Genomic DNA, 121896 nt, shown 5'->3' on the forward strand with positions numbered 1-121896 from the left:
CATCCATCAGCTGCGAAGTTTCCTGGGGCTCTGCACGTACTACAGGAAGTTTGTAAAGGGTTTTTCCAACATTGCACGACCTTTGCATAAGCTGACGGAGAGCAAGCAAAAGTTCGAATGGTCCAAAGAATGCGAAGATGCATTTCTACGACTGAAGGAGGCTTTAACATCAACGCCTATCCTCGCCTATCCTCAGCCTGAAAAATCCTTCATCCTGGACACTGATGCGAGCAACGAGGGCATCGGAGCTGTTTTATCCCAAGAAATTGACGGAAATGAACATGTCATCGCTTACTGGAGCAAATGCTTATCAAAGTCGGAGCGAAATTACTGCATCACCAGAAAGGAGTTACTGGCCATAGTGAAAGCTGTAGAACACTTCCATCATTACCTCTACGGCCGAAAATTTCTGCTTCGGACAGATCATGCCTCATTAACTTGGCTTTTGAACTTCAAAAATCCGGAAGGCCAGATAGCCAGACGGATACAGCGGCTCCAGGAATATGACATGGAGATCAAGCATCGAAAAGGGTTATCTCACGGTAATGCTGACGCTTTATCAAGGAGACCCTGTCCTGAGAACTGCCACTATTGTTCCCGAATCGAGAAACAGTATGGAACGACTAGCCCTACCGCCTATCAGGTGACAGTGACTCCAACATCATCAGAACCTGATCCATGGAGTGATGACCAAGTTCGAAAAGATCAACTTGAAGACCCCGACATAAAACCAATTTTAGAGTTCATGGAAAGTGACAGTCGACGCCCTAGCTGGCAGGACGTTTCCATCTCCAGTCCTGCAACAAAAAGATACTGGGCTTTATGGAACTCACTCCATTTACGGAACGGCGTGCTACACCGGAAATGGGAATCTGACGACGGTAAAACATCTAGGTGGCAGTTACTACTTCCCCGATCAAGGATTTCAGATGTTTTGAAAGAAATACATAGTAGTGCGACTGGAGGACATTTTGGTGTCTTGAAAACCCTCAATAAAGTTCGGGAGCGCTTCTTCTGGAGCAAGGCGAAGGATGACGTGGAGAAGTGGTGCCATTCTTGTGACGCCTGTGCTGCTCGTAAAGGACCGAAGAAGAGAAGCAGAGGGAGGCTACATCTGTACAACGTTGGAGCTCCTTTCGAACGAATTGGGATCGACATCCTGGGTCCTCTACCAAGAACTGCTGATGGGAACAAATACATTCTTGTTTCCATCGACTACTTCACCAAATGGCCGGAAGCATATCCCATTCCAGATCAAGAGGCTACCACCGTAGCAGAGACTCTAGTCCAACATTGGATCTCGAGATATGGAACACCTTTGCAGATTCATTCCGATCAAGGGAGGAATTTCATCTCTGCTGTGTTTAAGGGCCTATGTCAAATTCTCGGAATTGAGAAAACTAGGACAACACCGCTACACCCACAATCGGACGGCATGGTGGAGAGATTTAACCGCACAATCCTGAATAATCTCTCACTTATGGTATCCAGAAATCAACAGGATTGGGACAAGAAGCTACCTTTGTTCCTGCTGGCCTACCGCAGTGCTGTCCACGAGACTACCGGATATGCCCCATCTCAGATGCTCTTCGGACGAGAGCTTCGGCTACCTTGTGATCTCGTCTTCGGTCGTCCTCCGGATGCGCCTTCATCGCCTGAGGAGTACATCCAGGATCTCCAGGCCCGGTTGGAAGACGTTCATAACTTCGCACGAGAGCGAATCAACATCGCGGCGGAGAAGATGAAGACCCGATACGACACAAGGTCTACTGGACATGAATTCAACGAAGGCGACAAGGTTTGGTTATGGAATCCCATCCGACGGAAAGGTCTTTCACCCAAATTGCAGTCGCATTGGGATGGACCCTACAAAGTCGTTAACCGACTAAATGACGTCGTAGTGAGGATCCAAAAATCACCTAATGCAAAACCTAGGGTTGTACATTATGATCGGTTAGCCCCATACTATGGCCATAGTTCATGAGTATTACGTAAACAACCATGGTTGATAACATAAAAGTTGTAGATAATTTTTGCTTTTAATGTTTAGTAATATTTCTTGTTATTATTGTGTTTTCTGTATCTGTTAGTTATTAATTAATGTGTATATTTGTAAACTTGTGATAGAAGTTTGGCACCCTTTCTGGGGATTGTACTGCCCGGGACGTGCAGTCCTTAGGAAGGGGGCAATGTTACAAATTCTGTAAATAGTAATTATTGTAGGAACGTAACCTGTAAATAGTTTCCCGTAATGAATATACAACCCCTTTTTCATTCGGCTAAAGTATACGACCCCTATTTTCTTTCTTTTCATTGATAACGGTCTACGCATTTCGCGAAGAGGTAAGAATGTTGTGGAAAATTCTTTTCGGTGTATTTAAGCCGTTAGCGATGGATAAACAGTTAGTTTCGATTCAGATTTCGAACTGAGAAGATTTTTGCTCTGTTTATAGCGAGGCATTTCGCTGTGTTGTTTTCGTATTTGGAAGTAAATACGTGTGTAACCGTTGAGTTTACGGTGTTGTGTGATAATTGCTTAATTGCTGATGAATAATTTAGAAGTTGTTGAAGATCTTTCCTGTACATAGTGTAAATAAATTTCCTGTGTTTTTATCAAGAACTGTGTCTTCATTTCAAGAAAGTGGAAGTCGCACCGAATCCGTTACAATATATATATAATATATATATATATATATATATATATATATATATATATATATATATATATATATATATATATATATATATATATATATATATATATATATATATATACACTAGCAGAACCCGCACAGCGATGCCCGTGCTAAAAATTTAATGGAAGTCCGTTGAATAAAAAGAATTGACGCCTCCTCCCCCTCTGATGTGAAATGATCGTTTTTCTTTGTATAAAATGCGTTCACACCTTTTCAAAAAAAAAATTATTTAAGTTTCTTTGGCATTTTAAACTTTTCGTCAAATCATTAAATTAGATTTACAGTGGCTTTAAAACTCTATTTAGCGAGTGAAGCGGTTTTTACTGCAATTTAAAATATTTCGCCAAATAAACAAAAAAAGACATCAAATAATATCTTTCAAATATTTAGAAATAAGTTTCTGAAAAACAGGTTGCATTTCACAAAATAAGCAACAAGTAATGATAACAACAATTATTGACTTGCAATTTTCTTTCCTTTTCCGTATTTTTCCATTTCTTTTAGAAAAGAGTAAAATATTTTGAAATTTTACATGTGCTCTAGCCCGCGAGAACGATTTTAGTATGGATCTGTGGCCCTCGGGAAGAATATGTTGTTGACCATTCTTATAAAGAAATTACATTACATACACTTTTTATGTAGATAGCTCAGTTTCACCATTTTAATAACTTAATCATGTATAGAAAACTCACCACAAAAAGCATAACTTCAACGAATTATTACTTTTTATCTATACGTCTTGGGAAGAAATGTTTGGACAAAATTTATAGGTAATAATATTATGATAGTCATTTAGTTGAAATGGAGCAACAATATAATGACGTTAACTTTAAGTTTTACTGCCATAATGGAATTTTTTGTCACAAAAGTTTATAGTTCTTTTGTGTCACCGATAGTAGTCTACAAAAAAATGTCAGTGTTTGGCTAGCCTTGCATTAAATAAATCAGGAATAGTTTATTTCAGCTGATTATTTCCTCGCAGCGGATATTATTAATGTTTAATATTACTTTTGGTTATTATTTTTTAGTCTTTTATAAGGGGTCGTCTTCTAATATTTTGTTGGTTTGGTCCAAAAATATTGTTACAGTACATTCCACTACAGCGTCCACTCATTGACGTGCAATCGAACCAAGCTTTACGACAGATGCAGTTTGTAACTCGTAATGTTTTACAATTGCAAGATATTAGTTGGAGAAGTTAACTTAGAGCAGAGGTAATTGCCATGAGCTTAGGAATCAGTCTGTTGCTTGAAGTATATTGACAACTCTACTCTTCTGGGGGAAGTTTAAAACCTAACCAAGTTTGAATCTGGTGGTAAACCTTAAAAAGATGTTGACGAACGGCGTCTGAAGTTGGTGAAAACTTTGCTAAATCAAAATTTGACTTTAGAGACATTTTTGCTATTACTTGCTTATACACAAACTTTAATTCAAATTGGTTAGGTTTTAAACTTCCAGCAGAAGCATGGGGTTGGCAATATACGTCAAGCAACTGACTGATAGGCACATGACAATTACCAATGCTCCAAATGAACTTATCCTACTAATAATCTTGCAATTGTAAAACATTGTGTACTACAAACTGTAACTTTTGTAAAGCTGGGTTCGATTGCACGTCAATTTGTGGACACTGTAGGGGAATGCGCTGTAACAATATCTTTGGACCAAACATTATTCCGTAGACTATCAGCGACACAAACGAACTATAAACTTCTGTAACAAAATATTACATTTTCGTTATAAACATTAAAGTGAACGTAGTTACATTGAGGTTCCATTTCAACTAAATGACTATTGCAGATCATCATTGTATTATTATCTATAAGTTTTGTTCAAAATTTTCTTCTCAAGACGTAATGATAAAAAGCTGCTGTTTGTTGATTTTATTTTTTGTTTTTGTTGTGAGTTTTCTGTATGTAATTAAGTTAGTAAAACGGTGAAACTGAGTTAGTTATCTACATAAAAAGTGTATGTAACATAATTTGTTAATAGCAGTGGTCTCCAATCTTCTTTTTTTCCCATAAGGGCCGCAGATCATACTAAAATCGTTCTCGCGGGCTGGAGCACATACAAAATTTTAAAATGTTTTACTCTTTTCCAAATGACATGGGAAAATACGAAAAAGCAAGGAAAATTGCAAACAAATTTTTCTTATCATTACTTGATGCTTCATTTGCTAAATGCAACCTGTTTTTCATAAACTAATATCTAAATATTTGGCTCCAAATTTGGAACATTGTCATTAATCGTTCTCTTCAAGGTGTAACATTTCACAAAACAGAGGGCCACGTGGATCAGCTTCGTGGGCCGGATGTGTCTCGCGTACCGTAGGTTGGGCACCACTGGTTTATAATAATGTACTGCCCAAAAGCGTAGTGGCAACAGTTGGAAATGACGCAATGGATATAAGGCAGTACGAAAGAGCTAAAGTTTCCCTTTTTACGCATATCATCTCGCCTTGCGTGCGTGGCTGAAACAGTTTCTCGAGTTACGTTCAAATAGTGAATGTAAGGATGGCCCTTTGGAAGGTTAAGTGCAGATAAAGGTTCCTCGCTAAGATGTGAAGTCTCGGCATCACATAAGTGAACCAAGAAACTATCCGAGTCTTCTGCCAGACTAAATTCATCGCTGTGTCGGAAGTAAAGGCCCCATGGACCAGACCTGGGAGCTAATGAACGCATCGGATGGTAGCAAATTATAAGTCTTGTGGCCCATGAAAATAGTAGCAGGAATCGGAGTTCGGAGCTACCGGCAGCGGGCAAATCCTCAATTCATTCAGCCTACGCTAGATCTTTGAAGCAAGGTCGAATTGGTGCCTTTTGTACAGCATGTGAGATTTTTAGTGTTTGATGCCTCGTCGTAGAATGCAACCCCTGTGAAGTAATGTTTTAATGTATTACATAAGAACTTTTTAATTTGTGCAAATTGTGGTATTATGTTGTCATAGGCTGATGTTATTTTAATGTGTGTGAAATGCAAATTTCATATTAGTTAATTTTAAGCAGAGAGTTATTTGGGCTTGGTGCTTTTGTGGATATGTATGGGCGGAAACTCTGGCCGTGTGATAACTAATGTATTTTAATTTTTGTTAGGGGTTATTTTTAGAGTTAGTATTCGATCAAGGAATAGTTTTAAATTCTTTTAAAAGCTCTATTCTTGCAATTGTATTTGTGTTATAATGCTGCATCTTAACCATGCCACCTAGTAAGAATAAAGCTGTTTCTTTCTTTAAAGAATTGTAATTAATGTGATCTTGGGTATGTGTTTTAGTGTTTCGCATACTGTTCGTTTCGACAGTATAAAAATGGTGCCGTGGCTTTCTTTTCTTGCAGCTTTATAAAAAAAAAACATATTAGCGGTGTATAATATGTGGTGGTTTTTACAAGTTTAAATTTGTAATTTTGTGTGTTTTTGCGTATTGTATAGGGAAGGGATGGCCAAGGACCAGGCATCAGGAGTTTTTGTACCTCACGGCTTATCTGTAATGAATCTATCAATGATACCTGTGTTTAAAGGTATTAATAGTGAAACTCCTCTTCCAGAGTTTTTTGAAAGGATAGAGGATTCGGCTTTGCAGTGGAATTGGTCTGATTCGGAGAAATATTTCGTGGCGCGAGATAGGCTGTTTGGAAACGCTAGGGAATGTTTCAATGAGTTTCGCGACGAAATTAGTGATTTTAAAACATTGAAACTGGTCCTTTTTAGAGAATTTGTTAGCAAGCCGCCCCCAAGCGTGGCCCTTTTCGAGTTTATGGCATTCCGGCAGCCACCAAATATGCCAGTGGAGAGGTTTATCGCAAGGGCTAATGCGAAAAGCAAAATGCTAGATTTCGGAAATGAATCTAAAGAAATAGTGGAAAGTCAGCGTAAACACATGTTAATGAACATGCTTCTTGCAAATTTGCGACCTGAAATCTTGAGGGGAGTAATTGTCAGAAATCCTAAAAATTTGGAAGAACTCAAAGATTATGCAGGTCGTGAAGAAATTGCCTGGAGGGCAGCACAATCCGCCGGTAATCCATTTTTAAATCAATCTGAACATTTCGAGGCAAATTCTGAGTCGGTGTTTGGAATAAATCAAACGAATACAGAAAATAATAAAGTAAGCGACAGGTTTAATACCTTGTTAGAGAAAATGGATTATCTAACAAAAAGAGTTGAACGGTTGGAGGGGCATGGATGCCGGGGTAATGAAAGAAGAGTGAATGTAACTTGTTTTAAATGTGGGCGAATGGGACATATAGCTCGATATTGTAGAACGAATCCAGGATACGAGCACACAAAAAATCAAATTCCGGAAAACTAGACCAGGGGGTCTGGTCGGCACAAACGCAGACATTAATCCCTGGGGTGCGTATAAATAATGGGCAAAAGGGAAAGCTTCCTGTTATAAAAGTTAAGATTGGCCAGAACAAGATGGGGGCTTTATGCGACTCGGGGGCGACGTTGAATTTAATTGAGGAGGGTTGTATACCATTGGAGTCAGACTGTCAACCATGCTCGTTGTGGATAAATACCGTTGCGAAAGAGGCTATAAAAATCCTTAAAAAAGTCCATCTTTACGTGACCATAAATGATAAAGTTATAAATTCGGATTTTTATGTAATTTCAAAAGATATTTCAAAAAACTTTAAAGTTATTTTGGGTCAGCCGTTCTTGGTTGAAAACGGATGTATCATCAATTATAGTAAAAAAACGGTAAAAATAAACAATGAAATGATTTCATGGGAAAATTCGGAGCAAACAGACGCTATGTTTAATATTGGAAACGGGAGTCAGGGCCAAATAGGTCGTATATGCAGAAAAATCACCTTGCCCCCTTTTTCACAATCTGTCGCAAAGGTTAACTTGAAAAATACATTAGGTTCGGAGGTTATAATGATAGAACCATATAATCAACAGGAAAAGAACTTCTTAATTGCCCGTTCTGTAAGTAAGGGAGAGCAAAGGGATGGAATTCCGGTCCTGATAATGAACCCAACAGATAAATTTATTCATATTAACAAACAAACAAAGTTGGTCAGATGCGAAGAAGTAGTTAAAGCTGAGAGTATAATGAATGACATGTATTTTGTGGAAAATGAGGAGCGGTTTGGGGAATGCGACGAGGCCGATTTAGAGTGGAGTAATATATTTAGGTTAGATCATTTGCAACCTGATATAAAAAATAAAATGATAGACTTTCTGAATAAAAATAAAGAGGTGTTTGCAAGTTCGGTACGGGACCTGCAGGGATGCGATGCTGTACTACACAAGATTCCACTTTCGGATGAAAATCCGGTAAAGAAGAAACCATACAGGGTCCCTTATAACTTAAGGGATGAAATGGATAGGCAGTTAAATATCTTGTTAGAGGCAGGAATTTTGGAGCCATCCGAATCACCTTATGCCGCACCCGTTCTACTTGTAAGAAAAACCTCAGGGGAATTTAGATTGGTGGTCGATTTTCGCGGCCTCAACATGAAAGTGGTGCCCGATTCCTATCCCATACCAAATATTAATGAAGCAATTGATAAGTTAGAATACGGAAAATATTTTACAACTTTAGATTTGACGAGTGGATTTTTTCAACAAATAGTGGTGCCCGAAGATAGACCGAAATTGGCAATTACAACACAGAAAGGGCTTTTCCAATTTACTCGCACCCCTTTCGGTCTAAGGACAAGTGCGAATTCCTTTCAGAGACTTATGAGTGTTATACTTTCTGGTTTGGACCCCATGAATATCGGAGTTTACATTGATGATATCATAGTTAGCAGTAATTCAATTGAAAGCCATTTTCCGAAACTTCAGGCAGTATTTGACAGATTGAAAAAATATAAGTTAAAATTAAAGCCAAATAAATGCATTTTTCTGACTGAAACTGTTAAATATCTGGGTTTTAAAATTAGCAAAGGTAGAGTTTTTCCGGATCAAAAAAATATTGATATTATAAAGAATTTTCAAATTCCAAAGAATAGGAAACAAGTGAGATCTTTCTTGGGATGTATAAACTATTACAGAAAATTTATACCAAATATTGCTAGGCGGTCATTTAGTTTAACAAATTTAACGAAAGAGAAACAGGGGTTTAAATGGAATGAACAGGCGGAGGAGGAATTTGAGGATTTAAAACTGGCTCTGATGAATGACACCTTTTTGTATCTGCCGGATATGAAGAAAGACTTTCACTTGTATACAGATGCAAGTAAGATTGCGATAGGTTGCGTCCTGGCGCAGTTGGATACAGAAGGATTTCCACAACCCGTGGCCTTTGGAAGTAGGAAATTGAATTCTGCGGAAACTCGATACTCGACGACTGAAAGAGAGGCCTTAGCCATTGTGTATTTTGCCAATTATTTTAAACAATATCTGCTGGGAAAACTATTTTATTTGTACACGGATCATGCGCCTCTGACTAGCTGCTTTAAGCTTAAGGATTCATTCTGCAGAATAGCCCGGTGGGTTTTATCGCTTTCCCAGTTCGAATTTGAAATAAAATATTTGCCAGGGAAAATTAACACGGTGGCGGATTTTTTGTCCAGAAATGTTTCTGAATATGAGACACAAAATAGGGAGGTTCAATTCAATGAATTGAGTGAGATGGGCCCAGTTAAGGCTGAAATTTCGGTTGAAAAATTGCGGGAGGAACAAGAAAAAGATAGAGCATGTATTAGGATAAAGAACAACCTGTTAAAAAATAGCCGGATAAATCCGGATAAACTGAAATTTTTCTTGAAGGATAAAATTTTGGTATGCAGAAACAGAAATTCCAAGGGGGAAAAAGATATTAGGTATGTTGTGCCACAGTCGTTGGTGCGAAAAATATGTGAGATTTATCATGATAGTCCGCAGGCGTGTCATCCCGGGATTAAGAAAACTTCTAACAAAATCAAAAGTATGTTTTATTGGCCGAGAATGGGGGCTCAAATCGTAAACTGGGTGAAGTCGTGTCAGAGTTGTATGGAACGAAGGGCACATCTGCCAGGGTGTTTGGCTCCATTGCAGAGAGCTCCTATTCCGGCAGGTCCATTCGAAAAAGTCGCTTTCGACATAGTAGGTCCCTTGCCTGTCACTGAAAGGGGTAATAGATATATCATTACCTTTACTGACTATTTTACAAGGTGGGTGGATGCTTTCCCTGTGTCTACGATAGGCAGTGATGTCATCGCGGATGTAGTGATGCAATTCATTAGTCGTTATGGGACACCAAAAAAATTTTTGTCAGACCGGGGGTTGAATTTGCTAAGCAATGCAATGAAGGAAGTATACCGGAGTTTGAATATAAAAAAATTAGATACCCTGGCGTGGAGACCACAGAGTAATGGGTGCGTGGAAAGATATCACAAAACGTTAGGTAATGCGCTTTCGCATATAGTAAATTCCGAACATGATGACTGGGATATAAAATTGCCCTTTGCTCTCCTGGCGTATAGAACGTCTACACACGAGTCGACCGGTTTTGCACCGGCATGGTTGATGTATGGAAGAAATTTAAATCTGCCTCATGAGTTTCTGGAAAAGGCGACCCCCTTTTCTTATGCGGATAATATGCATTATGCTAATGAGCTACTGAAGAAATTGCATGAATCATACGCCACAGTGAGACACAATTTGGAAAATGCGGCTGAGATAAATGAAAACAGACGAGAAAGGCAAAGTAAAATACGGCAATTTAAAGTAGGGGATGAAATATTTTGGTATAATCCAGCAGTGAAGCCAGGGCACTCAAAAAAATTGAGTAAACATAATGAAGGTCCTTTTCTGATTTGTGAAATTATCTCTCCAGTAGTGGTAAAAATTAGGCACGCAAAGAAATCAAATTACGTCAGGGTGGTACATGTAGAGAATATTGCTTTGGCCACTCCCAGATTTCCCTTAGTTGACCCAGATACTGCTACCACAGATATGGGTCAAACAAGAACACAACAAGGTTGTCAAACACAACAAGAAAATACAAAAGAGGAGGGAAATTCAACTGGGAGTTTGCCTCTTGATGTCCAAATGATGCCTGGTCTCTTAGGTCGTTTTGTCCCACATGTTGTGCATCCTTATAATTTGCGGCCTAGAGTGAATGGAAGAGTTGTTCAGTAAAAATATACTTGTGTATATTTTTTTTTTTTTTTTGAGGGGGAGGGCATTTGTACTGCCCAAAAGCGTAGTGGCAACAGTTGGAAATGACGCAATGGATATAAGGCAGTACGAAAGAGCTAAAGTTTCCCTTTTTACGCATATCATCTCGCCTTGCGTGCGTGGCTGAAACAGTTTCTCGAGTTACGTTCAAATAGTGAATGTAAGGATGGCCCTTTGGAAGGTTAAGTGCAGATAAAGGTTCCTCGCTAAGATGTGAAGTCTCGGCATCACATAAGTGAACCAAGAAACTATCCGAGTCTTCTGCCAGACTAAATTCATCGCTGTGTCGGAAGTAAAGGCCCCATGGACCAGACCTGGGAGCTAATGAACGCATCGGATGGTAGCAAATTATAAGTCTTGTGGCCCATGAAAATAGTAGCAGGAATCGGAGTTCGGAGCTACCGGCAGCGGGCAAATCCTCAATTCATTCAGCCTACGCTAGATCTTTGAAGCAAGGTCGAATTGGTGCCTTTTGTACAGCATGTGAGATTTTTAGTGTTTGATGCCTCGTCGTAGAATGCAACCCCTGTGAAGTAATGTTTTAATGTATTACATAAGAACTTTTTAATTTGTGCAAATTGTGGTATTATGTTGTCATAGGCTGATGTTATTTTAATGTGTGTGAAATGCAAATTTCATATTAGTTAATTTTAAGCAGAGAGTTATTTGGGCTTGGTGCTTTTGTGGATATGTATGGGCGGAAACTCTGGCCGTGTGATAACTAATGTATTTTAATTTTTGTTAGGGGTTATTTTTAGAGTTAGTATTCGATCAAGGAATAGTTTTAAATTCTTTTAAAAGCTCTATTCTTGCAATTGTATTTGTGTTATAATGCTGCATCTTAACCATGCCACCTAGTAAGAATAAAGCTGTTTCTTTCTTTAAAGAATTGTAATTAATGTGATCTTGGGTATGTGTTTTAGTGTTTCGCATACTGTTCGTTTCGACAGTATAATAATGTTAGGAATGAAATGAAAAAAGGAACTCCCCGGTAACATCATTAATTTTTGTGCTGTAAGCGTATAATCATAGTACTGCTCTTGCAATGTTTCGGAAGGATTGGAGGGGGGAGCAAGAGGGGGGGATCAGGACTTTGGGTTTCTTAGTGTATAATTAAAGTACTAACACCCTACAAAAAATCAGCTTTCTCTTAATTAGTTGCTACACGAAAAGCGTACAATCATAGTACTGCTCTTTCAATGTTTCGGAGGGGGTGGAGAGAAAAGCAAGAGTGGTGGGGGTTGGGACTTTGTGTTTTCTAAGTATATACTTTATGTGCTAACATCCTGCAAAAATTTAGCTTTCCCTAAATTAGTTGCGACACAAGAAACGTATAATCATAGTACTGCTCTTGCAGTGTTTCGGAGGGAGTGGGAAGAAAAGCAAGAGGGGTGGGGGTCGGGACTTAATGTGTTCTTAGTGTATACTTTATGTGCTAACATCCTGCAAAAAATCAGCTTTGTCTTAATTAGTTGCGACACAAAAAACGTATAATCATTGTACTGCTCTTGCAATGTTTCGAAGGGGGTGGGGAGAAAAGCAAGAGGGGTGGGGGTCAGGACTTTGTATTTTTTTAGTTGTTACTTTCTGTGCTAACATCCTGCAAAAATTCAGCTTTCCCTAAATTAGTTGCGACACGAAACCTTTATTGACTGGGCTAAGTCATCGAACGTTAGAGGTCCTATAAATACATATTTAGAGTTTTCATTTCGATTTTTTTGGGGGGGGGGGGGAGGAAAGATCTTAATAACGCCTCACCTTCACATCGTATCATATCGTCTAAAATTTTGTTTTTAGGACCGTAAATTCGAAAACTTTCCTGGAGAGTGACCCTGATTTCAGCACTCCTACTACTTTATAGAAAATCGTCTGAGATTTTGTTTTCAGGACATCAATTTCGTAACAACTACGGAAGAGAGTTACCGAATCCTATTAATTCTCGTAATGTCATCAGAGATGGCTTCCAATTGCGCATTCAGGTTTTAAATTTCGAAACCTTTCTGGTGAAGAACGGTTAAATCCCATCTATTTCCCGGATGTCATAAAAGATGTCCTACAATTTTTTGTTTTTCATTTTCAAAAAGTTTCCTTGCTAGAGTCACCAATCGCCCCACATCAAAAAAAAGACCGTTAAAAGTTGCGCTTTAGGACCTAAATTTCAAAAAAATTTCACGAGAACTCTCCCGACTCAACTCCCACCGTTCCCAAGCATCATTAGTAAATATCGTCAAAAATTTCAGTTTAAAAACTAATTTATACGGGGGAAGGGGGGAGCCCCCGAACTAATCCTTTTCTCTAGCATCATCAAAGATAGCATACAACTACGTATGTAGGTCTGCAGTTGCGAATACTTTCCGAGGCAAGTTCCAAATGCCTTTACTTCCCGTTAAATAGTCTAAAATTGCATTTCTAACGCTTCAATTTCAAAAAATTCTCGGGGGAGCACCCCCGAACCCGCCTTTTTTGAAAATCATTGAAGGAAAACAAAGAAAGAATCCCATCCCTCATTTTGTCAAACAGGGGGGGCAGGAAATTTTCACTTGTCACGGGACGCTATACTACGCCTCTGGCAATGGCTTGGGGGGGGGGATACGATTTCGATAGAGCTCTGATATGTGAGGTGGGGCGTAATCTATAAGTTTGGCCTAGGGCATAAATAGAGATTAATCCGGCCCTGCATTCGAGCATTCAAAAATTGCAATATTGCAATTACGTCCCCAAATTTGCCGAACCGCCAGACAAAATTTGCCCAGTATGGCGATTTTCGCGAGGTCATAGAGACCTCCCATGACTTCCCATCGGGTGTCTTTGAATATAGCTTCTAAAATTATTTTTATGTTCACAAGTTTCAATGGTACCTATTAGTGCATTTTTCCTGAAGTAAAACTTTAATTTCATGCTGACGTAAATATAAAACTTTTATAAGACAAGCGTTTCGTGTTTGTATCTTAAGATGCTTATTTTTTTTTTTTTTGGTGGGGGGGGGGGGTTGCTTCATTGATGATTTTTTATTATTATTATTGTTTCAGTTTTGATCGATGAGTATTCAGGCTGACTCTCGAGTTCAGTGTATTTTGAGTCGTTCAGACATCAGAGTATTATATTTCCAGAGTTGCAAATTATTCAGCAAAATACTATATCAATAAACTTGATAGTGTTTGCATGTCTATCGGTCACGTTGTTATTTTATTTATTTATTTACATTTTATTCATCGAATTATATACAGTATATAAAAGTTACTGACGTTGTAACGTAAAGTTTATCATTAAAATGGTCAAATGCAAATTGTTAAAGAATTTCAAACTGAACACAGAAAAAAAAAAGGAAAGAAAGAAGTAAATCGCGATTTGTTAAAAATTTACTAGAAAGTGTAAGGAGAAGTACTAGCATCTTATGTAACACAAAACAGAATCGTAAACAAAGTATAATGTTCTAATAACTTTATATACGAGCAAGAAAGGATTCGACTGCTTTTTAAATCTAATCAGGACTTGATTACCCAAAAGGCTCGGGAAGCTTGAGCTTCCCATCAGAATTTTTAGGAGGCACAAATATGACTGTAAAATTGTGTTTAAAAATTCAAGTTTCAACTTTAAACTGCGTTTTCTAAAGAGATTACAAACATTGTAACTTGCTTAACAAAAATGTTTGAAAGAATTAAATTATTGAAAGAGAAAATGTAGCTACAAGCTAGATTTTTAAATGTAGGATTTTATTCAACTCCGTTACAATGTACTTTTATGACATTTAATTTCCTTTGTGATGTGTGAAATATCATTCAAAATGTTACTACCCAAACTTACTGAGAATTCAAGTGCAACATAAACAAAATTTCTGTCAGACGGTAAGGTGTAATAAACATAAATCTGAATTCAGCTGTTCCCCTTAGCATTAGTCAATGTGCATAGAATGTTTTAAAAAAAATCCCCAAACAAAATGTGGGGGGGGGGGGGCAAAATGAGGCCGAGCTTCCCCTAATTTCATATGTTAATCGGGCCCCGAATCTAATTAGAGTTTCAGGAAATGTTTCAAAACTATCATACGCAAAATAAAATGTTCAAAATCGCAACATCTACTCGGATTTTTGGTACAAAGCAATCACTATAACTTTGCAACTAAAAATGAATTGCAAAGCCAACATCTACGAATATTGGGATACGATTTACGATGCCTAAATAAGCGCCGTTATTTTACACACATTGCAAATGATTTTTTAAAAAAAAGCTACATTTTAAGGAAAAGGGAGTGAATAAATATAATTAGTGCTTACCTTTAACTTGACTTTATTGCCTAAATGTCCGGCCTCAGCAAACAAAAAATCAACTAACATGGCTGTCCGATAGGTTGAATTCGTTGGTTCCTCTTTGAAAGTTCCCGTATGAAAAAAAAACACCTTTTGCGCATCGTTTTGGGCAATCTGAAACAGTTTTCTCTGTTATTTAGCAGAGCAGTATTAAACTGTAAGTAAAAATAGTATATTACTATAAAAACAATTATTTTTTGCAGGTGTAGCTAGACCAATATTCTCTCAATTAGCAAAGAAAGGTTGCATATTATTTCAAAAATACGTTTTTATCATTCAAAACTGATTTTTCAAAACAAAATATGTCTCTCACACGTATAAAATAATTATATATAAAAATAAAATATGACATAGAATTGATATCAAATTCTGTTTCTCAAATCGCTAGGCAGAATGTTTCAGTAAATTTCCAATTATTAACGAGATTTATGATGGAACATTTCAGATTCAGCAATTTTGTGCAATTAACCCTTCGTTACTTGTATCGTAACTTGTGTTATATTCCTTATTCAGTTATATCGCGCTTTTGCTTTGTCTCCCCAAAAATTAAAAGTAAAAATTTAAAAAAAGAAAACATTGCTTTAAATTCGAGTATAATAAAAGGCAGGAAAAGTAATTTCTTCTTTTATCAATGAAAAAAATAATTGTTTTTTAAGGTGGAACTTATTTGTGATGTATGAAAATATGACCTTCTCACCCCCTAATTTGATTCCTATTCATTAAAAAAAAAAAAAATAGACAAAATTTTAGCAGGATCAAACAATATTTACGATGATCCAACAGTGGGAAAGTTTTTAATGCACATATTAATATATGCGACACATAGGAATTAATTTAGGGATAACATTAATAAAAATGCATTTATTATTGTTTCGGTTTCCCATTTTTAGTCATATTAGGCAATACTGAGCATATAAAACTAAATAGTACCAAAAAAATTAATTAATTAACAGATGAGCTAGTTTGTGTTGCAATCTTAGAATACTGTTCTTATTTACTGTTCACATCATACACTGTTCATATATATTTTTTTAATTACTAGGGGGCTATGTCACCTACTTGCTAACGCTCACCAACTCCAACCCCCGAAGATTGCTTCCCAATCTTATTTGATTCGCAAAGATTAAAACCTTCAATTACAAAGAAACAGATTAAAAACGCATTATGAGCTCCCTTTGGATCAAAAAGCACCCCTTTCCCGGGTTTCAAAATAACTTGTACCAACTTGCAGAGACGTAAGGGCTAAGGGGCTTCTGAGCATTGCAAAACTGCAGTTTTGTACGTTTGAAAAGTCGTTTCATATTCGTGGTCTCTACTAATATATTATGCTCTTTAGCTCGGGGCTTGAATTGAGTTGAGCCTAAGATTTTTCGTTAAAATCGAAACCCTTAAGGTTTGTGAATAAGAAAAAAGAAACACGCGAATCGAAAAGACGTAACTATGACAACGCCAAATAAAACATCAATAATTTTAACAAAGATGAGATTATTCTAACTTGATTTTTAACGGCTTGTAACTTTTTTTCCTTTGAAGATAGAATCTTAGTTTTTCGACCATAGGTCGAGTTCGATCTGTAGTTAAAAAAAAGCCGCTTTTTCCAGTGGTGTCACAAAGAAAGTTGTGAGACAATTCTTTCGCTTTTTACTGATAAATTTAATGAAGAAAATAATTCCTAAATTTTAGCTAAGCTTAAAAAAGTTTGAGGTAAAAACACAAATAACTCCCGCCGTATTTAATTTAGAGCATTGAAACAAATTGTGTAGAACGCTGAAAATTCTACCCTTTCCAACGATATATAATATTAATATGTGCAAGTAATTTTTCACCCCTTTAATAGGCAATAATAGGCATTTTACGCGAAATTTGAGCTTAAAAAATTAATTACAAAAAAAAAACTAATTCGAATTTTAAAAAATAAAACCCCAGGTGAACACCACCGGGGCTCGAAGTAATTTTGTACAAAATTTCAAAAGTGCTATGGGGTCTCCTGGACGAGGCCCGCCACAGACTTCTTCCAGAATTTTTTTGAAACCTTACTTCGATTTACTAGTAGTGGTACCCGCACAGCTTTGCCCGTATTAGAAAATTAAAAGGTCTTTTGGTTCGCCTTTATATTTACAAATAATGTATGGTGAATTTCTCGCCAATTGGCTTGCCCATGTTACGGTTCCACGTTATGATAATTTGGTAATTTGCTCGGTAAAATGTTCTTAAAATTGGATTAAGAAAAAGAACAAAATCGAATTTTTGAAAAGTCGCTTCGAGATGCACACTCCGATGCTACAAACTTTGTACCAAATTTTATGAAAACCGGCTGAATGTTCTAGGCCCTATGCGCGTCACAAAGATCGAGACAGAGAGACTTTCAGCTTTATTATCAGTAAAGATAAAGAGATTATTATTATTTTAGAAATTATGGATAGGTACTTTGGATTAAAACTGTTGTATCTTAACTTTAAAGTGATGTACCGGTGGCGCCCTCGTAATAGTTAAAGACTGATAATTTTGTTTTGGGAAGTTTAATAAACATATAGTCCATTATTGCTTTACCTAAAGAACCCTACCAACAATTGAAGCCTTGTTTTTTATTCATAGTTCTTATTAGTTTCAGATAGGATGATTAAAAAGATGTAGTAGCTTACTTAGTTGCTCCAAAAATGTAGCAAATTTATTGAATTATAATTGCGATGGAATATTAATCCATGGAGTAACTGAAAAAGAGAAACTTGATCATTAATCAAGTTGCTGAAAAAGGAATTTCTTAACTTCAGACACTTCCTACAATTCCATATCTTTAACAGAAAAAGGTCCGGCTGCTGTGGTTATACATTCATTTAAATTTGTTGCAATTTTAGATTCTTAAATCTTAAATCACCATAACAAAGTCTATAGCAATAATTCAAATGGCTTTTTTTCTGGAAAAAAATATCGGTAAGCTAGATTTATTAAGAAAAACCTCCTAACATGATAATAAACATATAGGAATTTATTTCGGGAGGATCCAAAGCCAAATAACAATAGAGCGTTCCTAATTTAAGCTTGAAATTATTATAACCATTATATACAATGAATAGTTTTAAATTAATTTCGAGAGGAGCCCGGACAACTTGGATTACCCTGTAAATACGCTTGTGTAAGAAATTACGAGAAAATTATTTTTAGGTGTACATATCCCTCATTTGTATAATTAATTGTTATTTTTCATGAACTCGGTCATATTGGGTTTTCGGATACATCGAACTTTTTGGTTGTACCCTGAAGAGCGCAATATAACGAGGGGTTACTATGGCTCCCAAAAGTGTTCGTACACCTACGACTTTCAATGAAATAGGACCCTATCAATTAGTTAGAATTAATATTTCGGGATAGGTATTTAATTATAAGATCTATGATCAATTTTCAACAAAACCACTTGAATTTTTTTTTTTAATATTAAAATTTAATTTTTTAAAAATCAAAAACCAAAAAGTGACGGAAATTTTACCTCACAAACGTCTTCGTACACTTTACAAAAATGTCTATATATTATTGAATAATCTAACATTTTATCAAGCTACTATTTAGTAGAATATCATGCAGTATCAACACCTTTTAAACACGTCTGGGAATAAAGATTTCATTGTTTTTTCTTTCTTTTTTTGCGTAATTTCTGAGTAAGTGTTCAACCACACTTCGAGTCTAACTGTTTCTAGCTCTATTTTCGTTTCAAAGCCGTATTTTCGTAATCTAGACTCCAGTTATCTCTAAATATGTTACACTAGTGGTACCTGCACGACTTTGCCTGTAGTTGAAAATTAAAAGGTCATTCGATTCGCCTGTATATTTACAAATAATGAATGACGAATTTCTCGCCAATTGGCTATGTTCATTCGCTCTCCCATTCCACGTCCTGATAATTTCGTAATTTACTTGTCCAGCTTATGATAATTTTGCTCCGGAAAGTGTTCTTAAAATTGAAATAAAAAAGAACAAAATCGAATTTTCGAAAAATCGCTTCGAGGTGCACACCCCCAGCTACAAACTAAATTTGTGCCAAATTTCATGAAAATCGACCGAACGGTCTAGGCGCTATCCGCGTCACAGACAGCCTACAGACATAGACATCCAGATTTCCAGACAGAGAGGTTTTAAGCTTTATTATTAGTAAAGATTAAGTTCAAATCTGAAGATTGAAGGGGTATTTTCTAAACTTGAGGACAATTTTTGAGGTACTAGACGCAAACGTTGAAAACCGTGTGCTTCTTATCGTTGTCTTGATACAAAACAAAGTTGTTTCCGATAACCAAATTTTTGACTAAAGTTTAAAATTGGTTTTTAAAATATTTAAATGAACAGCATGGTTCATTATTTCATCAAAAAATTCCAAACAACCAAGTCCTGATACTGATATGTACCCTCACAAAAAATCACCTTCACCATTCTGATTAACTGGTCCAACTAAGTTCTTAAGATTAAGTTCCTTTTTTTTTCTTGTATTTACAATTATACGACAATTTGACTAAAAATGTTGAATTTATTTTCATCTGTAAGTAAGACGTAATTCCAAAAGTTTTGAGCTTATTTATCATTGATTTTACGACGAAAAGCGTAAGCTTTCTGTTTTTCGCACGGCCAAGAACATTTCTGCGGGAAGAGGTCCCATTTAATCCAGCTAATCAGAGAACTTGGCGAACAGTTTTAGGTGAAAACTAAAGGACCCGACAGACGTTGTTCTGTTCAAACTTTGTAAATTGAAAAGTTAAAAAATTTCAATAAACTATCAAGTGTTTGAACCGTTTTGTTGAAAAAAATAAGTAAAAAGAGAAGTGTTTTAGGCTGCTTGGTGTTAGAATGCGTACACTTATTACAACTTGATTTATCTAATGCCCACTGAGCAGTTGTTTTATTAACTCAGATATTAAGTGCAAAAAACTAACTACACATCTAGAACAAACGGGAAATCCCGCTGCAACATCCCCCATATGAAAAAGAATAAAACAATCGAAAGGATATCGTTTAAAAAAAAATTATAAAGATAAAAACAGTTCTCTGAATAAGCGAAAATCACTCATCCCCCCCCCTCAGGATGTAAAATAAACACATTCTTCAACTAAATTGACTAAAAACTCTTTAAAAACGAAAAGCAAATCTTTGCAATTTGAAATATTTCGCCAAATAAACAAAAAATACAATAAATTACATTAACAGTAGCTTTAAACTGTAAACAAATGATCACACAACTCTATTGTTTATAGCCACCAAGCCACCACGTTACTGTAATCCAGCCGATCAGTGAGCGAAGCCAACTCCGACCGATTAGCAGTCTGATCTTTTGAACGGAAACTTTTAAAACTTCATATATTGCCTAATTTGTTCTTTCCACCAAAGATAAAGATCTTCCACTGCACTGATCTTTTGTGTACAGAACTACCCAGTTGTAATTTATCTGGATGAAAATAAAATTTGTTTCGTCTTTAAATTCCAGCATCTTTTCCTTTAATAATGTACTGATTAGTTTGATAATCTTTAACGTATTCTTGACACTGGTGCCAAAACTCAGATGGATTTCAGCCGAGAAACAAATGTTGCTAGGTACGGTACTTTCTGATCATTTGATTAGGAAAACAAAAAGCACCGGTCCGGTCACATGGTTCAACTACGATGACAGAACGATTCTCACTCAACAATAAGTTAAAGTAAATATTAATAATTTGGGAGATATAACCATCCAATGTTTAAATTAATTAATAAGTTAACAAAAACGTTTCCGATTTGATCCATCGCGCTTCGAAACCATACTTGCCACAACTTAATTACACACAAAAAAAATTGATCAAAATCGGTCCAGCCGTTTAAAAGCCTTATGGTGACAAACGACCGCACAGAAGATTTTTATATATTAAGATTAAACTGTTACAGCACTCAAATGTGTATTTTTCATAAGTTTTTTAACTGTAAATCTCCGATCACGCTTTGTCAACATTGCCGGCTGACCTTTTTCTTACCTTGTTTTCGGTTCGATTCTTTTCTTTAAAGCATTTTATCAAGCACTTTACTATGGGATGGGATAAATTAACTAATTTAGACACATTTCAATCCAATTTACCGCTACTGGGAGGAAAAGATTCAAATTTCGAAAGGTGATTGTGGTTTTTTCGGAATACTAGCCATTTTAAAGTAATAAACACAATATTAAGGAATAAATTAACAAAAACCTAAAGCCAAATGATTTTTAAGGGGTCAACGCAATGTGAAAATAATAAAGAAAAAAACGACATATGATAATTTTAATCATGAATTTATTCGAAAATATTTGAGAGTACGATGACTTTTGTGGCGTGTTATTTCTCTGTCTCTTCGTTTTTTGACCCATTTAAAAAAGGAGATACGTCAATATTTTGAAAAAAACTACAGGGTTTTATTTATAATGACATAGGAATGATGTGAAAAAAATATTGGACTTAATATTCGAATTCAGTTTCGCGTTATTTTGCTTTTACTGAAAAATTTCAAAGTGTACGAACACTTTTGGGAGCCACTGCAGATGATGTAGGAATGATGTGAAAAAATATTGGACTTCATATTCAAATTCAGTTTTGCGTTTCGAGTTGCGAATTTTTCCATTTAAAATTTTTTTTAACCGCTTTCAAAACACAGAAAAAAAAAGAATTAAAATTAACAAGCTCATTAAAATTAATATATTACCGAAAAATCGTTTGTTTTTCCCCTATTGTCAAAAAAATAAACAAAATGTATTAAGTTACTTTCAAAAATAAATAAAAATAAAATGTCAACTTAAAGAAATAATTTTCATTGTTGAAAAAAAAATCTGTGCATGTTTTTATGTGGAAACATAAACAAATATGGCTTCGGAGTCGAAGTCAAACTGATTTTGGGACAAAAGAGTGAGATTCGGAAGCCGAAGGTTTTTAATTCAAAAACTCGGAGTTGGAATCGGTCATTTTCCCTTTGAGTCCGCAACTCTGCCAATGTTTGCGGAATCAGAAACTTTAAATTTCCAAGAGTCGGAGTCAGTCATTTCCCCTCCGTGTCTACGTTTTTGCCAAAGCTATAAGGAGACTGAGTCGTGAATCGGAGTCCGACTAATTTGTGGATACAGGATTCGGATTCAGAGTCGACTGCCCTAAAATTCTAGGAGTCGGAGTCGGGAGTTGGTACTCAAGAGCTATTTCGAAGAAACAAAATTTGTTTGAAGTAAATCCACCTTTAAGTTCGGGATCTATATTGACTTTTAATTTCGCCGTAGGCGCTAATGTTAAAGGATTTGAACTGTTCAAAATTGAACGGAAAATTGTTCAAATCAAAAAGGTATTTTCTATACATGGGCAATTCCATGAAACTAGGGACATCAGTAAAAAAAAAACTTCCTTGTATCAGTAATTTTTGTCTTTCATATGAGGTAAAAAAGACTGTATTTTCATAAAACTGTGCGAAAAAAGTTATAAGCACATTTTTTATAAGTTTTATAGACAAATTTTGACAACACTTCTCAGTGCCCATGTGTCGTTGCATTAACGATTCTAAAAGTTACTCTATTTTTTTCACTTAGGAAATTAATTGCTATGCCTACAATCTTATTTTTTCTTGAAATGTGGTTTATCTAGGAAGAGATTAGACCAACAAAGAAACTTTAAACTGTTATAATTGTCTTGTAGCAAATGTTTTTAAACTAGGGCTCATAGTAATGTAACATCAGTCACAAAATTGCATAAAAGTTTGCATTGCTTAAACAAAAACAAACCAAAGTTTATAAAATGTCATATTCTCTTCATTTATGATGATATCTTTAGTATTAATCCCTTAAATATTTAGAAATAGTTGAATTTACTTATTCAAAACTTATTTAAAGTATGTAACATCAGTCACATTTCTGTTTTCGTTAATAAACCTCAAACAAATTGCACAAATAGCATTGACTGCTGCAGAAAGGCAAAAAAAAGAGGCGATATAAATTAAGAAAAAAAGGAAAACATGAAAATCACAAAAAGTAAAACAAAGTAGAAACTAAAAAGAGTGGATGATAAAAAAATAAATAAAATAATTTTTAAAAATCTAGCATAATTACCAAAGTTGGTTTAGAATAAAATTAAAAAGAGAAACTAGGTGAAGAAATAGAACAAGTATAGAACAAATTTAAAGTATTGAAGTCCCAGGTTTAAATTAGCAGCTGCATTGCCCCACTTTAAAATAATGAAACCTTGGTAAAATATGCCATTCAAAACGCTCTTTGTTATATCTTCACAAAGGAAAACAGCTACTGTAAAAAAATTTCTAGCATGAAATTTGATAAACATACTCTTAGTTCTTCATGCAGTACGTTTGAATAAAAGTGCTATATAATCAATACAGAAATATTTCTAAATGTCACAGCTATCATGCAAGTTTCAGAGCTATCACCATCCGACTTGCAATCATGTTATAAAGAGTTATATTCAAGTGATACTTTTTCTTTTAATTCGAAATCTGTATTAGGTGTTTAGCAACGAGCTTTTTTTTTTTTTTTTTTTTTTTTTTTTTTTTTTACAGTAAAGGAGGGAATCACTTCCAGCAGAACATGCTCCAAAATTGTTGACTGCCAACTGCAAATGGAGAACGGATTCTTGAAGAATATGAGAAACAATTGTATCACGAGAAGTTAGATGCATTGAAACTGAAAACTAGGAGTATTTAGTAACTGTCAAGATTCAAGCAGTAAAACATTGGAAATAGCCTGTCAATGTGGATGAAATTTATTATTCACATGAGAAAGGTTAAAATATTTAGCACACTAGATGTTGTAAAGGCAAGCTGACTTTTTATTTTGTGAAATACATCATAAATATAACTTTTAAAACTTTATAAATGAACTTTTCTAGTACTTTAAATACAATTTTACAATTTTAAATGCTAATTTTATTTTTAAGGAGAAATAATTTATAATTACAGCAATTTATTGTAAATGTAACATCAGTCACTGGTGTTAAATAATTTTTATACTTTTAGTTTTTAAGTTATTTCAATAAAAAACAAAGTGTTTTCATCAAGTCTAAAATCTCTATTTTAAGGGGAAGAAAGGAGTTTAGGTTTTATGTTATTTGTTTGAAGAGAATTTCAAATTATACATTAGTCACTTTTCTCAATGTATCTTCTGCGTAACATCAGTCACGTTTTTTATTCCCCTTAATTTCATACAAAATGTTTTCCCTCAAGACTGAAAACAAGTGTGGGGGCACTGATGTACCATATCATGATATTTTAGATCAATTTCAGAAGAAACAAATTTAATTTCAAGACAGTGCTGAATTTATAACTTAAAAATAGAGTCAAATTGTAACGTCAGTCACCGTAGACATACCCACATGCTCTTCATCAATAACTTTTTCCTACAAAGTTTATTTAAAGCAAATTCGCCTCTAAGTGCGGGACTTAGATTCGCCTTGAATTTCCCGTAGGCCCTAATGTGAAGGTTTTTTTTTTTTTTTTTTTTGAACTGTTTAAAATTAAACGAAAAATTGTTCGATCAAGAAATGAAATATGGGAATGAGGTGTCCTTGCCGAGATCTTTCGAAAAAAAAACGTTGGTTCGAATCGGACTATTCATTCAAAAGTTATTAGGGGAATAGACAGACAGGTGCAAGTGGACTCAAGTAAAATTTTCTGAAGACAGTGAGAATTTTTCGTAAACTATGAGGAAGCTCGACTCTCCAGTAAAAACTTTTTAGATATGCATTCAAAAATCATTGGGGAAAAAAAAACATTTTAAAAAGTTTTTGAGCAATCACGATTGCTAATTGTTTTCACTTGACCGTCCTTGACGTTGCAGTTCCTTTTTCAACCCCACCGGCCTCTGCAGGCGCAGCTCCTCCGGTCCTGAGACTTCCCCCCCCCCCCCGAATCCGCTTCTCCTGGTCGGTGGCGTCCATGTCCTACACACACGCACGCTCATACAAACACACGCCAACGTGCATACACACAGGTCTACGCACACACACAAGCCTGCACGTGCACATAAACAACTGTAACCTCCCAAAAAGGAGCAGGATTGGGGGACAGGAGCTGCCGTTTCTAGAAACAATAACTCCAATGAGTAGGGTCCTGTCGCAGTTCGTGATTGCAAAAAACATAATTCGAATTCAAAATTTCAGAATTCAAATTAACTTTTTAATTTTTTTTTAAAATAATTTTTCAGTTTAGAATGTGCTTTTAGCTCAAAATTTCGGAAACAGGAACCTTAAATTTTCGGAATTTTCTGAAATTTCGAATCACAAACACCCCTGAGACTGACAGACAGACATTTTCCTCCATCTCAATACCCTACTTTCCAAGTTTTAAATTTTCGATATTTGTTTTTTTAGCAATCACGAAATGCTCATTGTTTTTATTTGACTGTTGAATATGTCTTCTGATTTTTTCCCCGCCACCCTCTGCAGCACCACCATCGACCGGCCGGCCCCTCCCGATTCTGCTCCTCTAGTGAAAACCGTCTCCAGGTTGCGTCCATATCCTATACACAAACGCATATACACACACGAATGCCTACACACTGTCGCATACATACACACACGAACGCCTGACACACGCGCGCGCACATATACACACACAAACGCGCGCGTACATACACATACGGGTCATTCTTTAAAAAGTGTAACTTTTCTGTCACACGCCTTTTACAGTAAAAACTTTAAGGGACAATTCTTTTAACAATGATTTTTAATTTCATCAAAAATATATCTATTTAAACCTGCCAACAATTTTTTAGTAATAATTTTTATTATAGTATTTTTTTGGTTCACAGCATGTGAATTCTCGGCTCCGTGGCATGTCACACACATTGTGTGACTGTTTATGTTGCTTAATAAATTGTTTAATTAACAGTATATACTTATTTATTATTCCTTTCACAAGTGTCTCAAATACTAGTTGTTTAAGTATATTTAATTTTTTAATATTGGGTTTTAGTTCTTTTTAGTAGGACAATTTTATATCACACAATAAATTCTCGCCTACGTTACCTAAACACAAAATGCCATTCCTCATTACAACGTGGCAGTAATGACATCAAATTTTATTTTCCATGATAAAAGGGAGCCCCCTCGTTTATTTTCAGCCATAATTGAAATTGTGATATTTTAGAAGAAAAACAAGAAGATAGATTTTGCATTAAAAACTTAGCGTTGTTATTCTGACTTCTCACCTCCGTTAACTTGAATTTCAGGGATGTAAATAAATGTAAAAAAAAAAAGAAGTGAACATGTTTTCATATGCTTAACATGTGCAGATTGTAGCAAAGAAGAAGAAAAAAAAATTCCCTGAAAATGTACCTAATAGGCCTATATTAATGTTAAATTCCTCACCTCCGTGACAGACCTTATCAATGTCATTATTTCTGAAGTGAAAATAAATGAAGGAGGAGAAATACATCAATAATAGGTATTCTACCAAAATTACAAGTTGCCAGTATATCCTCCAATTTACTAAATACTATTTTTTAACATACATTTGAAACTACTAATTAAGAGGCACTTTAATTAAGAGAGCTTAATATTATATTCCCACTAATCATTAAAATAGCTGATTGTTTGCACATTTAACAAAATTACTACTTTGATATTAAATTGGCATAAATTTTTAAATATTAAAAGATTTTTTCTTTTTTTTTTTTATTTCCGTGAACAAGGCTTTTTTTAATTTTTTTCATTTATGAGTAAAGTAATTGGAGCTTAGCTGGGCCATAGTTTATGGTTACTTCTAGTAGGTAACACTTTCATGTAAGAATTTAAAAAAAAAAAAAGGTTTCGAAATTGAAAAATATTTGCGTTCAAAAGTTACGTTTTCTGGAGATTGACCCATACAAGCTCATAATCTGAATTTAAAATGAAAAAACTTTAATTTTCTTTTTTTTTTTTTTTTTTTTTTTTGCGATATTTTTTAGATGCAATAGGCCTTCTTTCATGCTTGATTAAGCAATTGGTTATTAAAAAAATATAAAAAATGATATTTTTGTTGCAACTCATTTCCTGTTACATGTTTCATTGTTCTTCATGCAGAGCGAAACATTTCCTGCTATTTTGTTTCAAAGGATTTTTTCCTTCTTTCAAAAGCAGAGAACAGAAAAAAAGTCTGTGTCAGAAGGAAAATGATTCTCATGTTAACAGTGCAATTATGCCGTACAAGAAATTGTGATGAAATCTACAGAAGCCTTTTTCGTTTTCTTTTTAGTCTCCCACGAACGCGTTATGGTAATGGAAAGTGCCCGTTGCCAAGGTTACAGCGTCAAGGTCATTCTGCGGAGCTGTGAATCAGAGCTCTGACAGGAAGACGCAACCGGCTTTTCTACCTGTGATATTTTTGCTAGAGATGAAGCAGACGGAAGCGTTGTGAGTATGGCGTCTTATTTCAAACAAAATTTGGACTTGACAGACTCAGATACTTTGCTTGAATGCATGCAAACGTTTAGTAAAAGAAAAGAGAAATCGCTAAACGCGCAAGAATTTGATGCTATGGCGAGAACACTTCTGACAGATGAAAACAATAAACCGAATGAATTACCTGTAACGGTGTCTGCCGAATTGTTTACTATTTTTGACAGAAATAGAGAACGGAAGATTAAAGAGGAGGAATTCCAAGCAGTTTGGGACAGTTGGATTAAACTATTACTCCATCCAGTAAGTGCTCTTATAATAATTGATGTTCAAAATGACTTTATAGATGGATCTCTGGCGTTGAAAAATTGTCCAGCAAAACAGGATGGTTCGGAAGTTGTACCCGTTATAAATGACATGTTGCAAACTAATAACTTTGGTGCTGTAGTTTATTCTTTAGATTTCCATCCTGAAAATCACATATCATTCTTTGAGAACTTAAAATTGTATAAATTGGCAGAGAATTTTAAACCTGAAGAAGTTGCCCTTTTTGATACTGTTGTGTTCAAAGATCCAGTAGTAATTAAACAGAAATTATGGCCTAGACATTGCGTTGAAAATTCGTGGGGTAGCAAACTGCATGAAGATTTAAAAATAGAGGAAGATGCAATATTCATTTACAAAGGAAGAAACTCTGGAATCGACAGTTATTCTGCATTTCGGGACAATGTGAAGCAATCTACCACAAATCTGAACCAAGAACTTAAAAATCGGGGAATTACGCACGTGTTTATTTGCGGTCTTGCTTTGGACTTCTGTGTAGCATACACAGCGCTGGATGCTTTAGAACTAGGGTATGCTACAGTGGTTGTGGAAAACGCAACAAGAGGTACAGATAACAACATTATTGAGAAAATGAAAAGGAAATTATTAGCGAAACATTGTGTTATAACCTCATCTGATAACCTAGAACATTTACTCAAAGGTAAAAATATTAAAACAGAATTTGCTATTAGTTTAGGCAAACGTTTTGAAAGAGAATCAGGAAAGGAAAATAAATAAAAGAGCTTGTTCAAATGTTTATGTACTTAGTCTTTTTCTTCAAAGGGTTTGAATCTGTTTTTGAGATAGGGTTGCAAAAAGCCTATCTTATCAGAAAAAAAATCAAATCTGTTGGTTTAGTAAAAATGGTTCTTTTAAATGTTTCATATTTTACTTTTTTAATTAAGCATCTAAATTCATTTATTATGTTACGGGCAAAAGTTTAATGACCATTTTGAATAAATTACAGTTGAAATCAAGAACGATTCTGGAAGTATTGAGTAAGAATTATTTCAACCTAATTTTGAAGGGAGGGGGGAATGAAATGTTCAAAATTTAAAAATGAATTAACATTTTAAAGAAATACGCTGAAGTATGTTTGAAGCAAATACAGTGCAAAAACCAGGTCCGTGTCCAGATTTTCATAAAGGGACGGGTTTTGAAAATTATAAATCTTTATCTGTGGGGGGGAGGGTTCAATCCCTCACAAACTTAATTTTTACCTCAAATTTTCGATCCCAGTATGGCATTTCTGTACCTATAAGAATGGCTCTGCCTCCACACTACCTCCAAGCTCCAAAGGATAATTCCTGCTGCACAAGTGACCGTAGTATACAGCTTCTTTTTAATAAAACCTTATCAGTTTTATTAGAAAACCTTATTCGTTTTTTTTTAAATCAAATTTGTTTACAACGCGGTATATTGCAATTAGTATTAAAAACTGTCCACAGAATCTTTTATATTTCAGCATGTATTACATTCTGAAATAATGTTTAATCAACTAAATAAGAGCTTATTGCAGACGCAAGTTAATTACCAAACACAATCATTAATGCATAAGTAATATTAATGCAGTTAAGTAAGATTTTTAATTGACAAATCATTGAAATATTATTCCACCACAGTTTTTCCAAAATATCATTCTAGTTTGTAAAAAAAAAGGGGGGGGGGGGCTTTCTTTTTTAACGAAGCACTGCACACAAACTTTCACATTAAAATTAATAAAAGTCAAATATACATTCTCTTGGCTTATTATTTCTCCCCAATGGGAGGGGTTAAACCCCTAAAACCCTCCCCTTGGATACAGCTCTGGTAAAAACAATAAGATTTTAATTGGACTATTCCCTCAAAAGTCATGAGGCACGGAGGGGTAACATTAAATTAAAAATTTTCAATTTATACCAGCCGCTAAGGTGGCTATATTCACCGCCTGCGGTGCTAGCCTCGGCTTTTGGGGTTCAAATCCCTCCTAGAACTTGAACACATTTTTTTTCCTACAAATAAATTGAATAGAGAAACACCTGCATTTAAACTTTTTCAAACAAGATAGGTTTTAAAAAGCTAGCTTACTGAGTAAGAAATTTAGCAATCACAAATTACTTTCCAATTCTTAGGTATACAAGTAATGCTTCGTGATGAACAGAATGGTCTCCGAAAAGGGTAAACGGATCATGATCATTCCAGTGCTGCAGAAATTATGTTTAGGAAAGCCAGGTGTTATGTCTTTTTTTAAGGATCAAGTGTTTCTTTGCAAGAGTTTTTGAAAGGTATTCAAAAAAATTAAATTTAAATACAGGAAATAAAAGACATCACAATTCTAAGAATTGTGGCATTCTTCCCTTGAATTTAGAATTTCAATATAATGATTATTGAGAAGGGATTTACTGGATTAGCTATTATGTACAGTCAAATACTTAGATGTATCTGAAGTAAATTATATATTGTGCTTTTTCTCTCATCCCACCTTTTTCTTGGTTTTAAAATTATTGTGATAGGAATATGAATTTACGAATTATTAGTCATTTTTAAGCAAATGGCACACCTACGAATTATTAATTACCAAGACAGCGATTGAAACTGTTTTAGTAACATATTGAATATTTTCACATTACATTACATTGTTTTTGAACAACAATTTACATTTTTGAAAACCCCTCGCAGGAAATTTTTCTGACTGCACCACTGACTGGATTGGATGTTCTTCCCCCAACTCCCTACATTTCAGAATGAAATCTTAGGATTTCAGTGCACTGCCAGAGAATAGGATTAATGAATTACATATTAGCATTAAACCTAGTAACTTATAAAATAGTCCCATGCAATAAGGCAATGATCTTTGATTTTCCCCAAGCTGGTATCAAATCTTGAAACTGCCACTTTTCCCCATCCTCTTTCAAGTTTTTATATCGAGTGTAAATAGAATAAAACACACACACACCCAGAAATGGGGCGAGTTTGCCGCCCTGACTTGCACCAACCAAGATCTAGCACTTAATTGGGTTAACCACCACTTTACCTGGGGAATTCGAGATCAATAACCACAATGCTGAAAGTAATTAACCACCACGCATCTTTGCATGATAATACTAAGATAAGTGTAGGGGGTTGGGTGAAAAGAACAACTTATGAAATTACCCTTTTTAAAGTATTGGCTGGATTTATGAGATTCAGTTATCTCTATCCCTTTACTTTTTGTTTTACTGTTTTTCAATAAAATAATGGGGTCGTTTCCGAAATTTTAAAAGCATTTTTTTTTCTGAAAGAGCACGCTTAAAAACATAGGATCAGATAATTTTTTATATAATTTGACTAAGTTTGATATTTAAAAAAAATAATTTTAATGGGTGTGCTTTCATTGTTTACACTTCCGTTGAAGACATCACAAATGATGAAATACCATTTACAGATCACAATATTTAATTTGCTTATTTACTCACATGTGTTGGCAATGATATGGTTGATAGCAAGCATAGAGCGCAATATTTAACTTACTTTTTGATTACCATAACGTGGAAATGCCGTAGACAGATGCGCCAAAGTGCATCATTTGTGACGTCATAAAGACCACGCCTTATTTACAAAATCGGAAATTTAAAAAAAATTAATTAAAAATTAAGCGTTGGGAAATTGAAAGTTTTTTTCTTGCTCCGTGTTTTTTTTTTGCTTATTCTATCAATTTCAGTGACTAAAAGTAGTACTTTTGATTGAAGGAAACAACCCCATTGCATCTATTAGTGAAATTAAATAAAATGTATAAATTTCTTTATTATGCTGAAAAGTATATTTTTGAAGAATCAAGACTAGCCAGTAAAAAGCATAACAGTAGGGAGTTTAGGGGAGAAGGAGAAAAGTAACTAGAGACATTTACTCTTTTAAAAATGCTGGCTGGATTTATGACATCCAGATATCTCTTCCTCGTTTAGTTTTGCTTTGCTTTTTTTCTCTGAAATAATTAGATGTGAGCAAAAAATGAAATTAAAATTTATAAACACATTTATTATGCTGAAAAGTATGTATTAACAGTAGTAAAGGTTGACAATAGAAACGCTAACTCGCAGCAAAGAGAATTAGTTGAATATGGAAAAAAAGTCGAAGCACAAAATGTGTCATCTACGAAAGTCTCTGAAGTAATTTTGGTTTATATTTATAAAAGAATTGAGGGAAAAAAAATTTAGAGAAAATAGAGGGAAGGGGAGCCAATTTTTAAATAAAATATATAGGTATATAATAATAAAAAAAACCCTTTGTCCTAAAAAGCCCTCTCTTTTTTACATTGTAGTTCATACTTTAAAAACCTATATTCTTTTTGATAATAAAACCCCAAATCACGACTTTAGCTATTAAAGATTTTGTTCATTTCATTTTACTGGAAAAAAGTAGATTAAAATCCATGATTTCTTCCTGGGGGGTAAAGTTCAGGGCAGGATGGGAAAATTCAGTCAAAATACCTCAAATATTTGAAAATTTTCCATGAAAACGAACAATAGGGAAGTTTTTGTTTTTAAGTGATAGCATGATGCATAGAAACATCCGAGAAAATGTTTTTACTTTCTTCTATATCTAATATATAAAAAAAAGTTTTGGTTTCATGCAAATTTTCGAATTTTGACGGACTCAAACGTTTTGAGGTGTGTTGAGTCCATTTCGACCATTTTTGGAAAATGTTCGTCTATGTGTGTCCGTCCATATGTGTGTGACCGGTTTTTTGTTGCCGCTCTATAGCAAAAAGTACTGCATGAAATTAAACAAAACTTGGTAAACTTATGTGCCCATTGGTTTTTGGTGCGATTTTCTCTAAGAGGGGTGGAGCAATGGAACGTTTCTTGAGTTATGGGTACCTGCTATTCCCCAGGAAGTAACAAGAAGAATCAAACAAAATTTGGTCTATACGTTGCCCTTAACATGTACAGGTGCCGATTCAATTTTGGTGTCACTAGCTCACAAAGGGGCTGAGCTATAGAATGTTTTTTGTCGTCACTTGTGTCTGCTATATTTCAAGAAATAATGAACGGAATCAAACAAGCCCCTTAGATGGTACAAGAGCCGATTTTATTTTGGCCTCAAGAGCTGAAAAGGGTGTGGTGCAATCAAACGTTCTTTATTTCATTACGAATGCTATATGTCTAAAAGTAATGCTTCGTTCTGGTTGAAATATATGTGAATCCATATGTAAACAGGCTTTGGTTCAATTTTGACGCCAATCGCTCCAAGAGGTATTGATTTTTTTTGAATAAAAATAGCTTTATTAATGCAACAATAAGAAAGATAAATCGTAATAGATTGTCGTCTGCGTATTTCTCGTGATTTTAATTGTATGGTAATGATCGGAAATATTATCTCAATGTTTTAAAATTTTAACTGTTGGCATCTAATTTTTGTTAACAAATAAAATTTGTAACTAGTTCAAGCAAGGCTTTAAAAATAACTTTCAATTTTCGCTCTTTACTTTGCTTTTGCGATAATTTGGAAATTGGGATGGTCCTCAAGTTTTTGTGCGTGTAAGTTTACTTTTTCTGGGAATATTGCTTTCTCCTTGAGCATGGGGAGGAGGTCAAAATTCATAAGAAATATATAGAGGAAAGTTTCGTGTTGGATACAACATACTAGTTTGTTATGTGAATGAGTAGTAATTAGCATAAGTATTTAAATGGTTTTTGAAGCATGTTACAACCTCCTTTAACTGAACTAACAGGACCCAAAGACAATCCGCATAAACAATAATCTGGGTTATAAGCAGAACAGGTACTGAAATATGCAGACTTATCCTTTATTACAGCAAAAAACAATGGTTTGCAACCAAATTACATAGAATTGTTTCCTGCAAACACTTCATCATTTATAGTTCAGCTGCAGTTGTGTCAGACTGATTATCCTAAGTACACCATCATGTTAGATCACTCTAATTTATTGCAAGACCTATGCCAGAGTTGTACTTTTCATCAAAATAAAACGAAACATTTGAAGGACTTATAGTTCAGCTAAAATAATTTAAAATTATTTATATAAATACAAAAAAAAATTTTAAACTCTACAAATTCGATCTGGATAAACGGGGGCCACACAAGGTTGGCTTTATTCTAGATGCATAGTAAGCTGGGTTGCCAGATTTAAGAACAGTAAATACGGGACAGGCTTCGAGGAGTGAAGGGGGGGGGGTATTTTTGAGGGAAATCATTAGTTATGTATTTTTAACGGGTGATAAACAACCATGTTTTAATAGCTTTCGGAAGATTTCTCTCAGTATGTTTATGGGTGAGCACATTTTTGAAGGAACTCAAACTCAAATAATAGAGCAAGCAATAGAAGGAAGTTCAGTAAACATATTGACGTTGATAGAAACGGGTGCTGATTAGTTTTTTACATGCGTCCGCTATAAGTTAAACGGTGCAATCAAAAAATTTTCTTGTTAAATATGACAACTTTATCTGAAATAGTAATGCAAGGAATCGTATAGCAAAACTTGTTTTTTAATGAAATACCTGCCAATGGAGAAATCTGAATAGATAAAATAATTTTAATGCACCATTCGCCACTTATCGCTTACATTCATTTTTTTTTATACAACTAAGCTATTAAGAATTTCCTCCATTGTTGAAAACTTATCGTATAGATCATCTACTGATACTTCATTTTCAATATGTAACTGTTCTATAATAGCTGACAAGTCAGAAAACTACTTTACTTTATCCATTAAAGCCATTCGTCTCAAAACAAAAATATATCTATGGGGGGTATCTATGAAATCAAATTACTTTCTCATGCAATTCAGAGATGTTTCAAAAAAATTCTGGTATCCCTCAGTCAGACATTGTATTTTTCTACCGTCTAGATGTTTTAAGATTTTAGTGACGAACAATTCATAAAACTTATCTTCAAATATGTTCTCTAGCTGTTTCACCAAATGTGTCATAATAATAACGTTATCAGCTGCAGTTGTAGATTCACTTTGAAGTTTTTTCCGTGTAACTTCAAAAACGGGGGACAAAGAAAATGGAAAACTAATGCAACCTTATTGGTTTCACATGTTTCAACTGTACTTTCTTCACTTAAAAGCAATAATTTTCTGATAGGCTTAGGGATGGATTTTCCCTCACTTATAAAATAATTCATGAGATAAGGCAAAGATTTAATGAGTCGATCTGCAGCAGGAGCTAAACTTAGCCATTGGGTCGGGATATGTTTTAGTTGCTCTTTAAACTCTAGATTAGCAAACTCAAAAAACCTCCTCCAGGTCATTCCGTTTAGTTGAAGATCGAGAAAAATGTGAATAAATTTTTAAAAAATAGTTTTGACATCAATTTCTAAAACATCAACAGCATGGCGAAATGTAGTGTTAACTATATGAGCTAAACACCCTGACGTAAATTTTTGTTTTGCTTTCTAAGTTGACCGCTTTATTTCAAAATTAACGTTGGTATTGTTGGTTGAAAATGATTAAACTGATTGTAAATCCAAGTCTGACTTAATCAAAGCTTTAGTAAGAGTCAAGCAGTTGACTATAGAGTCAGCCGTCTCGGAACTTTTTGCTCTTGGATTTTCTTACTGCTCTTTATTTAACACATTTTTTGTTTTCTTATACTTTTTTCCTTTAAAATAGTGTCACGTTTTGTACAATATTGTTATTAGCTAGAATACTGGACTTTAGTAGTCCCATATGGAAGTTCCCCGGGACGCAGGACAATTTTTCAAAATACGGGACTGTCCCTTGAAATCCGGGACGTCTGGCAACCCTGATAGTAAAAGAAGTAAAAACTAGTTTCTGCATCAACAAAACAAAGTCATTTGGCAACAACAGGCAGTGCCAAAGACAAGTGTTTTTTCTACTTTTCTTTTCAACCCAAATGGAAAAAGAAGGGAGCAATGGCTTTCCATAATTGTAGCAGAAAATAGTTGGGGGAATCATGGGTGCCGGCGCCCATATGTAAAATTATAAAGGGGGGGGGGCTCAGATATTTTAACCATGGTTTAGCATATTTTCCCCATGGAAACCAATTTCAGGACAGATTCGAGTCATTAAAATTGGACATTTTTAATCACTTATTCATTAATGGCTGGAGAAGAAATATTTTTTCATTTTTGCAAAGAAAAAAGTATTAAAAACAAGAAAGTTCTAATTTCTAAGAGGGGCTCAAGCCCCCCCCCCTTCCCCCCAATATGGGCGCCCTTGGGGGGAATCCTAACCTGGCAGCATTTACAAAAATCCTAATAATAGTATTATTTTCCTGCCAGGTTAGGTTTGCCGAAACTGAGATTCTAACTCCTTTTCTACCATTGTGTTTAATTTTCTACCATGTGTTGTGTTTGTGAATAACTGGACTGCATGTGTGGTGTGTTTGTGTTTGATTCGCCAAAAGATCGCCAACAGTGATAAAACTTACAAGGAAAATTTAAGTTAGTACTAGGACCTACTACATCAAGTTTACCATAACATTTCCACAGTAGAAAGAAGCCATTAAGAAGCTGTTTTGCAATAGTGAATCTCTTAATTTCTCTTTAAAAAGCATACTGTTGAAGTAAACTTTGGTAAGGTGTTTTTGGTTCAGCCTTTTTGAAACTAGTCTCCAAAAAAAAAAGTTAACACAGTATAATAAAAGCATCAAGATCAATGCAGAAGAGAAAGCGACACAGCACATAGTGACATCAGAAGCAGTGAAAAATGGCCACATCTTATTTTTAACGCTCGGAATTCTCAAGAATTAATTAAAAATCAGTGTTTGATTTCCAGAGTTTTGCATTTGTGAATATTGAAAATTTATAACTGTCAAAAAAATATCTAAGCTACAAAATTAGAATATTTTTATTGGTGGAACAATTAGTTGTGAAAAAAAAAACACATCCAACTTTGCAATGTGGGAGGAAAAAACGTAATAGCCAAACAATATTGCTGCTTTTTATCATCCCCCTCCCCACACCCCCCAATCCCTCCAAGCATTAAGATCAGAGTTGAATCCCTCTCTCAGTGCAGATATCCAAGAATTAGATCATTTATAACCAGGGTTTGAAGATAGGATATGCAAATATCATTGGCATCTAGCATTTTTGTTTTCGTTGCCAAAATAATCTGTTTCCAGCATAATCTTTAAACAATTCATATTGCTTAGGCAGAGCAATCACTGTTAATGTCATGACAGTTATCTGTTTGTTAAAATATCTCAAAATGGCTTAGCTTTACTAGCAAAGTTATGGATGAGTAAGCAAGTAGTTATTAAAAACCAATTTCTTTTTAAGTTTTGAGAAACTGACACTGTTATTTAGATGTATGCATGTGTACTAATGCTAGGGGAAATAAAATACAGGTCAATTGGCTTAACTATTTAAATTGTAGCCATTGGTTGATTTATTTAAATAAAAAGTCAATCGTCAAAAAGGATACTGGCTGTAAAATTACTCATTTTAGGTACAAAATATGACAATTGCCTGCTAATTTTGAATGGTTATAACTTCCCTAAATGCAGCCAAAGATAGTCTAAAACTATATTTTAGACTCCAATTTGAAGAAAATAACCAAGAGGGTCCTTATTCTCCCATTTGTGCCTAAACACTACATTTTTGATCCCCCCGTCCCTCAGTTTTTGTGCTGATATGTTAATAATGACTTCCTCCGAAACCAGAAGCTGGATCCAACCTTACACCCTGCTTCTTTTACTTTCCAAACTTGACTCTTTTGGGTTTGCGGCTTGCGGGAGTCAAATTTTATGTAAGAAAGGCATCCAGATTTCTATGACTTTAGTGATGGGGGGGGGGGGGGGCAATGAAACAATTACATCAATTACTTTAACCTAATTTTATGTGCGTGGGATGTTGCAAAAAACTGGCATTTCCATTTGTAACAATTATTAATCTAACTAGGGTACTGTACCCCCTGTTCGATTAGCTCGACAACACATGTCAACTACATGCCTGCGGCACGTGACAAATTGATTTACTGCTTTTACCCCTGGATGTCCTCTGAATGATGTTCGTCCCCTTAAGGTTTAGAGGGGTGAGATAGGGTGGAATGACTTCCCCTGGATGTTTGTACTCGATGGTATTGGTCTTGACCTGGTAGACATTAACAGTCCGGAGAAGATAATATAACAAAGACATAGGGTTTAATAGTATAGATTACTTTTAAGTTCATGATCAGAAAATATTAACAAATGAGTAAATGAAATACTTTTCAATTAGCTGACATACTACTTGGAGAAAATTTTAAAGATAAAACTCCAGAATTCCATAAATTATTTTTATTACAAATAAATTATATTTACATTAAATCAAATTAGCTGTACCTATTACATTCTGAAATTTTACAGTATGATGGAATGAAACATAATAAATGTATATTTTCTTTCCATTCCTAACTTGTTTCCCATTAAAATAAGTAAACTACAAACCTTTTTTTTTTTTTATCAAAAATGCAAAATAAAACAATTGGACCACCATTATTATGCATCAATACAAACAATTCGAAAGAAATATTACTTTTGCTTAAATTACATGAGCTGGTGTTGTTTGATTTACTTTTTAAAATAACTTTCACAGCATTTGAAGGAAAATTATATGTATATTAATTTTTTTAAACACATTGCAGAGCATTGAAAGAGCATTCTGTAGCAAGAAATATGTAAAAATGTTCAGGGACCTTTCAGTCAAGGCCACAAACTTTTAGAAACCCTATGGACAAAATCAGAAGTAACAAAAGTTGTACTAGCTAAGAAAAAGGCAGCTAGTTAAATTCAAAATTTTAAACATGATTTCTAGGATTTAAGTTGAAAAACAATTTATATCAATGCTATTTGTTTATCAATCATTATTGAAATCAACTAATTTAAATCATTGACACCCTGCTACATTCTATTGAAGAGAAGTCACGTATGGTTTTAAAAAGTGAGTTTTAATATAAACATCCATTCCAGTACATATGTAGAAACAAGAAACTCAACGAGCAGGGTCCTATCGCAATCTGTGATTGTAAAAAACATCATTTGAATTCAAAATGCAATAATTCAATTATTATTATTATTTTTTTTTTTAAATTAAGATGCTTTTCTGAAGCCTTGAAATAGCTGTTTGCGGCACTTTCTTAACAATTTGTGCTCTTTTTTTTTTCTTTCTTTTTTAAACCGTCTTTTTGACAAAGTTTCATTTACATTTAAATAAAGTCAAAAGTCCCACACAGAACTTTAATATCAAGAACATTCAATATGAATCCAGACAGTTTGGACGTAGTATCTTTTTGGGGGGCTGCGACTACATATTTTTTTCAGAATGGAATGAATATTCATACTATAATGTTTTCAAAACTCATATTTGGACTAAATTTCTTGAATAAGAAAAGATTGGTGCAATAATAAACAAAATTAGTATTTAAAAAAAAAGAAATTTTTTTCACATCAACAAAAAACTATCAAAAGACCAACTTTTTTGGTTAGCAAAATAAAATTTCTACCACCCCCCTGAACAAGAAGTTTTGCATAAAAAATAAATACTTTTACGCTAAAAAGTAAAATTAAGCCTTAAAAGTGCACAAATCTGGAAAAAATGAAGACAAGTGTTTCAGGGTTACAAGGATTTATAAAGATGAAAGCTTATGGATGTAAAAATACCTAATAAAAGTTGGAAACATAAATAGTTGAAATTGTAAAAATAGGAGATTAACCAAGCAACAAATGAGAAGGTTATAAACCATCTAAGAATAGGAAAGATAAATCATGTTTGAAGCTTTCTCACGCATGAAAGAGAAAGATGAAAGAATTTGATTGACAGAAAGACTAGGCTGATAAAGCTAAAAAACAGACAGTTTCTGTAACTGTCAATTGCAGAGAAATGAAAAATGTACATATTTATAAAATATGGTTCATTTCTTCACATAAAATTCAAGAGGTTTTAAGTACTAAAAGAGCTTTGAAAAGCACTTTTTACTAAGCAAGCATAGAAATGATTATTTGAATAAGATATTATTTTTGTATTCATTAAGTAATGAAAAAGTAACAAATAAATACAGTGAAACCTGTGTAAGTTGACCATCTTAGACAAGTGTTCAACTTTTGGAGGTTGATATATCGTCGCCACAGAGCAACAGTAAGATATCTAATCCCAGAAATAACACTAAGATAACTTATTGTTGCTCTGAGGCGATGATATTTGATCCAAGACTAAATTTGTAACTGAGAATAGTGGTCAACTTCGACAGGGTTTACTGTACAATGATAGTTTATGCTTAAAAGCAACTCATCCAAAATATGTTTTCAAAGTGGAGCACATACACAAATTAAAAAAAAAATAATAAAAAAAAAACAATATGAACATCACTTGCTTTTTTTATTTATTATAATTTTTTTAATTGAATACATAACCATTGATCATGTTTTCTTCACATTCATCATCATAACTAAATATTTAACCTTTCATAAACTTTCCGCACAACAAATAAATATTTTTAAAAATTTAATAAGCAATACTTAAATATAAATTTGGATAACATTCACAAGGATAAAACAGCAAATATAGTGAACAAGAGCAGCATTTTCTCTTACCCATTTGGCACTAACCATAAAAAAAAATATTAGTTACTTAATAATACTTAGCTAGAATGATGCATTTAACTTAATAACAAAATGATATTTTATTGTACTAATTATTACATTAAATAAGCAGTAAAATATCAATTGCATTAAAAACTAAAATGTACAAAAAAAAAAAAAAAAAACACCCACCCTTATATTTGGAATAAATACAATTGAGGGTTCTAAAATGGACTAGCCATCTTATGCAACAAATTTATGAGATTGTGTATTTAGCTCCTAAACTAATATTATGTTTTAATTTTATGCAATGATACAAGAAACGTTTTAGAAAATACTACATTAATATTGAGGTTTATGGGCAATACCAAAAAAAAAAACTATTTTTAACTTTTGTTAAAATGTTTCAGAATTTTATTTATTTTTTTTTTTTTTAGCAACTTAAGAGTGTTTTGAGGAAAAAAATTTGAAAAATCTCAGACCTTGTCATTAGCTTTAAGAATTGTTGATTTCCTTACTTATTTTTACTAAGAAGTAAGTCAAATATCATAGAGATGCTATTTTTTCTTTTTTTCTGAAACTGCCTCTTTTTGTACATAATTATGAAATCTCTCATGATTAAGAAATAAGCATCTTATCTTTTCCATAGAAGAAAGATTTAAATACTTTTTTTTTTCTTTTTCTTTAATTCTTTCTACTTTTATGATATTCCCTGATGAGACCTTTCAGGAGGGAAACCAGTTTAGGAGGACGAAATTTTAGCATTTTTGGTGATTTTGTTTTTTTTTTTTTTTACAAGAAAGAAATAATCGGAATTCTTTTAAACTTGGAGGCTAGTTTTTTCATTTTTGAAGCACACCTTGTAATTTTTTCAAGTCATTTAAATCAGACATAGTGGAGTTAGAAGCTACTGTTGATGGCTGCTTTCTATCAGAGTTTGTTACTGGTGGGCATTACCAAAGCCAATTTTTTACATTAATCATTACATTTTTTCTTCCTTGTAAACAACATATCTCCTAAGAATATGAACCTAAATGTGATCAAAACAATTAAAAATTGCATGTTTTTGAAGTGTTTGGTTACAATGTTATGTTTTCCTACCTTTTTTTTTTTCACATTGCTTGTATTAAAAAAAGTATTTTTATCAATAATATCATCCAAGAGTTAGGTTCAGTCTATGAGCTAGAATGCCCACTAGTTGAAAAAAAGTTTTGAGAAACACACGTTTGAAAAAAAAACTGCTGTGAAAGTTTTTGAAGCTCCACAGTCACTTAAGTTATCATTAACATCGGAACTAATTGGAATTTTTCATTGAAATTTTGACAACTTATTCCTGAATAGTTTTATTAACATTTTATAAAATAAAAAAAGTTGTATTTTTTGACCTGTCGAAACTGGTTTCCCCCCTTAAAGTATTCTTTACATAAACACTGCTAAGGCAATTGTTCTAAACTCATTGAATACCCATCCACATAAAGTTAATTTAATGCAAAAAAAAAAAAAAAATGTGCCTCAAACTGAAACAGCCCTTAATAAATATAAATATGCTACTGTGTGCCTAGAGCATGAGTATTGTACACAAATAGGACAGTCAATTAGTAGTACTTTGACCAAAGTCTTACATGCCAGCATTTTACCTTTCTTTATTTTTCTTTCTTATAAATTTCAATCAAGGTTTCTTGTAAAGAAAATAACCAATAAGATTTAAATATGATTACACCAAGCAGACATTTTTCATTTGCTCACACATATAGTTGTCTTATTTTCTGACAAAAGAATAAAAGTGTATTGCTTTCTCAGTGACACAAACCATTTACGTGCATAAATTAATGACCAAAGGTGTTACTTAGTGACATTCATGGAAAGAAAAAAAAAGAAGAAAATTATAACAACATAAATAGTGTTTCCATGAAACATTCTGTGAACCGGTGCTTTGAAGAAACCATTTCAGGAATTTATCAAAGCTGAAATAGAAAAGTTGATAAATATATTAAAATGCAGTGATCTAACCACATGACTCAGAAACAACCATAGTTCACTGCTGTGTTTGCATAGTAGGTGCCATGTAAGATACAAATCTCACAGCTCTCGAGCATAAATTCTTCAAGAAGGGATTACGGCCTGGAGTATTGGCAAAAGATTCCACTATGACCTTCATCTCATGAAAGACACTCCTACAACAAATTTAAATTTAATCACTTAGAGCTAGCATTAATGTAAATTTTAAGTTCTGCATTTAAACATTACTTATAAAAAGAAACCTCATGAAAAGTATATAAAACAATAAATCATAATTTCATATACATGAAAAAACATATTAATTATTCAATACTATAAACTAGATTAATTATGACAAAAGTAAAACACAGACAATTTTTAAAATTAAAATAAAAGGCATATAGGAATCGAATGAGAGTACTTATGTTGCATAAAATGAAAGGAATTAAGGCTTAATTCTTTGGAGCAATGAAATTAAAATTTCACTTTTGTGATATATGTTAATGCATGGTGGGACATTTTAGACCCACCTATATTGCAACAGTTAAATGTAGGGGAATGTGGGGCAAAATAAAATGGTTAAGATCACTCACTTTTTGCAATACAGTCAACGCTCGATATAACGACCATCTCCGTCCCAGGGAAAAAGGTCTTTATAACGAGTGGTCGTTATAAGAGGTATAAATTTAAAAAATGCACACCGTCATCATGCATGCCCAAGTAAATGCCCAAATGTTTTTTATCATAGGAATTTTTAGAAAAGTAGTGTGCAAAATATTATGACAGGATATTAAACAAGTTTTAAAGTAGAAAATACAGGGAGTAAAATGTTACACACTTTCAGATCTACTACTACTACTACCACAACAATTTCTGAAGATAAAACCAGAAACAGAGGTCTGCCTTTTTAGCAGACGTGATTTTTGCAAAACATTATCTTCTGTTTCAGATATAGGTGATAAATTGTGTTTCTCTTGCTTTCCAAAGAAACATTAAAAAGTCCCTCGAGAACCCCAAATCTTTAAAAATACTAGATTCAAACACCAAACTACCAATACATCTGTCAACTCCCTTTTCTTAGGAATCTGGAATTTTCTCGATTTTTCCTCCCATTATTTTTTCTGTGCTACCTGTGGTGAATGGTAATCCCCCCCCCACCACCCCCTCTTAACACTAGAAAGACGGAGGGGCCTGTGTGGCCCCTCGCATAGTTTGTTGTTTAATAACTCGGATAATGTCTAACGGAACTTAATGGAATTTTCTGACTTTTCATTATATGACACTATTTGAATGCTTGTTTAATCATTTTATCATACGCCTCATAGTACTGTAAATATTGATCCTTATACCTAGAAAGACGGGAGGGGCCACAGTGGCCCCTAAGCTTTTTTACAATTAAAAAAATTTTTTTTTCCTTTCTCCTAATTGTTCTAGCATAAAAAAAGGCCATTCTCTCTAGTTTAACCTGTAACTTTCGTTTTATACAGTCAGTTGGATATCCAAATGCTATAAACAGTACTGACTGCTTACCAGACTAATGGTAGCCATTGCTCTTGAAAAGAAAAACTGATCCAAGCTTTTGGCCAGTATAGAAAGAAACACTACAAATAATTGCATACTAAGTTTTTATTTAGTCATGAAAGAATTTTTAAAATAATTCACCCCAAAAATGGGTAGGGGCCACACTGGCCCCTTCAGTCTTTCTAGGTATACAGAAAATGTCAGTTGTTCTAGTGTTAAAGTTGGATTTGACATTGAAAACTTCAGGCAGATGTCCGTAAATCAATGTCATTTTAAGCTACAAATTTGTTTTATTGGAAAGAACACAAGAAACCGCTGATTCGGTCGCTGTATTGGATTAGACGATACAGAACGGTCGTTATAACGAAAGCAAATTAACATAGAGTTTATAGGAACAAAGTTGGGACTTCTACCACTGGTCGTTATAATGGGACGGTCTTTATAATGTGTGGTCGTTATAATGAGCGCCGACTGTATAGATAAACTGAAATTTTGTTCTAAAATCTACGGTTCATAAAGAAGGAACAATATACTTAATAATAAAATTTGCACTGAAACATTATTTTTTATTTTTGGCAGTAACTTGGTACCTCCAAAAAGAGATGGAAAATGTTCACTTCTTTTTCTATGGGACAAAGTGAAAAATGAGTTTTTTTTTTCGAATGAAATATTTTTTATTTGATTATTAAAGATATTTTTGATCAAGTGAATGAATAACCAAAAAGGAAAGGAAAAAATACACAAATAAAAAATTAATTAATATACGAGAAAAAACAAATGAGTGAACTAAGTAGAGAATAAATAAGAAAATAAGTGAATGAATGAATAAATAAGTGAGTTATTAAATGGAAGAATGCAGATGAACTAAGTAACTAATAAACACGTAAGTGATTCTATAAAGTGTTGAATAAGTAAATGAAATGAGGTATTTTATTTTGCTCAGAATGCACTTGAATAACTGTGCAAAATATTTTTAACAAAAATAAGGCCAATATTAAACAAATAAATACTGCACCAACTATTAGTTGATCTCAATTAATATTTAAAATTTTAATAACACTAACTTTACCATATTGTGTGTGAGTAATAGATTCCTCCTTAAAGAGGTAACCTCTGCAAATTGGAGCATTACTGACACCCATTATAGCAAGGTGCCGCTTTAAGGTGTCAAGTCCAGTAAGAAGATCAAAAGCCTTCCTAATACTATTTTTGTTAAGAAGCCTATTGCATTTCTGGCAGTGATCCTCAGAGAGAATCAGGTCTGTCCTCCTTAGAAAGACAAGCTGAATACGTTCAATGTTATCGCGAGATAACCACTCCGACAGTAAGGTTTCTCTCACAACAATCATCTTAAACATACGCACTGCTTGAGCATAGGACTGTGGTACACCAGTCCTTACTCTTTAAGATACAGCAGTTTGTGCAGGGGAAGGAATTGAAACCTCCGATCAATGACGTTTGGTTTCTCCTACCTTCTCAGGAATGGCTGGCACAGTGGCTTTCGCCTTCTGTAACAGCCTCCCTTCTCCTCTCTGCGCCTGTTGCATTTCTATGTATAAATGAGTAACCCCTGCCCCTTACTGCAGTGTCGGTGGGTTGCAGATATGCCCCCTCACCAGTTGGTGGGTTTCAGACCTGCACCCTCACCTCCTCCAGCAGCAAAGTTGCTGGTTCTCTCCTTCAAGCCAGTATCCAGCTCTAAAAGAGCTGGGAACTGGGAGGTGGTAAAAGGTCGACACCCGCACAATCACCTTATACAAGTGCAAGATACAAGTCAAACAATTAAAACTAAAACAATTTTTATACGGGATTAAAAACCAAAAAATAAATTTCAGGGGTCGATCCAGCTTTTATTTTTTGGGTCCCCATTTTGTGAAAAAGCAAAATATTTTTGTGAATTTTCTTTCTTTTTGTAAAAAAGAACTTCTTGTGATTTTTTTCTTGGAAAAGATTATATAAAAGCATTTTTAGCTGTCGTATCGTTATAGAAAAGCCCTAGACAGGTTTCAGGGGTGATTGCAAGTTCTTGAAGAATACCTGAAAGCTGTCTAGAGAAAATGCGCTGGGGGAGGGGGGAAGTAAGACCCTTAACATTTTATTCGTAATTTGACACACATTACATTTATTGTTTTTTACAAATATACATATGCAAGGCACACTTTCTTAAGGTGAAAGTCTCACAACAGATTTACTGTTTGCCCCTCTCAAATACTTTTAGATCAATGAAAATTGCACATGCTGCTGAACGTAATGATAACTCCCAATAAATACAATATGAACAGACTCAAAGATATCACATATTTCTTAACACAGAAGAATGTATGTGTTTGAAAAACTTAAAAGTAATTAAAACCCAAAATAATACTGCACCAGCGTTCAGCGTTTAATTTTTTGACATTTGACGTTCTTACAGAGTAGGTATTTCGTTTAAAACTTTGCAATTTAATGATTTTAATAAATATATAAAGAAATTTTATTTGTTTGCCACTTAACAAGGTACAGTCAACATCAAAAATGCGAAAAATTCATTTACCATGGCGCATGTAAGGAAATCAAGATCTTCGAAAGAAATAAAAATATAAAAACAGCATATAAAAGAATTTTATTTTTAGTAAAGTTATTTTAGAATTGGATTTTGAAACTCAACACAAATTAATACTAAATATATATTGCGTAATCAAAGTAAAATTTAGGATTTTCCTGAAAACAACAGAATTTTGGTATTTTCAAAGATAAATGTTTTGAACTGAAATGTGGGATAAATACGTGGCATTCTTACCACAAGTTAGCAAATGTTTTTTCATTTCATTGTCATCTAAATTTACCCCCAAAAATCTAACTAGAAATTCAAAATTCTCAAAAATGGCCCATTGCTTCATGATTATAAGTACAAAATTTGAATAAACTTACCAATCAATTTTCTGTTTTTTTTTTTTTTTTTTTTTTTTTTTTTTTTTTTTTTTTTTTTGCTTCATTTCCAATCTTTTCACTTTCAGATTTTTTTGAGAATTCCTTCTTTTGAACTTGATTTTTGTATATTGGCAGCCTCTCTGTGATTTTTGCTGCACTCATGTTTTTTTAAAACTCTATAGGGGGACAGCTTTTCTTGATATCAACTCCAATATTTACTCAAGGTTTGTTCAAATCACTAACATTCATGAAAGATGAACATATTTTGCACAAAAACCCTTAGCTGAATAACTATAGTAAAGCCAGCTATACACCTTTTCATAATTTGCAATGTACTTTTTATTTATTCCATGCTTCTTATTTCCATTTGTACTCTCAAATACAATGCTTGAATCATTATTTGATGGCTCAATCTCAATATCATCATCAGTTGAAGTTGCTCCAGATTCACTTCCAGTATTTTCTGCTCAAAAATCGTTATACTTTCGCGAACTGCCTCACTGTCATTTGATGTACTATCTTTTACCGCATTTCCCGAGCCCTCCAAAACGGGAACATTTGCGTTACTGTATGATGAAGTGGTGGTAGCGATTTTATCGGGGTTGTTAATTGCTGACTTGAAGAAATTCACAATATTTTGGGACCCAACGTTCGAAGAGCGAAATTTTTTAACATAATACGCACAATTTCGGGAGGTACCTCCCGTTGCAGGACGTCCTCGTTTCATATTTTAATTTCTTGAAGAAAAATTTTCAACGAACAAGCAATCTCTCCAAACTGAGATTATTGCGGCTGCTATCTCCAGCGCTCCATTATCCGCTAAAATTATCCATTATCCGCTCCCACACAAATTATAATCGAATAGAATATCAATTTATTCTTTGATGCACCTAAAAAATGTCCTCTTAAACACGCGAAGGCGCGAACAAGCTAACTACGAAAAATATCGTCTGCGCTCCTGGATCGCAGACAATCTGTTACAAAAGAAAAATTAATACCGAGAAAGAAAACGAACTGGAATAATATACAATTAGCACAATTTTTTAATTTATCGTCTGCAGATTACGCGATTTCCGCCACTTTTTAATAAAATCCCACTCAATAAAACTTCCTTTACGCGCTGTTCCCGTTGCTCACCATTAGCGGACATGCGTTAAAAAATTCCGAAATTGCTCATCTGGAAGTTTCATATTTATTTTAAGAAGACAGTAAGATTAAATAGAATGACGACGATATTTTTCAGCTGGCATTGTATTTTATCAATAAAAGAAGGAATCTAGGAATTAAACTACAAAAAAAAAAAATAATACCGTTATTCTTTTGGTTTATGCTGTATGCTCAAACTAGTGTGACTTTGGAAGTTATATTTTGCTCTTAGCGTACAGTCTACAAGAAAAATAGCAGGAAAGAAAAAATGAATAATGCATTTTAAACCAGCAATTCTCCGCAGGCACCGGTCCGCGAAAAAATTTGACCGATCTTCGAAGAATTATACCCATTTCCAATAAAATAAAATTTCCTTATTTTAATTTTATTCCTAATTTTATACGATTTTTTATGCATTAATACATCCATTACTTTGCATACGTTTTGTGGTTTCTCTATAAGATTTATTCGCTTATGAAAATTTACACAAATTAGCTGCGCTTATTTTTACATTCAAAGTGTGTAAGTTATTTAAAAAAATCTTACAATTAACTTTTGTAAGTTTATTTTAAGTAGAAGGGTTTTCTTTCTGGCATTTGTTTAAAAAAAAAAGGACAACACAGATTAGTTTATTTTAGTGAAAAAAAAAATTAAAATTTCTACCGGTCCGTGAAATTTTTTGACGAAGTTCTACCGGTCCGAGATTCAAAAAAAGATCAAGAAACGCTGCTTTAAACTAAAGAATATGAGAAAAAGTGGGTACCCCTGGCCTAATCACACCTTTTTTTTTTTCATTAAATGCAATTGTGTCAAGTGAGCTTTCGAGAACGGACAGTATCAACTACAAACTACAGGGAATTTCGCCAATCGGTTGTTCGGCGTTTCCCGCGTAGTCACTTTTACTCTAACAGGATTTAATTAATTGCCATATAATACGATTTGCACCAGCATGCACCAGTATTCAATGCGAATTTCTGTGCAATTGATTAAAAAAGGAAAATATAAGATTTTCGAGTGTTCTTTTTAACCTTCGTTCGGGAATAATTTTCAGAAATTTTGCTCGTCCGTTCCGTAAGATAACCCCCCAACTATGAACCTTAAACTTTTTCAAAATAAACTGAAGGAAATAGGAACAAATTGAAAAAATAGGAGAATATGTTTAAAAAAATTAAAAAAAAAAAAGAGGAAAAAACTAAAAGATCTGCAACTGGCAAGGTTTCAATTTGCAACTACTTTTGAGAATTAAAAGTGCATAATTTGGCAAAATAATATGGATAAAGGAAGGATGCGTGCAACTAAGACACAATTGAAAGTTACAATGATTCAAAGGAATATTTAATTCAGAAGTATTTGGTCATTGAAGCAAATCAAACCAACAGAATATAGGCGATTAATTTGCCGTGGCGTGAAATGAGTCAGTCTTCATTTCGCACTCGTGGAACAGCAGAAAATCATCGAATCAATTCTTTATCACGTGCTCATTATTTTTCTTGGATTTTCGCTAGCCACCAATCACAAGCGTTCCTCTCTCGTCCGCCCCCCCCCCCACCTCTGACACTCTCAAGCAAAAACACCTCACGCAGTAGGCAAAAAAGATAAGATGAGGGAAGGTGGAAGAGGGGTAGGCTTCCGCGTAGATGCGTACACATTTGCGGTTAAAAAATATTGTAAAAAGGCTGCCTTTTTATAAATTTTTGTGAAGGGGCTGCTTTTACGACGCGGAATTTTGTGAATGGGGCCGCTTTTGCGATGGGGAATTTTGTGAATGGGGCCGCTTTTGCGACGCAGAATTTTGTGAAAGGGGTCGCTTTTGCCATGCGGAATTTTGTGAAGGGGCCGCAAAGCGGCCCCAATTTCGCGCTGGATCGACCCCTGAATTTAGTTCACAAAACAGTAAATATATTATACCTTTCTTTCACTAGTTCATTGGGTAAGTGTCAATTTATAAACAATATGCTTAGATTTTTGCCTCTACCCTCGGTTTTACATTTTCCTGCATGGTGCATTTTTTATCACCAGTTCAGCAGAATGCATACAACTGGCAGAATGCGTAAAATCGGTGTGCCAATGTACTAATTTTATTAAATTAATAAATGCATTAAAATTTCTGTGCAACATGAGCATTTTTATTTCCTGACATTTCTGAGCCCCACAGAAAAAGTGTTGAACAAATGCAAATGCAGCTTCTGGTTTCAGAGGGGATCATTATCAAAATCTGAATTAGCTTTTTTTCTAGTGTCTGCAACAAGATCTGTACTCAAAGGAAGGCCGTCAAGTACGTATTAGCTAAACTGGAGAATGAGTTGTTCTACAAAATAGACTATATCAGTAAATGTATGTACTAGGGATGCACATTCGTGAACAAACGGGTCTAAAATAACGAATTCTTTAAATGAACGGTTCAAAATGATCTCCAAAAAATGAACGACAGTTCTTTTGAAGGGTGAGCAATTTGGAACACATTGTAGTTAGGCCACATGTGACAAAATAACATTTTTTTTTAAAATTACAATAACAATCATCTTCAGATTTTCAACTCTATCACTCACAATTTTCCTCTATAGCAATGATATAATGCATTCATTTTGAATCATTTTTACTTTCTGTTTCAATCATTATTTTTCTTTAAACATTACAGATCATTTGAATTTCTTCAATTTGTTCATTAGAAGTAGACTCTGATGAATGGATCATTAAAACAAAAAACATAGCCCATCTATATTATGTACTGTCACAAATAATAAGTAATATACTTTTTGTTTTCTTTTTTCTTTTCCTTTGTTTCTTTAATGAGCAAATAAAGTTTGCCTGATGTAACACAATATTTCTTTCTCAAAATTTAAAAATAACCGTAAGCTATTTTCAGTAGAATGAAAAACTAGGTAAAATACAGAGATGAAAAGAAAATTCTCATATTTTAGTCAAAATGTTTGGTTTAAAAAGTCAGTTGAAAAAACACACTATTTACAAATTAAATAAGTAGGAAATCATCGACTACTTGTTATAGGGATTTCTTCGAGATGCATAACGGAAGGTCAGGAATCGATAATAGGCAAATGGTGTCAGTAAATTTCCTTTTCCACTGTAATAAAGAAAGTATGCATAAATTTCAATACAAGCAGAAAAATGATTTCTTTTATCAAAATATTTTGATACATATATAAACATTATGCATGTGTGCCTGCCATTTTTGAAGGAAATAGAAACAATAGATTTTATTATTATTATTATTATTTAAGCAGGAGAGAAACAATAGGCTTTAACACTGAAAAAGTGGTCGCACGGCAAAACCACCAATTGATAAAGTCTTTCGTAAGTTTTTTTAAAATCAAAATCACTTGAGTTCTTTTCATTTTAATGACCAGCAAAAAATGGCAGTACAACAGAAGAATCTTCTTTTATAGACTCAGTTTGTTATTCAAATATTAACCAGGGATTCGTTTGTCGTTGGAAATCGAATAAATTAACCATTAAAAGCGATGGCCAATCAAGGAATGCGAAGGCAAAAAGTGAAAAATGGGGATTCTTAAAAATATTTCTTTATTGTTAATTAAAAATACCAATGATTTTTTTTTTTTAATTTACATTTTATCCAGCTTTCTTTATGACTGATTGTGCTTTTAAGTTGTTCAATGTTGGGTGCGCGCTTATAGAAGGTGTGGATGTTGACTAATGAAAACAATGATCCATTCTCATGCAAATTCATTCTGCGCACAACGGCTGGGTGTGGGCTGACGCGATTGACGTCATTGCCAATCAGCCATCGGCACATGACGAGTTGGCGTGTATAAGACACTTGCGTTGGAAGGAATGATTTGGTTGAGATGAGAGTGTGGGTGTTTGTGAGGTTGATAGATGTTGATAGGAAAGCTCGTTTTTCTTTTTGTCTTAGACGATTCTGTCTTTTTAGTTATCTTGTAAATAGTTATGTTTGTTTTAAGTGTTCAAATAAACCACGAGTTTTTAAACTTAGTTTTCTTTCAAAGATTGCTACATGGACATTAAAGGTTAGAAAATTCGAGAAAAAGAATTTTGCTAACAGGCGCGGCGCTTACACCGCGTGCGGCCCTTATTCCCAGAAATACAGTAAGCAGAAAGTTGGTGAACAGCTAAATAAATTGTGAAACTCCAATGAAAAACAGTTGATTTGGCAGTTATGACTATGACATGATAATGAGATTAGAGTTAAAGAAAATTACCTGAAGAGCCATAATACAGTGACTGGCATTAAACAAATTTCCGTAAATGCAATTAGTCGAAAAATTTTTGGTTGATGATGTTGATGAAGTCCTAGCATAAATGTAACAGAATCAGAAGAATAAAGGCCTAATTTCTGAAAAAAAATAAATAGGATATTAAATTCTAATAGTAAAGCAGCATTTTTAAAAATAAGTAGACTGCAAAGTTATACAACAATACATTCTAAGCAATTTCCATTGATACTTTTAAGAATTTCTTTTTAATGGATTAATGGCTTGCATGAAATTACCTTATTCTTGTGAACATTAAGCAGATGTATACGTATGCCTCGTTCAGTCAATGCATTAACTGTTTCGGGCGCATATATGTGCCCTTATGAAATACTGCTATTTGCATTGGGCTGCTACCAGTAAAATTATTCCCTAAGTTTTAAAAGCAATATTTTATGTTCTCACTTTTTCTCTTATTCTTTATTTTGTGAAATAAGTTTTTAGACAATAAAACTCAAACTTATTTTACCCCTAATACATTGCATGACTATGACTTATAGAGCTCACAATTACTATTGATGGCATCATTTCCCTCCTCCTAAATAATTTAATTTATTTAAAAACCCTGTTTTCTTTTGAGAAGTTTATACGGACTTGCAATATCTACTTATTCATTCCAAGCTTTTCAAGTTTCAGATAAAATATAAAAAATATTTTTAATTCTAAAGACTATTTCTATACGCTTGGATAGCACAAAAAAGTATGAAATAAACTGATTTTTTGATTGGAATACCCAAAAATTGAAGTTGGTCTTAATATAGTATGGTTTGTTAATTCTAAAGCAGCCAATAAAATTAAAACTTGGAGAAAAGAAATAGACGGTATACAGCTCTGTACAAATAGCTTTTACTATACCGCCTATATTTCTTGTCTGAAACTTTTTATTTTAATTTTATTGGCTGCTTTAGAATAACATAAACATACATAGATTAAGATCAACTTCAATTTTAGGTGTTGCAATCAAGAAATTGTAACTTAATTTATTTCATACTTTTTTCTGAGATTTTCTGTTTTACATTTTATTTTTAAATTTTTTGGTTTTAAAATTTGTTTGGGGTGAAAATTTTTGAAGGTTTAAAACATATTTTCTGGTTACCTACCCATTTTTGGATAGGACTCTGCTTTGTGATTGTGCACACAAATAGATATTTCCCTAATATTCATTTAAGTATGCAAAGCAAAAACAATTCTCGAACTGGCATTGGTGCCAAAAATTTGACACCAATGGATAAAGATCTCTAACTTCCCAGAGTAATTGAAAGCTTCCTGAATGAAATGATACCGCAAAACTTAGTAAATACGGAAAACTCCTGTATAAACAATATTCTTTGTAAAAAAAATTCTTACTCATACCAATTTATTCAATATTGTTGAATAAGTAGGCATGAACTTTTCCATTCGAAATATAAAATTTCAACTATCAAATAAACTCGACTCACTACAGTGTATAAATAATTAAATATTAAAGTCACGAAAACGTAATCAAAAAGGAAAGATTTTAAATGTCCCTAGTTACCTATGAAGCCTCAATAATAAAAACGAATGCAAAAATTACATTTCTTTATGCTCAAGTGAGAAATGGCAACACATAATATTAAACAGCAATTTCTTCATGCTAACTATGTTGCCTGAAAAAGCAAATAAAAATGAGTTTTTGCTAACTTATAATTGGTTCTAGCTTTTTTTCTAGTCAATTTAGGGGATTTTTCATTTTTGAACCGTAAAACGGGGTTAAACATCTTTTGAAGTATTTTTTACGAGCTTTCCAACCATACAGAGTTTGAAGAACTAAAATGCATTTTTTGTGTAGAAAGAGAGGTTTAAAAAATCAATTAATGTTTTGCGCTTCCAACAATGAGTTTCAACAATGAAAAAGAGGTAGTCTTAAAAATTATGAGTTTCACTAACCAAAAAATGGTTATAACTTTTTTTTTAGTGAATTTAGGTTATTGGAACTAGGGCACCTTGACAATTTCTTTGTTTTGAGTATTTTTTAAAGACCTTTTCAACCATATCAAATTCAAATACATAGGACCGTCCATTTGCGTAGAAAGAGCCATTTAGGGCCAAAATACTTTTTTAATTAATATCTCCTTTAATAAGCAACCAATTTCAAAAATCTTTATTGATGACACTAAAACTCGGCAATAGCTACTGAACAAAAAAAGAATGAAGAAAATCGGTTCAAACAGAGGAGAAAACGGACCGAAAGAAAACGGCTTGCCTATTAATATATAAAGATTGTTATTTTCATTGTTTCCCCGCAACAATTCAAAATCGGAAGCAAAATGCAAGATTATGACAGATAATGTAAGCTAAGAAATAGTCTTCAAAAAGTAGACCATTTACCTCCCAGTGCAGTAGCGGATTTACTCTGTTGCAATTGTGAGAGGACCCCACAATGTTAGGACACCAAAACTGCCATGACAAGGATCAAAACTGCACACAAATTTTTTTTTGCAATAGGCAATAGTTATGGTATTACTTTGAAGTGGAATTTTTCTGTGTGGGTGCTGGAATGAGCCTTTTTGTTTTTATTGAATTTAGCCTATTATTACTGGTTTTTTAAAAATTATTATTTAAATATGTTCATAGAAATATTCTACGCTCAGTAATACAAAATGTAATTTTTATAAAACAAATTTAATGATATAGACATTTAATTGTTGAACTTTCTGGTTGAAACATTTAAAAAACAAAAAAAAAAGGTTAAAAAAAGCATTTTCAGAATAGTTTCAAAACGTTTTGGAGGGGGTCTGAACCCTTGCATACAGCTTTGAGCTAAGTATTCTAGACAGTTATTTAATCTTTAAAAAAAATCAATGGTACAATTTTTTTACTAAGATGTTATGAATTTAGAGTGCATTTCATTGTGTTGTATTGAAAAAAAGGAGTAACTAACATGATAAACTTAAAACAAATACAAAAGGAACGCAATGGATTTACAAATAAGTCCACAAAAGAAATCTTACTTTTTGTGTAAATTCAAAGAAGCATCTATGAAAGACATTGCTTGTTCAGTCTACAAATTAATGAAGAGTAAAATTTGTTCTGTAAATATTTTTTAGAGGAAACTCCTCCTATGCCGGACATTAAAAGATGCTTTTTAATAAGTTTAACTTTAAGCAGGAATTAGCATCAAAAAGCAAAAGAATAAAACGAAAAATAACATTGCATAATGGTTATACACTAGAGATGAGTTCGGGCTCATTTTTGAGAGCCCGGGCCGGCCCGAAGCACGAAAATTTGTAACCGAGCCCGTCCGAGCCCAAGTGATATTGTCTCGGACCAAAATCCAAGCCCGCCCGAGCCCGAAGGAAATTTTCTTGAATCAAAAACCGTGCCTTCTACAGTCTGACATGATCTCTATGTTAATGAAAAATGTTACATCAAATGTTCTTCATTAACAGAAGTTTCTAAATTTTCTTAAAATGCTTCACTTCAAATGCATTACTGTATGACATATTGCTATAGTAATGGCAAAAAAAAAAAAAAAAAAAAACACTATAAATAAGCGTTAATATTTTTTTTGTGGGGGGGGGAGGTAAATTTGACATTGATCGAACTGATTTAAATGTTCCTTTTATTTTCTCACAGTAGTAAAATGTTTATTTGCTTTGAACTTGTATGGAGATTGGCGATTGAATATCTTTGCTTGAGCCCGAGCCCGAAACTTATTGTCGGTTCTAGAGCCCGAGCCCGCTTCGGGCCCGGGCTCGGGCTGTCGGGCCCGGGCTGAGCCCGTCTCATCTCTATTATACACACTGCATTTAGCTCCAGACAGTCTGAAACAGAAAAATATTGCATAAATACTGTCTGTCTTTCACGAGAAAACCTCCCGCCGTCAGTCTGAGCCCATCTACTGCCACAGAAATAGACTTCCTTCAATTTCTGCAAGGGTTAGCAAAAAGGCTTTTTGACACCATTTCGCCATTCATCAGCTCGCCTTTGTGCAGTCGTACAGGTTTTTCCAACATTAAGCTTCCCTAGGAAAAATGAGACGCGCCTCGTTACTATAGCAGTAGACAGGTGCAGACATTTCGGCGGTGGCTTTTCTCGTGATGGTCAGTCAGTAAAGGGAACAATATTCTTAGAGGCTATTTTGGTGACAATGCAAAAAGTAGACTTGAAGTTTGGGAAACTGAGTGGCAACACTTTTTGTAGCCTGCTTAAGGCTTTAGCTTATCCCTTCGTGAACTCTTGGTTAAGAATAAAATTAAGTCAGTAAAAAAAAATCTGATTTCAGAAATTTAACCATGATGACACTCTTGTGTATGTTTAAATTCCTTCATAATATTTTTTTTAATTTCTTCATACTTGAGTAATACTTTTCTCCTTTTGCGTTTCAAATTTTAGTTATTCACTTATAATTTAAAAAATAACCAAAATTATACATATTTTTAAAAAATAAAAAAATTAATCATTTTCCTAAAACTAATTCAAAATTCACAGAAGTGGCAAAAAAATTAGGAGAACTTTGATAAACAGATAGTTAACATAACCAAGATTATATTACATGTCACTTCAAAAAATAAATCAATAAAAGTAACTTACCGTTAATATTCCGATGCTAAAAGCAGTAGAATGAAGTACAGCAAACAAAAATATAGGCAGCAATGCTACTGTGTTGAAGTTAAGGGTTGATTAAATATCTAATTAATATATATCTTTATACAAATAAAACAAACTTAAAATGTAAAATGTGACCCATTTTTTGGAAAATTTCAGTTCATGTTGGTTACTGCTGGGAAGGATTTGATGATTCAATTTCGAAAAAAAATTTGATGAATAGTTTTTTTTTTACTTTCTTTTATATCTAATATATAGAAGAAAGTATTGGATTCGTGCAAATTTTGAATTTCGAATTTTAACGGATTCGAACGTTTTGAGGTGTGCCGAGTACATTTCGACTATTTTTGGAAAATGTCTGTCTGTCTGTGTGTATGTGTGTCCATGTGTGTGTCACTTCTGTGTGTGACCAGTTTTTTGTGGCCGCTCTACAGCAAAAACTACCGCATGAAATCAAACGAAATTTGGTACACATATGTGCCCCTACGTGAACTTGTGCCCATTGGTTTTTGGCCCGAATTCCACCCAGGGGGGTGGAGCAATGGGACGTATTTAGAGTTACGCGTGCTTGCTATTCCTCAGGAAGTAACTGGTGGAATCAAACAAAATTTGGTCCATATGTTGCCATTAACAGGAACAGGTGCTGATTCAATTTTGGTGTCAATAACTCAAACGGGGGTTGAGCTATAGAACGTTTTTTGTCGTCTGTTGTGACTGCTGCATCTCAAGAAATAATGAACAGAATATAACAGAATAATGAGTAAATATTATCTCAATGATTTAAAAATTTTAACTGTTGCCATCTTATGTTTCTTAACAAATAAAATATTTGTAATTAATTCAAGCAAGGCTTTTAAAATAACTTTCAATTTTCGCTCCTTGCTTTGCTTTTCCAATAATTCAGACATCAGGATGGTCGTCAAGTTTTTGCAAGTGTAATTTTGTTTTTGTTGGGAATTGCTTCCTTGTCAAGCATGGGGAGGGATCAGAAAAAAAAGAAAAATATAGAAGAAAGTTTCATGATGGCCACAACATACTAGTTTTATTTGAAATTTGATTTTAGGAACCAAAAATGTCTCTTTCTACAGTAAAAAAGAACGAGGGCTTCAATTAACAAGAAAAAAAGTTATCAACATTTTAAGTAAGGAAAACTCAATTTTAAAGTTGACGTTTAAGTTGTTGCTATTTTTGCTGAAATATAGACAAACAAAATTAATGGAATTAATTATTATGGAATACACTATTAGATTCATATAAAAAAATTTTTTTGGAAGTTACATGACTTTTTAGTTGCTAAAACACCATATAAGATATTTAGCAGTAAATTACCACCTCTAAGCCTAGGCTAAGGCAGAATTACATGCAATGTACCAGACATCACCCTCCAAGGGTCCCTCGTTCTATAATATTGATGCTCACTAAGGGGGGCGGGGGAGATAGATGTCAGTAAATCTCTAGAGGGGTGCGATGGGTTCAAAAAGGTTGGAAAGTACTGATCTACGATCTAGGGGCAAGATTGACATGTGTAATAACAGTCACGTTTATAACATTACAGTTGTGGTCAGAATTATAAGAACAGCAGAAAATTACACAGAAAAAAAAAGTTATTTCTGAAATACTTCAAAGAAATTTATACACAAAGTGCCTTTTTATGCAAAAAATTGTTGTGAAAGCAGAATATTTGAAAATATAAAATATAAATGTTTTGCCTTGATTAATAAAAAAATAAGTCACTGTTAAAACTGGACAAAATTATAAGGACAACGAGCATTTTGCCCTGAAAAACCCTAGTAATTAAAAATTTCCCCCTTTTTTTTCAATCACTTTTATCAGTCTTGGGAGTTGAAGAAAGTTCTTGAAAAATTTTATCCTCACTTTTTTTGATGGAGAAAAAAAGTTCTTGCTTGTTTGGACATAGACTTATTTCTTCATACTTTGGGTGCCAGAATGCCTCACAAAGTCGCCATTAAACTTAGATCGAGCCTTTTGTCGGATCATTAAACATTGATTTTGAGGTTTAAGGAACATGCAATTAGGCATCATCCTGCTGGAACAAATTGCTTAAAATAGTAATTAACGGTGTTTCGGTTTAAAAAAATATTGCTCAGTATATCAACATCACTCGCAGAATTCACTCTGTCATTCATAAAAAACATTGGTATAGTTTCCGTCCATAGTGAAACTTCCACAGACCATTACTGAGCCGTCTCTAAATGCACGTATTGTGATTTTTTTTCCTTCACAGTGATCGTACGAGAGGTAACAAAAACCATCTAGTCCATCCTAACTAAATTTTTCGCCTCAGAAAAGATTAAATTGTCCCAATTTTTACCCATAACGAAGCATTTTTGGCACCCCTCAACCCTTGATTTCTTATGAGTTTTTTTTAGAGTTGGTTGTGACATTAGTTTCACATCATGAAACTTTTTCTTTTTTTGTAAAACATGTTGAATAGTTCGAGAACTGCACTGTAACTTTAAATCCCATCTAATATGTCTTGATGTTTGTTTTTTGGAGCAATCTTGTCTCATTATCATGTGCTTCACACACACCGCTCAACCCTTGATTTCTTATGAGTTTTTTTTAGAGTTGGTTGTGACATTAGTTTCACATCATGAAACTTTTTTCTTTTTTTGTAAAACATGTTGAATAGTTCGAGAACTGCACTGTAACTTTAAATCCCATCTAATATGTCTTGATGTTTGTTTTTTGGAGCAATCTTGTCTCATTATCATGTGCTTCACACACACAGAAACAGTAGATTTCCTACCTGTTTGTCCTTGTGGTCCTTATTTGCAGGGAATTTTGAGAAAGCTCAAAATAACCAATCTTGATCTATTCAGACTTGTTAATATTTGATATACAGTCAGTTGTGAAGCTTTCCAAGCAACCACTTTCGTTTTCTTCAAATTCCTTAAGTTTAATACATAATGGCATGACTGTAAAAATAGAATCATGTCCTATATCGTTTACTGAGCCTTTATATTGTTATGAAATGCAGTGTGCAGAACAAAAAAAAGCAGTGTTTTGCTTTTTAGAACACACAAATCTAATTGTCCTTATAACTTTGTCCAAACAACAGGGATGTATAAATTCAAATTTCATTGTATGAATACGAAATTTTGATTTCCAAACCTTTTTTTTTTACTTGACAAAAAAAGCAGAAAAATTTTAATGGCTTAAAGTACCATTATGTTACTAATATAAATACAAAAAATATAAACGTCCCGAATAAACTCAATCGTAAACAAATATTTAGTTAAAATTTTGGTTTCTTGTAAAAATTTGTATGTTATAACCTTAACAATACATACAAAACATTCTATAATTTTCAGTGCTTGCAAAATCTAATGATGTGACAAAAAGGATACGTGTAACTGGATATGAAAAAAGAAAAAGAATAGAATAAAGTAAATAATGGCATGAATCTTCTATCAAAAGCATTGCACCAAACTCTCGAGTGAGCTGAACACGAGGCAATCTTTGATGCAATCGAAAAGCACTTGTAGCAGCATTACTCATCAATGCTCGTTGATAACATGTGTATGGATTAACCCTAAACAAATTTTCAAAATGATTAGTACAATTAGAAAAAGTGTACAAGAACAATTAACTGTGCATATTCAAAGAAGGAAGAAAAATTATTCAAAAATCAATGACAGTTTTTTTTTCCCTTATTTATTTCCTTTTAATTACTCTTTTTTAAAGCAAATTTGATTCTTAAAATGAATAAAAATTTTGAAAGATGGAAAACATTGACAAATTAAATGTAACATTGTTTGAGGAGTCGTAAGGAACACCTTCGTCAAAACATAAACATGCAAGTTTTGAAATGCAATTTATTTCACAAGTTCATAATTCACAAACTTGCTTCACTAATATTCAATCAAATGAAACTGAACATTTCAACAAATTTAAAAATAGGAATGCATTACTGTAAATTTCAACTACTTTTGAGACCATATCCCATTTTTTCCAAATTTCGAGAAAATTTAGAAATACTGTTGGCCCCACTTAATCGGATAAACGATTACCCTGCTTACACGAATAAAACCGCCCAGGACCGAATATTTCCCCATAGACGCAATGTTAAAGATCCCCGCTTAATCAAATATTTTCCCCGGATAATCAATTAATATTGATCAGAAAGTCGCAATTTCTTTTGCTAAGAAAAAGTTTGAATTCATTAGAAATAATTTGAATAAGAACAATTATTGACGTAAAAATATAAAATAATAGTTTTTGCCGATAACGGGCGAGAAAAAAAAAATCTTATTCCATTGAAACATTTCCACTATTCAATCAACTTTCTTCTGTTTTTGCCATAAAAAAAACCAAAATAATAGATAGCACAGTCAATTATTAATTTAAGTAACACAAAGAAATATACACGCTTCAGATGACAATAAATGTATGAATATTAAATGTAAAATATGGTAGACAAGGAGGGGAGACAAGGAGTCGGAAAATGTATTCCCAAAAGGCTTTGAGCAAGCAATCCCCTAATATAGAATTTTTCAAAAAATAATGTGCTGAAAAAAACGTGCTAAAACAAATATTTCATTACTCAAGTTGTAAGTTACTTTTTATAATTTTCATACGTTAAACTATTTTGATGTTTATTTAGCTCAATTGAAAAACTTTTTATCAATAACATTAATCATTCTCCTTATATAGCTATTGATTTATTACTACGTTTTAAGGCAAATGTCGTCAATTTATAAAGGCAAAGAAAATTTCCACGCTTAATCGAATAATATTTCAAGGAACCGATGATATTCAATTAAGCAGGCCGACAGCAGAATTCGTAATTTGTTTGATTTTTTTTAATCAAAAAAGCCGGATTTTTAAAAATTAAAATCTGATTTTTTTAAATTTATATCAGATTTTTTAAATTTTTTTTTAAAATCTTAAAACATTTTCAGTTATTAATTACTTTACATTTATAAGCATAATATATTTCATGCAATCAATGAATCTATTCAGCTCACTTTTAAATATAGAATAAGTTCTTAAACTATTCAATACATTTTTAAGATTTATAAATATGTCATAATATGTAGATAAGAAGTGATTTGGTTTTATGCTGTGCTTTAAAATAAGGCTTTCCTCATTATGTACTTTTTAGTGTAAAAGAATATGTTGAGCAATTACTTTTCTTAGCTATATTAGGGATGGTATATAAAAAAACTGCAAAATTTTATTTGGTTCTGTATTAAATCAAACTGTAATTTTGGAGTAAAAGCAATATTGCATGACTGAAAATCTGTTTCACATACAGAAAGAGGGAACTATGTAATTTTACCTTTTAAAGTTAGGATTGTATAATGCAATGTAGTTAAAAAAATTTAGAGTAACACATTATAAAAATACAAATTTAATGTTTACAAATAAAATGAACTGATTTTAATCAATGAATTTGTTAAAAAGAATCACTTGATTAAAATCAATTGATTTAAATCAATGATTTTTTTAAAAAATCACTTGATTTAAGTCAATGATTTTTTAATCAATGATTTTTTTAAAAAATCACTTGATTTAAATCATAATTTAAGTCAACGAATCCTGGCCAACAGTAATTGTTTCTTAATGGAGCTGTCTTTTGGCTTTGAACTATTTGCAGACTTGCTACATTCTACAGTGGTGGTATCTATTGTTTGATATAACGCCATTCTTGGCAGACATTATTACAACTTGAAAATTTTGACACCCAGTTTGCAACCAGATCAAGGCTTAACCATGGAGATATGGCAGATGATCTTGAAGTGAAAACATCATTTGTCATGGGTTTATACTCATTTTTAAAATTGAAAATTAAGGACTTTTTAAGAACTCTCAAAAAATTTTAAGGTTTCACCAGAAATGATTAGATAGCTTTAGGTACACCATTTCTAAGTTTTCCAGAGTGGGGGGGGGAGCAAAGTACATTCCAAGTTTCATGCAAGTTTGTTTACTTCTATATAATTTTAAATTTTGAAAGAAAGGCAGCAATTTCTAACCCCCAAGTCCTTGAATGAAGGGTTGAGGGAGCCCAAGTTCAATATTAGCTGCATCACGAAAATAATATAAATTTTTCATATTTGTTTAGAGAAAAATATCTTTTTTCAATTAAAAACATTTGAATTTAAGATATTGGAAATGAGAACATAAATTTTAAAATTAGGTTTGTTTGTAAAGTAAAAATTTACAACAGAGTAAAAAATCTAAGTTTTCCTTTTATAGAGGAACATATTTTTCACAGCGAGAATTGAAAATAAATAAATATATAATTGGTTACCCTTTTTCCTTGCAATGGAACCAGGGTTGGCCGAATTGGACCCAATGGGTTTTTTTTTGAAAAAACCCATTTAAAAAAACCATTATTTAGCCCACTTTTGGGGTTTTTTTTTTAATTTCTGAGAAGTTTTTAAAAAAATTAATTTAAATACTTTCACAATTTAAACTTCTTTTTCATTTGTTCTTCACCACAGACAATGAACATAAAAAATGAATTTTGAACTTTAATAGTATTTCTCAACTCTTAATGGCATTAAAAAAATACTTCAAAGATTTTAAGTAAATATATTTAACTGTTTTATTTAACTGGTCAATAAATAACTCAAATTATCTTGACTAAGTCCTGTCACGTCTGATTTTCTCAATATTTGTAGATTGTACAGAGGAAACTAATCTAGTTAAAAGGCTTTCATGTGAATTATTTTTTGCTAACCAACACATCACAAATCTCGAATAAACACAAGGTATATTTTTTAGAAATAAACAGATTTTTCAAACGGTTGACAGAAAACAGAACAGGTACAGTATTTTCATTATCTTACGAAAAAGTTTAATATTTCTTACTCTGTACACAGAAATAGAAAAAATGGCAACATAAAATTCAAAGAAATGTCGTGATTAAGCCGGAATTCAGTAAAAAGGGATTTAAAGTACTTGAGGTTCTACAGTAGTTTTGCATAACAAAATGAAATACAATAAAGTAAAATGCAAAAAAAATGTAATTAAAAACGAACAATAGATTTTATCACTCGAGAAGTAATTTTGCCTTAACTGTTGGTAATAATGAAAATTAAAAAATCTGAAACTTCACCATTCTTGGGTTTTTTCGTCTTTTACACTTCTCTTCAGAAAATGCTGAATTTTAACTAGTTTTCCAGCTTTTTTTTACCCGAAGACAATTTTTGCACTTTGTCCATATACTTTAGCTACAATATGCTACAAGTACCCCACATTTTCCCTAAAATAAGACAAAAAAACCCACATTTCTTTTAAAAAACCCAAAAAACCCTGGGTTCGTGGGCTTTAAAAAAAAATCCCGGGTTTTTGCCAACCCTCAATGGAACTCATAATTTGGTTTTAAAAACTTCATAATACTATTTCAGGATTAAAAAAAAACTGGAAGTTGCTTCATTTAATCATGAAATTCCAAAAAATTTTACAGGCTGTAAAGCCTAAACCATTAGAGATTCACCATAAATATTTTGAACACTTTCTTAAATACATAAAAAAAAAGTAATCATGTCAAGTTTCAATACAATCCAAGTTGGACCACATTTTTTTGATTTGACTTTTGCATTTTTTCTAAAATAAATTTAAGAAATAAAGATATTGAAATAATGAATAAAATAATCACATATTAGGTAACATATGGTAAAAGAAAAACTTCCAAAAAAAAAAAAAAAGATTGAAATATTAGCTGAATGCAAAAGGATTGAAATCTCAAACAAGGCATGCCAGTTTAACTTCCTTAATTCAGAAATTAAAACAAAAGAAAAATGCATACATACCCAAACAATGGAATGAGAAATAGTATAGTAAAAACTATAGTACCCAATCTGGTCAACCATAAGAAAGTATCAATCTTTTTTTCAATCATGAAATTCTGAAAGAAAAGTCATAAGAATATTACATTAGATTGTGAAAAAAAAATGTGCCAATAGGAAACAATTGACTGCACATTGCAAAAATATATCACAATAGTAAGAAAGCAACATGCTGCACTAGGTCAACCTGATCAAGGTGCTGGATTATTGGTAATAGACATACGTCATAGCTGTCGACTGTCAAGCGGAATATATTACTCTAAACTATATACAGACACAATACAATAATACTTTGAGGATGAAATTCATTTATTGCAGGCATGTGTAGTGGAGCAAGCGAGTGCCCAAGCAGCTGTATATATAATTGTCCAACTGTCTGTATATTATTACTTATGCTTTATAATATTTGTTTACAGTATATCTGTGTGTAACATGTCAATTCTAGTAACTCTCATGTTGAATAGAACATTTTTTATGCAGCAAAAACAAATATGTAATACAAAAAACTTTAATTACGAAAATACATTAGAAATGCATATAAGCAACACATTAAGAAAACAAATAATGACTGAAACTGTTACGTCGCAACAGAGAAAGCTTAACAGCTGAATTGGTTGCTAAGGGGTACGTCATCAAATCGAGGCAACTTTCTTTTCACTAAGATGCATATTCCAGCTTATTTCATTACAATGTTCGTTATTATATGCTGCAGAAAGCTATTCAAGAAGGATTTAAACTACACTTAAAACATTTTTTGGTATAACACATTCTCTTACAATCATAAAAGTAGCTTTTCTTAAGCACTGAGAATCCTGGTAGTTGCTGGATTAGTTCACTATGAAACATAGCGGTACAATTGCTTTGACAGCACTACAGATTGAAATTTACTCGATACATTTCAGATTTTCTTGGCGGAATTAAAATATTTATACAATGCTCGTCTAATTGAAAATTTCTTTTCTTCTTGGTAAAAGATGCACTTTATTTTTAAATTTGACCAGCTGGTTCAAAAGTTAAGTCAAGAACTAAACTTAACAATTTTCCAAAAATTGTTTCAAAAAATTTCGCTATGCGATGAAATTCATGGATTACCTATTTAAAGAAAATGAAATGTTTGAAGCATTTGGAGTAATGCATTAACAAACTAATTTTTATCTATCCAAAAAAAATCTATGATTATGGCAGTTTTCAAAAATTTGCTACTTATCTGACGTATTTTTTCAAATTAGAGAAGTGCGACAGTATCATTCATGTGTAAAAACGCACATAAAGTATAAATTTTAACATAAAAAGTATACTTCTACATAAATAATAAAAGAAATATTAATTTTAGGTCTACATATATTACAGGTCTCGAAAAGTATATTGCCCGACATGCTCAGGGCATGTAAAAATTCCGATTGGGCGTGAATCTTTTACCCTCACAGGCCGCGCTGGGCATGTAATTATTATAATTTTTTTTTAGTATTGGTAATTATGTACTATTTATTTAAACTTCTATTTCTGTTTTATATTGAAATAATTCTTGTTTCAGATATAAAGCTGTTAAATTTTTTGTCTGGTTAATGCTTTATGACAAATTCAAATATCTTTGAACGTTATAATACGATTAAAAAAACGAGCATGTAAAATTTTTATTCAGGTATGTATTTTTTAGACAAACAAGACCAGCATGGCATGTAAAATTTTAAAGATTTTTCAAGTCCTTGTACAAGAAAATAAACAAGTGACTTAAGGAGAAATCTACTAGACATTTATTTGACGCTGATTGAAAATGTTTACATTTCCTAAAAATTTGGGTTAATGCTTTATGACAAATTCAAATATCTTTGAACGTTATAATACGATTAAAAAAACGAGCATGTAAAATTTTTATTCAGGTATGTATTTTTTAGACAAACATGACCAGCATGGCATGTAAAATTTTAAAGATTTTTCAAGTCCTTGTACAAGAAAATAAACAAGTGACTTAAGGAGAAATCTACTAGACATTTATTTGACGCTGATTGAAAATGTTTACATTTCCTAAAAATTTCATGATGTTATCGAACTTCTAATGTAAGTAGCTATTTATTTTGCAATATGTTTTAATTACTCAGCGATTGTTGGGCAGAATATTAAAATTTCACAGAATTGGACACGGATTTTTGACGCTCTACTGTAGATAAATTCCCTGGTCTTCTAAAGCTAACATTCTTCAGTTTTGATTGAAAAGTTGCCCCTACGGCATTTGAATTGGTGACGTACGTATTCATTTTATAATGCAAGTTCAAAACATACTTGCAAACCTTGTATTGTGAAAACGGTAAGATAAAAAACTGAAATCTGCTTCTTTCATGTTGGTAAATAGAAAGAAAATTATAGGGGTTATTTGATGCCTAACAACAAAATTTTATTTTAATTTTTGCGATAAAGGAAGAAGGACAGCATTGTAGTTTTAATCACACAACAGGCTTCAAAATCAAGTTTTACTGTTACCACAAAATTAATAAGAGACTATTGTGATTTCTCAACTTACTATTGCAACTTGTAAGCCTTGAGGCTGTGAAGGGGCTTGTTCTCTCTCATTTCTTTCTTCTTCACTCATTCTTAATTTTGTTTAAATGACCTAAAAATAACAGAAATCGTTAACTCTTGAAAGTAATTTCTTATAACAGTGCGATGAAGCTTTTAATACATGAATCATTGTTAAAATAAGTCTTTCATTCATAATTTTTTCATCTACGTTATTTCTATCTTATTGAAACAGGGTAAGATTCTTAAGAGCCCATTCAAGTTCTAGTTAGAAACATTAAATACCGTTAGAAAACTCACGAAATTTATTCATATTCAGGAGAAAAGTATAAATAGTAATAACCTTAATAATATATAGAAATGTAAAAGTGTATAATAATGAGTGTGACAAGGCAAATTTTCTCCCCTTTAAAATACAAAACAAGTAATTACTTTTTAACACTATATAAGCTCAAAAGATTTATTTAATTTATTCTAACTTGTCAGAAATCGCAGGAAAATATTCCTGATTTTAGCATTGCACATAAATTATCAACAAAAAGATCCTAAACTTCAAAAACCAAAAATGTCGATTTGCATATTTGCGATTTAATTGAGTTGAGTTGTATTTTTCCGATTTCTCTTTTTTTTTTTCCTTGCATTCTAAACAATTCTGCTTTAACTCTTTGTTTGACGTTTTCAAAAACAAAAAAATTAAAATGTTTTTCCCCTAAAAAGTCATCTAATAATCTTGCGTGATAATATTGTCCCTTCTTTTAACATAATGCACTGATGACGAGTTGAGTAATTTTTTAGTTCTTCTACTTCTACTTGTCACGATGGTTGGTTGGTTAGTTTTTATTTCGATGTCATCAGTTCAAAACTTACTTATGAAGGAGTTCTAAAGATATTTTTCAAAAGTTGCCTTCTTAAAAATTACATAATTTTTGATATCCTATAAACGTTATTAGCATGGCTGGATCTGCATTGCGGCGGCTTATGGCAGAATATAAACAACTGACTTTAAATCCTCCTGAGGGAATCATAGCTGGTCCTGTCAACGAGGAAAACTTCTTCGAATGGGAAGCATTGATTACCGGACCCGAAGGAACTTGTTTCGAAGGGGGTGTTTTTCCAGCTAAATTGTTGTTTCCTTCCGATTACCCTTTGAGTCCGCCAAAAATGCAATTTAATTGCGAAATGTTTCATCCAAATATTTATCCTGATGGTCGCGTTTGCATATCCATCTTGCATGCTCCTGGAGATGATCCGATGGGTTATGAATCGTCTGCTGAAAGATGGAGTCCTGTGCAGAGTGTTGAAAAGATTTTATTATCTGTCGTGTCCATGCTAGCTGAACCTAATGACGAAAGTGGAGCTAATGTTGATGCTGCTAAAATGTGGAGGGAAGACCGAGAACAATTTAACAGAATAGCTGATCGTTTAGTGCGGAAATCGCTTGGTTTGACAAACTAAAAAGTTCCCATTTCTCTGAATATTATGCAATAAATTTGCATTCTGAAGGAATTTCTCATATTCTCTACTTATTATTTGGTTGAGACATGAAATTGTTTTTGGGTTACTTTGAAATATTGACGTTTTCCTTAAAAATAATCAAGCCATCTTACAATTACTGCATGAAATATTTGTATCACATTTCACAAGGTGTTTGATGCAACATTAAAAAATTATTTCTTAATGTACTATATGGTCAGAAACTTTCATTTTTTAATGAAAGTTAACTTCTGTGAAAATTTGAAGCAATTTCTTTTGATGGCTCGATATTTCTTTAGCAGTTACTCAAATATAAACTAAGTCAAACATGTTACAGCTAACTGGAATTGTCATCATGTGTTGATCAATTTTCAGTAGACTATTTCCAAATAAAGAATTTTATTTTGTAAAAAAGTGTGAAATGTCTTGAAAGTTACAAAACTAACCTAGTGCCAGATCTAGAAAATTTCTGAGGTGGGGACAAAACTTCAAAATGCTGCCTCCCCCCCCTCAACACACAAACATCCATCTTGCTTTAAATTTTTCTATTGGGTTTATTTTAATATTTTTAATAAACTGTAAGATCTGACAGCACCTGGTGTGGGAAAATTTGAGTAGGGAGATTTTTTTTACTCGGTGTCCTAGAAAGTATTTTGGACTCTGTTGGATAACCTCCACCTGGTACATTTCCCTGCTATGACTTTATCAAAGATGCTGGCGGGTAGCTCTCATAAATGCTTATCACTTCTGTAGAAAGTTTGAACAGGGAAAATGTTTTATCATAAGAGTTTATTAGGTGTCTGGAAAGTATTTTGAGCATGGGTGGAAAGGAGAGCTGCCATCTGGTATATTTTCTACAGGGGTGCCTACCTGGGGGGGGGGGAGGCGCCATTGAAATTTTTAGGGGGATGTTTTGAGGAATATTTTTCTCATTTTTCATGGGAAGGGGCACCCGTTTTCTAGATATAACGTCGTTAAAGATAGCGGCAGTCCGCTTTCATAAATGCTTGTATGCATGAGGTACAATAAAACCCTCTAATGCAGACACTAACGGGATTTTTTTTTTTTGTCCAAAATAGAGGGGTGTCCGCAGGACAGGGGTTTAATAATGTTATTTGCCTTGGAATCTGGGCATTAAAAATTGTCCCCATAAGAGGGATGTCCGTACGGAGGGATTTTACTCTAACCCTGGAATTTTGTGAAATTAAAGCCTTGAAAACAAGATTTGAGATGCTCTTGAATGGTTTTGGTTGGGGGATGGTGCTTCCAAAGCATAGCATTTTGATATAGGAAAAAGAAAAAAAAACAGGGAGGAATGAGAGCAATAGGAGTTGTGTGAGTCTAAATTAACTGATGAATAATCTCAACTATTGACATTTTTAAGGCTGTTTTTAAAAGAAATACAGGTCCCCCCCCCATTCTATATTTTTTGCTAGTAAAATTACTTCATTTCCCAAGGCGCATTTGTTTTTTCTCTTTAACAATATGGAATATTTTTGAAAAAATATACTCAGCCTTCTGAGGCGGGCCCTGTGTCCCCCCCCCCCTCTTTTGGTTGCACCGCTGTCACATGGGTCTAAGCCAAAAGTACAATTTTCAATAAAATGTCGTTGCAAGTGTGTTAAAAAAATATTTCAATATATGATCTGCTAGTAAGCAGCAAATTATCAATGTCAATGTTTTAAGCCAGATGATTCAGCTGTAATCTAATTTATAGAATGACACTCTTCCTAATACTTGAACTCAGTATTCTTCTGGCTGATTCAATGCTTTGCCACTTGCCAGTCAAATGTTATACCAAAATCTTCAAATAGGGGAGAAGGGGGTACAGTGGGTCAAGGGGTACAGTGGGTCAGTGAAGATATTTGTACCTCAGTGAATAGTTTTCAGATAAAATTTTTTTTTAAAAGTAGGTATCAAGCAACTCAACTCTGTGGAAAAAGGTAAGCAGCTCACTTTGATTGTGAAAGGGAAGGGAGAGCCATTTTGTTTTCTTATCATCTGCAGGAACTTTGAAGTAAGTACAACTTTGTGTTATTACACTTGAAATTTGTATATTAAATATGAGTTATGTGGTATGCTTACATAGTCTAACTTATCTTATTTCCTATGATATTGCATTTAAATGCATATTTTAATGATTTAGAATTTTGAGATAAAAAAATCCTACATTGGTACGTATGGGGCACACTGGGTCACTTAAAATGGGATACAATGGGTCAGTGACCCACTGTACCCCCCATTTACATATTCATTGTCTTTCTGTAAGTTTTGCTAGTATCTTACATTTTAATGCTTGAATGACCTAAATTTAACTTATGTAGTTTATTAAAAAAAGAGCTTACACATGTTGTTCACAAGGGGGCATTTGGTTTTCCATGTGGAACAAGTAAATAGATAATACATTTATTAAAATAAATTATGGAAATTTATTTTGCAAACCTTTTTCTGTACAAATTGAAAAACCCATTAATTATTTTAAATACAGGCAAATAAATTATTTTAATTATTAACATTTATGTAAGAATTAAGCCAGGGGATTGTTATTTATCTTGTTTTTGATTTTCTTTTCTAGATCACGATGGTAAGAAAAAGAGAACGGAAAACCAACATTGGCCTGTCAAGTGAAGAAACAATGCGTAAAGCAGTAAAAGCTGTTCTGAAAGACAAGATGCCTATACGCGAAGCTGCTCGAGAATACAATGTCTCCAATACAACTTTACAATGGTATGTGCTGAAAAGTAAAGATGTTAACTGGGACGAAGATTCAAATGCAAAGGACATAAAATTTAAACCTAATTATGAAGTGCGTAAAATATTTTCTACAAAAGAGGAACAAATGCTTGCTAGCTATTTCATCCAGGCTAGTAAATTACATCATGGTCTTCCACCTGAAGAAGCAAAAATTCTTGCCTTTCAATATGCTACCAGCTTAAAGAAAAACATTCCAGAATCTTGGAAAAGAAGTCAATGTGCTGGCAGAGACTGGCTGGAAGGGTTTATGAAACGTTCCAAGTATATTTCTTTGCGCAAACCAGAAGCTACATCATTGGCCAGGTCAATAGGCTTCAATAAACCTGTTGTTATACAGTTTTATGACAAATTATATAACTTATTGGAAAAGTACAAGCTCGGACCAGAAAACATATACAATTTGGATGAAACAGGGGTCACTTCTGTTCAAACTCCAGGCAAAGTACTTGCAAAAAAAGGTACAAAGCAAGTAGGGCAAGTGACCAGTGAAGAAAGAGGAGAGTTGGTCACTTTATGTTGCATCATCAATGCATTAGGAAACTCCATCCCACCTTTCTTCATATTTCCGAGAGTGAAGTTCCTCAATGCTATGTTGCATGGTGCACCTTTAAGATCTGATGGAGCTGCAACAGCATCTGGCTGGATGAATTCAGATATATTTTTATTAGTCATGAAGCATTTTATTAAATTTTCAAAGTCGTCTCTACAAAACAAAACTCTTAATCATGGACAACCACTACACCCATGTAAGTATTGATGTCATAGACTTGGCCAAAGATAATTTTGTAATTTTGTTCACCATTCCTCCCCACTGTACCCACAAGCTGCAACCGCTTGATAAAACAGTTTTCGGTCCATTTAAAAGATACTATAATGATGCTTGTCGAGCCTGGTTGTTAAATAACCCAGGAAAACGCATCACTATCCATGAAATCGCAGGTCTTGTTGGCAAGTCATATCCCCTTGCATTTTCTACAGGTAATATTTTGTCAGGTTTTTCATCGACAGGAATTTTTCCTTTTGATAAAAATATCTACAAAGATGAAGATTTCACTGCATCTAATGTTACAGATATTCAAATGGCATGTGTCATGGTTGAAGATCAACCTCATATTTCTCAAGAAGATATTTCTCTAGCTGCATTAGTCGAGCCTAATGTCGAGACCTCTCAGAAAAATGTTGCAATTCCAGGCCCATCGCAAGCATTTGATAATTTGTCAGATGTAGATGATTTATTGGAAAACATTCATGCACAAAGTGTGTTTCATGATGTCTGTAATAATAAGTCTTCCACAGAACCTTCAGTTGAAGAAAATTATGTAAGACAAGAAATGACACCAGAGATGGTAAAGCCTTTTCCTAAGGCTGATTCAAAAAAGAAAAAACTAACAAAGCGGCAAACTAAAAAATCAGAAGTTCTTACAGATACACCAGTGAAAAACAGAATCAGAAACGAGACAATTAAAAAATTAAAAAAGAGGAAAAGACTTAATGATGTGAAGCGAGGAAGAAAAAAAAATTGCAAGCAATTTCAAGACAGCCCAACTGAAGAGGAGGAAGAATGGAGAGAATCTTCAAATGAATCAGACTTTGAGAATTTAGAACTTGAAGACGTAGAAGATTTTAATATTGCCATTGGAGATTTCGTATTAGTCACTGTCCATGGCAAGAAAAAAGACAGTTTTAAACACTATGTTGCTGAAGTCATGGGCAAAAAAGAAAATGAATTTGAAGTTCACTACATGAAAAGAATTCAGCCAGGTTATGCATTTATCTTTGATGAGGCAGACATTTTTACAGCAGACAGTAAAGATATCGTGAGAATGTTGCCAAAACCAAATGTATTTCAAGGAACTGAGAGAACAATGACAAAGCTGACTTTTGCAGTAGATTTTCATTCATTTAATGTCCATTAGTTATTGTAAAATAAGTTTTTGATTTATTGTCATAAAAATAACTATACAATCATAAAATTTTGTAAACTTAATAGGATTTAAAATGAAGTAATATCTAAATACACCTTTTTTCTTTTATTTTGTGAAAAAATTTAGTGTTTGTATATTTTTAAAGCAAGAAAATTAGCTTTTAAGTTATAAACTTTGCGCTATTTTAATATCTAACTTAACACTAAATATTGTCACGCTGTAAAATATGTTTAAAATGCTCAATATTGAATAAAAGAAAATTATTTATTGTACTTTTTATTAGATGACCCAGTGTACCCCATTTGCTGACCCACTGTACCCCTTTAAGGGGCACAGTGGGTCAACCAGTAGTACTTCAGAAAAATGCTTTTTTATTGTACAAAAACGTTTTGTTAAATTGAAATAAAATTAATTAGGATAGCCAATAGATTGGAAAACATAATACATAAGTTTGATATTCTGTTTTAAAAATATTTTTAGAGTTACATTTAAAAATCTAAAAATTGACCCACTGTACCCCCTTCTCCCCTACTCGTATTTCATAGTTGCACAATGAAGACTACAGAACAAGTTTTTCTTTTTTTAATCTAGGGACAACACAGTTTTAAAAAATTAAATTTAAATAAAATTTCTTGATATTGCTTTCGTTATTCGCTCACCTTAATAGCTGTGGAGAAATGATTTTAATTAATTTATACCAATATAGTTGGGGGGGGGGGGGAGTTGAATATAAAATTTAGGGAACTGTAACTGCTTTTCATTTTGCATTCCTGAAAAAAAAAAAATTAAGCTACTGCGAAAATAAAATTACAGTAAGCAACCATTTTTTAAGGCGCCGATGAGCAAAAAAGCATAAACAAGTGAGAAAATTCTTTTTTGACCTCAAAAGCAAGAAAGAAAAATTGACGTTTTAGGGATTTAAATCACCATACGAACCTGAATTCAGCGTTTCCCGCACTATTCTTATGATTGGCATTTGTTGCAGTTTGTCTTCAATTAAGGTCCAGATTATGTGACAGAATATTTAGATTAATGTTAAGAGAAAGGGTTCAGCTAAAAGCAGGGAAATATCTAGGTTTTCAATTTCTGTTTGGGAAGGAAAATTTTGTCCCACAACATTGGTCTACTCCTTAATTTTGAGCCTCGTTTTTTGTACTAAACTGCACTACTTACATGCTAATACAGACTGTAAACAGTTCAACTAAAGAAAATAAAATTCTTAAAACTATCATCAAAGTGAGTTTGATAAGTGCCTGCAATGTTGTCAAAATTTCGGTACTGATCCGAAACTTGAAATATTTTCTGTGTCCAAGACTGGTATTGGTCCTGTTGCTGTCCCATTTCAAGCCCTATGATGTACGTATTTTTAACTATGCAGTAAAAAATAGATAAATAAGAGGTTAGATTTTTTTCCTTTGTTTTTTGAAAAACATCGGTGATACATTGGCATTTAGATGTTTTCCAAGAATGACGTTTCCTCTATGCCTAATGTACCTTTTCATTAGAAGAGTATATGTGGCCATGTCCTTATTTTATCATTCAGCAAAATTTAGAGTTCCATTTGGCAAACTGAGAATTTCCCTCCTCCTAAAAGTGTATTTATTATTTCAGTATAGTTTTATAAGCTATTTTTTATTTTACAAATGACGAACATTGGCACCAAAGACATTAGTTCAAGTGCTCTCCATTATTTTTTGACAATGTCCTCATATTGAGGTAATACAACACAACTTTCTTAATATTCAAATTCATTGGTTTTTTGGAGTCACACAAAGAACATTCTGGGGAATCTATCACTATGATTTTATAGAGGTGGTCTCGTAAACAGTCATGTCCATTGATAACCACTGCCATCCTCCTAAGATAACTGGGAATCTTTTTGTTTTCCCCCAAAGTCATCCTTTTCTTGTTTAGAGCAGGTTGCTTCATATGTTTGAGAATTTTTCTGAGGGTCAGGTTAACAAATAATTTAATTATATGGAAGGAAAGTGGACAATTCATGCCTTGTTCTACCAAAGCTCCTTTCTTAGCCAGCTTTTTCATTGCCCACAGTTCTACATTGGGCAGCAATCCATTGGAATGAAATTCTATGTGCCGTCCCATCAGTAAGTAAAAACTGAAGAGATCACAATGATTACCAGCTCCAGCACCATGTGAGGCAGTGAGAAGCAAAAGGATATAAGTGGACATTCTCAAGTTCTGAGTAAAACGCGTTTAAAGATAACATCCTTGGTAGGGTTTCATTGAAATTGTTTTCTAAATCATGCTGTATAGAAGCAACTAACAGGGCTACTAGTACCATTTCTGGCCCCAAGACAGAGAAGTTCACCTACCATGTGTACTGGTTATCTCCAAATTTTTAATTTTGCCACTTACATCCCTTTGCTTCTCAGTGCCTCATGTGATCTTTCCAGCATGGAGCTATCCGTCAAGACACGTATAGTCTGACCACCAATAATATGGAAAAGCATACATCAAGTTTATTGATATCTATTAGTTTGCAAGGGTTGTAGTGTGTTCGTTATGGGTGCGCGATTTTGCCTTTTAATTATTTAGACACAGTTTTGTAAAAATGAGAATTTTTGTTCACAGCAATATTGTTTTTAAATCTAAACTATATTCGATCTATATTCTCATCTTACTATTTTGCTTTTACATTTCCGGACGAAATGAAAGTGTTTTCTTTTTGTTAATTTCATGGTAACTTTTTGCTTCCCTTATTTTATTTCAGAGAAATGCAATAAATTAGTAAGGCGCTAGTGACATTTTAAAAACGCGGCCATGAAAATCCTATCTATTTTGTTTTTTCCTCTGCTAGATTAATTCAGATGGAATTGCCTTAACTTGGCCAATTGCCAAATTACATATAATTCGTGGTCAAACTGTACCCATTCAGTTTCAGGACAGCAAACCTTTCAATGGTTTCCATTGCATACAATTTTATTTCAAATCATTTAGATATTTCTTGGAAACTCTTTGTATAAGATTAAAATTCACATTCAAATGTAAAAAGTGCTATGGACAATGAGGCAAAATTATGTAATCTCTGCTCAAATTCAAAGCATCGGATGATTTTAAAAGCATGCTCTAAATTTGACTTTTATTTAAGACTAAATACACACAAAAAAAAAAGTTTTCCAAATAGTAATCAAAATTCCAAATCGCTCAAATTCAAAAGTTTATTCTTGATAGAATTTAAATTTGATAAAAAGTAAATTGAAAAAAAAATTTTAATTTAAAAATAATTTTTTTATTGAAAAACTAGAAACTCTCTGCTTTATCTAGTTTTTATTTTTATTGTAGTTATTAGCTGCATTGCCCGTCTTTGCACTTTCTACCTCAAAAAAAAAGTTATGTCTAGTGACGCATGTTCAACAATCAGGCTAAGAATACTGTAAAATTTCCCATCAAAATAATCATTCTTTAAGAAAGAAAACGGCAAATCAAAAATTCACGAATACATTAAACGCAACCCTCCATAAATACATTAAAATCCTTTATTATATTTTGCTGGCAGTAGAAAAAAAAGAGAGCAGATAAATCGCCAAATAATAAAAGGGGAAATTTTTACCTCAAAACAAAAACAAAATTTTATTTAGTCACAGTCGAGAAAAAAAAAGTGGCAACCTTCTGAATGGTTTTATTCACGCTAATTTAAAATGAGATCTTGCAAACGATAATTTTCCCCATATGAAAATGCTGTTCAATTAGGCTTAAAAATTCACATGTGATGCATTTTGTTATCTTTGCATAATATTTTCTTTCTTTTCTTAAAAAAATTCCAACAATTACAAGGTTTTAGGAGGGGCTATGGCCCTCCTCTAGATCTGCCCCGAGTCATCTCACTAGGCATAATAATTTTACGTGACAACACACACAAGCCAAGAATTCTTCCATTACTTCAATTTCATGATTCTACCTGACTATGCAACGTAGATACTCTTTGCGTTACACAGGGTTCATACTCAATTTCAGAAATAAAATGAAGGAGTTTTGAAGGAGTAAAATAATATTTTGGAGGGGTGAGTACTAATGGACTCACTTTTTTTCCAACATATTTGACCCCTTCCCCTTTTGTCACACTTCACCTTACTACTCCTCTTGTCACATGTCATATTTTTTATAATCATATTGATATAACTGTGTGACGTCACTTTTAGTCACCCTCTCTCTTCCCCTTGTCACAATTTCATGAACCTTTCTTCCCCTCAAAAGGCATGGCATCACCTGTGGATGGTGCTTTTTATAATATCATAATAGCAATTTATTAAATAATCGTTTTTTTTTTTTAAACACAATCACTTAATATGGTACATCTACTTGTGTACTTTTGAATATTTAAATAATTATTAGACAAAACCTGACTTTTGTTGCTGAGAGTATGTTGGAAGAAAAAACAATAACCATAAAACTTGAAAAAAGCCAAGCCAAGCACCATTTAAGCATGTTTTACTTCACTTATGAAATGTCTAAGTCATACAATAATATTTTCACCTTCAACTTTTATGACTTCTGTGATCAATTTTTAAATCACATTTTAATAAATATATATATATAGAGGAAGATTATGTAGTCTTGAACTAAAAAAGGAGTTTTGTAGGAGTCAAAACCAAAATGAAAGAGATTTAAAGGCTCTTCGGAAAAATTTCCTAAATGAAGGAGTATTGGAGGAGTTTTGAAGGAGTGTACAAACCCTGGTTACAGCATAAATCCATGTAAATTTTTAGTTGTAAAATATGACTTTTAAATTACATTGTAAAAATCCTAAAAAAAAAGTCACTTGTCTTTTGTGAAAAACATATGAGAAGAAAAAAAAAATACTATTATGGAAATGAAAGAAGATTTTGTATTTTGATGGCTTGCCTTTTTTTATTTTTGAAGTAAAAGAAAATGAAAAACGTAAATTGTGTGTTCTGGTAATTCAATTCTTTATTTGGTTATTTTTTGCTAATTTATTAATTTAATACAGTAAACTCCAGATTATCGGCGGTCGGATTATCCGCGGGTCCTTTCACATCTTTTTTTTTTAAACTTGTGATTGTGTTGTTGTTCGCTTTTAGATTTTACATATACTTTTTATATTCAATGCTAGTAGATGCAATGTAGCAATGGTTTTAATTATAATTTGAATGAATGTGCGAGTGTCATTAATATTTTTTATCTATTGCATACACTAAGTATCATTTTTTACCTATTATTTGGATTATACGCGGTTTTACTTATCCACGGTTACCATGCCACCCTCTTACGCGGATATTCGGGAGTTTACTGTAGTTTGTTTTTAAACATTTTTTGTTGCTAAGAATCGATAATATATATATATAATGCTTGTCTTCATATTGAAATGATATAATACAAGAAAGGTCGACTTTCGACCCCCTCCTTGAAAAATTCCTGAAATATTTTTACGAAAAAAATGGACAGATTTAAAGTGTGAAAAGCAAAGTTTTAACAGCATCAGTACAAAAAAAAAAAAAAAAACCCACTTTTCACCCTTGTGTTCCTTTATTTATTAATGCTCATTTTCTCTGTTAGGCGTTACTTATATTGTTTACTTGCATTACAAAATTAAATAGTACAGCGAAACCTCAGCAGCTTCAACCATCGTCAAATGCTAAAAATATGTCTCATTGACAAAGGTAGGGACATAGTAGACTTTAGTAGTCAAAATGTAGGAAAAATAATATTCTTGCATAGAAGTAGGAATTTTATCCCAAAAGTACGAAAATTAGTCTTGCTATTAGTATCCAATCCCTTTTAAATAACTTTGCTTGTGCACATAAATTTTTGTATCGAGACTAGATCCATTTCATGCTCAAAAATTTTTTGTTGTTTGGTTTCAAAACCGAGTCTCTATATGTAAAGCTAAACAAGAATATTTCAAGTTATTATTGAATTTATTAGTTATAACTTTGATATCATTTGAAGTACAAGAACTACAAAATAGAAAATTGGCTCAAATATCGCAGCTCAAATCTTAACATTGATAAATTGGTCCCTTGTAAAATTTGAAACTCTTGTTGGTAGTTTTGTTTTAATTCTGTTTATGTGTTATATATCTGATTTTCTCATTTGATAACTAATGCAAAAGATTAATTTCATTTGGACCAAACATAAAAAAGAATCTTATAATACACAGATTGCAAAAAACATCAAACATTTTGAGCTTGAATGTTATTGTAAAATTTATTATTTTTTTTCTTTATCTAGTTCAGTGTTTATCCATACAAATTAAACTTACTAATCATTGAAATACATTACATGAAATAAGGGCAATTTCCACAATGAACATAAAATAAGCAAATATCAATAAAGATGAAAAATCAAGATGAAATGTGTATTTTTATTTGTTTATGGATGAAAATGTAAAAATTGAACTATGACGAAATTGACAAATATTTTACAGGAGTTAAAAACAGTATGTAAAAATCTTAACAATATATGCATAAAATTGATTATTAAAAAAAAACTGAATTTTTCTCAAAAATTTAAATGAAAGTAATTTTTGTGCGTGATTGGTTGACTTGCCAAATATCTAATTCTTCATATTCTTCAATGGCTTCTTCAAACTGATTAGGGTTAAAACCTTTGGCAATGCAACGCTCTAGAGCATCAGCCATTTTTACAGTCCTACAAGCAGTTTCAATCATAATTTCCCTGATGATGCCGAAAATTTGGTCGGTCGCAGTTTGAGCTCTGAAAATGAAAATTAAAACATTAGCTTTTCATAACTGTGAAGAATTAAAACGAAGAAAGCAAAATGTAACTTATTGTCACAATATAAGAGAAAACACATTTTATTTGTTTCCATACAATATAATTTTTAATTACCTGGCATTTAATTCAATATCTTACTTGAATTTCAACTATTTTAACAGTATGAATTATTTCTAATCTTTACTAATAATAAAGCTGAAAGTCTCTGTCTAGATATCAGTGACGCGCATAGCGCCTAGACCGTTCAGCCGGTTTTCATGAAATTTGGCAAAGTTAGTTCGTATCATGGGGATGTGCACCTCAAAGCGATTTTTTGAAAGTTTGATTTTGTTCTTCTATTCTAATTTTAAGAACAGTTTACCTAGCAAATTATCATAACGTTGTGGATCACTGTCTTTCACGGTGGAAGAGTAGATTACAAAATTATCATAACGTGGAACTGTAACATGTGCAAGCAAATGAATGTAGCCAATTGGCGAGAAATTCATCATCCATTACTTCTAAACATACTGGAGAACCAAATGACCTTTTAGTTTTCTACTATGGCAAAGCCGTGCAGGTACCACTAGTCTTTAATAAAGCTGAAAGTCTGTGTCTGAATCTGTTATGTGCATAGCACCTTGACCGTTCAACCGATTTTCATGAAATTTGGCACAAAATTAGTTCGTAGCATAGGGGTGAGCACCTCGAAGTAATTTCTTTTTCTGTTCCAATTTTAAGAACATTTTACCAAGCAAATTATCATAACATAGACGAACAAATTACCATACCGTGGATTAGAAAATTGCCATAACGTGGACGAGCAAACTACCATATGCGATCATGGGTGGGCAAATTAACATAGCAAATTGGACAGAAATTCATCAGCCATTATTTGTAAATATACAGGCGAGCCATTTTCTACTACAGGCAAAGCCGTGCGAGTACCGCTAGTTATACATAAAATGCTTACATATTAAATAGATTAAGAATTTAAGATTACAAGAACAAAACAGGAAGACAATAAAAACAATCACTATACACAGGGGGTTACCAAACTTTTTTATTCCCTGGACCCCTTTCCAATTTATTCTGTTTTCCAGAGATCCCCTACCAAGGGCTAGTTGACAATTTGAAACGCATTTTCAAGAGCTAAGAGACATTTTGATAGAATTCACTGCTAAGTTAAAAATTAAAGTAAGCATAGCATTTTCTTCATACTTTTATCTGTTATAAAGGCAAACTGGTAATAATCTATAATAATAAAGCAGAGAATATATATATATATATGTAGATTATAGTTTTTAACATATATTAATAAAAACTATATGAAAAATACAAAACTTTACAGATATTCTCCTTAAAAAAAAAAAAAAAAAAAAAAAAAAAACTTACCGGCCACCATGTTGACGCTGTTGCGTCAACGATGTTTTAGACATATCAAGTAGACGAATGGCTTCATCTACATCTTGTTTAACAACTGCTTCTCTAAGATTCAAACGAGCCTGAAATGTTCAAATGTTATTAAAAAAATTATAAACATAAAAAACTCATAGGAAAATATACTTTGTTAACTTTACCATTTAAAATTTCGGAAAAAAATAAAGAAATTTAAAACTTTTTTTACAAATCCTAATGTATTAAAAGACATGAAATTTTATAAAGGATTGTGATTAGTATTAAAGAAATGTTTATTAATGCTTTAAACATTTCAACAAACATAAAAATTAGCAAATGTGAATTTACAGGCACTTTCATTAAGTGATATTGATAAAGAAACTAATATAAAAACAAAACCTGACACAAGTTATTTCCTGGCATGGTATGTTGGCTAGCTAACAACTTTGGACTTTGGTTATTGGAAGTAAAAATTACTTGCCTTTAACTAGCATTTTTGAACCAACATTAATTAGAAGATTTTAATTTTTAAAAAAAAGTAATTTTGTACTTACTAAAGCAGTAGCTAAGCGCAAAACTCCTAATAAATTTCGAGCTGAAGTGAATGTCATATCCTTGCTGTTACGAGCCTCTTTCCTGATTTCCACATATGCACTCACAAGATAGTCTGTCAGATCTTCAGGAATAGTTGGATTGATTCTACGACAGTAGGTTACGTATTTTCTCAATAAATTCATTGGCATAGGTTCAAATTCCGTCTGAGGTTCTCGGCAATGCATGTGTACTTGAGTGATGTGATCAGCTAATCTACAAAACAAATAAAAAATAAAGACATTGTGATTTCGATATTTCCTAAATACAGTAAAAGCACTTGCATGATACTTTCAGTGAAATTAAGAATCTTTCAGAACACTTAAATCAAACTAAATAAAATTTGACACAAAGTTCAATGTTGATTCCGACACAAATGCATTATAAAAAGGTGTTATTAATTAAAATTTTCAAGTTGGTGCACATTTCAACATGATGGTGATCCCTTAACAAAATATTAGTACAGGAATTTTATTGAGTACATTATCCCTGAAAAATTCATAGTTCATGAGTCACTAGCGTAAATAGTCTTCAAATACGAAAGGTCCCCCCCCCATGATTACAAAAAAACAAAAATATACCAACATTCCACTTATGACATTCAGGGACTGCAGTTTCACTCTTGTAATGGACTCATTTGTCTGGAATAGTCAATGACCGAGCTGGAGGCAGATGCCATTTTGCTGAAGCAAAGAATGCCAACAAACTAGTAGCTAAATTACTTCAATGAGATGACATCTGCCTCTAGCTCAAGTAAGCCAAACTGATGTTTATAACAAGGACGAACCTGCAGTCTGTGGATGTCCTAACCGGGCTGTTGGTATATTGTACGTAGTAGCCTTAGCCTTGGCTTAAAGATGATAACTTTCTGCTTAATACATTAAAAATATTACTTTATGATAGCCAAGTATAGTCAGAAGCCAAAAAAAGGGGGAGGGGGATTGATGCTTTTTATGAAAAATTCATTTTAGTTGAAAACAATTTCAAATACCATTGCATTCAAACAATCAAACTATTTTTACTATAAGTGTTGCTTTTACTACCCTCTGCTCTAGTGTCTGGTAAAACTTCTGTGTTGTTCAACAATACCTTGTCCATAAAACTTCTTGAAATCATACAACTTAGGATTAAAGTCCAGTTTTTTAAATGAAAATTGCTGCTGGGCTTATTTTATTTGAAAACAAGAAAAAAGGAAGAATTCTAAAAATATGAAAATAAATATCACACCTCTTGTCATTTTCTTTGTCTGGCTTGTCTTGAATAAGCCAAAGTAAATCAAATCGAGACAGTAAAGCTGCAGGCAGCTGAATATTTTGCTCAATTGAACGTTTTGGATTGTATCGACCATAAGCAGGATTTGCAGCAGCGAGAATCGATACCCTTGCATTTAATGTTGTCATAATACCAGCCTGAAATTAATAGGAAAAAGTATTAAAATTAAAACACATATACACACACAGTCGACTTTCAATATCTCGACTTGGCTTAACTTGATTTTCCACTCAAATGGACGTTTTTGAATGGTACTCAACTGCTGTAAATGTTGTATTAATGGAATTTTTTTTTTCATTGACAAAGTCCACTTTGCTTATCTCGAAGTTTCAGGCTACCGTCTAACATGTTGCCCTGATTTTCGCTTGTTTGGTTCTCCGTAGCAAAACTAACCAATCACTTCCCCTTCAAATGTTTGAGAAAAGTTCTTGCAGCCATTTTTACCATATGCTTCTTTAGGTCTTAAAGTTTCTTTCAGCAGCTCTATTAGAACTAGTACAAAAGGAGAAATAGAAATACCGTGGAGGGGCAGGGGGGGGGGGAGCACTACAAACTGCTCCTGTGACTGTTATCCTTCTCATGACTAATATCCACATCATGCAGCAGAAAGAGAGCATGTGTCCTACCTTTTGAGAGAAAGTTGACCCAGTTGAATTCAATACTTCAAGAAGTCTGGCTGATCACAGGTTCAGCTTTTAGTGAATTGAAAGTTTTATGCTCATCAAAAAGTGAGCAAAAGGGAAGCTGAAAAATTTAACGATATTGCTTATGAATTTTTAGGTTTATAATTAGAATATTACTTTTGTAATTTTAGGGAAGTAAATAGAAGATTTTGCTCTTCTGTGTATTATGTGTGCTTTTTTTTTTTTTTTTTTTTGTCAAATTACAATTGAGTGTGACCTCAGCGTAGGTAACAGCTAAAAACTAAAGCTGTCACACACATTACAAATTTATAAAATGAATAATTATAAGCTGAGAAAAATTGCATTGTTCATGAAATTTTTTAAAAAAATGTAAAATAGGATAAAATTAACTGATGAAATCAAAATATTATGCTGGAATTTATGTTCAGCTAATGAAAAAAAACTTTGAAAAGAAAAAATAATGTAAAGATGTCACACATGAGGCAATGAGAAGCAAAGGGATTTAAGTGAACATTTTCAAGTTTTGAGTTAAATGTGTTTAAAGATAAGGTCCTAGGAAGGCTTTCATTGATTTTTGTTTATTTATTTTTCCCCCTAAATTATGCTATACAGCAGCATCTACCAGTACTCTCTTGCCCCTAGGGCTGCGCAATGTAAGAATTTCTACATTGTGATGCATCGCCAACCTTACATCGCAATTTTACAATGCATCACGATGTATTTTTTTTTTATTCAAGAGCTTTACTTATAACTCCTTGTTTTAATTTTACAAAATATATCCTAGATGGAAAAAAATAAATACTAGAAACAAATTGTAGCACTTGCAAGAAATTGTTAAAAGAAAAAAAACTATCGTTAAAAGTGCAAGATAGCAATAAATATTGCAGACATGTGTTTTGAGATTAAAATGAGCCTATTTTTCCCATGCAAAAAAGATGTCAGCTTATGGAAGCTATCTCATCTTGCATTTAAAAAGAGGTAACTCGAAGAAAAAAAAATTCGTGTATGCAATCTTTATTGCTATTTTGTGATTTAACCACTTTTTTTTTTTTTTGGCGAGTGATTGTATGATAAACTTTATTCATCAATATATTTTCCATTTAGAGCTTGATAAAAAAAATTCCATTTCCTGCAAATTTTGGGAAAAGTGAAGGTTTTTGTTCACTTATGATACTAGAGACACCTCAAAGTTAAATGTTTGGGAGGGAGCAATTTTTTAATGTGCTGAATGGTACTCTGAATTTTACTGAATGGTAAAATACAAACATGAACAAAAACATGTATCAAATAAGACATTAAGTATCATTATTTAAAAAAACACACACAATTTCGCAGTGCAGTCTCAAAATTTACCGAATCCTCAGAAAAAAAAGTCGAGAAAGAGCATTTACGGTAGGTCACAGTGACCTCCCATCGGGATGTCACTGTTTCCACTAGCATTTTGAAACAATGAAGAGATTAAAACAGCAATAATCGTATACCGGTATCTGTACATCCGTGCTTGAATTTGTAGTCGGTGTGGTATCGATGTATCAGTTTAGAGAAAAATTCTAAACCGGTTTAAGGATGCACATCAGTTTTTATTTATGCATCGATGCATCGCCCAGCCTTACTTGCCCCAAAACTAAGGAAAGGTTTATCTACTATTTGTACGGGTTATCTCGAACTTTTTAATTTTGGCACTTACAATGCTTTGCTTTTTACTGCATCACGTTACAAAAGTCTCTCTGAAAGGAAATTATTTTAGTTTCACAATAACTCAAACTTTGGTTATGTCGATTCCTTTTCTTGGTCCCTAGTATTTCGAGATATCGAGAGTTGACTGCATATATATATACACAATACAAGCGCTGGAAACAATAGGAGCAAACAATCAGTCAAGCCTTGATTAACCAAAACTTGTTTAGTGTGAAACTCCTTTAACGTATGTTTATTTAACTGAATTTAATGGCATTTAAACAATCACTACAGGCACTACACTCCAGGGTTCCTTGTACCTTGCACGGGGTTTCAGCAGTTTGATGAGATCTGAAGACAGTTCTCTTGATTTATTCCCCCAAATCAAGAACCGAGCAACCTCTGATCAAGCACCTTCAGACGTACTCTTTTGGAATGGTGGTCTTTGTGACCATGATAGAGTTAACGGTCATCAGTCACAGTTAGCGAACACAGAGGATCTTCAACCGACATTATCACCAGAGGTAGACATTCTTTCCAAAGACACCCATTACTCATGCATTTCTTTTCTTTTGTTTGTTTGTTTGTTTTTTTTTTTTTTTTTTTTCAGACCCACCTGAAATTTTTAGAACATTACATTATTCTAGTTTTAAAAACGCTATTTAAGACAAAAGTGTGGTCTTCAAACAGTCATTTTTAAGTTGTCTTTTGTCTGGAATTTCAGATTTACTACAGTAGTTCTGGTCCCAATCACTTCGGTTAATTGAGGTTTTACTGTATAGAAAAACTATAGAATGACTTTTGTCAGAATATTATTGTTTCAAAAAAGGAATGTTATTGATTAATTTATTTTAAGCTAAAAATAAATTGTAATAAAAAATACCTTTCATTAAAATATATATAACTATTCATTTTTGAAACTATATGATGTTTTAGAATTTAGAAGAACTAAATAATATGGATACAGCCATTGTTATTTAGGATTAAAATAAAAGTTAAGAAATTTTCTTTTTGTTCAAGTTAAATCTTAAGATGAAAAGTTTTGAAACCTTAGCAATAGAAATTGTCTGCTGTTCCATGACTTCGTGGATGGCAGTCCTATCTGAATCCATCATTTTATCAAATTCATCAATACAGCAAACTCCTTGATCTGCCAGCACTAAAGCTCCACCTTCTAATGTCATTTCTCCGGTTACTGGATCTTTCATTACAGATGCTGTCAAACCAACACCAGATGAACCACGCCCAGTTGTATACTGACCTATAGTTGTCAAAATAGGAAACATATTTAGACATTACTGCAAAGAAAAGAGTCAATGATACTCAAAACTTTTAAACAACAGTAAAATTATTTTATGTTTAAGTACTTAATATTTTTACAAACGATGAACAAATTAAAATGGGATTTAAGTACAATAAGAAAAGAGTCGAATTTTGAAACAAGAAAAAATAACAATAATGAACAAGGTTCTTTAATGAATTTCACAAAGCATGCAAAACAATATTTTGAAACTATAAAACTTAGGTAATTACCAATAATATTTAATTTTAAAAACAAATTTTGTGTTTTCAAATTGTTCCAAGAGGTTCTATCAACTAACTTAATTGATGTAAAGTTAATTACTAAACATTTTAGCAATATTATAAAACTTTCCAAACAGCTCTCTCTTAAGATCCAGGGAGTGATTGCGAGTTCATGGAAAAAAAAACACTCTGAAATTTCTGGGAGAAAATTAGTGGAGCGGGTCTTTTTTTAAAAAAATTAAAGCCTCTAATACTTAATACATGATGAGATAATATCATAATATATATATATATATATATATATATATATATATATATATATATATATATATATATATACATATATATATATATATATATATATATATATATACATATATATATATATATACATACATATATATATATATATATATATATATATACATATATATATATATACATATATATATATATACATATATATATATATACATATATATATATATATACATATATATATATATATACATATATATATATATATATATACATATATATATATATACATATATATATCTATATATATATATATATCTATATATATATATATATATATATAAAATTAAGCAAACAGAATTACAAATATTAAACAAATTATAAATAACAAATGATGATTAAAAGGAAAAATGCAAACAGCTATTAAGTAAGAATAGATAAAGAGTGAATCCAGAGCTCATCAGCCGTGGAGGATTCATTAATTTTGGTCAAAATTTATTATTATTATATATATATATATATATATATATATACATGAATTACGTTTGATAAACATAAGAAACATTTTTTAAGTCAAAATATTGTTTATAAGTTAAATCAAGTTAATGAGAAATAATATGCTTATAAACAGGTATTAAACTAATTATTTCACAATAGTTAAAAAATATTATTGAAAAAATTATAAACAAGGTTTAAATGTTATTTACACTTAGTATCAACCATGTAGCTTTTTTTTTTTTTTTAATGGTAAAATCAAAAATTAAGGGCAAACATTGAAAAATGGCAATTAAAATAATTTATTAAAGTAAAATGCTACTATAAAATCATTTTCAAACTTACATAATGAGCATTATTACTAACTAGAAAATTGCCCATTAAGATATGACAGAAGAAATTGCTTCTACATTTGAACAAAGCAATTGCCTGTTTGGTGATACTTGTCACAATAAAGCCTTTCCCTGCATGTCAAACATTGGCAGAACATATTATCAAATTATCATGCGAGTTTCATTGTTGATGACCTCAGAAGCGTTACTCGATCATTGGCTGTTATATATATGAGGATTTAAGACATTAATTGGCAAACATTTGTAGTAAGGAAAAGATTTTGTAGGTGGGAACATAAAAGCAAAAAGGACAATACCAAGTTTCCAATGCAAAACTGGAACATAATCACTCCTGATCATCATATTCAAGTATACTTATACAAATTCTAGCAACAAATCATTTCAAAACTATTGAAATTATAAAGACAAAGAAGAAATTTTCAAAACTCAACAAATGTAATACCACACCACATGAGTCAGTGAGAAGCAAAGGTATGTAAGTGGCAAAATTAAAACTTTGGAGATAACCAGTACAAATGATAGGTGAACCCCTCCTTCGTCTTGGGACAAGATATAGTACTATTGGTCCTGATAAGTGCTGTTGTATAGCATGATTTAGAAATAAAATTCAATGTCAGCCTATCAAGGACGTTATCTTTATAGTCGTTTTACTCAAAACTTTAAAATGTCTACTTACATCCCTTTGCTTCTCACTGCCTTATATGGAACCCAAAACAAATGACAGAAAAAAAAAGAAATACTTTGAAAAACTTTAACTTTAAAAAAATTACAGAGAACTGACGAACGATACAAATTTAACAGCAAGATTGTGACTTGTTTTACTTGATTGGCACATTAGATGGGTATCATACATTATATACTTACTTCTTGGAGCAAGTCTATCAATGTATGATAAAAGCTGTGACTTGGCTACTCCAGGATCACCCATCAAACAAATGTTGATATTACCTGAAATACAAGAAGTAATTGAATTTTGGAAGTTAAATAGAGATCACTCATGTGCAGCAGTGGACGTCTGATTTGGCAACCCTGGAAATAGCAAGCTATGATAGGAATTTTCAAAAAAGGGAGAGGTCAGCAAATCTTTGTTATTGATCCTGACATTGGGATTCAGTGTAGATGGCAATAATGGACCAGTGAATGACTCACTTTTAACGTGAAATTTTTTTACAAAAACAACAACAGCTATGCAGCCAAGCAACATGTACTTCTTGCTCATTAGTATCCCACACCTTATGCCCCAGTTCTGTTGAAGAATGCTGTCAAATACTGGATACACAGCTGTGGGGAAACAGATGTCAAGATAAAAACAGAGGTGAAAATGCAAAATGGGCTATGTCAGTGTTACCCAGGTGTACAAGTGGACTTAATTAAAATTTTCTGAAGACAGTGGGAAATTTTCGGACGGTTGACCCCCGCCCCCCTTTTCTCGTAAAAATTCTTCAAATATGCATACAAAAATCAGTGGGAAAAAATATTTTTTTAAATTACACACACACACACACACACACATATATATATATATATATATATATATATATATATATATATATATATATAAAATAATTTTTCAATTTTAGAGTGTTGCCAAACCAAAGTTTTCAGAAATGTCAACCCAAAATTTTTGGAAATGTCGGATCACAAACACCTCTGGTGTTACTCAACCTTTCTTTACCCATGGGCCAGAAAAACTAAACTAGACAGTATTAGAAAACAAAGAAAATTACAAACCGATGAAATTGCTGTTGTCACTACTACATGCTCATTTCAGTGATACCAACTTTGCAACTATTGTATTTTAGAAACTAGTTTATGACTACTTGGCTTCAAATTTGCAACAATTATTCAAAACACTGAATAAAAATTATTAGTAGTTTTGTAAGATTTTAGAGTACATTTTTCGTTTCATAACACTTAACATAATGACGGGCACGTGGATCAGCTTCCTGAGCCACAGCTGTAGGTAGGGCACCACTGGTCTATGTGATGACATTTTCAAGTCTTCACTGTTTCGTACATTACAACGATGTGCCTGTGAAAAATATGCAAGTTGTTCAGAAACATTTCTTACACATTGCCAGCTTTGGAAATATATGCAGCATTATTTTTATCGGCTGCGCATAAATTTGTATCCCTGTTGGATGTTCAAAATTAATTACCAGTTTCATTGCCAAGCCTGTTAATACCTGATTTCATGAAAAAACTAAGATGGTTTCTCTTAGTTAAAAAGAGTTTCAGTTGCTAAAAATATACTCTTAAAATATTTTGCTTGCAAGAAAGAAAATAACCATTTTAGTGCAGAAACAATTTGAAAAAAATCACTGTACAGCAAATTACATACTTCTTTTGGAACTACAAGGAGCAATTATTTTCCAAAATGAGCAATGCTATACAAAATGTTTACTAATTTTCAATTCATTTTGCCATGCCTGCATTTAAGCATTAGCATAACATTTTCAGCTATTAATCTGATCGCTTCAAAAAAGATTAAGTAAAAATAAATAAGCAAAGAAGGCAAACCTCTGATTTTCATTCCATTTGGATTTCTATCAACACCTCCAACTAATAAGAGCAACAGTGCCTTTTTAACATCTTGATGGCCAAATATTTCTGGTGCTATGCTACTTGACATTCTATCATAGTTGTAAGTGTCTGAAAATATAAAAGAATAATTAAATTTATTATATACTCTCATTCAAATAATTATTTTAAAAATTTCCAACAGAAATTAGAAAGGTTTAAAATAAAAAGGAACTGCCCCCCCCCCTCCCTTTCCCCATCAAATACCCTTTTTGAATTGTGGAAACTTTTAATAACCACTAATAATAATAACACATTAGATATTTTGATACAACTTAGAACAATAATATTGTACTTTTCATTTAAGCATTTATATTCTTTATGCTTTTATTTTTTCGTTAATTTTGATGAGCCAATAGCAAAAAATGAAACATATAGCCACATGGTACACAGCACTGACAATTGAGCTTCCCCAAGTGCTAAAGAGCAGAAATTTTTGTTTTGATTTCTGATCAAGATTTTAGTGTTGTTTGTGTGGGGTGGGGGGTATTTTTGATGCAAGATATTCATTCTGTTCATACTGTAAATGAGTCTGAAACCAACTTAATGAATTTTTATTACAGCAAGAAGTGTAAAATTTAACAGCAATGCATGGCTAAGGTGACCATACCTCTCGTTTTGAATGGGACAGTCTAGTCTTCAGGCAGCCTGTCCGGTTGTCCCCGCATGTTGTGGGGACGCAAAAATGTCCAGTTCTTTGAAAGTTAGAAAACTACTCTAGCAAGTAAAGTAAGCATAACCCCGTGATTAATAGATCAGAGTGTAGAAAAAAATTATCACGTTTGGTGAATATTAACCAATTTGCCGTTTTTTCTAAGGCTGGAAGAAAAAAATAGAAAACAAAGTGTCAAAGTTTTCCCGATTAGGTTTGATTATGGATAGTGACTAAGTGTATGTGAATTTTTTGAAACTTGAAGTACCATTCTTCTTTTCAATTTGCTCATTTCTGTTCTTTGTAATAAGCACAAATCTTGAAAAAAAAACTGCATTAAATATATATATATATATATATATATATATATATAGAGAGAGAGAGAGAGAGAGAGAGAGCATACTGTTGCATAAAAGTCTAAAGAGCTCCCTTTTTTTTAAAGAAAAATGTTTCTAGTCACCATATGCATGGTCCCTCTGTTTCCCTTTTAATGCTTTTACATTTGTGATACCTCAGCCAAGTTAGCAACATAAGTAACTTTTCAGATGATAAAAGAGTTTAGTTTATACATTTGAAATAATTAGACATACTTGAATGTCATCTTTAAATTCCAAAAGATCCAACTCATTTTTGGCTTTCCTTTGTTTTTCATCCCCAAATATTCAAAGTAAGATTTTCATCAAAACAATGAGTTAAGCTTTGAACACCTTTGGAAATCATAAATACAGGACTTTTGGCATTTCTTGATTGAGAAAATAGGCTTAGAAGAAGTTAAGATTAATCTTGGTCACACTAATATGAGTTTTTAAAAAATCTTTTCTGCTTTTGATGTTGAACAAGAGTGCAAACTTGATGCGAGAAAGAAAAAAAAAAGACTTTTAGAGATCATAAGATAAATGAAGCTTTGGGACCACAAACAACTTACGATTATACTGCTGCACTGGTACCTGGTCCCTCTTTGTAACAACTTTTGTTTTGTGTGCATATTTTCTCTAATATTCTGCACAAAACCTTTATTTAAAATTTCAACCAGCTGAAAATTACCAAACAATATGCACTGGTATGAACTGCTCTGGTATGAACTCTGCTAAACCTGAACAATTCAATGCAATTGTATATTCTAAAAATTTAAATTACCTTATTAAAAATTTAAAAAAACATTAATTTAAAATTGCATAAAAATTAAAGTGAAGAAAAGAAGGCATAAATAAGAAAATATACTTTATCTTATATGTTCAAATGCAATAAATTAAAAGTTCTATTATTTTTCATACTTTTTATAACATAGATAGTATTTTAGAAGTCTTGAAATTTAGCGATGATAAAAGCAATACGTCCATCTTAAAAATAACTTACTTCGAATTTGTTCAGCTTCAGCTTTACTCATATTTTGCTCATTTAATTCATCATCTTCAGTTTTATTCATTTTAGTTAATCTCTGTAAAGTCAATAAAACTTTAATGAATAAAGTTGTTTACAAATTAAAACCCAAATCAATCATTCACTGTTAAATTAGACAGGTTATGGAACCAATGTAGATTATCAAATGACTAACACTCATTAACTTGAATTTTTATAATAAATAAATCAGAAATATCTGTTTGTATTGTGAGGCCTTTAGAACATTTTGCCATTGAAAAAAAAATTACTGAAGGAAATATGTAGATCATAAACATATTGTATGAACATGGACTTATTTTCATAACATCGTGACCAGGTAGGAAGCCCCCCAAACATAAGCAGGAGTTTCTAATTGCTACTATTGATTATTTCTAATTCATCAGTTGAAGATACAAGAAATTCTCAAGTGAATAATAGTAACTCATTTTAATTTTTTAAAGTTTAAGATTATTATTATTATGAGAATAATTATTATTTTAGATAATTAAAAACCAAGTACAATGTTAGGCTTTTTTTCTTCAATTTCATAAGGTACATTTGGATACACAATATATCTTAAGTTCATATTTTTGAAATTAAAATGAGGTGTATGAATCCTTCAAACCAAATACTTTAATACAAAAGTGTAACATTTTGGGTAATAAAACTCGACTAATTCAGAGTTACTTATGTAATTGCACATGAAAAAATTTCATGAAAGACCACTCCTATTTAAAAAAGATATTTGACTGCTTCAAATAAGCATTAGCATTTAGAAGTCTAAGAGGAATTATATTGAAATTTAGTTACAACGCACTTCAAGAGACCACAAATTTTGTTTTGTTATGACGGAAATTTTGTCATAGTGGAGTTCAAGCAATGTATTAGAAATAAAATTTGGATATAAATGCATTTCATTTAAAAGGAAATTTTGTTTTATTGGTATTAGTTGTAACCGGATGTGACTGTATAAATTTACGTAAAGATTATTAAAAAACAAGATATTTCGTTTTTTCAAAAATTAATTACATCAAAATATTTCTAATATTAACACCAGCAAAAATGTTTAGCAAATTCAAAACTTACATGAGCTTCTAAAAATGTATCTGCTAAAAGACCTTGAGCTATTTGCCTAAATCCTGTTCGAACAATTGGTAAGAAAATTCCAGTCACACTAACATGATCACCAGGCAGCACTAATCTGGTCAATTCTCCCTTCACATGGACTGTCATTGCTCTAGGGATGTTACCTTCTGGAACTTGATCACTCTAAAAGCAGTTTAAAAAAAAATTATGGTAACATTGTCAAAAGATTGAGCAAAACAAAAATCAAATTTAATAACATTCATTAAAATGACTTCACAATTGAAAATTAACTTACATGTTCTTGGATTTTTATTTCCTGAAATTTGATGAATTTTGAGCCACGACTCTGCAAATAAAGTCTTCCTGCAGATTTGTTCACTCTACACTCGTCACTGTCACACATTAAAAGCGGCATGAATGCTAAAGAGTTTACCTGAAACACATTACATTTGAAAGTTAAATGTTATAATCTAAGAGCAACGGGGTTCATAATAAACCAAAAACACAGCACTATTACATTAAAGTTTCTTGTTCTCTTTTTTAAATCACAATTCAGTGTAATTTGTTAAGCATGAAAAATTAGTCAACACAAAATTAGATTGCAAACTAAACAGTATACAGTGCAATTTAAAACAAATCTTTTTACACAAAATGCTTTTGAAATGGAAAAATATTTTGTTCCTCTCAGTTTTGCGTTAATGCATTTCACCCTTTTTTTTTTTTTTTTTGGATTACACAGAAGAGTAGGGTATAGAGATACTAATAAAACTCAAATCTAAAGTATGCACAGGTAAAAAGCTGCTATGTATTAGCTTTAAACAAACATCATTTTAGAAACTATACTGCGTTCAAGAGAAAGATAGATTGGAAAAAAATAAAGTAATATGCCACTTAGCAGTGACATACACATGTTTGGCATAGACAATAACAAATCAGGGCAGGAGTGAAAATAGCAAAAAACTACAAAGATGGAAAATTTCATAATAAAAAAGGGGCGTATATTAATATTTAATTTTCAAGTAAATAGAAAGATTGAATACATAGTTTTATACTTAAAAATTAAACACTATATTCCTAAAAAGAGTCAAGGCTGATAACATAAATAAAGAAACTGAAGAACCATGATTGCTTAAGAAATAAAATTATAACAATTGTCTCACTTTAATCAAGAATAATTTATTTTTCATCATTAGGAAATGAATAGTGGTTTGTTATTATGATCATACAAATCAAATACAAAAACTCATTTGCCTGAATTTTCTCCATATTTTAACTCATTCGGATTATGACAAATCTGGAAACTTATTTGTTTGCTTTCAATCTTTTTTCTGAGCTGAAAATTTAAAAACTCCCCAGTGGCTGGCCGACATATTTTAGCTTAGTAGCTACTTTACTCAGGTGTTCTTTTCTTTTTTTTTTTAAACAAAAACACATTACACTTTAAATTAAAGAAGTAATAAAAAAAAGCTGTTAAAGTAAATATTGGCAACAATTTCATTCATTTGCATTTTTCCTTCATTCACCATGCTCAATGAGAGTTCATACCTTTTATACATGCCTACGAATTTGTGCTTGCTAGCCAACATTAAAAGATGAAAATTAGGGAGACTAATGTATGAAATTGTTTTTCAAAATAGTTAACATTGCATCTCATAAAACAATGCTCATCATAGGTTAACAATGCTCTTTTTTTTTTTTTTTTTTGTTAATGCATATCTCTTTTAGGGTACATGTTTCTATCCACAAAATATGAAAGTATACAAAAATGGTCCATTAAACAACATCTGTTGCAGTACTAATGAGAAAGGACCCAAGAAAAAAAATCAATTTCTGAGAACTCTTCCAAAGAAAATGAACTTTTTAACAACATACTCCACCCTGGTTTAAACCAACTTTTGCCACTCCAAAATACTCATAATGAGCAGAAAATTAGAATTTTTCTCCCAATAGCAGGCAAATACAAATATTTAAAATACAAAATGAAAATTTAAAATAGACAAACAAAATAAAAGTTCAGCATTTGCCGATAAGTTTGCATACTTGCCAATATCTTCTGCACAAATCTCCAGCAGAAAGGGCCAAGCAATAAGATAGATAAAAAGCATCCTTTTCATTGTCAGAGTAACAGAGAAGATAACAGGGCATCAGGGTTTTTGCTACGATCGCATTTTTCGCAAAATGCGAAAACACTATCTCAATTGCAAAAGTAAAGCAAAGCACTTTCGCTTTTTTGCTCAACTAAAAAATGAGTTAATTTAAAAAAAAAGGAAACTTATAATCCAAGACAGGAAGCATGCATGGCGATAGTCAACTTAATATTTAAATCTCAGCAAAGATGCTTAAATTACAATCAAGTTCAATACTTTGTCTTATCCAGCATTATGTCCCCTCAAAAACTGCGTTATTAGGAGGAGGAGAGTGCAATTTTCTAAAAACAAACATATGTTTTCTTAATGATAAGCATAATCCAAGACTTTTATTTTATGTTTAAAAAAATGCTGCTGTACTTATTGCTTTAAAGATATCATAGAAGAAATTTTCAATTATTTTCAACTGGAGATGAAACACAGAGGCATTTAGAAAGATATGAGAATGTAAACATTTTTTAGCATTTTGCTAAAACTTTTCCCTTAATTTTAGCTTTTATGCTAAAGAACTTTTGAACCCAGCTTAAACCCTGCAGGGCATTGAAAGGATTTCGATTTGAAATAGGTGTTCAGGGAGACAGTCATGTCAAGTAGTGACTAGCTAAGCCAAAAGAAGCAAGTTTATCCTCTCGGAGCACCTGGAACTCTGATATTTTTCAAACCACTATGTCACACACATCAACTCCATGTGGTCAAGGTAACATATACAGTAGACTCTATTCTTAACACTCATGGGACTAAACAAGTCTTCAGATTATCAGGGTGTTTATTATAGAGGGAAACAGAATTAATGCATATGTGATACCCCGGACAATACAGATGTGTTCGGAATTTTGGGATGTCCACAAAGAGTGTTCAGATAAAAGAGAGTCCACAGTACATATGTTTGATCTTAACATTTCAATGCTCTATTGATGATGAAAAGTGAACCTAGACTGACACTAGGTAAACAAAATTTAAAAAACTGCAATTAAATTAAATCTAACAAGTTACATGCTTACTGGTTGATAAGTCTCAGATCCACACTGGTCACATGTATAAGTTGCAACAACTAACATAGGTTTTACTTCAGTACATCTAGTAACAATGCCTTTTACAGATACCAATTTACCAATGTGTTCAGCTTTTACGTCTCTTACAGAAAGAAGCTCTTGGGAATCTTTGTTTTTGAAATAAATTTCACTGCAAAACAGATAATGACATAGTTAATAGCTTGACTTTCCTTTGTACATATAACAAAAATTACATCATGATATTGGTGCATTAAATGACATAAACTTGCCTGCAAACAAAAACATTAGTTTAAAAAAAATCACAGCATTATTGACTCCAAAAACTCTTCTTTAACCTTATACTTGCATTGTACTTTCTGGGTGAATTAGTTAGAATCTTGAATAAAACCATCATTATATTAAACTACTAACTCTGTTTATTTCAAGGTTTCATGGTAGGTTGCATTTTTCACAAAATGTAAAAATACTATCAACATTTTTAAAACCAAAGCAAGTCAGTTTCCCTTTTTTGCCCAAATAAAGAACTTTTTAAAAAATGCACAATCGGAGATGCAGCAAGCAGGGCCATATTCAACTTAATCTGATCATGCATCTTAGCCAAGATGCTTAAATTACTAATAAGTTCAACAAGACTTAAATCTTAATCTAATTTAAGGTAAAGAAAATCTTTAATGTTGTATTTTTATTTTTTATATAATATGATTTTATGATGCCTCTTTAGAAGTTTGAAATAACCATTTACACTAAAAATAGCAAAATGCTCTTAATAATTATGACTTCTCCCATACATACACACCAAGAGAAAATTCAAAAACTTTCTCACACAATGATTGCCTAAGAAATGAAACTTAAATCATCACTGCAATAATTAGGATTTAAATTTGGTCTGACATGCATCACACTAGTGAAACTGGAAATTTTCTATCTGATGCACAAATGATTTTCATCAGATGTCATAAATAATCATAAAACATTAGTTAAACTTACAAACGCCGCAAAAGTTCTGCTGGATATTTATTCTTAGGATCACGATACTCTCCTTCTTCATGAAATCTATTTTCAACTTTTAATCGCTGCATAATGTAGACATCGAGTACATCTTTTGCTGTTACCTGCCAAATCATAAAATAATGATTAAAACATCTAGGCTACGATACTAACACTTGAAATGGAAATTTAATAGTTCTAAAAAAATTCAGCTCTAATAAAAAAAATGCAACTAATAGAGTTGCTAACCTCAGAGAAACAACAAGTTGAGGAGCATTTGAATTTGTAAAACCTTTTGTAAAAACTATTTCACAGATTAGCATATCATAAAAATAATTCAATTGAGAATTCAATGAAATTTTAGGTCAGTAAAGACAGATTGGACACCTTCTTTAGCTATATATAGATAGTTTTTCTTTTTGTAAAAGTCTGATACATTTGAACTGTCTTAAACTGAACAGAAAGGGGCCTTTTAAATCAAATCCTCTTAACCGTAGTTTGTCTTATCTTATTCAAACAATAATGGCAAATGTAGTTTCTCTTAGCAGTAATTTACAAATACTAATGCGACAAATACAAAAGCGACCAGCCTAGCTGAGCTCTGGGCCCAGCTAAGCTGGTCCTAGTCAATTTACAATCCCCAGTGAAGATCAATGGCCCTCTTAAAACTATCTACTCCCTTGTTCATTACCACCTCTTCCAGTAAGGTGTTCCAAGGTTCAACTACACTGCTAAAATAATAATTTTTCCTAATATCCATGTTAACCTGAGATTTAAATAGCTTAAATTAATGACCCTTTGTCCTGTTTTCAGTGCTAAACTTTAGCCCTGTAACATTTTTCATTTTTAATAAATTTAAACAACTGAATCATGTATCCTCAGTCTCCTCTTTGCTCAAGACTGTACATTTATAGCATTCTAAGCCTGGAATCATAGTCTAAATGAGAAAGTCTATTTATTAGCCTTGTAGCCTGCCTTTGAGCCCTTTCCAATACATTAATATCTTTCTTAAGATAAGGAGACCAAAACTGTACAGCATACTCCAAATGAGGTCTCATCAAAATTCTATATAAAAATCTTAGCTATAATTTATTTTAAGAATGCTCCAATCAATAAAGTTTAACTCTAATAAATAATTTCTGAAAATTTTGATGTATTTGCTCAATTGCTTTAAATTGCTAATTTAATGAATTTTGGCAAGAAATGCAGAGAAAAATAATTTTTTTGCAAAGTTAGGTATTTCAATTTTTGTATAGAAACTTGGGAGACCCTATGCACTGTAACTGCACAAGTTGGCAGGTATGAATCCCTTTGCTTAAATATACTTTTCTTAACATAAGTAATACTATAAAAAATGTACTAAACATTAATGAAAATTACTTATGTATTTACGAAATTATAAATTAAGAACTAGCAAAATATATTGAAAGAATGGTTACCTCATGTGTCTTATAGTTTGGAAGCATTTCATGGATAACATCTGCAAATAATGCGACGTATCTTCGAGAATTTTCCAATATGGATTCACATAATTCTGGAAACATATCTGCAACATCGTCCAGATCTACTGTCAAAGCAACTTGTTCACGATTAGCTATTTTAGTCTAAAAATAAATAATATACCATGAAATAACACATGCTTCACATTTTTAATTAATTAAATCTCTACTCAACTGAAATAAAAGTCGGACCACGGCTGATATTGGAATTTTTCGCAAAACTCACACTCAGGCTCATAAAATCCCCAAGATTTAAGCAAAAGCCCAAGATCATGTCAACTAATAATTGTTGAAATTTATTTTTTACTTTATTTATTTATTGCTATGTAATTGCTACTATTGCAGCCAGTCAATTTTATTAAATTTAAAATTGATTGGAAAAAAAATTATAATAAATAATGAAATGATTCTATAATTATTTCTTTGGAGCAATTTCTTTAAAATAGTGTAAAAAAAAACATGCTGCCGAAATATAATTTTTTTGATACAATTATACAGATAATACAAAACAGATAAGATGAAAATGTAGGATTTACAACATAAAGAAATTTATAATCTATTCAGGGCTAGAAGTGGGGAAGTCATTATTTTCTTCCCAACCCAATCTTTTAAAATAGCTATACAGCATGTGCTGAAAGAAGCCTCTATTTATAGATTGCTTAGCCAAAAAATTATATTATAGTCAAAATATTAGGTATGTTACATCATTAAAATTCTCAATGAATGTATGTTTTTCATTAACAAAGCACAAAACTTAATAACTGCGCACAAAATTTCAAGACCTCTACTGAAAACCCTAGATCTTGAGGAAGAAACCCCCAAGCCCTAGCAGCCCAAAATTCTTAAGACTCCAATTCTGAAAGAGACCAATTTTCAAAAGAGAAAAGTTTTATCTAAAAATTCTTCATAAAATTAAAAACCATAATTGGGCCATTCTACCATCACGTGCAGGACAAAAAGACGCTTAAATTTCATTAACATTTTGTCATCTCTCTTAATATACGTTAATTAAACAGGGACAAGATTTTTTTTTTAAATCTTTACATTTAATACAAAGATATTCCTGACACAGTTATACTTTATTAAACAATTTTGTAATTTAAAATTTATTTGCCCATGTGTCACGAGCGGGACATCCATAGTTAACCTCTTGTAACTAGCTTATGAATTAGTTAATATCTTTGCACTGTTAATACATCAATGCTAAAATAAATTGTAGATTTCGAGAACAAAAGATCCAATGTAAAGGAAAAATATCTCATTTGTTGAGAAACAATAGTTTAAACCATTGAAATAAATTATGTATTGGGCCAAGAATTCCAAGAAAAAGTCACTTTGCCTTGCAAATGATGGTTCATATATTTCATTAAAAAGTAATTATATAAAAAAGTAATGATGAAATATTTTGCTGAAGGAATCATACGCTTGTTTGTAATTTATTAAACAATTAAATTTTTATCATTGCAATTTTAAATAAATATTTTTAAGGAAATAAGAAGCGTCACTTGCGGGACAAAATTACCATTTTCCGTGGAATGGCCCAATTTGAAACATTTATTTAAATTTACTTATAATAGGTTGTTACCCTTGGTTGTAACCAAAGACTGTATAAAAAATTATAGAAAAATTTGTAGGTTTGTTAGCATATTTAAGAGGGATAAATCAATAAATTCATTAACCAAATTATTTCGGCTATTTAAAAGCAATGTTTTATTTATAGAACAAGTGTGGCAGGCCGGGCAGAAACAATTGGTAAATACCATATTGTCAAGATCAATCCTATACACTTATAAACATTTTTATAAGTATAAAATTAGAAATTTTATGGTTATGTAAATGGTGAATCGTAATCGTGAAGTATGACTTTGGATACCATCAACCGATAAAATCGAACACCATCATCATTCACTTTAAACAACCGAATCATATCTTCCTTTATTTATATCAGAATCAGACTCATCTTAAATATTATTGTTTAAAGCTTTTGGGGAAAGAAGGAAAATGGAAATAAACAAGTTTCAGGTCCGATCATGAACAATCCTTTATGGCTCAACAACAAACACCAACATACTGCTCTGCTAAGCGCAAAAGCGGTCTGCAGCACAGTTCAAATTGAATAATTGACTTTTACAGTTGTGCTTGTGCGGCTCCATGTATTTGATTGAAGGATTTTTTTTCTCATTGACATATGACCATAAAACATCGTATTCAGGTGAAATATGCGACAAAGAACCACTTAGTGATCATAACTCAATTTCGATAAAAAGTGCAGATAACACTTTTTGTGGGTAGCATAGGCACTAGTACAGTCACCTATTAAATTCAATCTCTTTTCCGATTTGAAACAAGATTATCATAAACTGAGTAATTAAAGCTACACTAATTTTTACACAGAGCTTGCTTGACAAGTGGTCTGAAGCAATCCAAATCTTATCCCCTCAAAACTGAAAAAACTTTGATGCTCTTAAGACTTACTTTTAAAATGTCAATATTTAAAAATTGGAAAAAAAAAAGCGATGAAATTACCACAGATATCACGCATTTAAACTGCGACCAGGCACAAAAATTTGTTTTAAGACAAAAAATATACAGGAAGAATGTGTCACATTAATGTTGTGACATCATGACAGCTTACCAATTCAAGACCGTATTTCAAACATTTTTCCCCAGCTTCATTTTGAGTTACAAAACCAGACAAAAAAGTCAATATTTTGGATTTGTCTTCTCCATACTCATGTGCAGGCATGTTGACAGAAATTTTATTAGAAACAATTCAAGTGTCAACAATCCGTTCTGTAATTGTTAAAGACAACAGCAACTTTACCGCCAAATTCACAGCAGAAGTAGTAGAAGTAAACACGTTAAAAGCCCGCGCAAAATAATATCGATGAAGATTATACACGAGAAAAGGAGGAAAGGTATTCGCAACTCCAGAGCTCGAATGCGCTAACTTGCGGTGATTTACAAAATTGCCGAAAAAGGTAAAACATTGCGTTCCACGTGTTCCATTTTGGGCAAACAGTTTGTTATGTGTGTTTTTTATTTGCGTAATTCATCTTTTGGAATCGTCATCCACAACAGCGTAGCATCAAAAATATCTGCTAAAAAACTGAGTACACATTTAATTTATCTTGTTATACTCAACGGTCAACCACGTATTTACATCAAAATACGCAAAAACACAGCGCAAGGCTAAAACACATTTTCCAAACCAAGAACTAAAAAAAAACGAGACTAACTCATTTATTCCATTAACCCACTCAGCAGAACTGGTCGGCGAGACGTCCCATACTGGTCGCATGTTTGACGTCTGGAGGGCGCTTCAATATGATGTCCACAGGACGCCTCTAATTTCATTTTTAGTAAAATTTAGCGCAGAAAATGAGTCAAAAGATGATAAAATTGTCGAAAATAGATGAAAAACGTATATTTTACTTCAAAAAAGTTTAATTACTAATTAAAACCGTGTTTTTCCTGTTTGGTTTTATAGCGTCAGTTTAGTCAGTCCCTGGGACGACATAACAGTGACCATTTGAGGACCCTTTTACTCAACCCGGGTTCCAGCCCTCTACCCTGGTCCCTGGGTCGTCCTGGCGACGGACTTTATGCCGTCTATGCGACGCCGAACCTTTTTACACTTACACTTCATCAAGATATTCCGCGTAAAAATATACTCCTTAGCAAGAAATAAATAAATAAATTATTGAAAGGTTTAAAATCGCGTTTTTTTGTTTCGAAACACATTGTAACAAAGAAACATGGATGAAATAAAGAAAAAATTTAAGCTTCCAACGGTAATTTTATTTTTGATTCTATTTCGAGATATTCATGCGCGGCATTCTAAACCAGCGTTGTCTCTCTGAGCTCCCGCTCGCTGTTCGGCCATGTTTTTGCAAGCATGAAAGGTAAGTAAAAATATTTTTTTGTTTATTACGTATAGAAATGCAATAAGAACGTTGTGTGCATCTTTTCTTAAAGATGTTTGTTTAAGAGTAATCCTTAACGTCACCGAAAGGAAAAAAAGCAAACTTTTAATGTATATTCGTGTGCGTTTTTACTTAAAATGTAGTGTTAACTATATGATGTGTTCCATTGTTTGTCCGTTGTGTTTGTGGCAGTTTAGTGTAAATGTTTACAGGAATACGTTCTTGAAGTATTGAAAAGCATTATGTTTTTTTGTTTTGTTTTCTGCGTGTCCCTGCAGCAGGTGAAAAAAAAAAGGGTGCTCGTTACGTAATGTAAATACACAATCATGCCGATACTTCGACTGTTGCAGATTCTGTTGATACTAAATTTAACAACGATATTTTTTTTATGGTATGAAATTAGACAGTTGTGATTAACATTAATATAATGTTTTATTGCAAGCAAATTCGTATACTCTGTATTATAATGCAAGCAGATGATGTATAAAAATAATGATTTTATTGTTTTTCAAAGCTGAAAATTATTTTTCTTTATCTCATGCTTGGTTTTCTCTTTAAAGATGTTTATGTCATGATTCTGTAATTTTACTCCCTTAAAGTATTACACCAAATTTTTAAGAGTAAATAAACCTGAAAAGATTTTGCTGTTATGCATCGTTTTATTACTTTATTGCATTCAACTGTTTTAAATTTTTCAGGATGATTTACTTCCTTTTTATTTTTGTCATTCGCAAAAAAAATCATGTATAGTTTTTAATTTACTAATGCAATGATCATGCTCTTTTTCTGGAGAATTTCTTCAGTAGTATTTACATAAAGTTTGTCTGCGAGGTCACCAAGAGCCATTGAAATTTTAGGAGTCTTAATCTGCTCTTTTTAGGAGAAGAGGGAGGCTTGCCATCGTTCTTATGGACTTGACCAGCGCTGACAAGATTCTATGCCACCCTAATCGAAAACTGGTTGACTGGGCATGGTTCGGAATCAGAGTCATGTTACGATTTTTATGGGGATGCCTGTCCCAAGCTAACAAGGCCTTTTGGGTCTCGGTGGCCCTTGCATTCACGTGCATGATAGTGTATGAAATTAAACTTTTTCTTCTCCTTTTTATTACAAAATTGTAATGCATTGTTATTTTAAGTCTGAACCAAATGATTGGTATGACAGCAGCAGTGTCTTGTGATTTTTTGAATTTTACTAAAATTTATTTATAAACGTTTAAATTCCATTGAACTAGACTATATTCTTAATATTAGAGCGAGGTTTTGTTTTTGTGAACGACTTTATTTAACAACTACCAAATATTTTATTAGTGTTTAATGGAACTTGATATAATACAGTCGTAACTGCATTAAAGATACAAAGATAATTTTCATTTTGATTAAATTACAATAAAATACCATAAAAATTATTTTTCTTTAAAAAGCCAGCTTTTTACAGTGGTTTAAACCAAATAAAGCCCTGCCTACTGGTCCCTTGAACCAGTGAATTATTTTTCTAACCCATATGTAAGCAGTAGGTAGCACTGCATGAGTGATGGCCTGTTTTCAGTTTTCATAAACTATGTAAAATTGTCTACATTGTGATATCAACGCAGCATATATAGAAGATTCAAGGGGTACTATAATGAAGTACCAAATACATATTAACATACTATTGTACTTTTTGTCATTACATATAATTTTCTTTCCTTTTTTAAGGAAGAAAACTTAAAGGGATCGAGGAGCAGAATGGAAATGCTTCTACTTTAACTTTAAAGTCTAAAAGGTAATATCTTTTTGTATTGAATTTTCATGCTTTTTCTTTCTTTCAAATGCAAATAATATTTGTTTTTATCTGTCAGATTATATAAATCTAACCTCACTTTTCACCTTTTATTTCCATCGATTGACTTATGTTTTGCTTATGTGTTGAGCTAGGTTTCTTGAAGATCAAATTGTGACAAATGTTTTAATGTTTGCATACTGAAATTTTAACTAAGGGAGTTACGGTTCTAATTTTGCTCCCCCCTCCCCCCATATCTCTCCCTTTTCATGCAACTGAATTTTTAATTAAGTCCTTTGATTGTTTTATTATTTTTTAAGTTTCCTATAGTTCGGTTTAGAGCTGTTTTTTAGTCATAAGTATCTGTATAAAATGTTCCAAAATGAATATTTAAAAATCATTTTAAATACAGTGTAACTTTGATTTTAACGATACCCGATTTAATGATTTCCTGAATTTAGCGATACATTTCACTGGTGCGAATTTAACTGCATTGAATGTATAAGCTCCTTGATTTGAAGATATCCTTATTTAACGAAAACTTTCTCCAGTCCTTTGACAATTATTCAATCGGGGTAATACTGTATTTTTTTTTTTATTTATTAGCACATAATTGTGAGTGTAGCAAATCTGCTACTTATATTTTTCCATGACTTTGAATCAATGCTCTCACAAAAGCAACTATGTTGTCAATCAAGTGCATGCTCATGTCTGTGTTAAGCTTGGTTTCAATGAATAAATTCTGAGGAATTACAAGAGATCTTACTGTTGGGGGAGGGGGGTTCTCAGGCTTAAATGAAGGGCTGACAAGAGTCTGTCGACTTAGTTGGAAAGTATGAGAGGGCTGGGGCTTGGTGAACAAACTAACAAGAATGCATTCCATATCATTCACTCTGAATACCTTACACTCAGAAAACAGTTATTATATAAAACTGAATGAATATTCAAGGGGTGACCATCCCTTAAGGGAAATGGTGCATTGCCTCCTAAGCTGCGACCCCCCCCCCCCCCAAAAAAAAAAAAAGCATTCAAAGATGTAGTTTGTTTCAGTTTCAATAATACCATTCCCATTCGGTCAGGACCCCCTTCCCTGCATTAAAGAATTTTTCTACAGTTTACACCAATTATTATTTTTAAGATGTATATGTTTGATTGAACAGAGTGTTGTTGAGTTGTACTTGCTTTGTGTACTACTTTTCTCGCCTTTTTTTTATTTTTACCAATTTCTTCAATCGCCATGTGTTGAAATTGTTATTTCCCTGCAAAAAGTCGTCAAAACCCCAAACCGCCCACTCGCCTCCCCCCTCCAATAACTAATTTTTTCAAATAGTAATTGTTTTTTCGTTTTTCCCACTACAATATTCGTAACTTAATTTTGCATTTATTTGTGCAAATGTTATTTATTTATTATTGGTCATTTATGGATTATTTTTTATTTAGACATTGACATTTCATCCGACTTCGATTGCTTATTTTTATGTATATATATATTTTTTGTAACCATAAAAATCATCTTTTAAATAAGAAATCATTTGCGTGTTGTACACTATGTGCCAGGGCTGTACCCAGACTTTTGTTTCGAGGAGGGTTTTACCAAACATATTTCTTGTGCAAATTCAGTATGATCAATGAAGTTTGATTTCATATTTTGTGTTCTGTTGCTTTTTGTTAAAATAAATACTTAAAGAGCATTAACATGAAAAGTGAAAATACAATGTATTTCTTTCAATGAAAGAAAAAAAATCTGATCTAAGTTTTCTAATCACTCAAAAGGATAGATGTATTTACTCTTTACTCATCTAAGCAGATGACTAGCGCAGCCAGAAATACCTTCTGGAGGGTTTTTTTTTTTGATCAAAAATACCTTCTGAAGGGTTTTTCCCCCCATCAAAACAGCCTTTTCATATGCATAAACTACTGTATTATAATTTGCATTTTCATTAAAACCAATGCTTCTGAGGGTTGTTTTCAGCCCCTCTCCCCCTTCGCCACGCCACTGATGCACATATGAAGTAATACTTCTAAAATTTCTATTTTATGACATTTATAAAATGTGTAAAAAGAGTTTGGTACTTTCAACTTTAAAGAATTTTGGTATTTTTGTTTGGTATTCAAAATTCAAAGGAAAATGTTGCATTGTTCTGTAGAAATGTTTACAATAAATGCAATAAAAATAAATACTGCATATAAAACACCTTATTTACATTCTTATTCAATAATAATAATTTCATTTTTCAAATGAAATTGCAAAATAAATAAAAAAAATTAAAAATAAAATAGTAATAGAAATGTTTTCAACAAGAAAAATGTATAAAAACATCTTTTGAAGAAGTAGTTTTGAAAATTTTTGTGCGGATTTATTTCTAAAGTGGCTATTAAGCTAGAAATTTCTGAGCGTTGTTCTCCCTCCCCCCCCTGTAGTAGTAAGTATTGCCTTTGCTTTAAACTGGAAGACATTCTTGATTTGATTTTGAGTTTAACATTGATGATGGTGCCTGTTAGGTTTTTGCAATGTTAATGGCGTGGGAGGGGGGGAGGGCAGATTCAGCAGAGGGTCCCTGTGACAGTAATTTGTTGTGATTATTATTACTTCATTTTTTTCGATGTGAAAAATAGTACATGGAATGAATATTAACGTGTGTGTGTCCCCGTTCTGTAAGGTATTTCTTCTCAGGGCCTCATAATTCAAAGGAGTGACTGGGTTCGTTTACTGGGGTTATTGCTATTTTGAGTTTTCTAATTGTTCATTTTCAAAATAACAATCATGATTAATGAGTTGAACAGTTTTTTCAGAGCACTCTTCCACCTCAAACCACATGTGTGTCTATGCTTTTCCAATATTTTATAAATTTAATGCCATATATTCAAAGCTTGTGGTAGCATGATCAGCCTATCTGCCAAAAGAAATATGACTTTTATGATGAAAATTTGAAAAAATATGATCTATGGTGCAGGTTGCGACATTGAAAAAAATAGGGGGTTGGTAGGGCATAATTGAAAGGATTTTGACCTCATTGGGTTAGGGGAGGGGGGTACCTTGTAGCATGTGAGGGGGTGCGCCATCATCCTTGGGGGATGGACTTAACTGATACTTTTTTACGTAGGTGGTACAACGTTCGACATTGAAACATGACTCCCTTTACAACAATTTCTGGATCCGCCCCTGTGAGAAGGGGGATGAATCTTTTGATTACTCATTTTACAGTAGGGACTAAAGGAATAGGACAATATTTTGGCAAGCCAGGAATAAGAATTTTCTTAGTACAATAGCTTATAAAATCGCATGACTTTTTCCTGTATTGAGCAAGTATTGTTTTTCTTTCTCTCCCCCCCCCCCCAACCCATTAATATTGTGCTGTCCTTTTTTGTGGTTTTTGAAAATATTCTTATTTTTTCTCTTCATTAATTCTTTTTCAGATGGTATTGGAAAAAACATGAAGGTAGCAGATGACCAAGGGAAAATGAAATCCTGGCTGAAGCATTCAGCAGACTAGCTGATAAGGGAAACAGCCAACAATTAAAGAAATCTATTGTATAAAATTTGTCAATAAAGGTGTTTCATTGTATTATTTTAGTACTGCTCTTTGTATCAAACTTCATGGAATCCATTAAATGAAATTCAGGTAAATTATATAAGAATGTTGTGCTACTTTGTACTTCATTTTTTCTTTTGCAAAACTAAGTCCTGGCTTAATGTATTTAATTATTTTCAGTTAGAATTTCATTGTGTATTGATAAGAACCAATTGTGCACTAGTTTTATCAACTTGGGGGGGGGGGGACTGTATTTCAGTTTAATATTGATTGCTTACATGCAGGGAATAAATTGAGAATAACTTGTTTAAATGTACATGTTCATTTAGACAACTTTTTATATCGCGAATAAGAATTTTGAATTGTTTTTCAATTGGAAACAAAATTTGATTGCAATCTTAATATTATGCACTGGGCTAGAAGTTGTACTATGTATATTCAGGTTTTGGAAAGTTATTAAAAGGAATAAATAAAATACATGTGAAAATGTATAAGCAGTGCAGGGGCTGCTCCATTGTAGGCAAGATATTTTATTAACAGCTAGTTCAAGTAGTTTTATACTGCATTACTAAGAGGATTTTTCCAAGCCACTTGCTATAAGAAAATTCAAAGCTGTTGCTTAAAACTTGAAAATCTCCAATTATATGTTTAATGAAAGGGCTAAGTCTTTAAAGTTTTATCACTGAACTAAAATTTTGCATTTTGAATTCTTATAATAGCTATATCAAATTCTTATATTATTAATTTTTTTAAAAAATGGAAAGTCATAAACATAAATAGACAAGTAAGAAGGTACATAAAATGATAATAAAAATTTTCATTCAAGGAATGCAATATGCCTAAACTGTATTTTTGTGTTTTTCAAGCTGCTTTAGGAAAAGATTGTTGGACTTTCCATTCTCCAAAGAGCTTGGAAGAAATAATCAATAGAATACAATGCACCAAAACAATGAATGACAACTTTTTTAATTATCTGAGAGTGAAATTGATCTGAAAAAAAACTGAAAGGCGTTCAATATATGTATTTTATAGTGATGATAAATATACTGAACTAAAATTGCTTTAATTGGCTTTTTTATTTTTTAATTTAATTTATATCTTTTAAAAATTAGTTTGCTTCATTTTGTCAAATAACATTGGGGCTGCAAACCTGATGAATTTTTAAGGGAAAAAAATAATTGTAATAATAAAAATTTTCGTAACTAAATGAGCTACAAAATGAAGTAAACTGAATTTTAAAAAAATAATAAGTTGAAATAAAAAATAAAATAGTCAAATAAAGTTCACTCTACACAATATAAAGCACTATAAACGGTCACCCGACGCCGAAGGGTGTGTCTGTGGACGACCCTAGGGCACCGTGAGACCGTCGCTTTAATGTGGGTTAGTCCGCCCTAAGGCGATCCTGAGATGTCTCTGCGTCGTCCCTTAATAGTCGCAGTTCGTCTCCCGGACGGCAGACGGTGCCCTTCTGGGGACGTCTGCAGACCGTTATTGAACCCGGACATGGGGGCAGACTTAGGACGCCGGGGAGTGACGTTGCCAGGACGCCTCTATCGTCAGCAGATGACGTTCCAGTGACACCTGGACGACGACATTATGCTGAGTGGGAAGCTTAGCGTGCAGAAATGGAGGAACCATAATACTTCATTTGAATGTAAGGGGATTGTATATTCATTACAAAAAACTATTTACAGGTTAAGTTACTACAATAATTTTTAGATGAAGAATAATGGAATAAACGCCAAATTTAGCCAGATTACAAAATCATAAAAAAATAATAACTATTTACAGAATTGTAACAATATCATTGTACTCTAGATTCTGAGTGAAATCATTATTTATTTTTAACTAGCATGATAAACTAAGAGGATTTTGGCACCCCCCCCACCCTGAGATAGGAGGGGGCCTGTGCCCCACATGTCCCTGTAGTAATCAGGCTCTGAGCCTACACACACACAACAATGTACACGTAACCCAGGGGTGCCCACCCCCCTATGGGCAAGGGAACACAACCCCTAAATATCGCGAAGACCCTCCCCCCCCAAATGCAAGAGCCTCCCTAAAACTGACAAAAATAATCCTCAAAACAACCCCCCTATAAATTTTAATGACATAGTCTGCGCCATTATCCCCCACCCCTTTTGGTGGGCATCCCTGCGTAACCGCCCAGGAGGAGGGGCAAGTTTGGGGAGATAGGAGCATTTTTTAGAAACAATAACCCCAATGAGTAGGGTCCTGTCACAACTCGTGATAGAGAAACACATAATTTAATTCAAAATTTCAGAATTAATTTTTTTTTTTTTTGATATAATATGTATTTATTTTAATGAGCTTATTAATTTTAATTCTTTCTTTTACTTTTAGTAGTTAACGATTTTTTTTAATGGAAAAAATGTATTAGCTGCTTTGTTTAAAAGGTGCTGCTACTTTATTTGTTCGTTTATTTATATTTTACGCGTCTATTTCTTTAGAAGAGAAAGACATATTTTATTTCTAGAAATCAACTTAAAATATTTAAAAAGTTACGTTTGAAAATTTTTTCGATTTTAACTAATCCTCTTATATATAACTAGTAGTACCCGCACGGCTTTGCTCGTAATAGAAAAATTAAAAGGTCTTTTGGTTCGCCTGTATATTTACAAATAATGTATGGTGAATTTCCTCGCCAATTGGCTGGTCCCATTTTACGGTTCCACGTTATGATAATTTCGTATCTCGCCAATTGGCTTGTGCCCATGTTACGGCTCCACGTTATGATAATTTCGGAACTTACTCGTCCATGTTATGATAGTTTTGTTCTTAAAATTGGAATAGAAAAAGAACCACATCGAATTTTCAAAAAATCGCTTTGAGGTGCACACTCCCTTGCCACAAACTAACTTTGTGCCAAATTTCATGAAAATCGATCGAACGGTCTAGACGCTATGCGCGTCACAGACATCCAGACATCCTCCGGACAGAGAGACTTTCAGTTTTATTATTAGTAAAGATAAAGAAGATAGCCGATGATCGAGTAAACCGCGTGTTTCAACAATGAAACTCGCGCCACGGCATGATAATTTGATAATATGCTTTGGTAATTCGCAACTCTAGAGCTCGAATACGCTACCTTGTGGTGATAAACAATACTAAAGAAAAGGGTAAAACTTTCCATTCCACGTGTTCACCACGGGGGGGGGGGGAGGTCACCCTTTGACCCTCCCCTGAATTCGCCCTTGGCCACTGGCAGTGTGACAAGATCATGCGTAGGTGGTTGAACCGTTATTTGCTTTGAGAAAACCCTGTAGTCTGTCGTAATGTGAATGTGAATGCTTGATAGACATAACTTCAAACTGCACCTTTAAATCTACCTTACAGATACTTCACTTGAAGGTCTGACTAAAAAAGAAATACCTTGGCAATTAGTTATTTCAGAACAATATTATTCTACAAACCATGTTATTATGAATTTCCTCACAAATTTTAAAAACAATTTGTCAGGAGCCCACCAATTTTCCTTGCCACCAAAGATTTCACAATTTTTGTCAGTCTGTGCTTACCCATTTTTGGTTTTGGCTGGACACCTAAAAACCCCAGCTGTTGAAAACACAAAGCTTGTTCTTCCAACTGTCATAACTTATGTATCCAAATCTGAATTTAACTTATGCAGTAACCAAAACTATATACTGAAGCTGTCTAAATGCTGATCCTAACATTCTACTCTAGATATCAACCATTAAACCCAATATATTAAAATTGCATCAGTTAAAACAACTTCACATTTCAGTTTTGAATTCTAATCGTTTTGTTGTAGCAATTGTTTTCAGTCTGTTCAACTTGATTTTTGTATTCCAGAATTTGTAAATAAAGTTAAGCATTATAAGCTACCTTTTATTAAAAGTAACTGCAGGATGGGATAACTTTGGAACATTTTTCGAAGTTTAACTGTTCCTATCTTTATTTTCAAAGAAAAAAGCTAAATAATCACTAATATGTCAATTGAGTATTCCTCTTACAAGATATGGCAAAAGAATAACTCTAGTTATAGTGACATTTTATTTAAAAAAATCTAAATTTGTCCTAATCTTACCCCATTGGTTGGGGTAACATTGGAACAGTGCTTTATCCCAATTCAAAACAGTAGGAAACATGACTTCGAACCATTGTAACATAGGTGCCTGATCTACACTAGGAACAACAAGGAAATGAGTTTATATCAATCCTAGAATATTATATATTAAATAGATACTTAAGAACAATGCATTCTAACTGACAAGTAAAAGACTACGATATTATTTTAAACTGCTATGAAATTAAAAAAAAAAGATAGTGTAAGTAATACTATTTAAACACTTTGTAAAGTTTAGTTTTTGTCAACCAAAGCCAAAATAAGGCTGTAAACTTAGTTTTTTAACTTTGAAAATTTCTCAGTCCCAAAGTAACCTCGTGTAAAAGATGAAAATTTACAATGTAACAGGCTGTAAAACATAAACATAGTTATTATACCTTACAACATAACCAGTTATCATGATTGTCAGTTATGAAACCCTATATCCTCAGAAAAGAAACTAATCAGTTTATGCAGAATTTCTGATCAATAGAGACGTACCGAATAGCACTTTGGCCGAGTAGCCGAGTACTCGGCCTTTCGCTACTCAGCCGAGTACCGAGTTCCAATTATGTTTTAAGAAGAACCACGGACATACACGTAACAAATTGTGAACTCATTGGAATAGTAGTATAGACCTCCATATAAAAAAATAGTTTTTAAAACAAAATTCCAGCTGAAATTTAATTATGTATTATTTAAAAGATTTTGTTTGTGTCAACAATTTTACAAATAAGTTATTTTTTAAAGTAAAAATAACTACATATAAAATGTAGGATTATCAAGTTGGAATTAAAACAAATTATATCAATCTATACTTCTAGTCAGACAAATGTAAATAATTTTTTAAAGCAAATGAAACAATGTTAAAAGTACAAATGTGCAGGAGCACTGCAGACACATTCTTCTGCATTACAAGGAACATCTTTTTCAGTGCATAAAATGTGAGCTAATAGTCGAGGAGCAAACGGTCAAATTTTAGCTCCCGTGCGATTTTTGTGATACAATTATAGCAGTTAGTTTTTCTGAAAGGTATTTGCATGAGGAAAACGAATTCAGATGTTGCCACCCCCCAAAATGGTGCAGGGGGGCTGGGGGGCAGCTATAACTGCCGTGGGGGGCAAGTGATTTCCCGTTCAATTTTTGTGATACAATTGTGTGACTTAGCTTTTCTGAAAGGTATTGGTACGAGAAAACCAAATTTCGATAATGCCAACCCCGAAAATGGTTCAGGGGGGCAGGGGGGCGGCTATAACTACATTTGGGGGGGGGGCAAGCTGTTTCCCGTTCAATTTTTTTTTATACAATTATGGGAGTTAGTTTTTCTGAAAGGTATTGACACGAGGAAACCGAATTTGGATGATGCTACCCCCGTAAATGCTGCAGGGGGGTGGAGGGGGGAGGGATTATAACTGCATTTGGGGGGCAAGCTGTTTCCCGTTCAAATTTTATGATATAATTATGCGAGTTAGTTCTCCTGAAACGTATTGGCACGAGGAAACCGAATTTAGATGCTGCTAACTCCGAAATTGGTGCTGGGGGGCAGGGGGGGCGGTTATAACTGCGTTGGGGGCATGTAATTTTTCGTTTAATTTTTGTGATACAATTATGGGAGTTAGTTTTTCTGAAAGGTATTGTCACGAGGAAAACAAATTTGGATGTTGTCAACCCCGAAAATGGGGCAGGGGGGCGGGGGACGGTTATAAATGTGCAGGGGGGCAAGAGGTATTCTGTTCAATTTTTGTGATGCAATCATGGGAGTTGGTTCTGCTGAAAGGTATTGGCACGAGGAAAACGAATTTGGATGTTGCTATCCCCTAAAATGCTGATGGGGGGCAGGGGGGGTATGACTGCAAACATAACACACTTATATATTCAAAATTTCTCGGTTTACAACAAGTTTTCAAAGTTTAATATGCTTAAATCCACTAATAACAACATTAAATGCAAAAAACTCCGAATTAAATTGCTGACACGTGTTTCGAAGCTATTAAGAGCTCCTTTTTCATTGTAAAAGATGTGAGTTTATGAATGAAAATTCATCTGACTAAAGACGATCTTTCCATTGATAATGGGTTCCTGGTAACAAAGTTTATCATTTCAGTAAAAAATATTAGGAGGAAGGCCCCCCCCCCCCCGTTGATTAAAAAAATGCAAAATTGTATTTGTGTACTTTATTATTCTTTGTATATATTTCCTCTTCCGAAATAAATTTGTACCCTTTACCCAGGCCTATCATTTTGGGGGGAGGGCAGTGTTAAGCCCCCCCCCCAAATGACGGCTTTGACGGCCCCAGCTCTGAAAGAATAATGTTTTTTCGTTTGAGTTTTTCTCCTTTTTTTTTTAAAGTAAATTTTAACTAAGTGGTGGGAGCACTTGGATGAAATTTCCAACACCATGGTGGTCGTACATTAAAGAAACAAACATATGTCGAAGGAGGTCTTTTTTCTCCTTTTAGTCGAGGAGCAAACGGTCAAATTTTAGCTCCCGTGCGATTTTTGTGATACAATTATAGCAGTTAGTTTTTCTGAAAGGTATTTGCATGAGGGAAAACGAATTCAGATGTTGCCACCCCCCAAAATGGTGCAGGGGGGCTGGGGGGCAGCTATAACTGCCGTGGGGGGCAAGTGATTTCCCGTTCAATTTTTGTGATACAATTGTGTGACTTAGCTTTTCTGAAAGGTATTGGTACGAGAAAACCAAATTTCGATAATGCCAACCCCGAAAATGGTTCAGGGGGGCAGGGGGGCGGCTATAACTACATTTGGGGGGGGGGGGCAAGCTGTTTCCCGTTCAATTTTTTTTTATACAATTATGGGAGTTAGTTTTTCTGAAAGGTATTGACACGAGGAAACCGAATTTGGATGATGCTACCCCCGTAAATGCTGCAGGGGGGCGGAGGGGGGAGGGATTATAACTGCATTTGGGGGGCAAGCTGTTTCCCGTTCAAATTTTATGATATAATTATGCGAGTTAGTTCTCCTGAAACGTATTGGCACGAGGAAACCGAATTTAGATGCTGCTAACTCCGAAATTGGTGCTGGGGGGCAGGGGGGGCGGTTATAACTGCGTTGGGGGCATGTAATTTTTCGTTTAATTTTTGTGATACAATTATGGGAGTTAGTTTTTCTGAAAGGTATTGTCACGAGGAAAACAAATTTGGATGTTGTCAACCCCGAAAATGGGGCAGGGGGGCGGGGGGCGGTTATAAATGTGCAGGGGGGCAAGAGGTATTCTGTTCAATTTTTGTGATGCAATCATGGGAGTTGGTTCTGCTGAAAGGTATTGGCACGAGGAAAACGAATTTGGATGTTGCTATCCCCTAAAATGCTGATGGGGGGCAGGGGGGGTATGACTGCAAACATAACACACTTATATATTCAAAATTTCTCGGTTTACAACAAGTTTTCAAAGTTTAATATGCTTAAATCCACTAATGACAACATTAAATGCAAAAAACTCCGAATTAAATTGCTGACACGTGTTTCGAAGCTATTAAGAGCTCCTTTTTCATTGTAAAAGATGTGAGTTTATGAATGAAAATTCATCTGACTAAAGACGATCTTTCTATTGATAATGGGTTCCTGGTAACAAAGTTTATCATTTCAGTAAAAAATATTAGGAGGAAGGCCCCCCCCCCCCCCGTTGATTAAAAAAATGCAAAATTGTATTTGTGTACTTTATTATTCTTTGTATATATTTCCTCTTCCGAAATAAATTTGTACCCTTTACCCAGGCCTATCATTTTGGGGGGAGGGCAGTGTTAAGCCCCCCCCCCCCAAATGACGGCTTTGACGGCCCCAGCTCTGAAAGAATAATGTTTTTTCGTTTGAGTTTTTCTCCTTTTTTTTTTAAAGTAAATTTTAACTTAGTGGTGGGAGCACTTGGATGAAATTTCCAACACCATGGTGGTCGTACATTAAAGAAACAAACATATGCCGAAGGAGGTCTTTTTTCTCCTTTCTCCTTTGTACTCATAGAAGCGGAGGACAAAGGCATTGTTACGAGAGCTTAACATGAGTTCCTTGCCGCCGCCTTTAATTTTGCTTATCTCTTCCTTCCCTTTGTATTGCGGCCTAGTGTATCTTCAATTCTTGGTTGGCGGTCAGTTTTTCCAAAAGCAACAATGTCAAAATCTGATCCAGTTCTCACGGAATCGGCATGTCCAGTTTTACAACCTATATGTCTCTAGTTATTCTACAAAGCAACATGATGGGTCTCATTTTCCTAATCAGATCGTGATAGTATTGGTTTTTTACAATATCTCTTTTCTCTATGAAGCACACCGTATCTTTTTATTCTTCTGAAAGAAAATTCTCACGAACAAGTTTCAGAGAGGGAAGAGCAGATCTCTTTAAATGGTCAAAACAGAAATTTATTGCTGTCACCAGTATTATCTATTTTATTGGACACTTTATTTGGCCACTTTTTCTCTGGAGTCACATGAAATGGAAATTCGTCAACAAGGGAACGTTGTACCATTTATTTTTAAGAAAGAGAGGAGAAGGGATTCTTATTTTAGTCTAGCTCATTTAAAATAAAAATATTGTATGCAGAAGTTTGACGCACGTCGTTTATTAGTTTAGTAAGCAATTAGTCACTTTCAGATGGATCTCACTGAACCAAATACAAAGCTAAAAATAGGAATTAATTATACATTATGTATTATATGTCAAGAGAAATCCACCGAAGGACTAATCATTAACCCTACCACACATGAAAAGGTTTTAAAGAGTGTGCTAGAAAATGCTAAATATGAAAACGTCAAGTATGTTTCATCTAATATCCGTTTGCGTGGAATGACTGCAAAAATACTGGCTGACAACAAGGCATCATGGCATCGAAGTTGTTACCAAGATATCACTCATAAGGGACATTTTGAACGCATAAAAAAGCGATATGAAAGTCAAGCTCAGCATACATCACCTGTTACAAATAGTAGCACATCGAGACTGACACGTTCACATTGCATTCCATTCAATAAAGAGAAATGCTTTTTCTGTGACAAAGGTCAGACACGTGCAAAGTCCCTCAGAAAACTGTCGGTTGATCATGCTCAAAAAAGTCTGAGTGATGCTATTGCTAAAAGTGGAAATGAAGCCCTCCAGATAAAACTTAATACAGCAATAAACCCTGAAGATGGTCACGCTATCGACATTCGATACCATTTACAATGTTTTGCGAAGAATGATGTTTTTCTGTTATTTTACCTAAAATTTATAATGTTGGCATAATAAAACAAAAGTCACGGTTTCAATAAATGTTTTGTTTTGTTCAAAAATACTCTTTATATTCAGAAACCGAAAGAAACACCTGTACAAAAAATTTGGGGGGGACCCCCCCCCCCTTCCTCCTAACATTTTTTACTGAAATGATAAACTTTGTTACCAGGAACCCATTATCAATGGAAAGATCGTCTTTAGTCGGATGAATTTTCATTCATAAACTCACATCTTTTACAATGAAAAAGGAGCTCTTAATAGCTTCGAAACACGTGTCAGCAATTTAATTCGGAGTTTTTTGCATTTAATGTTGTTATTAGTGGATTTAAGCAAGCATATTAAACTTTGAAAACTTGTTGTAAACCGAGAAATTTTGAATATATAAGTGTGTTATGTTTGCAGTCATACCCCCCCTGCCCCCCATCAGCATTTTAGGGGATAGCAACATCCAAATTCGTTTTCCTCGTGCCAATACCTTTCAGCAGAACCAACTCCCATGATTGCATCACAAAAATTGAACAGAATACCTCTTGCCCCCCTGCACATTTATAACCGCCGCCCGCCCCCCTGCCCCATTTTCGGGGTTGACAACATCCAAATTTGTTTTCCTCGTGACAATACCTTTCAGAAAAACTAACTCCCATAATTGTATCACAAAAATTAAACGAAAAATTACATGCCCCCAACGCAGTTATAACCGCCCCCCCCCTGCCCCCCAGCACCAATTTCGGAGTTAGCAGCATCTAAATTCGGTTTCCTCGTGCCAATACGTTTCAGGAGAACTAACTCGCATAATTATATCATAAAATTTGAACGGGAAACAGCTTGCCCCCCAAATGCAGTTATAATCCCTTCCCCCCTCCGCCCCCCTGCAGCATTTACGGGGGTAGCATCATCCAAATTCGGTTTCCTCGTGTCAATACCTTTCAGAAAAACTAACTCCCATAATTGTATCACAAAAATTGAACGGGAAACAACTTGCCCCCCCAAATGTAGTTATAGCCGCCCCCCTGCCCCCCTGAACCATTTTCGGGGTTGGCATTATCGAAATTTGGTTTTCTCGTACCAATACCTTTCAGAAAAGCTAAGTCACACAATTGTATCACAAAAATTGAACGGGAAATCACTTGCCCCCCACGGCAGTTATAGCTGCCCCCCAGCCCCCCTGCACAATTTTGGGGGGTGGCAACATCTGAATTCGTTTTCCTCATGCAAATACCTTTCAGAAAAACTAACTGCTATAATTGTATCACAAAAATCGCACGGGAAACCATTTGCTCCCGGACTATAATGAACGTAAAAAAATCCGACTTTTGTCGGATGTCTTTAAATCCATAAGCTCACATTTTGTGCATTATAAAAAGCATTCCTTGTAATGCCAAAACACGTGTCTACAGTGTTCCTGCACATTTGTGCTTTTAACAATGTTTTATTTTTTAAGAAAGGGTATTTTTATGCTTCTTATAAAAAATTTTGTTAGTGGCAAAAATCCATGTAATAATATAAAAATTTCATATTTTCTGTACTTGCCTTTTTGCCTCATTTTTAATATATAAGTTTCATTAACTTTGGGGCATTAAAATATAAGATTTACTCCATTGAGGCATAACAAACTTCATTATTCTCAGAATTTGAATTTGACTTGTAAATTTGAATTGTAATGCAGTATATTATATGATTGCACTTTTTTTATTAATTGTAACATCTGCTTTGAACATTATTCAATTTTTTACAACTACTCGGTATTGGCCAAGTACCTGATCAAAATTTGCCCGAGTACTGAGTACTCGGCAAATTGTCCGAGCAAGCCGATTACCCAGTAGTTACCGAATACTTGGTACGTCTCTACTGATAAACATAGCCAAGATTAGTTGTACTACATTAAATTATTTTTGGAATAATTTATTTTATTGTTTATTTATTTTAAATTAATAACTATGCTTTTGAGGAAAATATATTTAGGATTTTTGATGGAAGTGCATTTAAATTTTACATAAGACACAAATTAGGTAAACTACTTCAAATTGAATGCAATATACCCCGACAGCCCGGTCATCACATACTGAGACTGTAGTTTCGTTCTTACTAGAACTCCTCAGTCAGGAATAGTGACTAACAGAGCTGGTTTCGGATGTCATCTCAATTCAGTTCCGACTTAGCCCTGGCTTAGGGGTGGTAACTTACTGCTAAATACCCATACTTTGTCTTCAACTCACGAGTTGAACCATACCATGCTGCGAACACTCGCTGGTGAATTCACTTTATCTACCAGTTTGTAGGCACTCTCAGCTTCAATTGAGATGATATCTGCCATCTGCTCAGTTATTCACCAATTCTGACCGAGGAGTTCTAAAAAGATCCAAACTGCAGTCTCAGGATGTGATGATCAGGATGTTTGGTACATTACATTTTGTTCTGGGGGGGGGGGCCTTAGCCTTGGCTTAGAGGCGGTATCTTACTGCAAAATATTTCAAATTGGCATAAAATAAAAATTAAATTTTTCAGGTAAAAAAAATTAACCAGGTATTCAACTGAATATTTTTTTGCTTAGTGCATCTCAATTAATATAAATAGAATATTACTGGATATTAGGGTTGGGCAATGCATCGCAAAAAAAAAAATGTTGTACATCCTACATCTTTAAATCAGATTAGAATTTTTCTCTAAACCAATTCATCAATATAGCACTGGCTACAAATCCTACCACCAATATTCAGACACCATTCCACAATCGTTACCGTTTCAATATCTTAATTGTTTAAAAATTCTGTAGAAGCAGGGGCACCCAGATGGGAGGTTACTGTGACCTACAAAAATGCCCTTATTCCACAATTTTTTTCAGATGATTCATAAAATTTAACGATAACTTTTTGAACTTACCTTTTAAAAAAATAATGATGTTTAATGTCTCTTCTCATAAGATGAATTCATATTCATAGCTTATGCAGTACAATTCAGCAAATTAAAAAAATTTCCCAACCAAAAATTTAAGTTCTGTTATCTTTGCGTGGAAGTATCATAAGCGAACGAAGACCTTCACTTTTCCCAAAACTTGCAGGAAATGCAGTTTTTTAAGCTCTTGACAGAAAAAATATTGATGAACAAAGTTTATATATATCTTATAATAATTCAACTACAACAAAAGAAAAAAAAACGCTTAAAGTGTAAAATAGCTACTTAAATTGCTTATACATATTTTGGTGTTTTGATGAACCACTTTTTAAATGCTAAAAGACTGCTCACATCTTTTTGCATTAGGAAAATAGATTCATTGTAATACCAAAACACCTATAATATTTATTGCTATCTTGTCCCTTTAAAGTTTTTTTTTTGGCAACTTCCTGCTAGCGTAAGAATCCGTTTGTAGTATCTGGGATAATTTATATTTTTTCATCTGGAGTATATTTTGTAAAATTTAAACAAGCAGTTTACAGTGAAATCTCGTTACAACGAACTTCAAGGGACCGTAAATTTTGCTCACTGTAACGGAATTTTCGCTGCAATTGAATTAGAGCAAAGTAATGGAAATGAAATATACAGAAAACTAGTCGACCCGTGCGGGACTCCGCACTGTGCTTCGAATCGTTTCATAAGGCATTTCGCTCTTTAAAAATTTCAAAAGAAGAACATTATGAAGAAGAACCGAAAAAAAGTAAGCGCAGAAAAGAAGGCATGTAATTTAAAGGCATCAGTAACAAAACCTCCTTAAATACAAAGTTGTGATAATTTGATCATCGCTCACCTTTTGGTCGTACATATTTTCAATGCAAACATAAATATCATTAAAAGTGGCTGAGTAGTGACTCGTGAAAAAGCAATAATTGTGCATGTGAAAAAAACAGGTTGTGGCAAATACAGTCCTGCCCATGTGGAGCATCTGACAGCAAAAAAAGAAACATTAAAGAGATATTTATTGGTACGGATTCGAATTGACGCCATTCTGATTAACAGC

At 33.0% G+C, this 121896-nt stretch overlaps 4 protein-coding genes and 1 long non-coding RNA gene across 6 annotated transcripts; 3 read left to right on the forward strand and 2 right to left on the reverse strand.

Annotated features, from left to right (window-relative positions):
• The first annotated feature begins 27397 nt into the window (after positions 1-27397).
• LOC129225867 (nicotinamidase-like) lies at positions 27398-28515 on the forward strand. Its single transcript, XM_054860393.1, has one exon. The coding sequence runs from the start codon at positions 27475-27477 to the stop codon at positions 28513-28515; it is 1041 nt and encodes a 346-aa protein (XP_054716368.1). The 5' UTR covers positions 27398-27474.
• Positions 28516-40744: 12229 nt separating this feature from the next.
• LOC129225873 (transmembrane protein 33-like) lies at positions 40745-67573 on the reverse strand. Of its 2 annotated transcripts, none has more exons than XM_054860405.1 (8): positions 67441-67573; positions 67013-67102; positions 64459-64553; positions 60046-60230; positions 56660-56727; positions 52055-52188; positions 50854-50937; positions 40745-42454 (listed from the first exon to the last, which is right to left on the reverse strand). In XM_054860405.1, exons 2-8 carry the CDS (start codon positions 67079-67081, stop codon positions 42316-42318), a joined length of 774 nt encoding a protein of 257 aa, XP_054716380.1. In that variant the 5' UTR covers positions 67082-67102; positions 67441-67573; the 3' UTR covers positions 40745-42315. The 2 variants fall into 2 exon arrangements, with proteins under 2 accessions (XP_054716380.1, XP_054716388.1); XM_054860413.1 differs by having other exon boundaries at positions 67352-67474.
• A 255-nt stretch (positions 67574-67828) lies between these two features.
• On the forward strand, positions 67829-68871 carry LOC129225891 (ubiquitin-conjugating enzyme E2 G2). The gene has a single exon (XM_054860425.1). It carries the CDS (start codon positions 67960-67962, stop codon positions 68461-68463), a length of 504 nt encoding a protein of 167 aa, XP_054716400.1. The 5' UTR covers positions 67829-67959; the 3' UTR covers positions 68464-68871.
• A 10446-nt stretch (positions 68872-79317) lies between these two features.
• Positions 79318-102231, reverse strand: LOC129225901 (DNA replication licensing factor mcm7-B-like). Its single transcript, XM_054860437.1, has 14 exons — positions 102048-102231; positions 99353-99517; positions 97914-98038; positions 96915-97095; positions 94062-94199; positions 93767-93949; positions 92657-92738; positions 90589-90720; positions 88933-89016; positions 86488-86699; positions 83073-83254; positions 81809-82061; positions 81252-81361; positions 79318-79856 (listed from the first exon to the last, which is right to left on the reverse strand). Exons 1-14 carry the CDS (start codon positions 102156-102158, stop codon positions 79649-79651), a joined length of 2166 nt encoding a protein of 721 aa, XP_054716412.1. The 5' UTR covers positions 102159-102231; the 3' UTR covers positions 79318-79648.
• Positions 102232-103291: 1060 nt separating this feature from the next.
• LOC129225912 (uncharacterized) lies at positions 103292-108665 on the forward strand. Its single transcript, XR_008580758.1, has 3 exons — positions 103292-103317; positions 105036-105102; positions 108517-108665. It is a non-coding gene; the product is annotated as an uncharacterized LOC129225912 (long non-coding RNA).
• Positions 108666-121896: the final 13231 nt, after the last annotated feature.

Source organism: Uloborus diversus, chromosome 1 (assembly GCF_026930045.1).
Source record: "Uloborus diversus isolate 005 chromosome 1, Udiv.v.3.1, whole genome shotgun sequence".
In the NCBI taxonomy this organism is placed as follows: Eukaryota; Metazoa; Arthropoda; class Arachnida; order Araneae; family Uloboridae; genus Uloborus; species Uloborus diversus.

What these genes read in the sequence shown, in the direction of transcription:
- LOC129225867 (XM_054860393.1), top strand. Translation starts at nt 27,475, where the DNA reads ATGGCGTCTTATTTCAAACAAAATTTGGACTTGACAGACTCAGATACT.
- LOC129225873 (XM_054860405.1), bottom strand. Translation starts at nt 67,081, where the DNA reads ATGAGTGAAGAAGAAAGAAATGAGAGAGAACAAGCCCCTTCACAGCCT. An exon ending in TTAGCATCGGAATATTAACG is followed by an intron (nt 52,189 to 56,659) that starts GTAAGTTACTTT and finishes ATTTTTTTTCAG; the next exon opens with AAATTAGGCCTTTATTCTTC. An exon ending in CGAAGAAATCCCTATAACAA is followed by an intron (nt 42,455 to 50,853) that starts GTAGTCGATGAT and finishes AATTTGTTGTAG; the next exon opens with GAGTGTCTTTCATGAGATGA.
- LOC129225891 (XM_054860425.1), top strand. Translation starts at nt 67,960, where the DNA reads ATGGCTGGATCTGCATTGCGGCGGCTTATGGCAGAATATAAACAACTG.
- LOC129225901 (XM_054860437.1), bottom strand. Translation starts at nt 102,158, where the DNA reads ATGCCTGCACATGAGTATGGAGAAGACAAATCCAAAATATTGACTTTT. An exon ending in CAAACTATAAGACACATGAG is followed by an intron (nt 98,039 to 99,352) that starts GTAACCATTCTT and finishes ATGATTTGGCAG; the next exon opens with GTAACAGCAAAAGATGTACT. An exon ending in ATACATTTTTAGAAGCTCAT is followed by an intron (nt 92,739 to 93,766) that starts GTAAGTTTTGAA and finishes TTGACTTTACAG; the next exon opens with AGATTAACTAAAATGAATAA.